Below are 144179 nucleotides of genomic sequence, written 5' to 3' on the forward strand. Positions count from 1 at the left end.
GAAAATAGTACAAATAAAGAAAAACACTTGAATGAGTAGGTGTGTCCAAACTTTTGACTGATACTGTACATTTTCCAACCATTTTCTAATGTAAATATTAGGAATACGTAAAGGGTTTGATTTCTGGTCAAACTAATGGAAAAGTGGTCTTAGAAAACATCTACTAGCAAATTGTCTCAAAAGTATTGACTCAGCTTTCATTTGACGCCAGATTTGACATGCTCCCATGAACTTCAATTGTTGGTGCTCATGGGTCCTTTTACATGGAAATGACCAGAGGGGTGCTGTTTGACAATTTCTTACGTTGATTTACTTTGTCCCACATGCAGGGGCTTGAAATAATCACTTCACAACACTGTAGTAAAAACAAACCTGGGTGTTTCCTCTTAGTTGTGAAAGGAAGAAGAACCTGTAAGAGGACGTGTCACAGTCATTCATGGTGTATCAGTCGGACCTCTATGTTAAGGAGCCAAGGGTAAAAAAAAAAGACACGTTTGTTAATTCTAGGAAAGGTAAGCTGTGTTTTACATTTCAATACTGTTCATTCATGATGTTAAAATGTCCTTTTACTTCCCGTTATTCCCATGGCTTACTTTCAACTCACACCTTTGATGTCTGGGTTGTGAATGAGACTGCACCCTCTCTGTTATGTTAGTTCAACATGTGCAGGGTGCAGACAATATCCCCTTCCGTGCATGGAGGAATTCAATCGGCCTCCATGAAAGACCTTACGCTGACAGAGTAAAGGCGATAAAAAAAAAGAACAATAAAGAGAGAAAGCAAGAGGAAAGGAATTATTGTAATTAGTTGCACCTGTTTCCTTTAACACAGCTCCGGTTTCGCTCCTCAAACGCATGCAGATTACCCATCAAAGCCCCGGACCGCCAACTCTCCTCTACTCTACTCAATGGCCCCTTTGTTGCCAGTTGTCAGGGAAGCAAGTGGCCTCCAGAAGTGTGCAACACAAGCAAAGCAGGCCAGGCATGGTTACAGAGTACTGGAACTTACAGTGAGTACATAACAAGTAGGCCAAGATGGTGTGACACAGAGGTCCCCCTGCCATCAGTGTGTAAACAGGGAGTCTGCATTGCAGCACTGTGGCCTCCATATGAGACAGAGATACTGGGTGGCGGTGGTGTCCTTTTGGACATGACCACAACATTTGCCTCATCTGTTAGTTAGGGGGCTGGCTGACTGTGCTATTCTTTATTCACAGCAACAAGGGCAACTTCTGAGAGTTTATTTTAAGCTCAAAAACATTCCATATGTGCAGTTAGAGGGTAACTTAGCCTACTGGAGACAAGTAATTTATGAAAACAGGACAACTTCTTGCTAAACTAAGATCTACTCTCCTCTCATGGTGATGAAAGAATTTACTTCAGCACTCCAGACTGAAAAAGACAGCAGCACAGCCTAGGGGTTTTAAACAAGAAGTGCTTCAATGGAAAATCTTCCGATAAACCATTCAGATAAATAAATCAGTACTCTACCCTACTGTACTTACTTTCCTTGGTGTAATACATGTCCTTCCTAAATCATCAAGAGTGGTCACATAGGTCCTCGTAGGCAATCATGTATTGAATAGAATATAGAATAATTTGCTCTCATTCTCTGTAGCTCAATTGGTAGAGCATGGCGCTTGTAACGCCAGGGTAGTGGGTTCAATCCCCGGGACCACCCATACGTAAAAATGTATGCACACATGACTGTAAGTCGCTTTGGATAAAAGCGTCTGCTAAATGGCATATTATATTATTATTATTATCAAATACTGGTCCTACACAGTAATATCATGAAATTAAAGGAATGTACAGTACCGGTCAAAAGTTTTAGAACACCTACTCATTCAAGGGTTTTTCTTTATTTTTACTATTTTCTACATTGTAGAATAATAGTGAATACATCAAAACTATGAAATAACACACATGGAATCATGTAGTAACCACATTTTTTATAAACAAATCGCAATATATTTTATATTTGAGATTCTTCAAATAGCCACCCTTTGCCTTGATGACAGCTTTGCACACTCTTGGCATTCTCTCAACCAGCTTCATGAGGTAGTCGGGGGGGTCCCCTGTAGCTCAGTTGGTAGAGCATGGCGCTTGCAACGCCAGGGTTGTGGGTTCGTTCCCCACGGGGGGCCAGTATGAACATGTATGCACTCACTAACTGTAAGTCGCTCTGGATGAGAGCTTCTGCTAAAATGACTAATATGTCAAATGTAAATATACAGAAAATAGCCCAAGTCAATTTATGGCAAGAGCAGCTCAAATAAGCAAAGATAAACGACATTCCATCATTACTTTAAGACATAATAATAATAATAATAATAATAATATGCCATTTAGCAGACGCTTTTACGTATGGGTGGTCCCGGGAATCAAACCCACTACCCTGGCGTTACAAGCGCCATGCTCTACCAATTGAGCTACAGAGGACCACATGGTCAGTCAGCAAGGAAAATGTCAAGAACTTTGAATTTTCTTCAAGTGCAGTTGCAAAAACCATCAAGTGCTATGATGAAACTGGCTCTCATGAGGACCGCCACGGGAATGGAAGACCCAGAGTTACCTCTGCTGCAGAGGATAAGTTCATTAGAGTTACCAGCCTCAGAAATTGCAGCACAAAATAATTATCACAGAGTTCAAGAAACAGACACATCTCAACATCAACTGTTCAGAGGAGACTGTGTGACTCAGGCCTTCATGGTTGAATTGCTGCAAAGAAACCACTACTAAAGGACACCAATAAGAAGAAGAGACTTGCTTGGGCCAAGAAACACGAGCAATGGACATTAGACCGGTGGAAATTTGTCCTTTGGTCTGGAGTCCAAATTGCAAATGTTTGGTTCCAACCGCCTTGTCTTTGTGAGACGCGGTGTGGGTGAACGGATGATCTCCACATGTATATTCCCCACCGTAAAGCATGGAGGAGGAGGTGTTATGTTGTGGGGTGCTTTGCTGGTGACACTGTCTGTGATTTATTTAGAATTCAAGGCACACTTAACCAGCATGGCTACCACAGCATTCTGCAGCGATCCGCCATCCCATCTGGCTTGGGCTTAGTGGGACTATCATTGGTTTTTCAACAGGACATTTACCCAACACACAACCAAGGCTGTGTAAGGGTTATTTTACCAAGAAGGAGAGTGATGGATTGCTCGCCTGCTCCAATTTCCCTCCAGTAGTGCTCCAGTAGCGCTCACTTCACAAGCTCAGGGCATGCCCGCCCCAGCATTCATTAGTCTACTTGTGTGCTGCTATAGCCCCTTGCTTTAGCTAATGTCATGGAGTTCGCTAAATATTTTCATAAAGAAACTGATAAAGCACACAGGTGCTAAATCAAGGTGACTTACAAAGATGAGGACCAAGAGCAAGAGAGGGAGTGCAGTGATGTAGTGTCCACAACTAAAGAATCATTGTGGAATCTGAAAACACACGTATCCCAAAAGCATGATCGTGTACTTACTACATGCACATGCTAAAAGAAAGGAACGAGGTGGGTAGATAACTAAGTGTGTCATTGTTGCTAAGTATTTATAAAGAAAAAATCAGATCTCTTAAACTTTTTGTTAATTTTCGTTCTATTATCTATACAATAGGCCATCATTGATTTTGTCCCAATAGGCCTGGCATATTCCCATGTTCAAGGAGCTTTCCGTTTTGATTGGGTTATTTTGCCTAAAAACCTTTAGGCCTACCTATAGAAAAATAAAAATAGAACTTTGCACCTCTGCCCAGCCTGGCAAGAGTGGCCAAAAGGATGGTTAGCATCCCCAGTGGCTCTGCAAATGTGGAGAGGATATTCTCTGCTCGCATGAGCCTGAACAGACTGGCCAAAATCGTGTTGCTAAAAATGAATTCAAAGGCACTAATAAGTCATTTTTCGTTTAATTTGTATTTAATTCTAAGTAAGTCACAGCCTATATGCTCTATTTATAGACTATAATGATTTAATACAACAAAATGTTGTTTAAATGCTGAGCCCTTTATGTCCCTACGAGCCTATTGTGTCGCACTCGCAAATGCTTCACAATAGTCTTGAAATAATTGAAATAATATAGCCTAAATAATTCATTTTTGTTCCTTCTTAGGCTCCCTGTCCGGCTCCTGACGTATTTAGAGTGTTTATATGCAGTTTAATTGTCACGACTTCCTCCGAAGCTGCCTCCTCTCCTTGTTCGGGCAGGCTTCGGCGTTCGTCGTCACCGGCCTTCTAGCCACTGCCGCTCCTCTTCTCATCATTCCATTTGTTTTGTCTTGTTTATTACACACACCTGGTTCATATCCCCTCATCAGTCCCTGTATAAGTATTCCCTCTACCCCCCATGTCTTTGTGTGTGATTGTTTCCATGTGGAGGTGTCGATAGGTCGGTGGAGCATTATGTACTTTATCGCCGGGATATTCACCCGTGTGTTTTGTTTTCCCCAGCGCCGTTAAGTCACACTGTAGTTGTTTAACGCATTGCTGCGAACCGCTGTATTGGCCGAATGAACCATTATTCTGTGATTTACACCCCCTGACTCCGTCCAAATCACCCGCTACATTAATATGACATCTAACCTATTTGAAATGATGTTCTCTTCTTACATTCACCTTTTCATGTTTATTCAAATACTTTTCATTCAAATCCATATGGTTTAAAAAACCATTGGTAGGTCCAGGTAGTCACAAAAATAGATGGGTGTTGGTTAAATTGTGATTTTAATAAATGGAGCGAATTTGGAGCGGCAGTCTTTTTTTCAGTGAGCGGTTTTTAGCAGAGTGGTTGGAAAGGACATGTAGCGGTGTCACCTCCGCTCACATGCTGTGATCCCAAATGGCACCCTAGTCCCTATAAAGTGCATTACTTTTGACCTAGGCCAATAGGGGTCTGGTCAAAAGTAATGCACTATATAGGGAATAGGGTGCCATTTGGGATGCAGATGTCAGTCATTGGAGTGGACTCATGTTCACCTCATGGAATGTAGCTGACAAAGAGGACCATAGCGAAGGAAAGGGGAGAGGAGGAGGGGAATGGAGGAAGAGGGGGGAGACAGCTCTGTATTCACACACTTATTAGAACATTTGTATCTGTGAAAGGCAGCGAGTGATCTCGGCCTTCAACCTGTGTCTGTGTACCACTGGAGCAGCACAAAGAGGAGGCAACAATGAGCGCTGAGGAGGGTGGGGGGGATAAATCATTTATTCCATGATCTGCAAAGCTCATCAGCACCGCTTCACAATGGACACAATTAAATTGCTGATTGCATTTCTCTCTTATACCCTCCAGGAGAACATGCCCATGCTGACGCTTGCCTATGTGTACTCAGCCCAGTCAACTGATAGAGAGAGAGAGATAGAGAGTGGAGGAGAGAGAAAGAGAGAGGAAAAAGATGAAGAGAGAGTAAATGAGAGAGAGAGAGAGAGGAAGGGAGAGATAGAGAGAGTAGTGTACAGTGTCTTCCACCAAGGTCAGACTACAATTCAGATATCTAATTAGTGTTGCCTGATCAGGGTCAACCCTATTTCCTGTTGTATTCACAGTCCTGTGATGACCATCATGGTTGGACTACTGTACATTCTGATGAAGGCCATAGGTGGTGGAAACGTCATTATTTTAACTTAAATACAATAAATAAAGCATAAAGATTTTAATTTTGAGTGAGATGTGCTTCTTCTGCATGGAACCGATGGAGATGGCCTTGATGTCTATCTTTTCTTTAAAACTCTTTATTTTCAGTCGATTTTCTTCCTCCATATTGATTTGGATTTCTCACAGCTATACACCCATCTTTCTCTCTGACACAGGATGCCATTGTTGTCCTGTTATTATAGCAAATGGGCTGATTTAATACCTTCAGGCATCAATCAGTCTGTATGGACTGTATTATTCAATTTTTACTGCAATTGGTAATAACCTTCCATTTATGAGTGTATATCCTTTCATGTATGGGGTGGATTATTTTCCTCTGTACTTCATTGTAGAATGTTTCTAAATGTTCTGTATCCTATCCTTGTCTGTCCCTCAACTCTTTACATTAGCTTTAATTAGTGACGTATAAGTGACCAGAATGTGTGTGTTTGAGTTCTGATGGTCACAATGACAGGAGGCTTCCACATCAGAACATGTTGTAATCAATCTCTATTTCTGGGCTAGGGACTAAGTATAGACCAAACAGCAGGAGTGTTTGAGTTTTCCTTGGCCTAGTGCCTCGGACGTGTGGGCTTCAGTTTTACCCTTCCATTTTAGCAGGCCACATTGCCACATTTGCAGGACACAGTTTAAGGCAAGTAGTAAGCTACACATAATGATCCCCTTTTGCCAGGCGCTTTAAGGTCCTGTCCCCGTTAGCACCGGTGAAGAAGGTAGTCAGTCAGGCTGCCTCTGGGTCATGTTCATTAGGGCACACCATAGCTAAATGAAAGCAAGCGTTTGTTATGAGACAAATACAAAATTGTGTGACTAATGAACACGACCCTGCTCTGCTCTGTTTGTATTAGGGAGCAGCAGTTAGAATCACACAGAGGAATTAGCTTGGAAAAGCTGGGTCTCCCTATGGTCAAGAGTGTAATATTGAGATCCAAATATGAGTCTCTGCCATGGTCCACTGAAGTCCAGAAAGAGTCCAGCGGGTTCAATGGCTACACGGCTAGCAGTCAGGCCAACTGTCATTAGTGGAATGAGGTCACTGTTTAGGAGCACAATGACTATAACAGGATCATGAGTTCCATTAAGATAAATTGGCGTTTATTTTTTTAAATCACAGTAATAAAGTAAACACTGTAATAGAAATAATGTAGCCTAGTACATGCTGGAGAAGTTGCATTGCTTTGTACCTGGTCCTGTGTGGCTTCCCCTGACAACGGTGAATCAAGGAAATGTCTGGTTACGACAACCAATCATATTGCGGTATGCAACCAAGAACTGCACTCGCCAACCAATCCGAGACGCCAGTGCAACCAAGAAGTAACCAAGAATTGACCAATGAGAACAGCACCATGGAATTGGCGAGAACTAGAAGAGGAGCATCTCTCCTCTGCATCTCTACCATGAACATTTTATTAACTTTTTCACGTGTGAGTTCCAAATATCTCTAACCGTTGCCCCTGCATGAGTTTTTTATGCGTGTGATGTCAGAGTTTCTCACTGTTCCAAAATGTGATTGTTACTCAACAGGACAGTTAACCTGCACTGCCCTCAAACCAAGGAACGCTGCCTGCTAATTATCTATAAGCTTTGTTTTAACTTGTCAATTTCAAGTTATTTTCTAACAACAGTTTGAATTGAGGTGTGTTCCGCCTCTTCGTTAATTCATATAAGAAGTAGCCCATTTCACTGTTGCGGACAATTTATGTTTACTGTGCCAGACAAACTTCTCTCTTCGATGAGAGCCCAAGCACTTCCCTAGTGTTTCCCCAGATCAAGTATGAAGACATTGCGCATCTCTAGTCAGAACAGGCCTTGCACAAAAGTTTTCCCCCAGCACATCTTCTGGTTGGCGCCCGCATTGCCTTCATGGTGGTTTTCCTTACAAATTCGACTTTGGACATGTGTGCGTTCCTATCTAAGTAAGTGGCTTATTTTCTCTATATCGTGTTGTTGTTTCTGCTGTAGCACACAGTATGAATGTATGGATCATAATGTATTTACTGTTTTATTCACATGTTTTCAAGTACTGGTGACAAACCATGCATTCTGAATCTTGCATAGATTGTAATGGACACATATGATGTGTATAAAATACTTTTTTGAATGTTGTACTGATTGAGCATGAGCATGTAAGATCAGTGCATTAGGCTACATCACTTTAGTACCGTTGGCTAAGGATTTAGCTAGCTAGCTACAGTACTTACAGTAGCAGTAGCTAGCTGTGTGTGTTGACAGGTTGTCAAAATAGTCTAAGGTCAGCCCCAAGATTTCCATACTAGGCTGAAATCATAAACATTGATTTTATAGTAGGCATATGTTTTGTCACATCCAGCTAGCCAACATGAAACTATTTAACAAACATTACTGTGGCTAGCTAGCAGTTGATATTGAATAAACATGTACTTGCTTATGCTTGTGTGTGTACTAATGTGCTGAGCAAGTTGAGATGTTAGGTAAAAGGTTAGACACTATTCATTTAATGTTCCATCTACACATCCAATCTGCTCACTGTGATTACATTTGACATCTTATACTCATCATTACAAACTTTCCCCCTTATTTCCATAGCAGACATGGAGCGACCCATCTTCAAAAAGTTGCCAGATGGGAGCCTTGTCCTGAAAGACACCAGCTTCTACAGATGCACCATTGAGAGCATCCTGTCTGGCTTGCATCACGCCTGTAAAGGCAGCTGCACCGTACCCCGGAAGATCACCAAGGACTTCAGCCATGGCCTGTTCTCTCCGCTTCCGTCTGGCAGACGGTAACAGTGCATCCACCACCAGGCCATAAGACTGTTGAAAAGCCTAGCTGTCCACCTGCACAACCTGCTGTTCCCCTGCACCTTAAGAGACCGTTTCCACTGACTCCCTGTAACAGTATTGCTTCCGTCCCTCTCCTTGCCCCAACCTGGGCTCGAGCCAGGGACCCTCAAAAACACATTCACTCACTCCCATCACTGCTGCTATTATTTATTACTATTTATTTGTCCTGCTCACTTTATCTACTTGTTGACATAGCACATTTCACAGTACATACGTTACTGCTAGTTTTACTCCTACTTTTATACCTTTTTAATATTTGTTTACCCCTTACCTTATTGTGTTATTGTTGTTACTTTTATTTTTGATATTTCACTGCACTGTTGAGATGTAGCCCAATAATGGACTAAAGGAGCCTAACGTTACTGATTATAGTCCAAGGACCTTACATGTTCTGTTTAAAGTTGAATTGGCGCTGGAAGCCAAAACAGCCAAATACGCCATCTAAATCGATTCTCAATTGCGGTATGGTTCTAGGAACATAATTCCCTCTACTTTCATATCGCATCAAAATAATTTCACAAACGCAAAATACACACAGTTCTAAAAGAGAGTGCACCAGGGCTATGTCTCCTGATAAATTCAGCCAGGAGGGCTGTACTGCTCTGAGGTGGCAACCCAGCAACAAGGAAAACCTGCTGGGTCAACACGAGAGACTGTTCAGCCTTTACAAGCAGCTGACCTTCAAGTGGGTGGCTTAAAATGCTCTGTGTTATGCTGGGTATTTGGTGGCATCGACGAAGAGTGATGACTTTCAAGGAGTACCTGGAGGTCCCACCCTGCCATTCAGCATCCAGTCCACACCTCTACCCGCATCAATCCTCCCCTCCTGTACGGGCTACTCCACCAGCTGGGCCTCTGTCCGTGCTCTCGACACCTGTGCTTGGCTGGGTCTCTGTCCGTGCCCTCGACACTCATGCCCGGTTGGGCCTCTTTCTGTGACCTCTACACCTGTGCCCGGCTGGGCCTCTGACCGTCCTCCACATCTATGCAGTGCTGTCTCCCTCATTCAGCCCCCTGTCCTCTGCTCTTTATGGGCTGGGCATTTTGATGGAGCCAGCGATCAGTGTCTCTCCATTTTCAGATAATTACAGTGCATTCAGAAAATATTCAGACCCCTGGACTTTTACCACATGTTGCTACTTTACAGCCTTATTCTAAAATTGATTACAAAAATAAATATCTACACACAATACTCCATAATGACAAAGCGACAACAGATTTACATTTTTGGGGAAATGTATTAAAAATAAAAAACGGATACCTTGTTTACATAAGTATTCAGAAACTTTGCTATGAGACTCAAAATTGAGCTCAGGCGCAATCTATTTCCATTGATCATCCTTGAGAGGTTTCTACAACTTGATTTTACCTATGGTAAATTCAATTGATTGGACATGCATTTGGAAAGGCACACACGTGTGTATATCAGAGCAAAAACCAAGCCATGAGGTCAAAGGAATTGGCCGTGGAGCTCAGAGACAATATTGTGTCAAAGCACAGATGTGGAGAAAGGTACCAAAATATGTCTGCAGCATTGAAGGTCCCCAAGAACACAGTGGCCTACATCATTCTTAAATGGAAGAAGTTTTAAACAACCAAGACGCTTCCTAGAGCTGGCCACCCGGCCAAACTGAGCAATCGGGGGAGAAGGGCTTGGTCAGGGAGGTGACCAAGAACCCGATGGTCACTCTGACAGAGCTCCACAGTTCGTCTGTGGAGATGGGAGAACCTTCCAGAAGGCCAAACATCTCTGCAGCACTCCACCAATCAGGCCTTTGTGGTAGACTGGCCAGACAGAAGCCACTCCTCAGTAAAAGGCAGATAACAGCACATTTGGAGTTTGCCGAAAGGCACCTAAAGGACTCTCAGATCATGAAAAACAAGATATCTCTGGTCTGATTTCACAGTCCACGTGATCAAAACAATCTTGATGAATAGATTCCGATTGGTCAGACCAACGTTGAACAGTCCTTACCACAGGTGCTTCCTGTTTAAGTTTATGCCTATAGCTGGGGAGGAGCAGAATGGAGGTGTGATCTGGGAGGGCGGGGCAGGGCAATGTAGCCATCCTGTAAGGGAGAGTAGAAATGATCAAGAGTTTGTGATGGGCGTGTAGCACAGGAGATGTGTTGATAGAATTTTGGTATCATTTTCCGTTTTGCAGATTTCCTTTATTAGTCGATGTCCACGCCCCTGCGGAAATCTCTTCTGGGAAGGCTTTTCACTAGATGTTGGAACATTGCTGTGGGGACTTGCTTCCATTCAGCCTCAAGTGTATTAGTGAGCTTGGCCACTGATGTTGGGCAATTATGCCTGGCTCGCAGTCAGCGTTCCAATTCATCCCAAAGGTGTTCGATGGGGTTGAGGTCAGGGCTCTGTGCAGGCCAGTCAAGTTCTTCCACACTGATCTCGACAAACCATTTCTGTATGGACCTCGCTTTGTGCACGGGGTCATTGTCATGCTGAAACAGGAAAGGGCCTTCCCCAAACTATTGCCACAAAGTTGGAAGCACAGAATTGTCTAGAATGTCATTGTATGCTGTAGCGTTAAAATTTCCCTTCACTGGAACTAAGAGGCCTAGCCCGAATCATGAAAAACAGCCCCAGACCATTATTCCTCCTCCACCAAACTTTACAGTTTGCACTATGCATTGGGACAGGAAGCGTTCTCATGAAATCCGCCAAGCCCAGATTCGTCCGTCGGACTGCCAGATGGTGAAGCGTGATTCATCACTACAGACAACATGTTTCCAATGCTCCAGAGTCCAATGGTGGCGAGCGTTACACCACTCCAGCTGACGCTTGGCATTGCATATAGTGATGTTAGGCTTGTGTGCGGCTGCTCAGCCATGGAAACCCATTTCATGAAGCTCCCAACAAATAGTTATTGTGCTGACGTTGCTTCCAGACGCAGTTTGGAACTCGTTAGTGAGTGTTTCAACCAAGGACAGAATATTTTTAGGTGCTACGAGCTTCAGCACTCGGCGGTCCCGTTCTGTGAGCTTGTGTGGCCTACCACTTCGCGGCTGAGCCTTTGTTGCTTCTAGATGTTTCCACTTCACAATAACAGCACTTACAGTTGACCTGTGCAGCTCTAGCAGGGCAGAAATGTGACGAACTGACTTGTTAGAAAGGTAGCATCCTATGACGTTTCACCATGAAAGTCACTGAGCTCTTCAGTAATGCCATTCTACTGTCAGTGTTTGTCTATGGAGATTGCATGGCTGTGCTCAATTTTACACACCTGTCAGCAAGGGTGTTGCTGAAATAGCCGAATCCACTCATTTGAAGGGGTGTCCACATACTTTTGTACACAGTATATAATATATATAGGACAGACACAGATATAGGACAGACACTTCAGAACACATTTCCTTTAGATTTTTTTGGGGGGACTATCTGTTGGTCCATGTAGTGAATCTGTTATTCAATGCGTTTGCATAGGCTAGTAGCAGTAAGGCCAAATTACATTTTTCCTCAAATAATTTTTACATATTAGTTTGGAATACTTCAAGGGGTCTTAAAATTCAAAATCAAATAGCTAAATAATCCTTGGTATGACCTTCTAAAAACAATTCCATATAGCTTAGTAGAATCTGCTGCGCTGTGACTGGAGCAGAGATTGATGGAAAGGTAGGGGTGTTAGGAGTTGAGGAGGACGGATGGAGTGTAGTGGTAGAGAGGAAAAAGGTGGAGGTAGAATAATGGGGGTAAGAAGAAGAAGAAGCCTGAGTAGCCTTTGCAGGTTTTGTAGGAGGAGAGTAGTGATTAGGGAGGTTCGGTTTGCATTGTTATACGGAGAGAAGTGGAGTTCAACATGTTAGTGAAATTTAAGGACGCGGGTGGAGTCACGGCGGTGAGTCCGATCGTGTTGACTAGGGATTTGGAGAGTAAAGTAGGAGCGGTTGTGTCTGCTAAAGTTTTTTATGATGAAAGTTTTGTGGTGGTGTGTATCAATGCTAAACAGCATGAGAAGGTGCTCAAACTAAAGCAGGCAAACGTGGGGTTGATAGTAGCATGCCGGATCAAACCCGGACGGCAGTGGGTGAGGCAAGTTATTATAGGAGTTCCAGAAATTGTTAACATGAAAGAAATAGAGGACCACTTGAAGGGAGGCTCTTTTACTGAGGCAATGCGCCTCCAGATGACACAAGATGGGAAGAAGGTGGCTAGCCTCTCAGTGCTACTAAACTTTGAGCATCTGGTATTGCCAGAAAAAGTTATGATTGTGTTCCTATGTGCGAGCTATGTGCGAGCTTCTGTTCCGAAACCATTGCGTTGCTATAACTGTCAAAGATTTGGGCATGTGGCGGCAGTGTGTAAAGGCAAAAGGAGATGTGCGAAGTGTGGCAGGGAACATGCATATGGAGAATGTGGAGACGGGGTCCAGTTAAAGTGCCCATAGTGTGACATATGGGGGTTGTGCAGTGACGAGAAGACAGGTGGATGTGCAGCAGGTGAGGAGTGAGCGTAAAATCTCATATGCAGAAGGCAGTTCACGCAAAAACAAGCAGGGCACCTAGAAGAGCAGGTATTCCAGGGCAGATTGAGATGCAGGTTGGGTGTGATGTAGAGAGTAGAATGGGGGAGAACACAAGACTGGAAGTAGACATGAGGAAGGTTGTTACATTTGTGACAGCTGCAATCAATTGCACAGAAAAAGTACAATTTAAGACTAAGAAGATACAGATCACAGTGGAGCAGACAGTGAAGTATCTTGGGATCACAGGACTGACATGGGAAAATGTACAGGATGACCTCAATAAGATTGAGAATCAGTCCAGCCATGTATTGGATAATTTGCATAATGGTGTTAATCCTCCAGTGGCATGCCAGAAGTTTGATGGCTAATTGGCAAGAGTTCAAAAAGTTACCAGCCAAACCTGATGTGATATGTCTCCAGGAGACATGGCTTAAACCTACTCTAGATTTTGTAATACAAGGTTATGTTGCAGGCCATAGAGATAGGGCGGCAGGTGGAGGTTGTGCTACCTTTATAAACCGGGGGTATCCCATATAGACATGTGGGAGAGGAAGTTGAACAGGAGTATGTAGTGGTAGAGTTGTGGTTGGGAGGGGGGAATATGGTAATAGTGAACATTTACAACCTGTGCAAGATACTAGTTTATTTATTTTTTATTTTTTTATTTCACCTTTATTTAACCAGGTATGCCAGTTGAGAACAAGTTCTCATTTACAACTGCGACCTGGCCAAGATAAAGCAAAGCAGTGCGATAAAAACAACAACAACACAGAGTTACATATGGGGTAAAACAAAACATAAAGTCAAAAATACAACAGAAAATATATATACAGTGTGTTCAAATGTAGCAAGTTATGGAGGTAAGGCAATAAATAGGCCATTACTTGATGGCCCTTGGGAGTATAGAAGGTTGAGATAGAAGACAGGTAATGTGGTGTGGGGATATTAATAATCATTGTACGCTCTGGTGAGGGTCATGGACTGATGTAAATGGACAAGTGTTCGTGGAACTACTGGATGAGAATGTTTTTTTTTTTGTCTTAATGATGGCCGGGGAACCAGGATTGACCCAGTAACTGGAAATGAATCTGCTCTGGATCTTACTCTGATCTGAAGTTCAATGGCAGGCAGATGTAGTTGGGAGGTTTGGGAGGAATCTTCAGGGGGTAGTGATCACTATCCTATCATGTGTACTGTATGAATGAGGGTGGAAGATTCAGCAGGAAATGGATTGAGGAGATGGATATTTGGGAAAGCGGGGAGTTATGGAGTAAGAGAAGAAATAGTAGGGGCCGCAAGGCAGGTGATTCCTATGGGTACAGGGGGGAGAAGGAGTAATGCAGTTCCCTGGTGGACTGAAGAGTGTAGAGAAGCTGTCAAGAGTAGCAACAGGGCTTTCAGAATATTGAAAAGGTCCCATATTTACCAGCACCTGATACAGTATAAACAAGCACAAGCAGTAGCAAGGAGGACCATTAGGACAGCTAAGAGGGAGTGTTGGCGCCGGTTCTGTGGAAACATAGGCAGGACCACTCCTGTGGGAGAGGTATGGGGGATGATTAAGAGGATGAGGGGGGTCAGACGATTGGGATCTCCCTGTGCTGAAAAGTGGGGAGACTGTTGCAGTGTGATATGTGGAGAAGGCAGAGATGCTAGCCTAGATATTTGTGAAGGTGCACAGACCAAATAATCTGACAGAAGAGGGGCAGCATGGTAGAGAGAGGGTCAGAGGAGAACATCCGGGGCTTCTGGATCAGAGAGAGATGGTGGGGGATTAATTGAATGCCCCTTTTACGTTGACGGAGATGAAGAGAGCATTAGCTAAAGCTGGAGTAACATCTCCTGTGAAGGATAAGATGTGTTAGAATTGATGCATCAATCTGTTCTTATCAATTTAAGCATTTATATAAAATCGAAGCTACAAAAAGAATGTTCAGTATATGGGTTATTGAACAGTCAGCCCTGTGCAGACTCTGCCACGTGGAAACAGAATCAATAGAGCATCTCTTTTGGTACTGTCCATCGGTGGCTTGTTTTTGGAGTCAGGTCCAGGAATGATTGTGATGTCATAATATCAGGGACCTGCAAACTGTATTGTTGGGGGATTTGGACCACAGTCAGTCAATAGGAAATATAATTGTGCTCTTGGGTAAAATGTTTATTTTCGGGGACATTTCAGCAGAAATGTTGCAGATGGGGATGTGTAAGTCCTTAGTGAGACTCCATGTTAGAATGGAGGGATGTATTGCAAGAGGAAATGGTAGAAAGATGATCTACTGGGAAAGATGGGTTGATCTGTGGCTGTCTGAAGGTTAGAATTAATGAGTGTGGGAATAAATACACACATGCATAATATAAATGTTTGAGGTCCTCCAATCGGGGTGAGGGTTGGGGTGTGATTATTATATGTTTTGCGTTTAGTTATTTATGTTCTGGTTTCACAATGTGAGCTGTGTGTGTGCTGGTCCTGGTGGTTATGGGCACACTTGCTTCCATGCCCGCCCGGGCATCGGGCAGGGCTTGGTCCTTTCCGCCCTTAGAAAATCTCTTTGGGCGTCTCGGGGCAGGTGGGGACGAGCGCACCAACTGACCAGAGTACCCATTGATGGGAGCAGCCTTTCGTACTGTCTTTGTATTGTATAGTTTTTTATTTTATTGTATTGTTGTTTTAATAAAAATACATTTTAAAAAAGTGGGGAGACCGGCGAAGTGGGAGAAACAGTGAGAAGGAGTTTCACATGTAACGGGAGCAAAGGCTGTGACAATTATTACATTTTGGGTAACGATTAATCGTCATGCAAATGGCCACGGTTATTGTCATTTTTGTTGAAACATGTTTTGACCTTGTAATGTACCATAATACATCTTTGAAAATGAGCTACGACATTCCTAATGAATACAACACAGCTTTGGTGTCACCCCAGTCTAAAAAACAACACAAATGAAGCTTTTCCTCCCAACCATGCCATTCTGCTTGTAAAATGATTACTAACTTTACCCTTAATGTAAAAATGAAAAACTGCTATTGGGTAAACTATCTACTACACAGTAGTAGGACGATTATGACTATTATGTTTTTTAGTTCACGGCTATCGTCCATAATTGTTGGTTTCACGATTATACAATTGTTGAGCCAGCCCTACAGAGGTGTCACGATCGTCGTAATGAGCGGACCAACGCGCAGCGTGATATGCGTACATCTTTTATTTAGTACACACACGAACAAAACAATAAACCAAACGATACGTGAAGTCCTAGGTTAATCCAAAACAAACCTTACGGAACAAGATCCCACAATTAACTGTGCCAAACAGGCTGCCTAAGTATGGTTCCCAATCAGAGACAACCAGAATCAGCTGCCTCTGATTGGGAACCACCCTGGCCAACATAGATCCACAAGATCTAGAACATAAACCTAGAAAACTAAACATAGAAACTAACACCATGGCTCAAAATTAAAGAGTCCCCAGAGCCAGGGCGTGACAGTACCCCCCCCCCCCCAAAGGCGCGGACTGCGACCGCGCCAACCAAACACCACAGGGGAGGGGCCAGGTGGGCATTCCGCCTCGGAGGCGGATCCGGCTCCGGGCGTGACCACCCCTCTCTCTCTCGCCCTCGTGGTCTGGCCCTGCTGACCGGAGCTGGACTTAACACCGGTGGAGCAGATTGCTCTGGCTCCGGCGTGGAGCAGCTGACCGGTGCCGGACCAGGCACAGGTGGAACAGGCACGGACCGTGCCGGACTGACGACGCGCACCACTGGCTTGGTGCGGGGAGCAGGAACGGGCCGGACCGGGCTGACGACGCGCACCACTGGCTTGGTGCGGGGAGCAGGAACGGGTCGGACCGGGCTGACGACGCGCACCACTGTCTTGGTGCGGGGAGCAGGAACGGCCCGGACTGGGCTGACGACACGCACCACTGGCTTGGTGCGGGGAGCAGGAACGGGCCGGACCGGGCTGACGACACGCACCACTGGCTTGGTGCGGGGAGCAGGAATGGGCCGGACCGGGCTGACGACGCGCACCACTGGCTTGGTGCGGGGAGCAGGAACGGGCCGGACCGGGCTGACGACGCGCACCACTGGCTTGGTGCGGGGAGAAGGAACGGGCCGAACCAGGCTGGCGACGCGCACCACTGGCTTGGTGCGGGGAGCACCAAGCCAGTGCGGGGAACAGGATCAGGCCGGACCGTACTGGGAAAACACACCACTGGCCTTGTGCGAGGATCAGGAACGGGCCGGACCGGACTGGTAACACACCCCAGTACCTCTCGCCGTGCCTCTACACTCTCCTTCCCCCTCATGACCAATGGCCCCCGTAACCTGGTGGCCTCCTCTTCTAGTCCACAAACTCGCCCTGTAGCTGCCTCCAGCAGCCCTGTCGTCCATGCCGTGTGCCCCCCCAAAAAAATTATTGGGGTACGCCTCTCGCCTGTCTGACGACGGCACGGTTGGCGCCGTACCTCCTCTCACGCCAGGGCTTTAACTTTTGCCCATGGCCCTTTGCCCGCGAACATGTCCTCCCAAGACCACCATTCGCCCACCTGGGACATTGCCAACTTCTCCAGTTCCTTACCCGGCGTTTGCTCCTGAACACGCTGCTTGGTCCTTCTTTGGTGGGATCTTCTTTCACGATCATCGTAATGAGCGGACCAAGGCGCAGCGTGATATGCGTACATCTTTTATTTAGTACACACACGAACAAAACAATAAACCAAACGATACGTGAAGTCCTAGGTTAATCCAAAACAAACCTTACGGAACAAGATCCCACAATTAACTGTGCCAAACAGGCTGCCTAAGTATGGGTCCCAATCAGAGACAACGAGAATCAGCTGCCTCTGATTGGGAACCACCCTGGCCAACATAGATCCACAAGATCTAGAACATAAACCTTGAAAACTAAACATAGAAACTAACACCCTGGCTCAACATTAAAGAGTCCCCAGAGCCAGGGCATGACAAGAGGGGAGCGTTGCCTATACACCACTGCTCTGCACAAGAAATCTACATATTTACAACTGAATATCAAAAGGGAGAGAATGTTTTGAAATTAAATCAACTTGGTAAAGTAATCCCAGCTGTTTATACAAAAAGCATTTGAATAGTAATGTGACAGCTCTCTGTTTGTAATGAAAATATTTGTTTATACAAACATTAATTTGGATATTTTCCTTCCCAGGTAGTGGTGAAGAGGAATGGGAGTGAAATGTTCTTCATGGTGCTGGCGTAAAATTATGTTCTGTTGATGTTTGAGCACTACAGAGACCATATGAAAGCTCCACAATGCTCCTCTCAGACAGTCTCCACCTCAGGCACTATAAAAACTGTCGGCTCTGAGAGCTGTCTCATGGTCCTCTGTAGCTCAGCTGGTAGAGTACGGTCCTTGTAACGCCAAGGTAGTGGGTTCGATCCCTGGGACCACCCATACACAAAACAAAAAAATGTATGCACGCATGACTGTAAGTCGCTTTGGATAAAAGCGTCTGCTAAATGGCATATTATTATTATTATTAAGACTACAATACTGGCAGCCTGAAGTGTGCTGGCCACTAAAAATACAACACACACAATCCTCTGTAGTCAATGCAAATAGTCCGGGTGGCCATTTGATTAATTGTTCAGCAGTCTTATGGCTTGGGGGTACAAGCTGTTAAGGAGCCTTTTGGACCTAGACTAGGCGCTCCGGTACTGCTTGCCGTGCGGTAGCAGAGAGAACAGTCTATGACTTGGGTGACTGGAATCTTTGACAATTTTTTCGGCCTTGCTCTGACACCGCCTAGTACAGTTGAAGTCGGAAGTTTACATACACCTTAGCCAAATACATTTAAACTCAGTTTTTCACAATTCCTGATATTTAATCCTAGTAAAGATTCCCTGTCTTAGGTCAGTTAGGATCACCACTTTATTTTAAGAATGTGAAATGTCAGAATAATAGTAGAGAGAATGATTTATTTCAGCATTTGTTTCTTTCATCACATTCCCAGTGGGTCAGAAGTTTACAAACACTCAATTAGTATTTGGTAGCATTGCCTTTAAATTGTTTAACTTGGGTAAAACGTTTTGGGTAGCCTTCCACAAGATTCCCACAATAAGTTGGATGAATTTTGGCCCATTCCTCCTGACAGAGCTGGTGTAAGGTTTGTAGGCCTCCTTGCTTGCACACGCTTTCTCAGTTCGGCCCACAAATGTTCTATAGGATTGAGGTCAGGGGTTTGTTTCATCAGACCAGAGGACATTTCTCCACAAAGAACAATCTTTGTCCCCATGTGCAGTTGCAACCCGTAGTCTGTCTTTTTATGCCAGTTTTGGAGCAGAGGCTTCTTCCTTGCTGAGTGGACCTTAAGCTTTTGATTTTCCCATGATGTCAAGCAAAGAGGCACTGAGTTTGAAGTTAGGCCTTGAAATACATCCACAGGTACACCTCCAATTGACTCAAATTATGTCAATTAGCCTATCAGAAGCATCTAAAGCCATGACATCATTTTCTGGAATGTTCAAAGCTGTTTAAAGGCACAGTAAACTTAGTGTATGTAAACTTCTGACCCACTGGAATTGTGATACAGTGAATTATAAGTGAAATAATCTCTCTTTTAACAATTGTTGGACATTTTGTGGAGTGGTTGAAAAACAAGTTTTAATTACTCCAACCTAAGTGTATGTAAACTTCCAACTTCAACTGTATATAGGTCCTGGATGGCAGGAAAGTTGGCCACAGAGATGTACTGGGCTGTACACACTACCCTCTGTATCGCCTTACGGTCAGGTGCCGAGCAGTTGCCATAACAGGCGGTGATTTAAATGGTCAGGATGCTCTCAGGGGTGCAGCTGTAGAACCTTTTGAGGATCTGGGGACCCATGCCAAATATTTTCAGTCTCCTGAGGGGGAAAAGGCATTGTCATGCCCTCTTTACGTCTTTCTTGGTGCCTTTTGGACCATGATAGTTTGTTGGTGATGTGGACACCAAGAAACTTGAACCTCTTGACCCGCTCCACTACAGCCGCGTCGAAGTGAATGAGGGCGTGTTCGGCCCTCCTTTTCCTGTAGTCCATGATCAGCTCCTTTGTCTTGCTCACGTTGAGGGAGAGGTTGTTCTCCTGGCACCACACTGCCAGGTCTCTGACCTCCTCCCTATTGGCTGTCTCATCATTGTCGGTGATCAGGCCTACCACCGTTGTGTCGTCAGCAAACTTAATGATGGTGTTGTAGTCGTGCTTGGCCACGCAGTCGTGGGTGAACAGTGAGTACAGGAGGGAACTAAGCATGCACCCCTGAGGGGCCCCCGTGTTGAGGATCAGCGTGACAGATGTGTTGTTGCCTACCCTTACCACCAGGGGGCGGCCCGTCAGGAAGTCCAGGATCCAGTTGCTGAGGGAGGTATTTAGTCCCAGGGTCCTTAGGTTAGTGATGAGCTTTGTGGGCACTTTGGTGTTGAACGCTGAGCTGTAGTCAATGAACAACATTCTCACATAGGGCAGTGTGGAGTGCAATTGAGATTGCTTTATCTGTGGATCTGTTGGGGCGGTATGCGAATTGGAGTGGGTCTAGGGTTTCCGGAATGATGGTGTTGATGTGACCCATGAACAGCATTTCAAAGCACTTCATGGCTACCAATGTGAGTTCTACGGGGCGGTAGTAATTTAAGCAGGTTACCTTCGCTTTCTTGGGCACAGGAACTATGGTGGTCTGCTTGAAACATGTAGGTATTACAGACTCGGTCAGGGAGAGGTTGAAAATGTCATTGAAGACACTTGCCAGTTGGTCCACGCATGCTCTGAGTACACGTCCTGGTAATCCGTCTGGCCAAGCGGCCTTGTCAATGTTGACCTGTTTAAAGGTCTTGCTCACATCGGCTACGAAGAGTGTGATCACACAGTTGTCCGGAACAACTGGTGCTCTCATGCATGCTTCAGTGTTGCTTGCCTTGAAGCGAGCATAAAAGGCATTTAGCCCGTCTGGTAGGCTCTCATCACTGGGCAGCTCGCGGCTGGGTTTCCCTTTGTATTCCGTAATAGTTTGCAAGCCCTGCCACATCCGACGAGTGTCAGAGACAGTGTAGTAGGATTCAATCTTAGTCCTGTATTGATGCTTTGCCTGTTTGATGGTTCATCTGAGGGCATGGTGGGATTTCTTCTAAGCTTCCGGATTAGTGTCCCGCTCCTTGAAAGCGGCAGCTCTAGCCTTTAGCTCGGTGCGGATGTTGCCTGTAATCCATGGCTTCTGGTTGGGATATGTGCGTACTGTCACTGTGGGGACGACGTCGTCAATGCACTTATTGATGAAGCCGGTGACTGAGGTGGTATACTCCTCAATGCCATTGGATGAATCACGTAACATATTCCAGTCTATTCTAGCAAAACAGTCATCTGACCACTTCCATATTGAGCAAGTCACTGGTATTTCCTGCTGTACTTTTTGCTTGTAAGCAGGAATCAGGAGGGTAGAATTGTGGTCAGATTTTCCAAATGGAGGGCGAAGGAGAGCTTTGTATGTGTCTCTGTATGTGGATTAAAGGTGGTCTAGAGTTTTTTTTCCCTCTGGTTGCACATGTGACATGCTGGTAGAAATTAGGTAAAATGGATTCAAATTTGCCTGCGTTAAAGTCCCCAGCCACTAGGAGCGCCTTTTCTGGATGAGCATTTTCTTGTTTGCTTATGGCCTTATAAATCTCATTGAGTGCGTTCTTAGTGCTCGCGTCAGTTTGTGGTGATAAATAGACAGCTACGAAAAATATAAATGACAATTATCTTGGTAGATAGTGTGGTGTACAGCTTATCATGAGGTACTCTACCTCAGGCGAGCAATACCTCGAGACTACCTTAATATTAGACATCAGTGTAATTTACTACTACTGCTACTGCAATATTTCACTGTACATAAGTCAGGACCGAACAGTATTGCCTTTCCGTCATTGCCAATACTTTGATCAATTCTTATTGGCTTTAAAATCAATATGAAGAGTCACACTGTAGGTAATAATAGTGTTTCAAAAGTAATTATAATAATATATATATATATATATATATATATATTTTTTTTAACATAACATGTTTTCTATTTCTTTGTATTTTAACATATTTTTTTCAAATGACGGAAATGAAAAACAGTTTTACAATGTAGTAGAAATTGCTAATCTATGCATTTGATGACAACAAATATTTTGTAAAAGAGCATCAAAATCAATCTGAGAATAAAAATCACTGAACGTGTTTAATATACAAATATGCACTTACCTGCATTAGTCGTTTATTTATATGTTCAAATGTTTATATATTTGTTAGTTTTGTATTCAATATAAATATCCTTCTCAATTCAACTCTATTTTTCTTAAATATTTTTTTCTGACTTTTGTTTTCAATAAACAATTTACAGTATGAAAAAAATACTAAAAAACATCTCTGCTTTTGTCTTAAAGCTAAAATGTTATGAGTGTAGCCTAGAGATTAGAAAATAAGCCCATGAATTGTCTGCAAATACTGTACATGCTTGTGAAATGTTGCATTATTCAAGAATGTAATATGGTTTGGTTGCATTATTCAATAGTGTAATATGTTTTTGAAGAGAAGTTCCTGTCATTGTTGAAGAGTTAGTGCCTACAGGCTAGTGGCTACGATGATATTTACGATAAGAATGTCGCATTGCCAGCCACAGCGAAAGGTAAGGTAAGGTAAGGTAAGAGAAGGATGTAATGAGAATTGAAAAGTATAATTTTCTTTCGCCATCCCGCTCCTCTCCTTCATATTTCGTATGCCACAATCATACTGCAAAGGAGACTGAAAAATAAAAAATTAAGAAAAAATTATATTTTCTTGCCCATGCATTTATGAAAAGCTCATTAATAAGCAGCCTATTGAACAAACAAAGCTGTTCCAATGAGGCCCTGCTCTCCCATTCAAACAATTGTCATTCCTGTTTTAATAGTTGAGATACATTTATAATTCCTTGGCAGGAAAGACATTCTTTGAGCCATCTCCAGTTGTTTTGTTCTAGTGAGTGAGAGGGTGGTGTGATGAGAATGCCAGGAGAATAGGACTCAACCCTCTAGAGGTGGAATAGCATTGTCTGACTTTACTGATGGGAAATGCGCCTGATATGGTACCAATCTTCTTGGATCCTGGACAATTAAACTATTAAAGTGTAATAATAGAGGATCTGATGCCTGGTTAATAAAGCCAGTGGTATCCAGTCTATTAGAATGCTGTTTTGTCATGTAAAGGCCTATCGAAGCTTATGTTGAATGTCAAACACAACACTGGTCTTCATAGTGTAACTTCTAGTTTCACTAAAAACATTCCTTATAGCTCTTTTAAAGACACCACAAGCTCACAGATGTCTGACAAATGTGTTATAAAGAAAAACACTACTGCTTATAAATCATAAGGAGTATTAGATCTAGCACATTTATCACGAGAGAAAGAAAAGTATCATGCTATATTTATATTAATTATATATATATATATATATATATATATATATATATATATATATATATATATACATACATACATACATACATACATACATACATACATACATACATACATACATTATATTAATAGTACACTTGTAGCATATTGCATTTTGTGAACTGTAGGGAGTGTAGTTACTTTCATTGACAGACGATGGCGCCACTATGCAAGTGTATGTAAGCTACTGACCTCTCGGTGACGACAGTATACAAAACCTAAACGAGGGTAGAATTCCACTATTTTTGTGACATTTTAAGAGAAAGACACAATCTGTAATTTCAACTGCTTAATCCTTTTATTTTTTTAAAGTTCATAGATGGAGCTATGGATACAAGGACAGTCCAAGAAATCGATACAAGACTAATAAGGCATACACAAGTTATATTTATTCTTCAAGAATTCAGTTATAATGCACTTACTAAAGCACTATGTAATCCCATGTTGATATAGCCTACTGGTGTTACCAGTGTAATTAATGTATTCCTACACATGTATAAGAGCAACTTATAGTAAACAAAGTGTTACCAAGCAGACCAGAATGTTGTGCGTAATGTTGTGTGTAATGACTTTGCGTATTGAGATGTTGCTGTTCTTTTGCACCATTTTTGGAGGATTCATTTCCTAAAGCCATTGCCTCATAACACAGGCCTACTGTGAGGCTTTTTAAGACCCCATTAGGGGCAGTAACGTTATCGTTTTCAGAGCAAAGATGAGTCTCTCTTCCTCGACCTGCGGTGTACAAGACGTATCCTCCTCGAGTAGGCTGTATAGTTCATTCAGCTGTATTTTACTTCCTTTACTCCGTGTCCAAGTCAATTCCACGTTCTTATGATTGGGTGGATTTGTGGTTCCGCTTGAATGTACCGCGTGGAGATTTGCTGCGGAGTGGCTTACGCCATCCAACTAGACTTGATTTGTAATGTTCATTCTGTATATGTCGAGCAGGCGCCCATTGCGTGCGAAGTAGCGGTGTAGCAGTGTTCACAGAGCAGAAGAGAGAGAGAGAGAGAGAGAGAGAGAGAGAGAGAGAGAGAGAGAGAGAGAGAGAGAGAGAGAGAGAGAGAGAGAGAGGACAAGTATTTTCGCCTATTTTTGCTTACATCATCCAACTAGACTTGATTTGGAATGTTCATTCTGTACATATAGAGCAGGCGCCCATTGGGTACGAAGTAGCGGTGTTCACAGAGCAGGAGAGAGAGAAAGAGAGAAAAAGACAGACGAGTACTTCCGCAGAAATCTTGTGTGTGCATCATTACAAACTCAGCGCCCTGCACTTCTGTGGAAATTATTGCATGCGTAAAGCATATCCTCCTGCACTGGACTGGCCTCAAGAGGGAAGGCGGAACGGGACGGCATCAGTGGAAATACTATCTGAAAGCTCCATTTGCCTTACTTCGTTTTACAATTGCCAGCAGTCACCGTCACAGCTGCCTATTTATGAGGACTGGGATCGCGATCACAGGGACCGTTGGAGGAATCTCACTTTAGTCGTTTGATTCATAGACTGATCACTATAATCTCTGCAATAGCCTAGTTTTCTGGACTGCTTGTACAATTTATTTGTACACAGTAGCCCAAGCTTAGCCCTAGTTGCCCATACCATTTTTAAAAAATCGACCAGACATCCGTTTCAACCATTACTCTGAAAAGGGATAAACGAGGTGGGTGTGTTTTATTATTGTTATTGAATGAACTGAATGTGTTGCATCATGTCACTTTATTATGATGTTTACAATGTATGTTATACCTGATAATAATGAAGGTATAGTTCCAATTGAATGTGACATGTTCCACTAAAACAGAAGGGTACTTTTCATTTGTGCTTTATGTGTGATTTTATATAACATTCATAATCTAATTGAATATTCAATGATAATCACACTGTACAGTCAAATGGTTTGAGGAAACCAAATGCATTGAACCATGTGAGTTTGAAAAATGAATCATTTGACTATACTGTACTGTCAATGTTTGAGTAAGCACAACAAGTGTTCTTGTTAACAGTACTTGAGTAAACAACTTAAATGTAACATAATACTATTGAGTGAAGCTAATTTAAATAATAGTGTTGACTTTACTTGAATAATTGCGTTAAGTGTACTTAACATATCTTGTCGACTTTACTTAAATATACAATGTTATTCTAACATAACCCTTTTGAGTGAAGTTGACTTACATACAAATGAGTTAAAGTGGCAATATGTAACTTTTTGGGCAACCTGACCAAATTCACATAGAAATGTTAGGTATAGATCTTTCATTCTACTTGAAAGCAAGTCTAAGAAGCAGTAGATCTGTTTTATGTGCGTTATTTCTATGCTTCCCATTCTAAAGTTTTGTTTTTGCATCTCTTACTTTGTACAACAGCTTCAAACAGCTGAAACAACAATATTTGTGGTTAAGGAAAATATATTTCACAGCAGTTTAGGTGGTACAATGATTCCCTATTCTATTCTAGTTTATTGTGTCATATAAACTGAAATTAGGAGAACTATTAGAGTTTTAGCAACCAGGAAATGGCGGAGCGATTTCTGCATAGTGCAACTTTAAACTTACTAAAACATGAAAATGTGCTACTCAAATGGTTTAGGGAAATCAAATGCACTAATCCTATTAAGTTTGTATTTGTATTTATTAGGGATCCCCATTGGCTGCTGCCAAGGCAACAGCTACTCTTCCTGCGGTCCAAACACATTAAGGCACTTTAAATTACATATAAAACAAAAGATAAAACAGTACATCATACAGTGACTTGCGAAAGTATTCACCCCCCTTGGCATTTTTCCTATTTTGTTGCGTTACAACCTGGAATTAAAATGGATTTTTTTGGGTGTTTGTATCATTTGATTTACACAATATGCCTACCACCTTGAATATGCAAAATGTTTTTTCTTGTGAAACAAACAAGAAATAAGACAAAAAAAACAGAAAACTTGAGCGTGCATAACTATTCACCCCCCCAAAGTCAATACTTTGTAGAGCCACCTTTTGCAGCAATTACAGCTGCAAGTCTCTTGGGGTATATCTCTATAGGCTTGGCACATCTAGCCACTGGGATTTTTGCCCATTCTTCAAGGCAAAACTGCTCCAGCTCCTTCAAGTTGGATGAGTTCCGCTCAATTGGATTGAGGTCTGGGTTTTGACTAGGCCATTCCAAGACATTTAAATGTTTCCCCTTAAACCACTCGAGTGTTGCTTTTGCAGTATGCTTAGGGTCATTGTCCTGCTGGAAGGTGAACATCCGTCCGAGTCTCAAATCTCTGGAAGACTGAAAAAGGTTTCCCTCAAGAATTTTCCTGTATTTATCGCCATTCATCATTCCTTAAATTCTGACCAGTTTTCCAGTCCCTGCCATTGAAAAACATCCCCACAGCATGATGCTGCCACCACCATGCTTCACTGTGGGGATGGTGTTCTCGGGGTGATGAGAGGTGTTGGGCTTGCGCCAGACATAGCGTTTTCCTTGATGGCCAAAAAGCTCAATTTTATTCTCATCTGACCAGAGTACCTTCTTCCATATGTTTGGGGAGTCTCCCACATGCCTTTTGGCAAACACCAAACATGTTTGCTTATTTTTATTTTTTTCTGGCCACTCTTCTGTAAAGCCCAGCTCTGTGGAGTGTAGGCTTAAAGTGGTCCTATGGACAGATACTCCAATCTCCACTGTGGAGCTTTGCAGCTCCTTCAGGGTTATCTTTGGTATCTTAGTTGCCTTTCTGATTAATGCCATCCTTGCCTGGTCCGTGAGTTTTGGTGGGCGGCCCTCTCTTGGTAGGTTTGTTGTGGTGCCATATTCATTCCATTTTTAATAATGGATTTAATGGTGCTCCGTGGGATGTTAAAAGTTCCTGATATTTTTTTAGAACCCAACCCTGATCTCTACTTCTCCATAACTTTGTCCCTGACCAGTTTGGAGAGCTCCTTGGTCTTCATGGTGCCGCTGGCTTGGTGGTGTCCCTTGCTTAGTTGTGTTGCAGACTCAGGGGCCTTTCAGAACAGGTGTATATATACTGAGATCATGTGACAGATCATGTGACACTTAGATTGCACACAGGTGGACTTTATTTAACTAATTATGTGACTTCTGAAGGTAATTGGTTGCACCATATCTTATTTAGGGGTTTCATAGCAAAGGGATACATACATATGCACGCACCTCTGTTTCATTTCACTTTGACTATTTCAAAATCAAAATCCATTTAAATTACAGGTTGTGATGCAACAAAATAGGAAAAATGCCAAGGGGGATGAATATTTTTGCAAGACACTGTAGATTGAGGAGGATTTTTATTTATTTAATCAATTTTAGAATTAAACGTAACAAAATATGGAAATATTCAAGGGGTCTGAATACTTTCCGAATGCACTGTATATGCTATGTAAAAAATAATGTTTCTGGAATACATTTCAAAGCAATGAATGCATTGTACAAATTTTTTTTTAAACGAATGTTCTTAGTACATTTTGCATGATGAGAATACATGTATGGGGGATGTGATATTTATATATTATTAAAATATATGGTCATATGTGTCACGTTCTTCGACATATAAGGCAATATATGGCCATATATTACTTTTCTGTATGGGTATATAAGTTTTTGATCTGCTTGAATAAAAGCATTTCAGCTTTGGTGTGAAAAGTGCAAATAAATCCCAGAACAACAGCAAAGGACCTTGTGAAGATGCTGGAGGAAACAGGTACAAAAGTATCTATATCCACAGTAAAACAAGTCCTATATCGACATAACTTGAAAGGCCGCTCAGCAAGGAAGAAGCCATTGCTCCAAAACCGCAATATAAAAGCCAGACTACGGTTTGCAACTGCATATGGGGTCAAAGATCGCACTATTTGGAGAAATGTCCTCCGGTCTGATGATACAAAAATAGAACTGTTTGGCCATAATGACCATCGTTATGTTTGGAGGAAAAAGGGGGTCACTTGCAAGCTGAAGAACACCATCCCAACCGTGAAGCACGGGGGTGGCAGCATCATGCTCTGTGGGTGCTTTGCTGCAGGAGGGACTGGTGCACTTCACAAAATAGATGGCATCATGAGGAAGGAAAATGATGTGGATATATTGAAGCAACATTTCAAGACATCAGTCAGGAAGTTAAAGCTTAGCTTGGTCGCAAATGGGTCTTCAAAATATACAATGAACCCAATCATACTTCCAAAGTTGTGGCAAAATGGCTTAAGGACAACAAAGTCAAGGTATTGGAGTGGCCATCACAAAGCCCTGACCTCAATCCTATTGAACATTTGTGGACAGAACTGAAAAGGCGTGTGCGAGCAAGGAGGCAAACAAACCTGACTCAGTTACACCAGCTCTGTCTGGAGGAATGGGCCAAAATTCACCCAATTTATTGTGGGAAGCTTGTGGAAGGCTACCCGAAACATTTGACCCAAGTTAAACAATTTAAAGGCAATGCTTCCAAATACTAATTGAGTGTATGTAAACTTCTGACCCACTGGGAATGTGATGAAAGAAATAAAAGCTGAAATAAATCATTCTCTCTAATATTAACCTGACATTTCACATTCTTAAAATAAAGTGGTGATCCTAACTCACCTAAGACAGGGAAGTTTTACTAGGATTAAATGTCAGGAATTGTGAAAAACTGAGTTTAAGTGTATTTGGTTAAGTTGTATGTAAACTTCCGACTTCAATTGTAGATTATCACACGTAGGAAAGTAGTGATAGTCTGTATAGTGCACTCAGAACATGAATGCATTAATCCATAATAGCATATGATATCAGTAGATTGATTGAGTGTCTCAGTAAAGTCAACATATGCTAGACAAATCCATTGGGTCCATGCATACAGAGTTAGGCAACCCTCATTCAACTTTTATGGCTTTTCAATTATTAGCATTTCTGTGTTCACTCAATCTTCCATCTGCTATAACAAGCAGAGGCAGACCACCATTTTCTCATAGAAAGAGAACATTGACAAGTGTGAAGAATAGCGTGGTGTCTTAAAGCCATTAAGACGGCCCAACAAAAGGCAACCATTTCATCTCTGCTCTAATTGTTCTACTGGCCCTTGGTGTTATCAGTGAATACACATTCATCACATCAAACAGGGACCACGGAATGGTTGAAGGAACAGCATTTAGATGAGACCTGACCTTTAGCTATAAGTTCATTTAAAATCAATATATAGGTATTAGTGTTTAGAACCATTTTGTTGAAATAGAAAATAAGAAACCCAGCTCCATACTTTTTATATATTTTTATTTAACCTTTATTTAACTAGGCAAGTCAGTTAAGAACAATTTCCTATTTACAATGACGGCCTACACCTGCCAAACCCGGAAGACGCTGGGCCAATTGTGCGCCGCCCTATGGGATTCCCAATCATGGCCGGTTGTGATACAGCCTGGAATCGAACCAGGGAGCACTGAGATGCAGTGCCTTAGACCGCTGCGCCACTCGCGAGCCCGAGACATAATTACTTTATAATACATACAACAAAAGCAGCATGTATTATATTTATTACATCTCATGTAAACATCCTTCTTCATTCATTTGTTGTTTCTTCACAAGGGACGATGGTGAACCCTGGAGGCAGCAGCCAGCCCCCTCTGGTAGGAGCAGGGTCCCTGTACTGGAAGAGGTGTGCAGGCTGCGGGGGGAAAATATCTGACCGCTTCCTCCTCTACACCATGGACAGCTACTGGCACAGCCGATGCCTCAAGTGCTCCTGCTGCCAGGCTCAGCTGGGGGAGATAGGCACCTCCTGTTACACTAAGAGGGGCATGATCCTCTGCAGAAACGACTACATCAGGTGAGACTGTCGGGTTAGGGTTGTGTAGCAAGGGTGCATACAGGAAACGTGTGTGGGTGTTTGTGTGTACAGTGCCTTGCAAAAGTAATCATCCCCCTTGGCGTTTTTCCTATTTTGTTGCATTACAACCTGTAATTTAATTGGATTTTTATTTGGATTTCATGTAATGGACATCGAAAAAATAGTCCAAATTTGTGAAGTGAAATAAAATAATAACTTATTTCCAAAAAATCTAAAAAATAAATAGCGGAAAAGGAGTGTGTGCATATGAATTCACCCCCTTTGCTATGAAGCTCCTAAATAAGATCTGGTGCAACCAGATACCTTCAGAAGTCACATAATTAGTTAAATAAAGTCCACCTGTGTACAATCTAAGTGTCACATGATCTGTCACATGATCTCAGTATATATATATATATACACATATACACACCTGTTCTGAAATGCTCCAGAGTCTGCCACACCACTAAGCAAGGGGCACCACAGAGCAAGCGGCACCATAAAGACCAAAGAGCTCTCCAAAAAGGTCAAGGACAAAGTTGTGGAGAAGTACAAATCAGGGTTGTGTTATAAAAAAAGATCAGAAACTTTGAACATCCCACGGAGCACCATTAAATCCTTTATTATAAAATGGAAAGAATATGGCACCACAACAAACCTGCCAAGAGAGGGCTGCCCACCAAAACTCACGGACCAGGCAAGGAGGGCATTAATCAGAGGCAACAAAGAGACCAAAGATAACCCTGAAGGAGCTGCAAACCTCCACAGCAGATATCAGAGTATCTGTCCATAGGACCACTTTAATCCGTACACTCCACAGAGCTGGGCTTTACGGAAGAGTGGCCAGAAAAAAGCCATTGCTTAAAGAAAAAAATAAGCAAACATGTTTGGTGTTTGCCAAAAGGCATGTGGGAGACTCCCCAAACATATGGAAGAAGGTACTCTGGTCAGATGAGACTAAAATTGAGCTTTTTGGCCATCAAGGAAAACGCTACGTCTGGCGCAAACCCAACACCTCTCATCACCCCGAAAACACCATCGCACCATTGTGCTGGCAGCATCATGCTGTGGGGATGTTTTTCCATCGGCAGTGACTGGGAACCTGGTCAGAATTGAAGGAATGATGGATGGCGATAAATAGAAGGAAATACTTGAGGGAAACCTGTTTCAGTCTTCCAGAGATTTGAGACCGGGATGGTGGTTCACCTTCCAGCAGGACAATAACCCTAAGCATACTGCTAAAGCAACACTCGAGTGGTTTAAGGGGAAACATTTAAATGTCTTGGAATGGCCTAGTCAAAGCCCAGACCTCAATCCAATTTAGAATCTGTGGTATGACTTAAAGATTGCTGTACACCAGCGGAACCCATCCAACTTGAAGGAGCTGGAGCAGTTTTGCCTTGAAGAATGGGCAAAAATCCCAGTGGCTAGATGTGCCAAGTTTATAGAGACATACCCCAAGAGACTTGCAGCTGTAATTGCTGCAAAAGGTGACTCTACAATGTATTGACTTTGGGGGGTGAATAGTTATGCACGCTCAAGTGTTCAGATTTTTTGTCTTATTTCTTGTTTATTTCACAAGAAAAAATATTTTGCATCTTCAAAGTGGTAGGGATGTTGTGTAAATCAAATGATACAAACACCCAAAAAATCCATTTTAATTCCAGGTTGTAAGGCAACAAAATAGGAGAAATGCCAAGGGGGTGAATACTTTCGCAAGCCAATGTATGTGTTCGTTTTTGTCTGTTTGTGTGTTTTTGGCGGTTTTCGTGTTTGTATTGTGTAGTACAGATCTGCCCTCATGCAAGGTTACAGGCATGGCTCTAAAGTGCGACCATTTTGTTCACATATGCTCCAAAATATTTTGCTGTGCAACCTGGAATTTTTATTTGCGAGCACCAGTGCGCTTTGAAAAAGAATCACACATAATAACTGTTGTAATGTTTAGGCATCGGTCTATCGTTGTTTCCGAGTGGCCTAGAAAAAAAAATCAAGCCCATATTCACTAGTATCATGGTTGTACCATTACTTGTTTCTAGCACAAACAGTTCAAAATATGACACATATTACCAGCACAACGCTTTTTCTTCCTATGGCAGATTGGCGGGCCACTGGGCTATTTCCAGCATTTTGGGGGCCCTAAGCAACATTTGGTGGGGGGAATGGCTGCCCCACCTCACGTGCAAAACATTGTAGTGCAGTTTTAAAGCAACTTTTCTGCAATTCTACTAAAAATATTCAAGGGGCAGAGAGAATATTTTCAGTTTTAAAACGAATTGAATTACCAGACGCTCTTATCCAGAACAATTTACAGGTACAATTAGGGTTAAGTGCTTTGCTCAAGGGCACTTCGGAGATTCGAAGCAGCAGCCTTCCGGTTACCGGCCCAATGCCCTTAACTTCAAGGCTACCTGCCGCCCTTAATGCAATTCTACAAATTTGCCATCGGATTAAGAGAAACTATTGCAGTTTTAAAGCAGATTTATTGCAATTCTACATATTTTGCCATGACTTATGTCATGTTCATATGATATCTGGGTGAGAGTGACTAACAAAATCAATGGGGGCCCCCTGGAGGTCAGGGCCTCTGGGCACATGCCTTGCGTGCCCGGTCAGTATTTCGACCATGATTACTACAAGGTTTAGAGAGCTGGCTAGACTACCTTATCTAGCAATCTATAAACTGTTAGCTGACATGGGCTAATTGAGTGACTGTCAGTGACTGACATAAGAGAAAAACTGCTGATGCACTACCAAATTTCGAAATTGCACATTGTGTATTCTACTATCTTAACTAACAGTAAGTTGAGACCCCAACTTATTTTTTTGTTGTTAAGCAGCCGGGGGCCCTCAGTGGCCGCTTATGTCTCATACAGTGCCTTCAGAAAGTATTCACACCCTTGACTTTTTCCACATTTTATTGTGTTACAGCCTGAATTTAAAATGAATTACATTTAGATTTTTTTTGTCACTGACCTACACACAGTACCCCATAATGTCAAAGTGGATATATGTTTTTTCGAAATGTTTACAAATTCATAAAAAATGAAAAGCTGAACTGTCGTGAGTCAATACGTATTCAACCAATTTGTTATGGCAAGCCTTAATAAGTTCAGGAGTCGAAATGTGCTTAATAAGTCACCTAATAAGTTGCATGGATTCACTCTGTGTGCAATAATAGTATTTAACATGATTTTTGAAGGACTACCTCATCTCTGTACCCCAATCATACAATTATCTGTATGGTCCCTTAGTCAAGCAGTACATTTCAAACACAGAAGACCAGGGAGGTTTTCCAATGCCTCACAAAGAAGGGCACCTATTGGTAGATGGGTATAAAAAAAGCAGACATTGAATATCCCTTTGAGCATGGTGAAGTTAATAATTACACTTTGGATGGTGTATCAATACACACAGTCACTACAAAGATACAGGCGTCCTTCCTAACTCAGTTGCCGGAGAGGAAGGAAGCTGTTATGGGATTTCACCATTATGCCTATGGGGACTTTAAAACAGTTAAAGAGTTGAATGGCTGTGATAGGAGAAAACTGAGGATGGATCAACAACATTGTAGTTACTCCACAATACTACCCTAATTGACAGGGTGAAAAGAAGGAAGCCTGTACAGAATAAACATATTCCAAAACATGCATCCTGTTTGTAACAAGGCAGTAAAATAATACTGGAAAAAAATGCTTTTTTTCCTGAATACAAAGTGTTATGTTTGGGGAAAATCCAATAAAACACTTTACTGAGTACTGGGGAGTTTTTCTGAATAAAAAAATAAACAGAATGGAGCTCACAGGCAAAATCTTAGAGGAAAACCTGGTTCAGTCTGCTTTCCAACAGACACTGGGAGACGAATTCAGCTTTCAGCAGGACAATAACCTAAAAAACAAGGCTAAATCTACACTGGAGTTGCTTACTGTCACATCTACTCCCGCTCCCCCTCTCCGGTGCTCGAGGTCACCGTTGACTGTTCATTACGCCCACCTGCCACCATCGTTACGCGCACCTGCGCTGTATAATGAGACTCACCTGGACTCAATAACCTTCCTGATTACCTCCCCTAAATATGTCACTCCCTTCGGTTCCTTCCCTAGGCGTTATTGATTATATTCCTGTGGTTTAGAGTAGACGCTACTGCTATGTTGTCTCGTTCAATGTTTGCTGTTTTATTAAATGTTTCACCTGCACCTGCTTCTCGACTCACAGAGTCTTCGTTACACTTACCAAGAAGACAGTGAATGTTCCTGAGTGGCCGAGATACAGTTTTGACTTAAATCTACTTGAAAATCTTTGGCAAGACCTGAAAGAATTTTCAAAAGAGTAAATGGGCAAATGTTGCACAATCCAGGTGTGGAAAGCTCTTAGAGACTTACCCATAAAGACTCACTGCTGTAATCGCTGCCAAAGGTGCTTCTACAAAGTATTGACTCAGGGATGTGAATATTTATATAAAATGAGATATTTCTGTATTTAATTATTTCTAAAACATATTTTCTCTTTGTCATTATGGGGTGTTGGGTGTAGATGGGTGAGAAAAATCAATTTTGAATTCAGGCTGTAACACAATATTTTCTGAAATGTTCTGTAAATGGCACTGCAGGTCGCATTTTACTTTCATAAACCATGTTGCGGGCCATTCTAAAACTACACGCAGGCCATTCGTTTACACCTTGTTCAGTTATTTTACTTCATTAGGTAAACAACCTGGTAACTAACTAGTAAGCTATATCCGAACATTTGGGGGCATAGAAATAAAGGAAAAGGGATAGATTCTTCAGGATATCAATGATTATAGCAATTAATTAATGACTGATCTATTCTCTTCCATGTTGTAACTAACAAACTTGCTGTTCTTAAAGAGGCAGTGTAAAATTGTCAATGTAATGCTTCTCAATAGGACAATTGTAGAAACATAATACTCCAGAAATGACTGTCATTTCAATGACAGGAATTTGTATCAACATTTTAGCCTTTTATAAACACGGATACTGACGTCTTGCTCCCGGACAAGCTAAATACCTTCTTCGCCCGCTTTGAGGGTAACACAGTGAGCTCTCATTTTCTGTGAGGCTGCCGACCCAGACGGCATTCCTAGCCGCGTCCTCAGAGCATGCGCAGACCAGCTGGCTGGAGTACTGATGGACATATTACGTCTCACCCTATCCCAGTCTGCTGTCCCCACTTGCTTCAAGATGTCCACCATTGTTCCTGTACCCAAGAAAGTGGAGGTAACTGAACTAAATGACTATCGCCCCGTAGCACTCACTTATGTCATCATGAAGTGCTTTGAGAGGGCTAGTTAATTTATTTATATTAGGCTACATATTGTTGTAAATTTAATCTCTATGCCTGTGCACATGTATGCATGTTCAACTAGTCTACCCTAGTGTTGATGTTATGCTTGCACGGTTCAAATGTTGTTCAAACTGTACAATAGAGTACCATTTCCTTCGTCTTCTTTTTCTTACAGATTATATCGTGTGGTGCCTGGGCTTCTTCCTGGAGTGGATTCTAGATACAGAAACATAATTCATTTGTGCCATTGTAGCAGAACTGTATCCTATGAACTATATCCCTCTCGAGGGATTAGACATTTGTCATGACTTGCCCTCATGGGCTGAGGATCAAAGATTCCTGCTAGGCAAAGGTTTGAACACCCCCTTTCCTGTGGGCCAGTTTTATGACCGGTCGTAAATTCCTTGCAGAGCCTTTCTCTTCCTTGCCATGAAGTATTGGGAGAAAGGACCCCTTTGTTAACAAAGGAAGTCTTCCCGCCAAAAACTCCAACATCCAAAAGTGGATAATGAAACAACATTCCTACTTAAAAGTATGTGGGAAATGGTTGGTGGGGACTTAAAGAACAATCATGTCATATGCGTTACTATGTTGTGATGTCATTAAAGACAGTAGAACAACATAACTGTATCTCTGGGGAGGGGGGTGTACACTTCCCAGTTATGAGGTTTGCATCAATTTGTTGTATAATAATAAATAATACTTTTAACAATGTGATTTTAGCATTCTAGATTAGATTGTTTTCCATATTGATGTGTTCTCAGTCAGTGGCCACGCCCAGATGAGCACAAACATGATGGAACGCCCCTTTTGCCCCGAGTGCATAAAAAGCCTCGTGACGAAATTAATCTCATGACCAGCAGACGTGAGCGTGAGCCAAACTTAGCAAATGGTTGAATTCCTACCAGACCAGTAAGCCCTACGGCTTAAAATGGTTGACACTCTACAAGACCAAGAAGCGTGAAGCTGAAGCTACATGTTACAAAATGGTTAGACTAGAAAGACCGGAAAACGTGAGACGTTTGAAATGGAGAAACTATGAAACTCTCAACCTCTACACAAGTTGAAGAAGAAGACAATGCACTAGACCTTATCATTTCAGTCTGCAGCTGGCATGAATAGTCATCTAGAGAACTTTCACTAAACACACGAGATAGAGGACAATCCCTCTCAGACAACCGCTGGTACATCTGAAGTATCCATTCTAACCAACACCACGACCAGAAACTCTACCAAGGACATTGAGATCTCTGGTGGGCAAACCAGCGTCCTACATCATCAACTCAACTATCGAGGACAGCAACACGTAAATACATGCTGCATTTCTAATCTGAATGAGCGTTATTAGGGTGCATAAGTATTATGATTACTGTGAGCGTAGTTTCCAAAGTAACTACGATAGTTTGAATCTCTGTCTCTCCCTTCCACTCTGACCCTCCTTCAACCCAATCATTCATGCTAATGTTAGTCCAGTCCACTAGGGACCTGTTTTCATTGTATTACGTTAGTAATCAATAACCTGTGTGTGTGTGTATATATTGTGTTATTATTTAGTTAGTTAGTAAATAAATAAATAATTAAGCCATTTGTGTATTGTTGATTCATCATTAAGGTTAGGGTTCTTGCAGGTTCAAGGATTATGCGACGTTCAGAATGAGACTGATAAGAGGTAATTATTTAATACGTGACTGTTATCAATTATGTATAACATATATCTTCTAAGAGTTTAATTCGGGAGATGGCAACTCATTAAACAACTTCTTCCGTAGTGTCCCATATTCCTAATTAGTTAATTGTTACATTATTAATTTATTCGAGTGACAATTAAACATAGTTAGGTGATTCGATAAATAACAGTCATCCATTAAAGTAAGTCACGTCACGACACATTATACTGGATTTCAAGCAGATGACTCATGAGGAGCTGAATAGCAGTTTGATCATGACAACACTCCTCCCACAGCTTTACAATATTCCCTTTGGATGAGCAATTTCATCATGACCACCTCTCCCATCATCTGCTGATCACCAGTTCTATTAGCTACAGATTGTTACACCAGATAATGTGATTTAACCAAAGATTTTTGGTATCCATTACTGGGAGTTACAGGATAGGTACTGTTTGGTGTAGCACAGAGAATTTTCGACCAACCTTAGCGATGGCATCTTCGCCCTCGATTCGGGGAAACAGGAGTCTCATAAAATGTCTACCAGTTCCAGGGGGTCAGTTTGAATTTAGAAAATGCTCGGTTATTAAAATAATAAAAAATGTTGCTACATAAAGTTATCCAACAATATGTGCGCCGCCATCGTGTCTATTTCAAGTCTTCACACTCATTGATCGAGACAGGTCTCTGTCATCATGACATGCAGCACCATTGGTGGACACCCACCTGTCTCGATCAATGAGAGAAGACCTGAAATAGACAAGATGTCGGCAAAAATCTTTGGGTAAATTGGGCTGCCTGTGTAAACGCAGCCATAGTCCTTTATCCGGCTTTGGTACACTGGCAATTATGTTTGGCATGGTGGGCTGGGGAAGCTGAGACTCTTTGTGCTCATGGCGATGGGCTTGTCCTGTCTGCGGTGAACGGACAGCTAGATAAGACTCTGCCAAAAGTGGTGTAGGGCTTCTTAACCACCAACTGTTTGGTCCTCTTGCAGAAGATTTGCTGGTAATGAATGTCTCCTGGTAAGACATGGTTGTGGTGTTAGCATTTTACACTTTTTGTGGAAGGGACGTAGGGCAACACGCCTTTGATGGTAAAGGTATCAACCGAATGGGACAGCTAGTGTATTGTTTAGGGACAATGAGGGGACATTGGGATCTGCTTTTGAGAGAAAAGATCAGTCATTGAGGTGCCATTTCTCCTCAATCTTGCTCAAACACAACAATACATTTACTGTCTAAGCACAACCCTGCACAACAGAAAACGCCTTCCTCATCTCAAGGGTTTGTCTGTAAAACTCCCCCAGCCCATTGACTTTGACAGATCATTCTTGTCAATAGTAGCCCTTTGCAGGGGAATTTTGTATTGTGTTTTGAGAATCTGCAGAGAGAAGAATGATGTGGTTGTGTCATTACTGTTTTAGTCTTGATTTTATACCTTTCAGTGTCCCTTGCTGGTTTCTGTCCCTCAATCTTATTATGCTCCATATCCGCAAGATGTGTCCGCTCCCTCATAACAAAATGCCCCCGCTTTTTTTTTCTTGTTTTTTTTAGCAGGGCACTGTTGAATGAATCCAGATAACTTGAGTTTTACAAAAAGAAAAGGTAAAAAAGAAGAGGGGTAGACTAAATTGATTACATGTTCTGGAAGGTACTCTGTGGTCCTAAGGCTACCTCTAACCACCTGTAACCCCATAACACAAACCCTTCAAAGACTACCCAATTTATGTTTATACCATTCTTACTGTAAATTGAGCTGTCTTAGCTGTCAGCTTGTAAATATTTTGGCCAACTTACCTTCACCTTGTGCAGAGCTAGAGGTTGGAAGCGCATGTTGGTGGAATCAGATTCTGTACCACCTACAACAAAATACAGAACAATACACAATTTAATCACCCCACTAATTGTATTGATCTCTATTAGACTGGCTAGTTAAGCATACCTAACATGGACATGTCAATATTGTCAGCTTGTTGTTAGCTAACTAGTATCACTAAATTGGCAGCAAGATTGCTAGCCAGCTGAGGCTGACTGAGTACCAACTAACCAACCATAGACAATTTATACATATTCATCATTGCTACCAACACACAAACAGAGAGTGAGTTAGCTATATCGATAATTCTATTTTTAGTAACAGAATGTTTTCCAGACAAGGGTGGAATAGATGGCTACCAAATTGAGATACCAAATAAGAGTAACATTAGCTAGCTTACGTTAGCTAACGTCAGTCAAGGATAGAATGAACAAACATGTTTACTGTGCTGAAGGTAGCTACCAGTCTAGCAGTGACTACAAGTACCATGGCATAAGCTAAATTGATTGACAGTGTGTATAACAAAAGATAGCTATATGATTTAGCTGATGGCTTTCAGAGTTCAATACAGGACTGTAATGTTAGCAAGCTAACTAACATAAACACGTTCATTATCTCCAGGCTTCCACACATACAAGCCGCTGATGCTCGCCTTTGGAACATCTACATTTAAAAAAGTATAATAAATCAATTCTACACCATCATAATAAATCCATTATTTTAGTCAGGTCTAAAGAAACATCATGATATGAAGAAAATGTATTTCAGAAGAACAGAATATGAGTTGGACTACTGTAGGCCTATGTTATCTGGCTATGCTCCATGCTATAGGCTGTAGACTTGTTTGTTTAGCTGACAAGATATGCTTATAAGTCCTGTGCCATTATGTTATATGATTTTATAGTAAGAAAAATTATAAATGTTACTTAGCTGAAAAAAATTGAAAGGATATTTATACCGTTACAGAACATATGAAGTGGCTGTGTTGAGCGTGAAAGTGATCATTTGAAACAGGTCCTATAGGCTAGATTTAGAGTTTTAGTTGTGAATGATACAAACCTTAGAATGTCTTAGAAATCAAAACATATATGGGCTGCATGATGCGGCTATAGACTAATGATGATTTGAGAAAGTAGCAAAAAAGGCTTGCGCTCTGTTCGTTGCCTCAGGCTGCACAGCTGTTCTCTCATCAAGTGATCATATTTTCACCAATTAGACTATTCTCTATTTAATCTTGTCTTTACTAATATGTAAAATTTGTTTTTGATTTAGAATGGCCCATTATCAAATGGGCAGGACCAGGGAAAGGGGAAAAAAGACATGTCATCTGTATGCACTCAAATAGTGAATGGAGGCCAAGTGCTTTCCTGCCGGGTCTGTTTTGTAGGGTACTTTGGTTTTATAGCGGCTCATGTGCTTAATCTGAGCAGCTGAGAATCAAATATAGGAACACTTACTTCACTCCACGCATCAACCACTGTTTGAGGAGCATGCTCTTGCTACCTGACAGGTGATATTCCGCCCAAACTCTGTATGCCATGGGCTCTCCAACCTTGTTCTTGCAGTTACCCAGTGCTTAATTTGGGAAACCAAGTGAAATCTGTTCGCGAACATCGATAGTAACATGTTTTCGCAAGAAAACATATTTTACTAAACTGTTGACAGCCCGTCTGCGCGCTCGAGAAAGGAATAAAGGAGAGAGAGGAGGAGATGGAAACGCATGGTGGTGAGATATTCTGTATAGCTAAAAGGTAATGTGTCACACAATTAATTATGAAAATATTAAATAATTCCCTATTACTAGGCTTTTCAAAATCAAATACAAATTCACTAGTTGTAGGCTAACTGTAAGCCACTCTGCACAATCAATGAACCAACAGCTTCGCCTAGTGATATACGTTTTCTCCCAGACTCAAGAATATCAATTTTGGAGCATAGCATAAGGTAACCAGTCCATTTAGTATGCATAATAATGCAGTCTACACTCAAAGGCGATTATTCACATTTGTTTAATTTTGGAGTATAGGCTAGACCAATTATGTCCCAAAGACATCTTAAATCAGTTTTGTTTTATGTTTTTCTGCCATGCGTAATATGCAATAGGCTATGTATTGTATAAGGGCACAATCATAATTTTAATTCAGGTTGCTTTTTTGGGGGGTTGGGCTTATAAACCTATTCATATTCATAAGCTCTATATGCATTATGCAATTATCACCTAAGAAAGCACTGTCCATTTCATTGTGTTAGGCTTTGAAACAACATACACAACAACTATGTTTTACACTGTTTCAACCTGCTGTTGAACTTCATTCTTCAAATTGATCATCACAGTAAGGTGAGTTTTAAAAGTATGATAGGCCCACTGTTTTCTTGATGAGTGTTTGTTGTGATTTTCGATTGCATTTGTATTGACATCAGAGTGGTTAGAGGGACAATAGAGCCCTGAGTACCAGGCCATTAGGACCTGATGGTCATTAGCAAATTGGGTACTACCAAAGCATGTCCAGAGTGCCTGTGGAATTTTACTGTGTCATGACTCATGATTGCCGGTGTGGCAGTAATACGGTCACTGCAACAGCCCTAAGCATAGCCAGGCACAGAACACCACACAGGCTTGATGACAAACATTACTGAAAAACAAATGTTAAAAAAAATTATTGCCTAGAGATGTTCTGAGATTACTGTGTGCTGGTCGTTCGAAGTAGCAACGCCATTATTCACGTTTGTGGGCACGCCCCCTCTACCTAGCGGGCGGTATCAGCTTCGCTATGAATGCCGGACTTTGTTAAGTTCGATTACATACTGTAGCTACCTGTCGGTATTTCAAATAATTGGTGACTTCACAGCAATTGCTAGCTAGACAAAATTTAGCTTGCTAACAGGCTCAGCAAAATAAACATTTAATAGTCATGTCATGAGATTTGTACATGAAAGAGGAATATAATAATACTAATCAAATTTAGTTTCCCATCTCCCCATTTAGAGTTTCTAGCGCAGCACATAAATACCCTTATCCAGATGGTGTTACAAAGGCATTTCCTAACAGACCTGCTAACTTTATTTGTTGTTACTTTTAAGGTTGGAACCAACATGTAGTACCTCCAGCAGGAAGATGCCGGAACCATTCGTCCGACAGCTCATGGACAAGCTACACTATCCACAGTCCTGTGTAATGTTCAATGTAATTGCATTGCTGAACTTTTTAAAACGTAATGTATTTGTATTGTTTTAAAAATGTTCAAATAAAAGGAAATGTATTGTTTAAACATGTCTTTAATGTTTATTTGTTTTAGCTGTTAGTGATAATTCCATAAGTGTTAATGCATTTGTGTTTACGCCATTAAGCCTTTATGTATGTGTTATGAATGACCAAAGGTGTCTGACTTTAAATTAAGTACAGCATCATGTGATATAGAGTCTTTATGGATGTGTTATGAATGACCGAATGCGTCTCACTTCAAACTACGTATTACAGGACACTACATAAAGTGTCAATAAATAGGTTATTCATGTTCTACTGATTTATGAAGGTTCTTTCATGATCCACATGTTACTGTTGGGTGTGTGAGGAATTTAAATGGGTTCATGAACCTGCAAAGCTTGCATGTGTGTGTCAGATCCAAAATGATGAAGTAGTCCAACCTGAGACCACCCACCAGGTATTCCTCCTCTGTTCCAATGCTGGAGACCAGGGCTTGATTACAACCTGTTACAATGGTGCCAGCATTTTGTGGCTGATCTTTCAGTGGGGGAGTGGGTGAATGTGTCAAAGACCTGATGGGCCCAACACCACATGGTATGGCTTGTTTTTGTTGTGTGCGTGTTTGTGTAATGAGGAACATGTAACTTGGTTCCAGAGGAAAGCCACTTTCAATTTATTAAGGTTGGGGGCTTTCATCAAGGTGTTTCTTGGTGTAAAGTTGTCCCCAGGCAATTGCACACATGTGTGACCGACCGGCTCGACCTTATGTAGCAAAATTCGAAATTGTGTTTTTTACATTGGATAAAAAAAGTATCACACACTACAGTTGAGGAACAATGGGAAAGTAATTCTGCTTTGAATGTTGATTAACTTCTAACCTCACTTTTGAGAAAATGGCCTTTGAATGTTTTGGTACACCCACTGGAGAGCTCTTCTTTGTCTACACCCATTCAGCATCGTTCAAACCATCTTAAGATATAGCCCTGCCCATAAACTCAGAGCGTTATCAGATTGTCCGTTCATAAATTCAGAGCGTTTCGCTCCCGGAGCGCACACTGGATGCTCTGGCCGAGTAGTAGGGTTGATCCGAAGGTTCTGTCCTAACAACAGCAGTCAAGCACCCAAGCTAACTATCTAACTACTTCCAGACACAAATGAGAGAACAGCTCACTGACCATTTTACTCGCCCTAGCAGAGCTGGTTAGGCTGTTTTTATGTTATCCAGAGCGTTGGTGACTGCAACTGTGCTGCTGGCAACAATTTAATTACGCTTTTTTGCCAATGTTTACTGACACCGGCCATATTCAACGGGTGTTGAGCGTTCATAAATTAGTCAGTTGTTCTACGCTCTGGCACACTCAGACGAGTGCTCTGAAATCGGACTAGATAGCCAGAGCGAATTTACCAGCTACGTCTATCAACAATTGTCAATTTGACATCATGAACATTGTATTGAAATGGTTACTTGCATAGTGGAGTCTTTTGTTAAGACATGTAGCTAGCAAAACAATGAACCATAATCCCAGCTCATGATGTTACTACCCTGCATGAATCTGTAGGTAGCTAACCAACCAGGTTCAATGTTAGCTAGCTAACATTAGGCAATAACTAGCAAAGCAAATGGCTCTGATGTACAAATAATATTACTACACAGATCATACATGTAATGTAATGTTAGCTAGCAAGCCAGCCAGCCAATGTTAGCTAGCTAGCTAACAGTACACTTTAACTTGAAATGAAAACAACTTTGAGAAAATTTGAAACGTGTAATATCTGAAAATGTAGCTAGCTAGACTATCTTACCCGTATACGTGGATGGATGCTTCTCCCTCTCTGTCACGGATGCCATGGTTGCCCTTAGTTTCAATATGTAATCCGGAGACATGTGATCTCTCCATCTCCTTAGTTGACATACTCTAATTCCACTGATTTCAAAACTCGATCTCTCGGCATGTCCAGCCCACTCATGTCAGCCAATCATGGCTAGCGGGAAGGCTAGCCTCATAATTAGGCTCATAATTTAACAATTTTATTCGTATTTACAGATGCATACAAGTTTGTTACTAGGCGTATGTCACACAGCATTTCTGCCCAAAAACTCATTGTGATAAAGTTTGTTCAAAAATGGCTCTCCTGTGAAGCAGTGACACGCGAAATACGCCTATTTCCTGAAACGAGTCACATATAAGCCTGGGATATCAACCATTCAAAGCCCTTAGTGGGAGTGACCATAGAATTCTATAGGAGTGGCCTTACTTAGTAAAGTATTTGCAATCGTCACTAATTAACACAGTAAAAAAGTCATAATTATGGCTAAACCCTGCCCATTTCCACAATTTATCTTCTTACAATTTTATTTTAAACCTAACTAATCAAGGCCAAGTTTGATGCGTTGGTCCACCAGGCCTTCCGCATATTTGGACATTAGTGTCTGGGAACGAGATTAGGTGTAACTAACTTGACTTCATTTTAGAGCGTATTCCAATCCTTCGACCCAACATGTCACCCTTTATATAGCACGTTTATATCATATTTGACATAGTGGGTTATGTCACATTTGACATGGTTGATTATGTCACACAGTTATGTCACATTTATGAACCCTTTATAAAACATGACATATGGTTATAGATACTTTGTAACACATATTTAGTGGTTATGAAGGCATTATGAAGGCTTTATGAAGCCTTTCTAAGCTGAACATCATTTAAAGTGGGACCAAACAAAGTAGTGATCAGAGACCTGGAGGGGTTGCAGTGAGATTAGTAGGCGAACAGCCTCTAGTAAAGATGAGGTCAAGCATATTGCCGGCCTTGTGAGTTGGAGGGGATTGGAAATGGATGAGGTCAAGAGACAAGGAGGGGAAAGAGAGAGTTAGAAAAAAATGCATCGAAAGCAGATGTTCGGAGGTTGAAATCACCAAATACGAAGAGCGGTCAGCCATCATCAGGAAATGAGGTGTCAAACTCATTTAGGAACTCTCCAAGGGCACTTGGTGGGCTACAATGTTAAGCTTGAGTGGACAAGTGACAGCATGGAATTGAAATGAGGAGATGGACAGGTGAGGGAAAAAATAGCCCTGTGCCACCACCGCGATGACCAGATGCTCTTGGACTATGAGACAAAATATAGTCAGATGAAGAGAGAGCAGCTGGAGTAGCAGTGTTCTCTGGGGTGATCCATGTCTCCGTCAGGGCCAAAAAGGGATGAACTCGGCTTTCTTGACCGCAGATCGGCAGTTCCAAAGTTTGCCAGAGACCCGGAATTCCACATGGGTTGTGCGCACAGGGTACACTATATTAGAAGGGTTGCAGCCAAGGGGTGGGGAGCGTCTATAAAGCCTACAGGAAGAGGAGCAAACAGGTGTTGTGACGTGCCTTTCATTATTGTGATGACTATTATTTATCAAATAATTACCTACTATGTTTAATTATTACTAGATTAAATTAATAATGTAACAATTAACTCATTAGGAATTTGTGGCACCACGGGAAAAGTTGTTTAACGAGTTACAGTTTCCCGAATTAACTCTAAAGATATCTTGATATCTCTTATAATTTAACAGTCATTTATTAATAATTTGCTTCATATCAGTCTCATTCTGAAAGTTGTAGGCTCTTTAAGTCTGCACGAATCCGGGTCTTACTGATCATTCCGTACCACACAAATCTATTTCATTATTTATTTACTAACTAATTAAAAATGATAACACAAGATACAAACACAGTATAGGTAGGGATTAGAAACTGAACACAATGAAAACGGGTCCCTAGCAGACTAACACAATATGACACTTGTTACAAAAGATGGCGAGTTAGAGTTAGAGAGAGAAACACTTGGATACACATGGACCTAAACTCATAGTAATCCTAATACTTTGCCAGAACTGCCGCCCGTTTGGTAAGAAGTAATGCATGTATTTACGTGTTTGTCTTAGTCGTCTCTGTTGGACCCAGGCCTTCGTGGGAAGGGTCGATTGAGCCTTCTCTTTTCGGATGGCCTTTTAGATGTAAGGCTCAGCTGTAAGGCTCAGATTGTGACCTAGTGTGGACAATGTCCTTCTTCTTAGTCGTCTGTTTACTTTCACTCGTTCTGGAAGTGGTCTTCTGAGGACGGCTAATCGATGACCCCTGTGGGGTGATGAGAGCAGTGTAGTAGACGACGGTTTGAAGAGAGTAACAGGATGGTCCCACTTAAATTCACCTTCTTAGATACAGTACTTAGAACAGCTACTCAGCCGTAACATTGATTGTTAGTGGAGGCAACTTTGTCGTCTTCACCTCCTGTTGATTTTCAGGGTCGGGACCAATATGGACAAAAGCTGCAGCTTGAGGTTCGTCTAGTCTCCTCTGATAATTCTTATCTCAGTCTTTCATGCACTATGGTAAAGAGGGGCGTTTCCGTCATACTGACACGCTCTCTGAGCTCCCTCGGGCGTGGCTAGTTACGAGGCAAAGTATTATTATCACTATGATTTTGTTAGAAAGCTAAAATCACATTCCTATCTTCACGGAAACAATGTCTTCCTCCTTGATATTTTCTACCCAATGTAAAGGATGTATACCTGATATCCACAGTGTAAAAGCTCTTCAAGTCACAATGTTTTCATTATAACACCTTTATAAAAATGTTCATGACATCACAAACTAGTCATTCATTTTCCATTTCTCATCATTCCCAACATTGGTCCTCTGTAGCTCAATTGGTAGAGCATGGCGCTTGTAATGCCAGGGTAGTGGGTTCGATCCCCGGGACCACCCATACGTAAAAATGCATGCACGCATGACTGTAAGTCGCTTTGGATAAAAGCATCTGCTAAGTGGCTTATTATTATTTAGAGGTTGAAATATATTGTCCTCATGTTCATTGTTGGATCTTGAAGTTTTGGCGAGCAAAAGTCTCTGAAACAAAGGACATTCCTTTTACCATACTACAGGGCCAGATATAGCTTTTCCTATCTCTAATTTATGGCAGTATTAAGGTGTCAAGACCGGCAAAGCCCCCCCGTGGGTAAGATGGGCTGGTTGTTGTCGGCCATTGTCTTGCTCATATGAGGCCTTTGATCCTCACCCAGGGAGAGTCATGACACAGGTATAGAAAATCAACACACATACAGTTGAAGTCGGAAGTTTACATACACTTAGGTTGGAGTCATTATAACTGGTTTTTCAACCACTCCACAAATGTCTTGTTAACAAACTATAGTTTTGGCAAGTCGGTTAGGACATCTACTTTGTGCATGACACAAGTAATTTTTCCAACAATTGTTTACAGACAGATTATTTCACTTATAATTCACTGTATCACAATTCCAGTGGGTCAGAAGTTTACATACACTAAGTTGACTGTGCCTTTAAACTGCTTGGAAAATTCCAGAAAATGAGGTCATGGCTTTAGAAGCTTCTGATAGGCTAATTGACATCATTTGAGTCAATTGGAGGTGTACCTGTGGATGTATTTCAAGGACTACCTTCAGTGCCTCTTTGCTTGACATCATGGGAAAATCAAAAGAAATCAGCCAAGACCTCAGAAAAAACGTTGTAGACCTCCACAAATCTGGTTCATCCTTGGGAGCAATTTCCAAATGCCTGAAAGGTACCACCTTCATCTGGACAAACAATAGTACGCAAGTATAAACACTATGGGACCACGCAGCCGTCATACCGCTCAGGAAGGAGACACGTTCTGTCTCCTAGAGATTAACGTACTTTGGTGCGAAAAGTGCAAATCAATCCCAGAACAACAGCAAACGACCTTGTGAAGATGCTGGAGGAAACAGGTACAAAAGTATCTATATCCACAGTAAAACGAGTCCTATATCAACATAACTTGAAAGGCCACTCAGCAAGGAAGAAGCCACTGCTCCAAACCACCATAAAAAAAACCAGACTACGGTTTGCAACTGCACATGGGGACAAATATCGTACTTTTTGGAGAAATGTCCTCTGGTCTGATGAAACAAAAATAGAACTGTTTGGCCATAATGACCGTCGTTATGTTTGGAGGAAAAAGGGGGGCGCTTGCAAGCCGAAGAACACCATCCCAGTCGTGAAGCACGGGGGTGGCAGCTCATGCTGCGCGGGTGCTTTGCTGCAGGAGGGACTGGGGCACTTCAAAAAATAGATGGCATCATGAGGAAGGAAAATTATGTGGATATATTGAAGCAACATCTCAAGACCTCAGTCAGGAAGTTAAAGCTTGGTCGCAAATGGGTCTTCCAAATGTACAATGACCCCAAGCATATTTCCAAAGTTGTGGCAAAATGGCTTAAGGACAACAAAGTCAAGGTATTGGAGTGGCCATCACAAAGCCCTGACCTCAATCCTATAGAAAATGTGTGGGCAGAACTGAAAAAGCGTGTGCGAGCAAGGAGGCCTACAAACCTGATTCAGTTACTCCAGCTCTGTCAGGAGGAATGGGCCAAAATTCACCCAATGTATTGTGGGAAGCTTGTGGAAGGCTACCCAACACGTTTGACCCAAGTTAAACAATTAAAAGGCAATGATACCAAATACTAGTTGAGTGTATGTAAACTTCTGACCCACTGGGAATGTGATGAAATAAATAAAATCTGAAATAAATAATTTTCTCTACTATTATTCTGACATTTCACATTCTTAAAATAAAGTGGTGATCCTAACTGACCTAAGACAGGGAATTTTTACTGGGATTTTATGTCAGGAATTGTGAAAAACTGAGTTTAAATGTATTTGGCTATGGTGTATGTAAACTTCCGACTTCAACTGTCGTTGCCAAAGCTACAATAGAGCAAAATAAGATCAGAAAATAATTACGTAAAATACTTAAGTGAGAGAGTGGTGAGTGGAGCCTTCCTCAAAGAACTCGGCAGAAGAACTTGGCAGAACCGTCTTAGTTTTGCCGACGAGACCGCCACATACACGACCGCCGCTTACAACTGCAGCTGAAAAACCAGGGGAGACTGAAGTACTAACACTAATTGCTAATTGCCTAGCAGAGGTGAAGAACACACCTCCCTGTACTAATTGCTGATTGCCTAGGAGAGGAGAAACCACTCCCCCTTTAATACAGCCACTGATTACCAAAACAAGTCACAAATGTGCACTTACATTCAGTAATCTTGCTCTGATTTGTCATCCTAAGGGTCCCAGACATAAAATGTAGCATAGTTTTGTTTGATAAAATCAAATGTAGGAACTGCGTTCTACAGTTTGAACCCATGCTGTCTCTGGCTCCACACCCACCCCGCCCGGCCATCTAGATGTGTGAAAGTTAGTGTATAAGCTAATGATCCATGTATGACATTCCTGGGACTGTGTAAACTTACATTTTGTATTAGCATATAATTTATGTATGTTCTCTATAGTTATGTACTTGAAAATGTATCAATTGACCAATTCGCCACATTTGGGCAGACAAAAAGTCCAGTATTGCAATGCTTCACTGGATCAATCTGAAACTTTGCACACACACTGCCTAAACGGCAATATTATATTGTGGCCTTTCTCTTGCATTTGAAAGATTTGAAAAACGCATATTTTTTTGTTTGTATTATCTTTTACCAGATTTAATGTGTTATATTCTCCTACATTCATTTCACATTTCCACAAACTTCAAAGTGTTTCCTTTCAAATGGTATCAAGAATATGCATATCCTCGCTTCAGGTCCTGAGCTACAGGCAGTTAGATTTGGGGACGTCATTTTTGGCGAAAATTGAAAAAAAGGGTCAGATCCTTAAGAGGTTAATGACTTCACCATGCTCTAAGGGATATTCAATGTATTTTATTTATTTATTACCCATATACCAGTAGGTGCCCTTCTTTGCGAGGCATTGGAAATCCTCCCTGGTCTTTGTGGTTGAATCTGAGTTTGAAATTCAGTGCTCGACTGAGGGACCTTGCAGATTATTGTATGTGTGGGGTACAGAGATGACGTAGTCATTCAAAAATCATGTTCAATACTATTATTGCACACAGAGTGAGTCCATGCAATGCATAATGTGGTTTGTTAAGCACATTTTTACTCCTAAACTTATTAAGGCTTGCCATAACATAGAGGTTGAAAACTTATTGACTCAAGATGTTTCAGCTTTTAATGTTTAATTACTTTGTCAAAAGTTCAACAAAAATAATTCCACTTTGACATTATGGGGTATTGTGTGTAGGCCAGTGAAACAAAATCTCAATTTAATCCATTTTAAATTGAGGCTGTAACACAACCAAGGTCAAAGGTTGTGAATACTTTCTCAAGGCACTGTATTTGTTTTTGAAACATTAGAGCCTGTTGCTAATCTTAATGAATTTTCATCTCAACTCTAAACATCATTTTTTTTATTTTGAAGAAAAATTGATTGTAGTGAGATATTTTATATATTTTCCACGTAAAGTGACAGTTAGATCATAAGAAATAGAATATCAGAAAGGAACTGTAAAATGCGGCAGTACATTGTGATGTCCTTTTGTTTTTCTTCTATTCTTTTGATTGTAGTTTTCATTAATTTTACACATTACCATATTTGGTGTGTATGTGCACATTATGATCAATTACAATAATTTAATGATCCAAACATTTGAGCCTAAAAATGCTGCCATCAACACAGGCAGATGGACATGAACATGCTACACACTATACACGACACGCTATACACTACACACTATACAGTATACACCTTAACCAAACCTCCAGGGATGATGAGTGCCTGTGCCTCTCCTCTCCCCTATCCAGCTCAACAAGGATCAAGTCAATGGGAAACTCCATTCATAATGGGACTACAACCTAATTAAAAAAGGGAGGGAGGGAGGGAAAAGTGGATACACCTTTCTACTTGTAATATAATGAGAGCTAGGTGGAAGAGAGGAGCGACAGGACCCTATTCCTTATATAGTGCACTACTTTGGTCAAAAGTAGCGCCAGAGCCCTATGGGCCCTGATCAAAAGTAGTACACTATATAGGGAATGGGGTGCCATTTGGGATGGAGACCAAGGCTCGCTCTGCACTAGACTAGCCTGTGATCTGAGGAGAGATAAGGAGAGAAAAAATAAACATCTGACAGTGAGTCCACACAATTAAAGGCTTTAATTAGAGTCCCCCTCCATTTTGCTTTAGTCCTGATGGGTTTTATCTAATGACATCTGCTCTCGGGCTCCCATCCGGTCTCTAGCTCTGCTCCGCTGAGCTTCCAATGACGTGTCCGCACCATGAATGAGAGCCACATTGCAAACAAAAATTTAATTAACCAAATTGGCTTTTGAGAGAGAGAGGAGGGAGAGTGAAAGAGAGTGACAGAAAGAGAGAGATGGAGATAGTGGGAGGGGGAGCATGAAAGAGAGAGAGAAAGGAATTTTATTATTGGTTTATTTAGTAATGGATTACTAAATTGCCCTTGCTGTATAAATAATGGAGTTACACTACATGACCGAAAGTATGTGGACACCTGCTCGTCGAACATCTCATTCCAAAATCCTGGGCATTAAAATGGAGTTGGTCCCCCCTTTGCTGCTCTAACAGCCTCCACTCTTCTGGAAAGACTTTCCACTAGATGTTGGAACATTGCTGCGGGGACTTGGTTCCATTAGTGAGGTTGGGCGGCTCATAGTCGGCGTACCAATTCATCCCAAAGGTTGAGGTCAGGGCCCTGTGCAGGCAAGTCAAGTTCTTCCACAACAATCTCGACCTACCATTTCTGTATGGACAACACTTTGTTCACGGGGGTACTGTCATGCTGAAAAAGGAAAGGGCTTTCCCCAAACTGTTGCCACAAAGTTGGATGCAAAGAATCGTCTAGAATGTCATTGAATGCTGTGGCGTTAAGATTTCCCTTAACTGGAACCAAGGGGCCTAGCCCGAACCATGAAAAACAGCCCAGACCATTATTCCTCCTCCACCAAACCTTACAGTTGGCACTATGCATTCGGGCAGGTAGCGTTCTCCTGGCACCCGCCAAACGTGATTCATCACTCCAGAAAACACATTAGCACTATTTCAGAGTCCAATGGTGGCGATCATTACACCACTCCAGCCGACGCTTGGCATTGCGCATGGTGATCTTAGGCTTGTGTGCAGCTGCTCGGCCATGAAAACCCATTTCATGAAGCTACCAACGAACAGTTATTGTGCTGACGTTGCTTCAGAGGCAGTTTGGAACTTGGTAGTGAGTGATGCAAGCGGGCAAGACGATTTTTACGCGTTACACGCTTCAGCACTTGGCAGTCCAGTTCTGTGGCCTACCACTTTGCGGCTGAGCCGTTGTTGCTCCTAGAAGTTTCCACTTCACAATAACAGCACTTACAGTTGACCGGGGCAGCTCTAGCAGGGAAGAAAGGCCATTCTACTGCCAATGCCGAATCCACTAATTTAAAGGGGCGTCCACATACTTTTGTATATATAGTGTATATCTCGTTTATTAATAAAGCTTATGTGAAAACTGCTCCACTACCTAGATTGATGGGGGCGCATGAATGAAAATGGATCACATAATGCCTAATGTGAGACGCGCCTGACCTGAGATGATACCCATCTCCAATCAGTCACAGACAGAGATATACCGCAAACACTCTGTGAACAGCTCAAATAAACAAAGAGAAATGACAGTCCATCATTACATTAAGACATGAACGTCAGTCAATCCGGAAAATTTCAAGAACTTTTTCAAGTGCAGTCGCAAAAACCATCAAGCGCTATGATGAAACGGGCTCTCATGAGGACCGCCACAGGAATGGAAGAGCAATGGACATTAGACTAGTCCAAATTTGAGATTTTTGGTTCCAACCGCCGTGTCTTTGTGAGACGCAGAGTAGGTGAACTGATGATCTCTGCATGTGTGGTTCCCACCGTGAAGCATGGAGGAGGAGGTTTTATGGTGTGGGGTTGCTTTGCTGGTGACACTGTCAGTGATATATTTAGAATTCAAGGCACACTTAACTAGCATGGCTACCACAGCATTCTGCAGCGATACACCATCCCATCTGGTTTGTGCTTAGTGGGACTATCATTTGTTTTTCAACAGGACAATCACCCAACGCACCTCCAGGCTGTGTAAGGGCTATTTGATAAAGAAGGAGAGTGATGGAGTGCTGCATCAGATGACCTGGCCTCCACAATCACCCAACCTCAACCCAATTGAGATGGTTTGGGATGAGTTGGACCGCAGAGTGAAGGAAAAGCAGCCAACAAGTGCTCAGCATATGATGAAGCTGGTTGAGAGAATGCCAAGAGTGTGAAAAGCTGTCATCAAGGCAAAGGATGACTACTTTGAAGATTCTAAAATATAAAATATATTTTGAAAAAGTGTAACACTTTTTTAGGTACTACATGATTCCATATGTGTTATTTCATAGTTTTGATGTATTCACTATTATTCTACAATGTAGAAAATAGTCAAAACAAAGAAAAACCCTTGAATGAGTAGGTGTTCTAAAACTTTTGACCGGTAGTGTATATCTGGTGTATTTGTAGGTTGTTGTTTACTTTGTATTACTAATTTGTAACACTGTCTTTACTTCTCCGTTGAGAAAACCCTTGACTGAGTAGGTGTGTCCAAACTTTTGACTGGTACTGTATATATACACAATATTCAGGGTAAAAAAACAACAACACAGTAGCTTGGGCATTTAGGCCAAGAAGAGATAGTGTGTTGAGTCTGTAGATCCAGAAAGATTCCCTTTGAAGAAGTTTCCTCTAAAAGCCCAGCTTGCCTGCTTCAAAACAGTTGGACTCTATTTACTCTGGGCCATCGGGTTACATGTCCACAGCCAATGGAGGCTCGGGAGTCCCGCCTTAATGTTCATTCGCTGATCGGACTGTCCATCAATTAGTGGCGAAACTACATTACAGGTACCCAAGCTGCACAGCGCTGCAAAGTTGAGATTCAACTGCTGCGATAGGAAGTATCATTCTATGACAAACACATATTGAATTTTATTTAAAAAACTAAAACACTATTTGAAGATGTGATAAAAAACCACTTTGTGTTCACCACAGATGGACAAACTTTATGTTAGATGAAAACTGAGATTGTGATAAATCAGTTGAGTGATTAATCAACTCAGTGGTATGTTCACAGGGGGATAGAGATAGCAATGAATAAGAGCAGTGCACCAGGAAATGAGTTGGACTTTCCCTGACCACTAATTATATAAAAAATGATTACAGTGTTAAGGCAGCTGAAATCTTATAGCATGTCAATTGCAAGTGTATGTAGATTATCGAGAAAAAGCATTCAAGCCCTATTCCCCCATTTGTTATGATTAGGTTGTTCATAGCGTATTACATTATAAAATGAAATCTAAGATGTATTATTTTTCATACTATAGTGCCTTGCAAAAGTATTCATCCCCCTTGGCGTTTTTCCTATTTTGCTGCATTACAACCTGTAATTTAAATAGATTTTTATTTGGATTTCATGTAATGGACATACACAAAATAGGCCCCAGAGTCTGCAACACCACTAAGCAAGGGGCACCACCAAGCAAGCAGCACCATGAAGACCAAGGAGCTCTCCAAACAGGTCAGGGAAAGAGTTGTGGAGAAGTACAGATCAGGGTTGGGTTATAAAAAGATATCAGAAACTTTGAACATCCCACAGACCACCATTAAATCCATTATTAAAAAAGGGAAAGAATATGGCACCACAACAAACCTGCCAAGAGATGGCCGCCTACTAAAACTCACGGACCAGGCAAGGAGGGCATTAATCAGAGAGGCAACAAAGAGACCAAAGATAACCCTGAAGGCGCTGCAAAGCCCACAGCGGAGATTGGAGTATCTGTCTATAGGACCACTTTAAGCCGTACACTCCACAGAGCTGGGCTTTACAGAAGAGTGGCCATAAAAAAGCCATTGCTTAAAGACAAAAATAACACGTTTGGTGTTCGCCAAAGGCCATGTGGGAGCCTCCACAAACATATGGAAGAAGGTACTCTGGTCAGATGAGACAAAAATTGAGCTTTTTAGCCATCAAGGAAAACGCTATATCTGAGGGAAACCTGTTTCAGTCTTCCAGAGATTTGAGACTGGGACGGAGGTTCACCTTCCAGCAGGACAATGACCCTAAGCATACAGCTAAAGCAACACTTGAGTGGTTTAAGGGGAAACATTTAAATGTCTTGGAATGGCCTAGTCAAAGTCCAGACCTCAATCCAATTGAGAATCTGTGGTATAACTTAAAGATTGCTGTACACCAGCGGAACCCATCCAACTTGAAGGAGCTGGAGCAGTTTTGTCTTGAAGAATGGGCAAAAATCCCAGTGGCTAGATGTGCCAAGCTAATGGAGACATACCCCAAGAGACTTGCAGCTGTAATTGCTGCAAAAGGTGGCTGTACGAAGTATTGACTTTGGGGGTTTGTGGGTGGGGGGAGATCTGTTTTTTTCTCTTATTTCTTGTTTGTTTCACAATAAAAAAATATTTTGCATCTTCAAAGTGGTAGGCATGTTGTGTAAATCAAATGATACAAACCCCCCAAAGAATCAATTTTAATTCCAGGTTGTAAGGCAACAAAATAGGAAAAATGCCAAGGGGGGTGAATACTTTCACAAGCCACTGTATTAAGTGTGTGTGTTAATATTTAGTTAGCTAGTAAATAAATGATTAAACCAATTTGTGTAGTGCTGAATCATAAGTAAAGCTGGGGTTTTTGCGGATTCAATAAGGTTACAACTGTTCAGGATGATATGATAAGAGGTTATGAATTAATACGTTGACTGTTTCCCCCCTGCCTAATTTAAGACTGAGTATGAGGTGTCAAAACCGGCCCAGTGCCCCCCTCCCCTCTTCTGTGGATGAGAGAGGGTCTGGTTATTGTCAGCCATTGCCAAGCTGATCTGAGCCCTTGGATCCTCACACAGGACAGTCATGACAGTAGGCTACTGTAAAATGCATTTTAGTTTTTCTTGGAATAGAAAAAACATAATATTAATCAAGTTATTTTCATCAGTAAAAGGGAATGTATAATCTCAAACTACAGTGATCTAATTATGTAGTAGATGGAGTAGATGAGTTCAAAGATGCCCTCTGTTGGTTAAAAGTTGCATACTGCATTTTTATGCAACCTTTAAATGAGGAACCACTGTAATTGTGCTTTAGGGCTGACTCCAATTAGTTGACTGGTCGATTGTTTTGTCAATAGGCAACCAATATGTTTTAGTCGAGCAGTAACAGATATACAGTACCAATCAAAAGTTTGGACACACCTACTCATTCCAGGGTTTTCCTTTATTTTTACTATTTTCTACATTGTAGAATAATAGTGAAGACATCAAAACTATGAAATAACACATATGGAAACATGTTGTAACCAAAAAGTGTTAAACAAATCAAAATATATTTCATATTTGAGATTCTTCAAATAGCCACCCTTTGCCTTGATGACAGCTTTGCACACTCTTGTCATTCTATCAACCAGCTTCATGAGGTAGTCACCTGGAATGCATTTAATTTAACAGGTGTGCCTTCTTAAAAGTTAATTTGTGCAATTTAATTCCTTCTTAATGCGTTTGAGCCAATCAGTTGTGTTGTGACAAGGTAGGGGTGGTATACAGAAGATAGCCCTATTTGGTAAAAGACCTTGTCCATATTATGGCAAGAACAGCTCAAATAAGCGAAGAGAAATGACAGTCCATTATTCCTTTAAGACATGAAGGTCAGTCAATCCGGAAAATTTCAAGAATTTTGAAAGATTCTTCAAGTGCAGACGCAAAAACCATCAAGCGCTTTGATGAAACTGGCTCTCATGAATATAAAATATATTCTGATTTGTTTAACACTTTTTGCTAAATTATTCCATATGTGTTATTTCATAGTTTTGATGTCTTCCCTATTATTCTACAATGTAGAAAATAGTAAAAATAAAGAAAAACCCTTGAATGAGTAGGTGTGTCCAAACCTTTGACTGTTACTGTATATACAGTGCATTTCCAAAGTATTCAGACCCCTTCCCTTTTTCCACATTTTGTTATGTTACAGCCTTATTCTAAAATTGATTAAATTATATTTTTCTCATCAATCTACAAACAAAACCCCATAATGACAAAGCAAAAACAGGAATTTCAATTTTACAAAATACAGAAATACCTTATTTACGTAAGTAAAGACTCGAAATTGAGTTCAGGTGCATCCTGTTTCCATTGATCATCATTGAGATGTTTCTACAACTTGATTGGAGTCCACCTGTGGTAAATTCAATTGATTGGACATTATTTGGAAAGGCACACACCTGTCTATATAAGGTTCCACAGTTGACAGTGCATGTCAAAGAAAAACAAAGCCATGAGGTCGAAGGAATTGTCCGTAGAGCTCTGACACAGGATTGTGTCGAGGCACAGATCTGGGGAAGGGTACCAAAAAATGTATCCAGCATTGAAGGTACCCAAGAACACAGTGGCCTCCATCATTCTTAAATGGAAGAAGTTTGGAACCACCAAGACTCTTCCTAGAGCTGGCCGCCTGGCCAAACTGAGCAATCGGGGGAGAAGGGCCTTGGTCAGGGAGGTGAACAAGAACCCGATAGTCACTCTGACAGAACTCCAGAGTTCCTCTGTGGACATGGGAGAACCTTCCAGAAGGACAACCATCTCTGCAGCACTCTACCAATCAGGCCTTTATGGTAGAGTTGTGAGACTGAAGCCACTCCTCAGTAAAAGGCACATGACAGCCCGCTTGGAGTTTGCCAAAAAGCACCTAAAGGACTCTCAGACCATGAGAAATAAGATTCTCTGGTCTGATGAAACCAAGATTGAACTCTTGGCCTGAATGTCAAGCGTCACGTCTGGAGGAAACCTGGCACCATCCCTAAGGTGAAGCATGGTGGTGGCAGCATCATGCTGTGGGGATGTTTTTCAGCTGCAGGGACTGAGAGACTAGTCACGATCGAGGGAAAGATGAATGGAGCAAAGTACAGAGAGATCCTTGATGAAAACCTGCTTCAGAGCACTCAGGGCCTCAGACTGGGGCAAAGGTTCACCTTCCAACAGGACAACAACCCTAAGCACACAGCTAAGACAATGCAGGAGTGGCTTCGGGACAAGTCTCTGAATGTCCTTGAGTGGCCCAGCCAGAGCCCGGACTTGAACCCGATCGAAGATCTCTGGAGAGACCTGAAAATAGCTGTGCAGCGAAGCTCCCCATCCAACCTGACAGAGCTTGAGAGGATCTACAAAGAAGAATGGGAGAAACTCCCCAAATACAGGTGAGCCAAGCTGTACCATCATACCCAAGAAGACTCGAGGCCGTAATCACTGACAAAAGTGCTTCAACAAAGTACTGAGTAAAGGGTCTGAATACTTATGTAAATTAAATTTTTCAGTTTTTATTTGTGATACATTTGCAAAAATGTCTAAAAACTTGTTTTTGCTTTGTCATTATTGTGAATAGATTCATGAGGGAAAAAAACTATTTAATCAATTTCAGAATAAGGCTGTAACGTAACAAAATGTGGAAAAAGTCAAGGGGTCTGAACTCTTTCTGCGCTCATTTCAGTGAACTAATCCATTGCGGAGATCTAGACTAAAAGCAAATTCATACTTGATCCGAAATTGTGTTTGGAAGCTCCATTTGAAGAGTGTGATGCAATTGCAAAGCCTCCAGAGTCATGCAGAGGCCAAATCGAGCTCCCTACCACATCGCCATGTGCCTCCCAAATTTTTTAACAATGTGGAGGGCTCTGTATAGCTCCTCATTGACATGATTGGTTGACGGTAGGTGGGGGCGGTTAATCCTGTATAAACCCAAACTCACTTCCTTGACAACTTCCTTTACAACAGCTCTGCACTGCTCAGCAAAGCACAAGAAGTATGAATGCCCTGATTTCTGCTGAGGCCATATCACCGTGATTGCTCGTCGGATTGACCATGCGACCAGATGCACAATGCACTTCTCTCTCCAGAATGCACTCTCTCCTGCCAATTTGTGAACATTCATTGTTTCATAGCTTCATTGTGTGAACTGTTTGCGTTTGATTGTTAGTGTATATCAATTCCCCATTACATATATCACCAGTAGTACATTTACCATTAATTCCTAATCTACAATGTTTGTTACTTTGGTTACAGTAATTTCTGTTAATGCTTTCAATATTATTATTCCAGTCTTACCGTTCTCATTGTCGGAGTGGCCACGTTGTTTGCAGAGCGCACAACCTACTCTACACATGTGAATAACACGTTTTGGTTTATTTAATTCCATTTACAAGTTTTGTCATTTTTGTAATTGTCTTTTGTTTGGTGCGCTCCTGTCAATGTTGAGTAAGGATGCGCACGCATAGAAGTAAGCCTAGAGGCTACCTGGCCTGTGCGCAAATGTAGGCATATAGACTAAATGTGCCCATTTGGGGATCTGATGGTATTTCTGATTGGCTTAAAGCACCACCACTAATGAGCTGTGGAGCTTCACAAAGTCTGTTTTTACATCCATTGAGAATTACACTAGTTCCTCAATGTATTTGAAAAATCTCGATAACCATAGCGTGAAAGGGAAAAATGTCATGCTCTGATCCAGTGGAAATGTCATAAAATAGGCCTACCTGATTAGTTCTTATCAGTGCGTGACTTGGACGGAAATAGGTTCTGGTACTCAGGAGCTCCACAATATTTTTGAGCTAATATTCTATAAGAGGAACATGAGCTCAAGCAGTAGAACATTTGAGGTGCTGATACTCAGCTCTGGTGAGCTCCTGCCTAAGTCAAGCACTGCTTCTTATCCCTTTCACAAATACCCTACAGCTGTGTCTGTCCCGAGCTCACTGGCACGGGAATATTTTATACAATGTTGCAAGTTCACTAGCACAAGCTTCGGGCCGGACCCAGTTAATAATTGATACAATGTTTCAAGTTCGTTGCAGACAAACCATGTGTAGCCAATGTGATTTATAGGATATTTATTTTTATCAGGATATTTGCTACCTGCAGGCTGTAATGTTTTTATTTTTTGGCTTTATGTAGGCAATTTTTACGTAGTTGGCAATGGCAATAGAAGTTACTTTTTAGGTTTGTATAATTTTCATTTAGATTTGGATAGAATTTTGATTAACCACATGACAATGATTTTGAGATATGAAGACGTTATTATAAATGAACTTAAACTGTTGCACAAAAATGTGCATATGAAAACCATAACTGGCACGCAGATCGGTAGAAATTGTAAGATAAATTGGTATTCCACATGAGAAAGGTTGCCGACTCCTCGTGTAGCCTATTACCGGCAACTTCAGAGGAGTAATGGCAGAATCTACGAAAGCCAGTAGGAGTGGGATCTCTGGCTCCCTCTTGAGGCATTTGTGTCTTATTTCATCAAACAGTAAGCTTAATGTGTCAGACAAGCTCAATGCATATAGTTGATTTTATTAAAACACATAGGGTGTCTATATATGAAAAAATATGTGTTTAAAAATATTGACCAATGGATTGGTCAAAAGAACAGACGACTTTCAGTCAACCAAGATTTTTTTTGGTCGGGGACAGTCCTATTGTGCTTCTCTGTAGTGTTAAAACAAAAACATTAATCTCCCTCACCTCTCTCAAGACACACACCGTGTCTACCCCAGCTAAGGCTCTGAAATGGCAGAAGTGTTGTTACAACAGTCTTCCAGCTAATTCGTTTTTGGAGTTTTGATTGAGCACTTCCAATTGATGCAAAGACCAAATTTGTTTCTTTAGCTTCCTATTGAAAGCAATTTTAGCGGCTCACTTTACAATGAACTCTCTGTCACTCCATGTCAATACATTTAACAACAACTTCACAGACTAAAGTCAGTCAGAGAGGGGACAGCTGAAACAGGTATGAGACCAAGCTACTCTTACATTACTTGTGTGTTATTTGTCCACTCAAATGTTTGTTTGTAGGCAATAGGTTTGCTATACACCTGTATTAAAACGGTTCCCTTGCTAAGAATATTCCTTATAAACAATATTATTTCAGGCTACTTCTTTACATTTTAGTAATTTAGCAGATGCTCTTATCCAGAGCGACTTACAGTAGTGAGTACATACTATTTCATACTGGTCCCCCGTGGGAATGGAACCCATAACCCTGGCGCTGCAAGCACCATGCTTTACCAACTGAGCCACACGAAAAAATGTGTTTAGAAAAAACAAACACATTTATTTTCTTTATTCCTCATCTGCAGTTTAGGCCGAACATCTTTGTCTTCACCAATGGTAACCATTTCCCTCTATTCCTCTCTCTTTCCTCCTCTCCTCTCCTCTCCTCTCCTCTCCTCTCCTCTCCTCTCCTCTCCTCTCCTCTCCTCTCCTCTCCTCTCCTCTCCTCTCCTCTCCTCTCCTCTCCTCTCCTCTCCTCTCCTCTCCTCTCTCCCTCCTCTCTCTCCCTCTCCTCCCCTCTCCCGAGCAAGTCAGATGCTCTGGTCTTATTTGATTGCATAGGAAAAGTGCAGTGGTAGAGCAAACACCCTTGTGAGATATGATGACAAATAGGGCCAGATCCCAGTAAATTACTTTCCGCTGAAATCGAAATTTAATTCAGTTTGTTGCTCGGCGAGATGAAGTAATCTTAATTGTGGATTCAGAAGGCTGATAGACGGAAAGCTGGAGCAAGCATTTCATTATCAAGAGGCAAGAGAGGGAGAGTGAGAGGGAGAGAGAGAAAAAAAAGGAAAATGGGAGAGAGAAGTTTAGGGACGAAAGAGGTGAGCAGAAGCAAATCTAAAGTGTTGACACCATGATTGAAAAGGTTAACCCATGTACGTTATATATCACCCCAGTAGCTACAGGTTTCTAATGGAAACCGCACTACTGACAGAGCATTCTACCCGAGTCCTAATGGCAAAAGCACTATGTCTCCGCCTAGATGTACAATCAAATCCTCTTAGGCCCTGATTTCTTATGTTCCTAGTTATTATTAGGTAGCAAAACAATTTGCAGTGAAAGGTAATACGTAGTTCAGTCGCTAGAAGCTTTTGGAGAGCAGGCAGGCAGGCAGACTACCAGTTTCATTTGGTTTCCTGGTATTGCTATGATTTTATATTCCCCTCATATCAAAAATATCAATTTTGTTGTGTGTGTGGGCATCATTGCCATTTCCATAAGCTTGGGATTGAAGTCATTTAAAGCAAAGTCCGTTTTTTGATAATTTCATAGTGGGGATAAATATCAATACCCACAGGAAAACATGGTCACAAATATTTTATTGCAACATTGTACTCTGTATATTGATAATATGCTCTTTGTAGTATCTCTCCAACAGATTACAGTGCTAAATGAAAGTATTGCATTTCATATGGAAATTGTACACTCCTTCTTTTCCCCACCAACTACAGTAGGCCTTAGATCTATGCATGGAGTAATACGGATTTGAATAGTACAGTTGATGTTAATGGTTGTATTTCTATATGCATTTCTAATGTATTTATTCTCTTCTCCTATAGGTTATTTGGGAACAGTGGGGCGTGCAGTGCTTGTGGTCAGTCCATTCCCTCCAGTGAACTGGTCATGAGGGCACAAGGCCAGGTGTACCATCTCAAGGTGAGCCCTTTCTCTAACCTCTGACCTTTAACTTCCTCAAATAATAATACTATGCCATTTAGCAGATGCTTTTATCCAAAGCGACTTACAGTCATGCGTGCATACATTATTATATATTGTTTTTGTGTATGGGTGGTCCCGGGGATCGAACCCACTACCTTGGCGTTACAAGCGCCGTGCTCTACCAGCTGAGCTACAGAGGACCACCTAACCAGGGTCCTGTTCATTAGGGCATGCACAAAGTTGTAAAGTATAATTTCTTATTGGATAAATCATAGGTAGTCCCTCCTTGTTTCTGACCGTTTTCTTCCGTTTGGTACCTAATGAAAACGACCCTGACCTCACATAATGTCCTGTTAGAAATCACACCAGTAAAAGATACACAATATCAGCATTAGCACTTTAAGCAATAAACATAGTTCTAATTACTTGGTAATAGCTAACTTTAGGGCTTATTTATAACTGTATAATTAATTTTACTAGGTGAATAATTTGTGTGCTAGGTTACATGTTATGAAAGCTTTTAAGGATTTGTTTACAACACTTTAGGAGCTGTTTAGCACATAGTCTTGTTTTGATAGTGTTGCGCAAGACAACCTTTATTAATTAAACACCACATAATGACTTATTTATGGGTAATTTGGATAAAAAGTGAAATGAGCTTTACCATAATAACTTTCACTTGTACATTTTGTTGTCGGTGTGGTTGTTTTCTCGTCTGACGTCTTAGTGTGTGCTTTTGTGTGTGTGAGCGTGTCTATGTCCCAGTGTTTTCACCTCTCTCTCTCTCTCTCTCTCTCTCTCTCTATTTATCTATCTCTCTCTCTCTCTCTCTCTCTCTCTCTCTCTCTCTCTCTCTCTCTCTCTCTCTCTCTCTCTCTCTCTCTCTCTCTCTCTCTCTCTCTCTCTCTCTCTCTCTCTCTCTCTCCCACAGTGTATTCATGTTCTCTCTCTCTCTTTGTTCCCCCACAGTGTTTCACGTGTTCTACCTGTCGGAACCGGCTGGTCCCAGGCGACAGGTTCCACTATATCAACGGCAGTCTGTTCTGTGAACACGACAGACCCACAGCACTCATCAATGGGCATTTGAGTTCACTGCAGACGAACCCACTACTGCCCGACCAGAAGGTATGTACTGAAGGAGACACTTGTCAATGAAATAGAAATGAAAAATAACAATACTGGCACACAGTTGAATGCACTTATTGAAGGTCTTCGTCAGGCTTGAAACCTACCTAAACTAACTCTCTATCAGCTAATGAACGACATCTGTGTTTCTAGCTTGAGCACTGGAGGTTGTAGGCCAATGGTTCTCAAACTGGAGAGACACCTGTCACTCCTGAAACCTGAGAGAAACAAAGATAGATCACTGTTGAATGTTTCCGCAGTTTATTGAGTACAACGTTTTGACCTGAAGGTCTTCGTCAGGCTTGAAACATATCTAACAAAACTTTCTGTTTGTCAGCTAATTAATGACAACTTGTTTAGCTTGTAGCCTTCTTAATGATTTTTGATTGAAACATAATAAAACTCAGCATCTTTAGATAGACATTTAGATTGAGATGGGAAATAAAGATACAAATGAAAAGAACAACTGTATGTACAGTGCATTCGTAAATTATTCAGTCCCCTTCCCTTTTTCCACATTTGGTTACATTACAACCTTATTCTAAAATGGATAAAAAATAAAACAAAAACTCATTAATCTACACACCATACCCCATAATGACAAAGCGAAAACAGGTTTTTAGAAATCTTTGCAAATGTATAAAAAAATAAAACATTAAATACCTTATTTACATAAGGATTCAGACCCTTTGCTATGAGATTCGAAATTGAGCTCAGGTGCATCCAGTTTCCATTGATCATCCTTGAGATGTTTCTACAACTTGATTGGAGTCCACTTGTGGTAAATTCAATTGATTGGACATGATTTGGAAAGGCACACACCTGTCTATATAAGGTTCCACAGTTGACAGTGAAGACCTTTATGGTAGAGTGGCCAGACAGAAGCCACTCCTCAGTAAAACGCACCTGACAGCCCACTTGGGGTTTGCCTAAAGGACTCTCAGACCATGAGAGCCTGAATGCCAAGTGTCACGTCTGGAGGAAACCTGGCACCATCCCTACGGTGAAGCTTGGTGGTGGCAGCATCATGCTGTGGGGATGTTTTTCAGCGGCAGGGACTGGGAGACAAGTCAGGATCAAGGGAAAGATGAATGGAGTTAAGTACAGAGAGATCCTTGATTTTTCTTAAAACTGCATTGTTGGTTAAGGGCTTGTAAGTAAGCATTTCACTGTAAGGTCTACACCTGTTGTATTCGGGCGCATGTGGCAAATACAATTTGATTTGATTTGATTTTGATGAAAACCTGCTCCAGAGCGCACAGGACCTCAGACTGGAGTGAAGGTTCACCTTCCAACAGGACAATGACCCTAAGCACACAGCCAAGACAACGCAGGAGTGGCTTCGGGACAAGTCTCTGAATGTTCTTGAGTGGCCCAGCCAGAGCCCGGACTTGAACCCGATCGAACATCACTGAAGAGACCTGAAAATAGCTGTGCAGCGAAGCTCCCCATCCAACCTGACAGAGCTTGAGAGGATCTGCAGAGAAGAATGGGAGAACTCGCCAAATTCAGGTGTGCCATGCTTGTAGCGTCATACCCAAGAAAACTCAAGGCTGTAATTGCTGCCAAAGGTGCTTCAACATAGTACTGAGTAAAAGGTCTGAATACTTATGTAAATGTGATATTTCAGTTTTTGTTTTGTTTTGTTTTTTAAAATGTCTAACAAACCTGTTTTTGCTTTGTCATTATGGGGTATTGTGTGTAGATTGATGAGGACAAAATCAATTTAATCAATTTTAGAACAAGGCTGTAACTTAACAAAATGTGGAAAAAGTCAAGGGTTCTGAATACTTTCCGAATGCACTGTAACTAGTTACATACAGTATAGTATCTACATAGACTATTCAGAAACAATAACCACTGTTTTCCAGTGTGTGCTGAATACCTGTAGATCTCGGATCTAGGGCCAGAGGAAAATAGTGATTTCATTCAGTCAGAAGCGGATTTGTAACTTGAAGTGAGACAACGTCTAAGCAAGCCTAACACCAGTCAACAAGGGGCGTGTTTGCAGGTAGCTACAAAAAACAACAACACACCCTTAATTTCTCTCGCAACGTTTTGTATACTGATGATTATGTATTGACAAGATTGATTAATTGACTCTTTACTGCAAGCAGCACTGCAATAGATAATACATCTTATTGACCAAAGATTATAAAAAATGTTGGACAGGGCGATAGATTTTTCCATCATTCGTGGTTGGAGCACATTTGACTTTTCAGTCATGATGAGTGGCAGTCGGACTGCATTGAGTTATTACAGTTAGTACCAGGCCTGAGATGTGAAGGCAGGGTCCACGCTTATACATACTTATAACAATATAAAGCATTATACCATATTACACATATGATGCTGTTTGTGGATCAAATCAAATCAACCTTTAGTCAAAGTGCATTTAAAATCGCAACAGACAATAAAATGAAAGAAATAAGTAAAAGCAAATAGGAAGCGGATGATGAGGAAAAAGTTCCTGTGACACTTCCTATGAATAATTCCCCCTTCATAATGCATTATAAGCCATGACATAGGTGCTTATAAATGCAATTAGAATGCATTATGAAGAGGATGTTTATAAGAAGTGTTACTAAAGTTCCTGTTTGGCTATTTTACGCTCGTCCTGGTTAAGGATTGTATCTCCCCTCCAGCTGAAGCCAATCACTGTCGATCAGACCACTCATTTACTCCACTGCACCACACACACATAATAACATTAGTTTAATGTTATATAATAACATTAGTATAACATTAGTTTATTCACTCCCTCTGTCTGCCATGCCAGTGGGTGATCATATGGTTGCCTGGACTCTCATAACACTACGTTAATAGTGCTTCATCTGTCTGTCTCTGATGAGATAGTAGGGGTGTTTGTTTGTGTGTGTGTGCATGCATGTTTGTTCAGTAGAGGGAGGAGTTGTGCTCTGAGTACATCTGAGTCATACTGAAAAAGGAGTGATATTGTTGGGACTAGGAGCATGTATTTCACCTTGAGGGGTGCTGCAAGAGAGAGAGAGAGAATGGAGGAGATGAGAGAGAGAGAACTCCATTAAGCCCTCTTCTCCTCCCTTCATTCCTCCCCTCTCACTCCATCACGAGGCCTTGTAGGGCTTCGTAACTTTTACAAATCAGCACTAAGAGCACCTCACATTCAAATTGAAAGCCTTTGCAATATCTAGCTTAATTTTAAATGTCTGTTTAAGCCTCACTCTCACCCCTCCACTGACATGGCTCTCTCACCACGCAGGGTGCAATAAATATTATTTATGCACAAACATCAATTCTAGTGAAAACAGCTGAATCATTCATGCTAAAATTCAATCTGAATATTGGCTCCGGTGTTTTTAATTATAGTAGAGGAGAGAGAATTATTAACACATACGCACACACACACACACACACACACACACACACACACACACACACACACACACACACACACACACACACACACACACACACACACACCAGCTACATTGTTTAAAGAGAGTTTGTGTAATCTCCTTGAATCTCCTTAAAATGAAATGCTTAAAATGATCTTGCTGAGGAGGCACTTTATTGGATGTGGATTATTTATATTATTTTCCCGTATTGGAATGCACTCAAGTGCATTGCAACGTTTCCTAATGGGTTGCAGTGCTAGAAGCTCTCCTCGTCCTCCTCTTTAGTTTTGCAAAACACAATTACAGTAATCACAGTCGTTGTAACTCTTCCAGCAGTTTCAACAGCACAACACACTGTAGAATCAGAGAAATGTTCCAAAACACAGCGTAAAAAATAAGAACAAATAGCGGTCCCATCTAATGTGTATATAAATCGCTCTGACTGTCCATTGGCCTGACTGAATCTTTATTCATTTTTTTATTTTCTTGTTGTGGGGGCTACATTCACAATACAGAAATTCATATAATTGAACATTTTTAGCTCGTATTCCACCCATGGGCTGCCACTCAATAATAATAATAATAATTTACAAAAGGTACACAAATACAAAGCATTGATCACCATGATCACAACACAAAGCCAAAAAATAACAATCAAAAAAAATCAAAAAAAAAATCCCTCCAACCACCCACCTCCCACGCCCCACCTGGAAATAATGTTTTCCACCCCCTCCCACCCCCCTAGCAACTAGGCTTGCTTGTCATTTGGACCATTGGGGGGATGCAAAAGACCGCCCTCCAAATCGCAAGGCATTATTGGGAAATATTGGAGTATGGGCATGCCATTTTGTTTCCCAGTTACATTGATGTAAAATTTTGCGCCAGGTAGAGATTGTGTGAGCAATAATAGGAGCAAAGCGTAGCTTACATTGTTTAAGGGATATATCAGTGAACACCACCTCTTCCAGGGCAATATGAGATGCCATATTTCTCTCTATAGTCAGCAAGGGGGCAGAATAACCATGTCTAAACCAATTTAGGATGGTTTGAAATGCAAGTGCCTGGAAATACAATTTAAAGTTTGGTACGGATAGTGCTCCTACATCTTTCCCTCTTTGTAAGTTTGTTAATTTTATTCGGGATCACTTACCTTGTCATATAAATTTAGAAAATGCACTATGGATTTTATCCCATAGCCAGAAGGGGGAGACAAGAGAAGCATTTAAATATAGATATTCTGCCGGTTAAAGCAACTAGGATGTTAGTCCATCTACTGAGGTCAGGTTGAATTGATTTGAGCTTTACATTTACGTCATTTAGCAGACGTTCTTATCCAGAGCGACTTACAGTTAGTGAGTGCATACATTTTACACACTGGCCCCCTGTGGGAAACGAACTCACAACCCTGGCGTTGCAAGCGCCATGCTCTACCAACTGTGCTACAGGGGACTAACTATCTGTAAAAATTTCTGGCAATGGTTTTATCCAAGGAAGGAAATACTGTATATCTATTCCCAAATATTAAAAATGAGAAACGATCGGGATTCCATAAGTATAGATGGAGTCCTCCAACGGGGTCTTGAGAGGCAGTAGGGCAGATTTGGTTAGATTTATTTTATAACTTGAGATGGAGCTGAATTTGTCTATGAACTTCAAAGCGTTTGAGATGCATTTTTTTAATGAGATAACGTCATCTGTAGAATTAATTTCGATTGTTGAATTGCCTGGGCCAGGGGCTCCATAGACAATAAAAATAGCAGAGGTGAGATGGGATCGCCTTGTCTGAACAGAACAGAGAAGGAATTGCCTGTTATTACTATGACTGAGGGATTGGCATAATGTATTTTAATCATATTAATGAAATTGGAGCCAATATGTTCCAAAACCGACAAAGTAATGACCATTCTCTCAAAAGCTTTTTCTGCATCGAGAGATGGGAGAACACCTTTCTGATGATTTTGTAAGGGTCTTGTCTGAAAGGACTGTCCTTTGCCCCCACATACTCAACTAATGATTTCTACACAAAGATTGACCTATTTAGTTTCCACAGAAATCTACATTTGAAGGCCTGGTACAAGCAGAACACCTTTCCAACTACAGACACCAGTGTTTCAGGTCATCAGTTTCTGTGCCCTCAAAAATTGCTTTTGAGCACAAGTCCACTTTGCAGAATGCCTTACTAAACACATTTGCCTAGAAGGTGAATTTTGATGTGGAGAATCTGTTTAAGGGTAAAAGTGACTCTAACGAAATGCGACGTATCCTTTCTAAGACAGAGAACAATGCAATTGAATCCTTGTCCAGAAATGGACAGATTGTTGTTTAAAAAGCAGACAAAGGTCGCACTACAGTAGTGTGGGGTAAGAACAAATATGTGACAGAAGCCTACCATCAATTAGACAATGCTGAATTCTACCAATCTCTTACCTTCAACCCTACAGAGGACCTCAAACCTGAATTGAAAGGGATCCTCACAGAAGCTAAGGAGAATGGCTACATTTCAGATAATGAGTTGACATTTATTTTCAATCCACGTATGGCTTCTTATTATCTTCTTCCAAAAGTCCACAATAATCTTGAAAACCCCCCAGGCATTAGTGGTAATGAAAGCCTGACAGAACCCATCTCCAAGTACATTGATTACTTATTAAGCCTTTTCTGCCATCACTCCCATCCTATCTTGAAGACACCACAGATGTGTTGAACAAAATTAAATAACTGAACAACATTTGCACCACTTCATTTTTAGTTACAATGGATGTGGAGTCTCTATACACCACCAGCAATGCACCATTTCTTGAGTACTCGGCCTGAGACTGAGATGCCTCCCACATAATTAATTGTCTCACTGAATGAATGGGCTCTTAATAATAATAACATATATGTCTTCCAGGACCGTATCTTTAAACAAGTCAAAGGATGTGCCATGGGAGCTTGCTACAGCCCTTCCTACACTGGAAATTACTTCATTTTGGATCCTTCTAAAAACCAGTTATTTTACAGGATTATATGGTGGGGACACTATATTGATGATGTTTGCCTGTTCTGGTCTGGCTCAGAAGATGAACTTATTTCCTTCCACCAATACCTTAACAGCATTAAATCAAATAAAGTAATATCAAATTGTTTTTGTCACATGCTCTGAATACAACAGGTGTAGACCTTACCGTGAAATGCTTACTTACAAGCCCTTAACCAACAATGCAGTTGAAGAAATAGACTTAAGAAAATATTTACTAAATAAACTAAAGTAACAAAAAATTATTAATAATAATAATAATAATCACAATAATGGGGCTATATAAAGGGGGTACAGGTACAGAGTCAATGTGCGGGGGTACAGGTTAGTCGAGGTAATTTGTACATGTAGGTAGGGGTAAAGTGACTATGCATAGATAATAAACAGTGAGTAGTAGCAGTTTAAAAACAAATGGGTGGGGGGGTCAATGTAAATAGTTTGGGTAGCCATTTGATTAATTATTCAGCAGTCTTATGACTTGGGGGTAGAAGGTGTTAAAGAGCCTTTTGGACCTAGACTTCGGTACCGCTTGCCGTGCAGTAGCAGAGAGAACAGTCTATGACTTGGGTGACTAGAGTCTTTGACAATTTTTTGGGCCTTCCTCTGACACCGCCTAGTACATAGTACTGAGCTGTACGCACTACCCTCTGTAGAGCCTTACGGTCGGATGCCGAGCAGTTGCCATACCAGGCGGTGATGCAACCGGTCAGGATGCTCTCGATGGTGCAGCTATATAACTTTTTGAGGAACTGGGGACCCATGCCAAATCTCCTGAGGGGGAAAAGGCATTGTCGTGCCCATTTCACGACTTTCTTAGTGTGTTTGGACCATGATAGTTTGTTGGTGATGTGGACACCAAGGAACTTGAAACTCTCGATCCACTCCATTACAGCCCCATCGATGTGAATGGGGGCGTGTTCGGCCCTCCTTTTCCTGTAGTCCACGATCATCTCCTTTGTCTTGCTCACGTTGAGGGAGAGTTTGTTATCCTGGCACCCCACTGCCAGGTCTCTGACCTCCTCCCTATAGGCTGTCTCATCATTGTCGGTGATCAGGCCTACCACCATTGTGTCATCAGCAAACTTAATGATGGTGTTGGAGTCATGCTTGGCCACGCAGTCGTGGGTGAACACGGAGTACAGGAGGGGACTAAGCATGCACCCCTGAGGGGCCCCCGTGTTGAGGATCAGCGTGGCAGATGTGTTGTTGCGTTCCCTTACCACCTGTAGGTGGCCCTTCAGGAAGTCCAGAATCCAGTTGCAGAGGGAGGTGTTTAGTCCCAGGGTCCTTAGCTTAGTGATGAGCTTTGTGGGTACTATGGTGTTGAACGCTGAGCTGTAGTCAATGAACAGCATTCTCCCATAAGTGTTCCTTTTGTCCAGGTGGGAAAGGGCACTGTGGAGTGCGATTGAGATTGTGTCATCTGTGGATCTGTTGGGGCGGTATGCGAATTGGAGAGGGTCTAGGGTTTCCGGGATGATGGTGTTGATGTGAGCCATGACCAGCCTTTCAAAGCACTTCATGGCTATCGACGTGAGTGGTACGGGTTGGTAGTCATTTAGGCAGGTTACTTTAGTGTTCTTGTCACGAGTTGCTAAGCCAGAACCCAGAAGCAGACCAGGACAAGGTAAGTTGAAACGAAGGTGAGTGTTTATTTACAAATTCAAGAGTGATGCTGAATAATCCAGGGAACAGAGCGGGCGGCGTTGATTAGTTGTTGGGGGTGCAGTGGTTGATCCCATCCTGGGTCGGCAGCCGCCGACCACCAGGCAGAGGTTGGATGAAGGTTCCGGACGGGTGACTGCAGATGGAACAAAACGGGGGTAAGTAAGCAACAAACCAACAAGGTGCAAAAACAACAAAACTAACGCTAGGCTCTAAGACTGATACTCTGGTAAACCTACTGTTCATGGCTAACGATCCGGCAGGGAATGGATGTTAGGCCAGAGCCTAAGAAGGGTGATGATCAGGACCAGGTGTGCAGATTGCTGATGGGATGCAGGTGCGGAAATCAAGAGAGCTCCCCGGAGCGTTCCCCGAACCCTCGGGAAACTGGAGATCACGAACAGAAAAACTAGTCCACAGACAGGACCCGACTCAGACTGCCGGGATCGTTACAGTACCCCCTCCGACGAACGCCACCGGGCGGACTCCCGGAGCGCCAGGATGGAGGCGGTAGAAGTCACGGATGAGGTCAGCATCTAGGATCTGTCGCCGCGGAATCCAACTCCTCTCTTCAGGACCATACACCTCCCAGTCCACGAGATACTGGAAACCCCGGCCCCGCCGTCTGGAATCCATGATGCGCCGCACCGTGTAGGCAGGACCACCTCCGATCATCCGAGGAGGAGGAGGAGGAGGCGGAGGAGGCAACAGAGGACTGAGGAAAACAGGCTTGAGGCAGGAGACATGAAAGGTGGGATGGACTCTGAGCGTCCTCGGTAGTTTGAGTCGAACTGCCACTGGATTGATCACCTTCTCCACCACAAACGGACCAATGAACTTCGGTAACAACTTCCTAGACTCAGTCCGTAACGGAAGATCCCGTGTGGCCAACCAGACCCTATCTCCGATGGTATAGGTGGGAGCGGGGATCCGGCGACGCATTCGCCTGGAGCTGATACCGGTCCGAAACTCTAAGGAGTGCCTTTCTGGCCCGATGCCAGGTCCGGTGGCAACGACGAATATGGGCCTGAACAGAAGGCACTGAGAGCTCCTTCTCCTGAGAAGGGAACAGGGGAGGTTGGTAGCCATACAGGCACTGGAAGGGAGACATCCCAGTGGCAGATGTAGGGAGAGTATTGTGGGCATACTCAACCCAAGGCAACTGAGAGACCCAGGAGGTGGGGTTGGAAGAGACCAGGCAGCGTAGCGTGGATTCCATCTTCTGGTTGGCTCTCTCCGCCTGACCATTGGATTGGGGGTGAAAACCAGATGTGAGACTGACTGTAGCTCCAATGGCCAAACAGAAGGACTTCCAGACAGCAGAGGTAAACTGAGGGCCACGGTCGGAAACGATATCACTGGGCAAACCGTGGACCCTGAAAACCTCCCTAACCAGGATCTCGGACGTCTCCGAGGCAGAGGGAAGCTTGGCAATTGGCACAAAGTGGGCGAACTTGCTGAATCTGTCCACGATAGTCAGAACGACCGTGTTCCCCTCAGAAGCGGGCAACCCAGTGACGAAGTCCAGGGCCAGATGCGACCATGGTCGCCGGGGAATAGGAAGGGGGTGAAGTAGTCCAGAGCTGGGCCGATTGGTACTCTTATTCTGCGCACACACTGGACAGGCAGCAACAAAACCCCCGAGTATCCTCGGCCATGGCAGGCCACCAAAAACGTCTGTGAAGAAACGCCATTGTCCGAGCCACGCCAGGGTGACAAGCCATCTTGCTGGCGTGGGACCATTTGAGGACAGCAGGACGAACCGACTCAGGCACAAACAACCGACCGGGTGGACCGTTACCGGGACCGGGCTGAGTCCGAAGGGCCGCCAGCACCTCCTCCTCAATCTTCCACATAACTGCTCCCACGACGCAGTTCCGGGGGAGAATTGTCTCGGTCTTGGACCCACTCTCCTCCGTCTTGAGAACATCCGGGACAAGGCGTCCGCCTTGCCGTTCTTAGATCCAGGTCGGAACGTCAGGGAAAACTTGAATCGTCCGAAAAACAACGCCCACCTTGCCTGACGGGGAGTTGAGACGTTTAGCCGATTGCACGTAAGCAAGATTCTTGTGGTCAGTCCAGACAATAAACGGTTGCTCCGCCCCCTCCAACCAGTGGCGCCACTCCTCCAAGGCAAGTTTCACCGCGAGAAGCTCCCGGTTACCCACATCGTAATTCCTCTCCGCAGGCGAAAGGCGACGAGAGTAGTAGGCGCAGGGATGGAGTTTACTGTCCGTGGAGCATCGCTGCGACAGGATGGCGCCAACTCCCACATCAGACGCGGTCCACTTCAACGACGAACTGACGGGCCGTGTCCGGTTGAGAGAGAATCGGTGCGTTGGTGAATCGCCTCTTCAAATCCAGAAACGCTCGATCCGCCTCCGGATTCCACTTGAAGGTCCTGATACTGGAAGTCAAGGCAGTTAACGGAGCGGCCACACGGCTGTAATCCCGGATGAATCTGCGGTAGAAATTCGCAAACCCCCAAAAATCTCTGGAGCTGCAATCTCGTACCGGGCTGGGCCCATTCCAGAACCGCTCTAACCTTCTCCTGGTCCATCCTAATCTCTCCCTGGAGATGATGTACCCGAGAAAGGATGTCGTGTGGGCGTGAAACTCGCACTTCTCGGCCTTCACGAACAGGTGATTCTCCAACAATCGCTGCAGAACCTGCCGGACATGCTGGACGTGGTCGGAAGGTTCCTTCGAGAAGATCAGAATGTCATCCAGGTAAACAAACACAAAGAGACCGATCATATCTCTCAGGACGTCGTTCACCATACTCTGGAATACCGCTGGAGCATTGGTCAGTCCAAACGGCATCACCTGATACTCGAGTGACCCATCGGTGTATTGAAACCCGTCAACCACTCGTCCCCCTTCTCTGATCCGGACCATGTGATACGCATTGCGTAGGTCTAGCTTGGTGAACACCGTAGCACCCTGTAAGGAGTCGAAGGCAGAACTCATCAAGGGCAGGGGATACTTGTTCTTGACCGTGATGTCATTCAACCCCCGATAATCAATACACGGTCGAAGAGAGCCATCCTTCTTACCCACAAAGAAGAATCCTACCCCCAGGGGTGATGACGAGGGACGAACGAGACCAGCAGCTAGGGACTCCTTGATGTAGGTCTCCAAAGCCTCACGTTCAGGTCGGGAGATACTGTATAACCTTCCCTTGGGGTAGACAGCTCCAGGGAACAGGTTGATGGCACAATCATATGGTCGGTGGGGAGGGAGTGACAGAGCCTTCTGCTTACTGAAAACTTCCCCAAATCGTGATATGTCTCGGGAACCAGGGACAAATCTGGGGGTTTAGCCTCAATCACCTGACTGGGAACCGAATGGGGGCAGGCAGTCTTGAGACAGTTAGCATGACAATCAAGGCTCCAACTCGTTACCTTGCCCGTCACCCAATCGAACATGGGATTGTGTTCCTTCAGCCAGGGGTATCCAAGGACCAGAGGAACATGGGAAGACGGCAGAATGAAGAATGAAATCATCTCAGAATGATTCCCCGACAACCGCATCTTAACCGGTTCAGTCCTCATCGTGATACGTGCCAGACTACTGCCGTCCAGAGTGGTAGCTTCAATGGCTTCCGGCAATTGCTCCTTGGAAAGCCCCAGCTGTTCCACCAACTCGGCATCTAGAAAGCTTCCATCGGCACCTGAATCGAGCAAAGCGTTAATCGCTAAGCTCTGATTCCTGTTCATAAGGGTAGCCGGGAAACGGGGTCTGACAGAGGTATTGAGAGGTCGAAACTGGCTCGCTAAAAGTCCTCCCAACTTTAGCGAGCCGCGCAGTTTGACGACCCGACTGGAACCTGAGAAGCTGATCGGTTGGACGGAACCCATTGCTTCTCCCTCCTTCGCTCTCGGACTCGATTATCCACCCGAATAGACAAGGCTACCAAGCTGTCCAGGTCACTAGGCTCCGGATAGGAGATCAACTCATCCTTGAGCTGCTCCGACAGACCCTGGTAAAAGGCCGCTTGCAGAGCCTCCTCATTCCACCCACTCTCCACAGCCAACGTCTTGAACTCGATCACGAAGTCGGCCACGCTGCGAGTTCCTTGGCGAAGCGAAAACAGGCGCCTAGCTGCGTCCCTCCCTCGGACGGAATGGTCGAAGAGCTTCCTCATCTCGGCCGTGAACCCCTGGTATGAAGCCATGCAGGGATCCTGTCGTTCCCAAACGGCTGAAGCCCACTCCAGCGCTCGACCACGCAGCAACTCAATCACAAAGGCTATCCTAGCCTTGTCTGTGGCATAAGAGTAGGGCTGTAGATCGAACACTAATCCACACTGCATAAGGAAGGAACGGCATCTTCCCAGCTCCCCCTCATATTTATCCGGCGTCGGAACCTTGGGCTCACGGAAGGACACAGCTTCAGAAGCGGCAGGCGAGATGGGTGAAACCGGTAGTGGATCCTCCACCGGACACTTGCGTTGGTTCTGGACCTCCGTCAGACCGGTAGAAAGGTTCCGAACTGACAACGCGATCTCCTGTAGTACCGTGCTATGATGGCCCAACATCTTCTCCTGCTGGGTAATGGCATGGCGAACAGAGTCCAGGTCCGCTGGGTTCATTACTGGCCGGATCGTTCTGTCACGAGTTGCTAAGCCAGAACCCAGAAGCAGACCAGGACAAGGTAAGTTGAAACGAAGGTGAGTGTTTATTTACAAATTCAAGAGTGATGCTGAATAATCCAGGGAACAGAGCGGGCGACGTTGATTAGTTGTTGGGGGTGCAGTGGTTGATCCCATCCTGGGTCGGCAGCCGCCCGACCACCAGGCAGAGGTTGGATGAAGGTTCCGGACGGGTGACTGCAGATGGAACAAAACGGGGGGTAAGTAAGCAACAAACCAACAAGGTGCAAAAACAACAAAACTAACGCTAGGCTCTAAGACTGATACTCTGGTAAACCTACTGTTCATGGCTAACGATCCGGCAGGGAATGGATGTTAGGCCAGAGCCTAAGAAGGGTGATGATCAGGACCAGGTGTGCAGATTGCTGATGGGATGCAGGTGCGGAAATCAAGAGAGCTCCCCGGAGCGTTCCCGAACCCTCGGGAAACTGGAGATCACGAACAGAAAAACTAGTCCACAGACAGGACCCGACTCAGACTGCCGGGATCGTTACACTTTAGTGTTCTTGGGCACAGGGACTATGGTGGTCTGCTTGAAACATGTAGGTATTACAGACTCGGTAAGGGAGAGGTTGAAAATGTCAGTGAAGACACTTGCCAGTTGGTCCGATCATGCTCTGAGTACACATCCTGGTAATCCGCCTTGTGAATGTTGAGCTGTTTAAAGGTCTTGCTCACATCGGCTACGGAGAGCGTGATCACACAGTCGTCCGGAACAGCTGATGCTCTCATGCATGTTTCAGTGTTACTTGCCTCGAAGCGAGCATAGAAGTAATTTAGCTCGTCTGGTAGGCTTGTGTCACTGGTTCGGAGAGTGTGAGTAATCGCTGTTGAGGTGAGTAATCGCCGTTCTGAAATCCAGAAGCTCTTTTCGGTCATAAGAGACGGTAGCAGCAACATTATGTACAAAATAAGTTACAAACAATGCGAAAAAACACACGAAATAGCACAGTTGGTTAGGAGTCCGTAAAACGGCAGCCGTCCCCTCCGGCGCCATTGTACTTATGACCCTAACATCAAACTAATTATGGAGTACAGCAAGGATAACATTAATTTTTTTGACCTTGACATCAGTAGAAATGAGAAAGGCTGTTTGCACACATCAATCTTTAGGAAGCCTACAGATGGGAATGTCATTCATGCAGACGGTTTCCACCCCAAATGGCCAATTTCAAAGAGTCTGCATAATTTGTGATCAGGGAACAGACTACTCTGTCAAATCTGCTGAATTGAGCAGGGGGTATAGCAGTCAGGTCCTGAAAGACACAGGAACAATGGCCGGACAACTTGACAGAAATAATCATTAAAAACAATTGGGGAATCATCCAAAGTGATATGCTACTATGTCTTCTCAGAGCCACCAGTCATAAGCTTTAATAGATGTCCTACCCTAAATGACAAATTAGTCGACAGCTACCTTCCTGGTGACTCAAAAGACTTGGCTAGACCACAAACCCAGGGGTTCTTTTAAATGCAACCAGCGCAACCGTTGCAGAAATATTGCACAGAAAAAGTATCTTGTTGACACAGCTTCTAAAACATAGTATTTAGTCAAGCATTTCATTAACTGTAAAACCACTCATGTCATTTACATTTTGGCATGTCCACAGTGCAAGGTATTCTGCTTTGGATGGGGGGGGCAAACACAGGAGAAGTTTATACGCTAAATAAAACCCCTGGAAAGGGGGGTCTGAGCTGGCAACCCTGACGTAGCATAGTTACAATCTGATGCTTCATTCAAAACAACCGGGAACTGGGAAATCTCAGACTTCAGTGCTTTCAAGACAACTGGGAACTCAAGAAAAAACGAGGTCCTTCTGGGAAAATTATTTTTGAACAGTCATCCAACTTGGAATTCCAACAAGGGAACTCCGGCTTCTTTCTAGAGCTCCGACTTTCCGACCTGAAGATCACTGACGTCATGATTTGACCTCGTATTTTTCAGAGTTCCCAATTGTCTTGAAAACACCATAAGTCAACCGAGTGAACCATTCCTTCACCTCGTTTTGTTATAACATATTTGGTCTGACAGACGCTTACGTGACAAGCAGAATGCATTGTATGATGTCAGCAAACATGGCGCCACACATTGCTGACAAATAGCTTAGCATTAGCTCATCATAATCAGTACAACCTTCAAAAAATACCTTTGCTGTCATCTAGTGGGCATATTGCTTTATTGCCCTCTGCTATTTTTGGACTGCTGTGGTCCATGTTTGCTGTGATCTAGTGTACTCTAAAATATATGGCTCTCAACTCTCACCAATTTGCCCAGTCCTATTCAAGGCTAGAATATCTGTATTTTCTCGTGGTTCTAATGCGTCTAGCCTTGATTTGCATTTTAATAACATATCTATTTCACTTTTTTATGTATAGTATTGTTTACTAGGGGTTGTCCAATGAATTCTGTAACCACTCCCTCTTCAAATCAGGGTTGATTGGAACATTTTAAATCTTTGTTTCCATTGAATATGCCATACAAATAAAGGCATTTTAATTAATTACAGGAAGAGTGCCTTGGTCCTCCTTTCTTTTTGATGTCCAATTCACCACTTTCACCAAAGAGCACCTTCTTTCTACAAAGACCCACTATTGTGTGCCTTAGCAGCAGCGCATCCCTTCCTTCTTTTATCTACAAATGTTTTGTGCCTGTTTGAATAGAAAGTGTATTATTTTGCTTTAGGGTTATGAGTTTGCCAGGCATTGATGAGGTGGTAATCCGAGAGTAAATGTTGGAGAGCCTTGGTTGCCTGTGGATTGTAGTTGGTCTTATTAGATTTGTCCCGCATGTCCAGAATGGCGTTCTGTCTGTTCCAATAACCAGTTGGAATTCAGTTAATTCTAACAATATGCTGTTCAGACAATCAAAAAACGTAGGATCATATGAATTTGGATCATACACATTAATAATGGCAATTTTCTTCCCATTATGGATACATTTAAGGAAAGGGATTCTGCATTATTGGTCTTCGCCTTCATCAAGGCTGGGGATTTGGAGTTTCTTATGTATGATTAGGATTACACCCTTTGTTTTGTTTTGGGGCTGATGAAAAAGCAGCCAGTTTGTAAAAATGGTTCTCTGTTCAATGTGCGTCCTTTTGGAACAGGTGTGTTTCTTGGAGCATTGTTATATCAATATAGTTTCTTGCTAGAATATAAAGACAGCTGGAACATTTGATAGGACTATTAAGGCCTTTCAAATTCCACGAGAGAATAGTATTCAATAGTTTTTTCTAAACTGTAATTGTTATTGTTAGTGTTGATGTAAAAGAAAAAGCAGGACCCACAGGGAAACCCACGCATTGGTCACTCCCCACCCAGAAGACTCTCTCTATAAACTATTCCCTGCCACCCCACTTCCCTACCCCCTTTCCCCAGCCTCCCTCCTCCTCCCTAGCCCCCAGCCCCTATTCCCCGGTTCCCCCCACCCTGCACAATCATTACAGGGTTGTAGCATAATGACGAGTGTCAGCCTTACATATGGAGTCTCTTAAGCAGCATATTTTTGGTCTTAAGGTATTAAAATATAATAAGAATAAAGTAAAACAAAATAAGTAACGAATTCAGACCTTTACAATTAAGTTAGCAGACTTGATGAGTAAGGGTTGGTAATGAGGAAAAAGACTGAGAATGAAAACAAAGATATGACAGATATGCCTAATGCCTAAACCATCAGAAATAGGATAACTGTAGAACCAATAGCCCTTAATCCATTACCTTCATTTATTAATCGCACTATGCTTTAAATGACCTTAAATCAAAATGTGCTTTCCTTTAAGTGCTCTATACTAGCTACTAACAAAAGAAGAGGGTATGTGCAAAAAGTTAAGTATATACTCTAGATCTTATATAACAGTTCATCATTGCCTGTAGCGCAAGTCCTCCCTGTGCGATATATTCAGTAGCATAAACAGAGGGGGACAGCAATCAACAGGAAGAAAAAGCAAACAAAAGCAAAAAAAGAAATTGTGTAGTTGTAGCCCAAATGAAACAAAAATGTGTAGGGGGATAGCTACCAACTTATTTTGCCATATTTAGCCCACATTGAGCCACACAAGAAAACAGTCAGAGTACATATGACACCTCCATATATTGTCCATTGTTCATTAATTGGCATGGAGTAATCACTGTGTAAATGTCCTGGACCGTAGGCAACATAATTATAACAAGTTCAATGCTCAGCAATAATAGCAATATTGTTCCTTGTACCCAAACATGAGGGGTGTCCTCATCATTGTCTTATGCTGAGGGCAACATTATAGCCATAGGCTAGGCTACATGATTGTGCATGGATAACATACCTGAATAATGAGCCACTCATGGGGTTCCATCTGTCGGCTTGTCCCCTTGTGTGTTGGGTTTGATGTGCTTATCGAAGAAGTATTGAGCTTCCTTGGCAACGGAAAATGTGTGTGTTGTGTTCTGGAAGGTCAAGATGAGTTTTGCTGGGTGGATGAAGCTGCTTCTCAGGTTTAGCTTGCGTAGCTGATCTCAACTCATTGTTCGTCTCCCTCTGTTTTAGCAGTTCGGCAATCAAGTCTGTGTAGATGCTGATCCTCTTCCCTGCATAGGTCAGACCCCCGGATTCCGCTGCAAGGCGAACAATTTGCTGCTTAACTTCAAAACTGTAGATCCGTACGATCATAGAGCGAGAGCAGTTGCAGAGTGGACCCAGCTTCTCCTGCCTGAACAGTTCTTCCAAAAGATTGCTCATGAAGGAAGTTGGGTTGCCCGCTTTCACACCAGTTTCAAGTCCTGTGACGGACACATTGAATTTACTGGAATAATTTTTTGCTGATTACGTTTTCTCTTTTAGGACCGTTGTTAGAATTATAAGGAAAAAAATACTTTATAAATGTGCTTCAAAGTTAATGCAGAGGACATACGGTAGCAGATGGCTCATAAAGCCTCACTGATCAATAAATTAAGCTCATGCTTTAAAGGAGCTGGCAAAAGCGATTTTGAAACGTTGCTTCTGTTTGCGATATCAGACAGACAGGAGGAGTGAATATTGACTTTATTGTTGTTGTCATGTAACAGTTTACTTTTCAGGTAAACTGTTCAAATCTTTTCAATCGGTAAAAATTTTTTAAAGCTAGTTTGACTGTCAAAGATACTCATTATTATGCCCTATTGCAACATTTCGCAACTTCTAACATTTATTCTCTCTTTGTTCCTGTCCCTCAGGTGTGTTAGGAGGGAGGTGTGCAAGAAGCATGTCGCGTGCCTTCATTTTGCCCTCAGCCATTGTCACCCAAGACTTTTTCAGATCACCATCCTGCCCCTCTGGCCCTGCCCCCAGGCCCCCGTGCTTTCCAGGCCCCCAGACTCTTACCTGAGCCCCCAGGCAACCTCTTCAATCTACCAATACCACTGCTTCTCTCAGAACAATACTCACCCGAGCCCCCACCCCTACTCCCCTTTACGGGCGGATACCCTTGTGCACATGATGCACCTGAGATGTGATTCTGACCCTGGACTAAAAAGTGACTTTATCAGAACTGGAGGGACATAAAGAAAGATGAGAAGAGGAACTGAGCTGAGGACGGATGGACAAAAATAGAGATAGAGAGAGAGAGAGGAAAATACAAATTAAGCTAATCAAGTTGCAGTTGTTTTTCAAATCTGTAGACAGCATCACATTTGTTTTTTAAAAAGTATTGGGGAAAGAAACTACTGTCTCCTTTTTATTTGTTTGTTCCTATGTTTCTTTTCTATCCTCCTTTACTTACAACATGGGTATTTCCTCGTTCCATATTTTAAGGGAATGTGTTTCGATTTCAGTGGTATATAAAAGAAGACTGGGTTAAGAAGTATCCGTGGCTTATTTGTGGAAAACAAAAATCATGATGAGCACTCTTGGTGTATTTGTAAAACTACCATGTATTTCTGCCTGTAAATGTTTCTGTCCCGACATGGCTACAGCACATTCTACTCCTGACACACAGCCTAAAGGACGAGACACACCGTGCTGACCAACGGCTAAAAGCAGTGGGTGGCCGCAGTTTGTTAGCAATCACCTGCTGGGTGTTGATGAACGGTAGCGATTCAACATGTAGAATCGTCGGAAAATGAAAAGGAAATGATGACCGATGTTCTGGTCAGAGGCGATAGGACGGCCATCCGCTGCTTTTATCCGTTTGTCGGCACAATGTGTTTTGTTCTTAACCCCTATTCCTCTCCTCTCAAAACAAACCGGGACCCATAGCTAAACAAAATAAAGATACTCATAGTTAGCAATGTAGAGATTTTCACCAACCCTATAAGTCATTTGCTCCAGTATGGTGTATTTCATTAATACAAAAAATTAAGATAAAGAAAAGTTTCTTCAACTTCCTGCTGGCAGTTATTCACTTTATTTTACCCATGCCGTGTCCAACTTCATTAATAGCTGATAACATTTTACTCCTGGCAGTTTGCCAGTGATGAAAATGACTGAAATTGGCTTGAACTTCTGTACACACAGTATACTTTATTCGTTTTGTGTTTTAGTCCTTCAATTTACTATATGTCTAGGGGGATTACATTTCGTATTACACTATAATTGATCCATTATTGTCATCCTTTTTGTTATTTGATTACATTTCCAAAGCTAATTTATTTTAGCAACCCTCCTTTCAGTCCAAAAGCAAGGGGGTAATAACTACATTGAATCTCATTCAGCATCCAGGTACTCCTCTCTTTCATGCTAGTTCTTCATTATGTAACTGCTCACATTAGTAATATTGAAAAAAGCAGTAGTAGTTTCCAGCATAGCAATTAGCTGTTCTGATGACGAGGAGCATCTAAATGAACTGAAAATGGATAACCATGTATTTTATCTCTTTCCTGATCAAATGAACATTTTCTATTCATCAACCCTAATGCCTGGTGGAAGTGGAGGAAAATGTCCCTTTGAAGATTCAATTACTGCCAAGACAGAGAGAAAGTGAGAGAGGGAATGGAGAGGGAAAGGTGTCTGTCCTTGGCGGGCACAAATTGAATGGGCTATTTGCAAAAAAAATGGTGTTTGAAGTCATTGTAAGACCTAATGTGTCTGAGGAAGGAAGGAGCCCAGTAATGGCCAACATGCTGCCATGCTTATCCACAGTGGTTGTGTCCCAAATTGCACCCTATTCCCTATATAGTGCTTTTGACCAGGGCCCATAGGGCTTTGAGTCAGTAGTGCACTATTAAGAAAATAGGGTGCCATTTGGGACGCATTCCTACTGTCCAGACAGTGACAGTCACAGCTAGTACATTCACACTGGTGCCAGTCGTCTAGCCTCGGGGTATAAGGATGTGACTTCAGTTACCAAAATAGTCAAATAAGTAATTGAAGTAATGAAAGAGGCCCTTTTTCAAAACTGGCTTTAGGTATTTTTTATTCTGTCTCGGAATTTTGATTCTCTCTCTCTGTTTTCTCTCGTATTCTTTCTCTCTCTCTCTCTCTCTCTCTCTCTCTCTCTCTCTCTCTCTCTCTCTCTCTCTCACTCCCACACAATCTACGTTGCAGAAATCTAGGTGAACTCAGAGAAAAACTGAACTGACCTCTATCACATATAATGGTTTGCCACTTGCAGTCAAATGCTAAAAACATGTTTTCCTTTATGAAATATGTTGTTAGAACAGGTGTAGCAATGTTGTCTTTCCTTCTCACTGAAAAGCATCCAAAATCTAAATCACCACTGTTTCAAGCTCTCTCAGACATTGATTTAACAGAACGCCTGTACTTTCAATTGCAATAAAACATAGAGGAGGCCAGTCTTGACTCAAACCAGGAGTTGTTGGAGTTTTGTTGGAGGTTAGGCAAGAACACAATATTTACCCATGGTGTCATTCGAGTTCCCATTTTACTTGCTGAGCAAGTGAGTCAGTTATACAGTTAGTGGTTATTTGGTCCCACTTCATAAAGCCTTCATAAACACTAAATAAATGTGTTGCAAATAATCTATAACTGTATTTAATGCTTTATATAAAGGGTTAATAAATGTGGCATAACTGTGTGACATAACCACCAATGTCAAATGTGACATAACCCACTATGTCAAATATGACATACACATGTGCTTTATAAAGGGTGGCATAAGCGCCATTTAATAAAGGCCTTATGAATCATATTAAATGCAGGCTTCACAAAGCATTTTTAACCCTGTCACGCATCTTGGTAGAGCATTGCAACGTCAGGATATTGGCTTTGATTCCCAGGACCACCCAAACATAAAAATGTATTCAAGCATGATTATAAGTCTCTTTGGATAAAAGTGTCTGCTAAATGTAATATATTATGTTATATTTCACTTTAACATTTCTAGGATGGCCCAACATCTTTCCCTCTTGGGTGCATGGTCAATAATATTATTGGACCTGACCTTCAATTTCCCTCAAAATGCTGTGCTGCAGGATGACACACACTCTAAACTGCAGTCATGCACAGGAAAAAAACATTGGTAGGGCCTTTTAAAATCCATTTATATTTTTTGCCTAGTTCTGTTTTTTTCACACTTTTAATAGAAAAACAACAAAATTGGATTTTCTGTGTTCACAACAATGATTAAACCACATCAGGGGATGACATTTGAGGTGTGGTACAAATCTAAGAAACTTTGGTTTTAGAGTGTAGTTGCCCTTTAATTCAGTGAGCATGCCTTGCACTCTTGTTTGGTTAGTGGGTTTTCTGTAGTGCAGTAAGCGCACATGTGATGTGACTCGGCCGCCTATAGAATGGGTGGAGTAAAAGGCCAGAAACATTCCATATTATTCAGAGCCCATGAAATGACTCCATATATTCAACAGACCCTACTGAGTATTCCCTACAATACTTTTACTGCAGCACCCAGAATAGTTATTGCTCTAAGCCAATATGTACTCCATTATACAGTGCCTCACATTGGGGGCATTTATTTGACCTTGGAACATGTTTCAAAACCCAAATGTAATGCAAATGTCATTTAAATATGAACAAATATGAATCGTTGTTAATGTAAAAACAATAATTTTTCATTTATCATGAATCGTTATTGACACTTTTCTACTATTACGTGGGGGACTTTTATTTCGAAAATTTCAGAAATTCCGTGAACCAGAAGTACTTTTTTTGTATTGCTGACGAGACGCTGATCATGTGATGAGTTCACAAATCAAATGCCCCACTTGTGCTGCCACTGGACAGCGAAAAAAAAGTAAGTTAAACTTTATTGTAATTGAAATTAGTTTGTGGTAGTTAAGTGTTGAGTTTGATTACATACTGTAGCTACCTCGATTGGTATTACAAATACACTACATATACAAAAGTATATGGACACCCCTTCCTATTAGCTGATTCGGCTATTTCAGCCACACACGTTACTGAAAGGTGTATAAAATCGAGCACACAGCCATGCAATCTCTATAGACAAACATTTGCAGTAGAATGGCCTTACTGAATGTGGCACCGTCATAGGATGCCAGCTTTCCAACAAGTCAGTTCATCAAAGTTCTGCCCTGCTAGAGCTTCCCGGTCAACTGTAAGTGTTGTTATTGTGAAGTGGAAACATCTAGGAGCAACAACGGCTCAGCCGCGAAGTAATAGACCACACAAGCTCACAGAACGAGACTGCCGAGTGCTGAAGCCCGTACCGCGTAAAAACGTCTGTCATCGGTTGCAACACTCACTACCGAGTACAAAACTGCGTCTGGAAGCGACGTCAGCACAAGAACTGTTCGTTGGGAGCTTCATGAAATGGGTTTCCATGGCCGAGCAGCCGCCCATGAGACTAAGTTCACCATGCGCAATGCCAAACGTAGGCTGGAGTGGTGTAAAGCTCGCCGCCATTGGACTCTGGAGCAGTGGAAACGAGTTCTCTGGAGTGATGAATGCACTTCACCATGTGGCAGTCCGACGGACGAATCTGGGTTTGGCGGATGCCAGGAGAACGCTACCTGCCCCACTGCATGGTGCCAACTGTAAAGTTTGGTGGATGAGGAATAATGGTCTGGGGCTGTTTTTCATGGTTCGGGCTTGGCCCCTTGGTTCCAGTGAAGGGAAATCTTAACACTACAGCAAACGATGACATTCTGGACAATTCCATGCTTCCAACTTTGTGGCAACAGTTTGGGGAAGGCCCTTTCTTGTTTCAGCATGACAATGCCCTTGTGCACAAAGCAAGGTCCATACAGAAATTGTTTGTCAAGATCGGTGTGGAAGAACTTGATTGGCCTGCACAGAGCCCTGACCTCAACCCCTTCGAACACCTTTGAGATGAATTGGAACGCCAACTGCGAGCAAGGCCTACTCGCCCAACATCAGTGCCCAACCTCACTAATGCTCTTGTGGCTGAATGGAAGTAAGTCCCCTCAGCAATGTTCCAACATCTAGTGGAAAGCCTTCCCAGAAGAGTGAAGGCTGTTATAGCAGCAAAAGGGGGACCAACTCCATATTAATGCCCATGATTTTGGAATGAGATGTTCGACGAGCAGGTGTCCAAATACTTTTGGTCATGTAGTTTAATTTTGGTGACTTCACAGCAATTGCTGGCTAGCCGAAATGTAGCTAGCTAGCAGGCTCAGCTAAATACAAATCCCCCCACGTCATGAGATTTGCAAATGAAAGAGGAATATAATGATGTGAATTGAATGGAGTTTCCCATCTTCCCATTTAGAGTTTCTGGCGCAGCACAGAAATAAATGCCAAAGGCATTTCCTAACAGACCTGCTAACTTTCTTTGTTGTTACTTTTAAGGTTGGAACCAAGATGCAGTACCTCCAGCAGGAAGACGCAATAACTATTTGTCCGACAGCTCAGGGACAAGCTGCACTATCCACAGTCCTGTGTAATGTTCAATGTAATTGCATTGCTGAACTTTTTGAAACTTCATGTATTTGTATTGTTTTAAAAATGGACAAATAAAAGGAAATGTATGATTTAAACATGCCTTTAATGTTCATTTGTTTTAACTGTTGGTGATAATAAGTGTTAATACATTTGTGTTTACATCATTAAGCCTTTGTGCAAGTTTTATGAATGACCAACAGTGTCTGACTTTATAGTAAGTACAGCATCATATGATACAAGGCATTTATGTATATGTTATAAATGACAAAAGGGGTCTGACTTCAAATTAAGTACAGCGTCATGCGATATAGATTCTTTATGGATGTGTTATGAATGACCGAAGGTGTCTCACTTCAAACTAAGTATTACAGGATACTGCATAAAAGTGTCAATAAATAGGTTATTTACGTTCTGCTGATTTATGAAGGTTCTCTCATGATCCACAGGTTACTGTAGGGTGAGAGAGGTATTTAAATGGGTTGATAGACCTGCAAGCTTGCGTTGTCTGTATGTCAGAACCAAGATGATTTGGAGTAGTCCAATCTGCGACTACCCCACCAGGTATTCCTCTTCTCTTCCCATGCTGGAGACCAGGGCTTGATTACAACCTGTTACAATGGTGGCAATATTTCGTGGCTGATCTTTCAGTGGGGGAGTGGGTGAATGTGTCAAAGACCTAACTAGGCCCAGCACCTCGCGATATGGCTAATTTTTGTTGTGTGCGTGTTTGTGTACTGAGGAACTTGGTTACAGAAGAAAGCAACTTTCAATTTCTTTAGGTTGGGGGATTTCATCAAGGTAAGTGTTTCTTGGTGTAACGTCGTCCCCAGGCTATTGCACACACAGCACATATAAGCCTGGAATATCAACCATTCAAAGTTGGCCTTAATTGGAGTGACCATATAATTCTGTAGGAGTAACCTTACTGAGTAAAGTATTTGTCAACATCACTACTTAACACAGTCAAAAAGTCATAATTATTGCTAAACCCTGCCCATTTCCACAATTTATCTTCTTAAAATGTAATTTTAAACCTAACCCTAACTAATGAAAGCCAAATTTGATGCGTTGGTCCACCAGACCTTCCGCGCATTTGGGCGGAAGTGTCTGGGAATGAGATTAAGTGTAATGTGACTAACATGACATCACTTTAAAGCGTATGCCATCCTTCAGCACAACATGTCACCCTTTATAAAGCACATGTTTATATCATATTCGACATAGTGGAATATGTCACATTTGACATTGGTGATTATGTCACACAGTTATGCCACATTTATGAACCCTTTATAAAGCATGACATATGGTTATATATGCTTTGTAACACATTTATGTAGTGCTTATGAAGGCATTATGAAGGCTTTATGATGCCTTTATAAACTGAACATCATTTAAAGCTGGAGAGGTCGCAAACTGGTCATGGGGTATCTGGCAAGTCAAAATCTACAGACATGCCGAGTCAGGGTGATTCAGTGACATATTATCAATCATTTGTACCACTGTATTTCTGCTTTCAATTCTTTTAGTGTTGTTTTAAATTATAGTCTGCAGAAAACAATTTTTTACTAGTCTTTGTAAAGATCAGATGATGACGATTCCCATCCCCAGAAGGTACATCAAGACAGTGAGCCACTCTGCATTGGAATGTATCTTTGTGTGTAAGCCTACAGTATATCTCTCTGTGTGTAAACCTACTGTATGGTTTAATAAATTACTGTTCATACAGGCCATTAATCTGAACACATTTAACAATGACACTCTGAGCCATGTGCTCAGTTTCACCCCTATCTCCAATGTCAGGTTTTTCAGATGTCATTCATGTGCACGTAATCGATATGCCGGGACAGGGCTTTCATGTGCCATACCAGCGAGAAGCCTAATGGATCTCACCCACAACAATAGAACACAATTAAATTCCATGTCTGCCTCAGTGGAATCACTTTGCTCTCAAACTTGAGCTCCTCTCTGCCAATAGGGACTCTGGTAATGGGGGCACACTGGTAGTACAGTAGGTGAGTGTAGTTTTGTCATATTGTGACATCATCATTTAGCAGAGGCCTTTTAATTGAAACAAAGCTTTATTGGTGCCACAAAGAAAAAAAAGGTGATACAACGTATTTTGAATGAGATAAAGCTTTGTAAATTAACACTAAGCTCAATTGAAGAATAGTATTTTGTGTTTTATGTATGTGGGTTACAAACTTCAAGAAAAAAAACATAATGACAGCGGTTTGAATAGAATAAAGCATCTTCTAAAGACTAATTGGACAATTCACCTAGGTGACAATAAGGTGATTAAGTGAAACTAGTAAATTAAGGGATGTTGACAGTACGGCAGGTGGCTTAGTGGGTAAGAGCGTTGTGCCAGTAACCGAAAGGTAGCTCGTTCTAATCCCCCAGCCGACTAGGTTGAAAAAATCTGTTGATGTGCCCTTAAGCAAGGCACTTAACCCTAATTGCTCATGTAAGTCGCTCTGGATAAGAATGTCTGCTAAATGACAAAAATTACAGAGCAACTAAACCCTGCGCTGTCATTAATACGCTGAAAGCCAGCTGGCTAGAATGGTCTGTGGTACTTCTACTGAAGTAAAACAAAGCAGGTCTCTGGAAAGTGTTACTTCCTTACTCTGCCCGTAATATAGCCATAAAATATATACTCAACAATCAATAATTCAACTAGTTGACGATTGTCTTTTCATCCACCTCCTTATTAAACTGTTAAACACATGCAGTGCCTTCAGACTTATTAGTTGACTTCTTCCACATTTTGTTGTATTACAGCCTGAATTCAAAAATGAATAAATATTTTTTTTTCTCTCACCCATCTACACACAATACCCTGTAATAACAAAGTGAAAACATGTATTTAGAAATGTTGGCAAATTGATTGAAAATGAAATACAGAAATATCTCAATTACATAAGTATTCACACCGATTAGTCAATACTTTGTAGAAGCAACTTTGGCAGCGATTACAGCTCTGAGTCTTTCTGGGTAAGTCTCTAAGAGCTTTCCACACCTGGATTGTGCAACAATTCTTCAAACTCTGTCAAATTGGTTGTTGGTCATTGCTAGACAACCTTTTTCAGGTCTTGCCATAGATTTTCAAGTAGATTTAAGTCAAAACTGTAACTTGGCCTCTCAGCAACATTCATTGTCTTCTTGGTAAGCAACTCCAGAGTAGATTTGGCCTTGTGAAAGGTGAATTCATCTGCCAGTGTCTGATGGAAAGCGGACTGAACAAGGTTTTCCTCAAGGATTTTGCCTGTGCTTAGCTCCATTTTGTTTATTTTTATCCTGAAAAACGGTATTCCTAACAGGCTTCTTTCTTTTCACTCTGTCAATTAGGTTAGTATTGTGGAGTAACTACAATGTTGATGATCCATCCTCAGTTTTCTCCTATCACAGCCATTAAACTCTGTAACTGTTTTAAAGTCACCATCGGCCTCATGGTGAAATCCCTGAGTGTTTTCCTTCCTCTCCGGCAACTGAGTTCGGAAAGACGCCTGTATCTTTGTAATGACTGGGTGTATTGATACACCATCCAAAGCTTAATTATTAACTTCACCATGCTGAAAGAGATATTCAATGTCTGCTTTTTTTTTTACCATCTACCAATAGGTTTCCTTCTTTGCGAGGCATTGGAAAACCTCCCTGGTCTTTGTGGTTGAATCTGTGTTTGAAATTCAGTGCTTGACTAAGGGAACTTACAGATAATTGCATGTGTGGGGTACAGAGATGGGGTAGTTATTCAAAAATCATGTTAAACGCTACTATTGCACACAGAGTGAGTCCATAACTCACTATGTGACTTGCTAAGCACATTTTTACTCCTGAATTAATTTTAGGCTTGCCATAACAAAGGGGTTGAATACTTATTGACTCAAGACATTTCAGCTTTTCATTTTAATTTAATTTGTAAAAATGTCAAAAAACATAATTCCACTTTGACATTATGGGGTATTGTGTGTAGGCCAGTGACCAACAAATCTCAATTTAATCCATTTTAAATTCAGGCTGTAAAATAACAAAATGTGGATAAGGTCAAGGGGTGTGAATACTTTCTCAAGGCACTGTAAGTCTGTCTGCAGACCAGATCAGACCAGACCAAACCAGAGAGGTCTTAGTCTTCAATGAGTTAAACACTAATCAAGGTCTCAGCCTTGGGATGTCTGTATTTGGCTCCTTTAGACATGGCACCCTATTCCCTGTATTCCCAGTTTTTACCAGGCCCTTATGTTTTTGGTGGTATGCACTACACCAGAGACTGTACTCTATGTGTTTGGTGGTGGTATACACCAGAGCCTAGTGACACCACCACACCGTCTCCCGTCTCGCCCCTCTCCCATCAGGGTGCCATTTTGGACACAGGCTATGTGTTTGGGATGTCAGTAACTGTATTTTAATTGTATGTGTTTGGTGTTGGTATACAGTACACCATATCTACTGAGTAACAAACCCAGTCCCTCCTCTGTTGCATTCCGTTTTAACCCTTTAAGATGTCTATTACAGGGTGAAACCTGCTTAGTAATTGTCCTGTTTCAACAGCCCTCATTTTACATTTTAGTCATTTAGCAGACGCTCTTATCCAGAGCGACTTACAGGAGCATTTTAGGGTTAAGTGCCTTGCTTAAGGGCACATCGACAGATTTTTCACCTAGTCGGCTCGGAGATTAGAACCAGCGACCTTTCGGTTACTGGCACAACGCTCTTACCCACTAAGCTACCTGCCGCCCTCCAAGGCATCTGCGACTGCAAACAACTTGAAATAGTGCCTCTGCTCAGTGACTGGTGCTCAATTACTTAGCACGGTGTTCAATAACACGGAGAGGGACATGCAAATATTGGTAAGACAATTAATCCCGTTTGCCCTAAAGTAGAAGGTAACACTACCCCCTCCATTATGAGGGTTGTGAACTCTAGTGCTGCCTGTGAGGCGCTTAGGGAAAGAAGGGGGAGACATCGTGGCTTTCTGCTGTTAAAAGGTTTGGGCCTAGTACCTTCTGACGATGATGAGAGGCTCACTATTCTCATAGCTTGTCCTTCCTTCGTTGTGTAAATGCACCCGTAATACGATGACATTGAAAGCAACCCCCACCCCATCAACCCATCCCTTCTCTCGTGTTCTTTCTTTCCCTTGAGGCACTCATGTACTCGAAGTAGCAGGCATTTAACCGGATACCGCATTATTTTTCCTAATAACAAAAAAAGAGTGACACCTCCCCTTCACATGGGACACCCTACTCCCATGTACTTTCTACCACCCTCTTCACAAAGGAGAACCAATCATTGAAGAACCATTTTGGAGGTTTCTCATGCTGTTGACAGGAGTATCAAATATTAATGACATTGTAAGCAAATTCTGGAAATCTATGCTGCTATACAGTACATTACATTATACAATATATATAGTGTAGAAAGTATTAATGCGTGTGCACATTTAATTGTAATTACAACAGAAAAATGTAATTGTAGGTGTAAAAGGAAATTATATAAGCGATCAAACTTTGAAATAAGGCAATGCTGACAATAATGTCACTACATTGTTACTACATGTTTTCTTTAGATGGACATCATACTTTATAAAGTGCTACATTGATATAGCAAGCTATAGCACTGTCCTCATACAGAATGGCCATAAAGCTATCTATGTTTAGCTTTACATTTTCTCCGACTGGACTGTTGAAAAGCATTTCTGGTCCATTTTCCCCCTTGGACCGTTCTGTGTAACATTGTCGTAACAATAATAATGCATTAAGCGTCCTAAACCACTCTACAACACTCAGAGTCTCTTCTTAAGTGCTGAACCAGTCGGAGTGACGGCCGGTGAAAGCATTGTCTCTCTGCTGCCGACTTCTTTGGAGAAACCACACAAACACACACACACACACACACACACACACACACACACACACACACACACACACACACACATACACACAGAGAGAGAGAAACAAACGAACACGCTCACTCACGCAGGCATGCACAAACACACACACGAATCAGAATAATAACTCAAAGTGGGAGTGGGTTGGGGTTGATACCATCTCAAATGGGGGAAGTAGGAAAGAGTTAATATTACCACTGTAATACTGTATGAGGTGATATTGGCCTTGAAAGATAGCTACCTAGCACCTGTGTGCTTTTGGAGCTGTGTAGATATTGTCTAGTGCTAAGGCTTTGATACTAAGTTGAGATCGGCGTGAGTAACTTGAGTTTCCACACAAATCTTTCATTGACATCAATGCATTTACACAAGAGTCTGAGCTAAGTGTACACATCTTTGGATTTGGGCCTGAAAGATATGGGGGCCATAAGGGCATCCTTGCCTGGTGCCCTGCAAGAGAGGGGGCAGTCAGAGTGGGAGAGAAACAATACCCTACCAGCCGTCCTGGCATAACTGTCTTGGATAACTTCATCAAACTGTGAATACTGAGCTTATGGGCACTCTGAAGCACTAAAGCTCCCCTAGGGAAAGGATGCCATATGGAAGTGGGCAACAAAGGGCAAAGCCACCAGAGAGTGGGCCTGCCACCTCTGAACAGAGGGCTAAACCTTCCATAAGAACACCAAAGGTCACCAACTGTTTTATGTAATTCAGCCATACTGATATAGAATGATATGGCTGTTAAGATGAAGACTTGTTCTCTTGTGGTTCGTAGAGGTTTGTGCACTCAATAACACAACTTTTCCCACTCATAGATTGCAATGTTTTATAAGATATCATAATTTCAGTTTCCCTTACTGAAAAGGAACAAAATATAAAGGAGGGAAAATAAGCTCATTACCTAATAAGCATTTTGTGTGGGGAAAGTGTTGCCAGTGAGTAATGTGTCACATAGTTAAATACACACTGAGTGTACAAAACATTAAGGACACCTGCTCTTTGTATGACATAGACTGACAAGGTGAATCCAGGTGAAAGCTATGATCCCTTATTGATGTCACTTGTTAAATCCACTTAAATCAGTGTAGATGAAGGGGATGAGACAGGTTAAAGAAGGATGTTTAAGCCTTAAGACAATTGAGACATGGATTGTGTATTCAGGGGGTGAATGGGCAAGACAAAATATTTAAGTGCCTTTGAACAGGGTATGGTAGTAGTTGCCAGGCGCACTGGTTTGTGTCAAGAACTGCAACGCTGCTGGGTTGGGTTTTTCATACTCATCAGTTTCCCATGTGTATCAAGAATGGTCCACCACACAAAGGACATCCAGGATTGGGAAGCATTGGAGTCAACATGGGCTAGCATCCCTGTGGAACGCTTTCGACACCTTGTAGTCCATGCCCATACGAATTGCGGGCAAGTCAATATTAGGAATGTGTCCTTAATGATTTGTACAGGTAACTGCCAAAATAAAGGAAACACCAACATAAAGTTTCTTAAAACCCACCCGCGGAAATTGAATTCGCACAAAATAAATTGTCATCAAATTCCGTCTGTTTAAGCTAGATTTTTTTGCATGGGCTGCATTTCAATCCACCTCATCCGCCGTGTCAGCATTCCGCATATACGGTGGAAGGTGGCAGAGGTACAGCAGTGTTTGTCAGACCAGGAGACATCCATCTCACAAAAACATCTGTAGCGTCCGAAAAGTTTGGGCTGCAAGCTATTATGAGCCCTCTATGGAAAGATGAGACATTCACAAACTTAATGGTGTTTTACGTTTTGCTAGGTCCCTCACAAGCGTCACGGGACTCGTTTGAAGTTGGTACCGCCGATGTGCCAACTTTTATCTGTAGCATCTGAACGGTTTGGGCTACACACTAATATGACCCCACCATCGAAAGGTGAGACTCTCACGAACACACAACACTCGTCTGAAGGTAACCCAGTAACAGTTACATTGTTTTATTAAAGTATACTTTTTATGGAAGTACTTTAGTGCCAAAAAATAGGTTAAATATGGGTAAAAATATAGAGCTATAGAGCTTTCTTATACGTTACATGACCAAAAGTATGTGGTCACCTACTCGTCGAACATCTCATTCCAAAATCATGGGCAGTAATATGGAGTTGGTCTCCCCTTTGCTGATATAACAGCCTCCACTCTTCTGGGAAGGCTTTCCACTAGACGTTGGAACATCCAGGCGGATGTCTTCGTCCACATCCCAAACGACAGGTGCCACGATGAGAGACGGAGGCAGGATAGGACCCCCCAGATCCTTCCTTTCTTCGGTATGGTGCATCCTGGAGAGTGCATCGGCTTTCACGTTCTGGGATCCTGGACAGTAGGACAGAATAAACTGAAAGCGAGTAAGAAATTGGGCCCACCTGGCTTGACGAGAGTTCATCCGTTTCACTGCCCGTATGTGCTCCAAATTCCGGAGGTCAGTGAGAATCCGGAATGGATGGACTGCGCCCTCCAGCCAGTGTCTCCATTCCTCCAGAGCAAGGACCACCGCCAACAGCTCCCTGTCTCCAACTCCATAGTTCCTCTCTGCGGGGTTAAGCTTTTTAGAGAAAAAGGCACAGGGATACATTTTTCTGGCTTACCTTGCCACTGGGAGAGGACCCCACTCAAGCCCTCCTCAGATGCGTCCACCTCCAGGATGAAAGGACGAGCTGGATCTGGGTGTTTTAGGAGGGGCGCTGTGGTGAACTTCTCCTTCAGCCTCTTGAAGGCAGCATCAGCCTCAGGGTTCCAGGCCAGCTTCTGAGGCCCACCCTCAAGGAGAAAGGTGAGCGAGGTGGCAATGGAGCTGAAGGACCTGATGAAATGCCGGTAGAAATTTGCAAAGCCCAGGAAGTTCTGTATGCCCTTGTTGGTGGTGGGGACTGGCCATGACCTGACGGTGTCCGTCTTCACTCTTTCCATGAACACCCCCTGAGGACTGATCCTGTATCCCAGGAAGGAGATGGCCTGTTGGTGGAATTCACATTTCTCCCCCTTCACCAACAGGATATGTTCCTGGAGGCGGAGTAGGACCGCTCGGGTGTCCCTGACATCCTCCTCGACCGTAGCCGAGTAGATCAGGATATCGTCGATATACACCACTACCTGTCTACTCAGCATGTCTCGGAACACGTCATTGACGAAGGACTGGAACACGGAAGGTGCGTTGGCGAGGCAGTAGGGCATGACGCAGTATGAGGTATGCTGAATGCCGTCTTCCACTCGTCTCCTTCCCAGATTCAAATCAGGTTGTAGGCACTCCTCAGGTCCAACTTGGTAAAGTAATGTGCCCCTCGCAGCTGCTCGATGGCCGACGGAACCAGAGGGAGGGGGTACCAGTACTTGCTAGTGACTGCGTTCAGCCCCCGGTAGTCAATGCACGGCCTCAGTCCTCCATCTTTTTTGGCCACGAAGAAGAAGCTGGTGGAGGCAGGAGAGGTAGAGCATCTGATGAACCTCTGTTTCAGGGTCTCCGCCACATACTTCTCCATGGCCTCAGTCTCCGCTATGGAAAGGGAGTAAATGCGACTCTTCGGGGGGTGTAGTCCCTCCAGCAGGTCAACGGCACAGTCCCAGGGCCTGTGAGGAGGGAGACACTTAGCCTTGGAGGCAGAGAAGACATCAGAGAGATCTGCATACTCACGTGGAATGTTGGGCTGGAGGGCGGACTCCAGACTCTCCACTGACGTGGAACAACAAACCACCGGCAGGCAGGTCCTCCGGCATGAGGGGGACCAGGCTGTGATCCTCTTGGTGATCCAATTGATGGTGGGGTTGTGTAGTCTGAGCCAGGGCAATCCGAAGACGATCCGGTGAAGGGGTGACGTGACGATGTGGATGGACAGCTTCTCGTGGTGCTCCGGTAGTATGGGAATGGTGATGGTGATGGGGAGAGTGATGTGGGTAATGGTGCCTTATTCAAGTAGTTTATTGTCCAGCGAGGTGACGTGTAACGGAGAAGGCAGTGGCACGGTGGGCAACCCCTATTCAGAGACCAGCTCCCTATCGGTAAGGTTCCCCTCTGAGGTTATCAAGGTCCATGCGTGCGAAAGCTAAGGGTGTACTCGAACGCGGCCTCCTCTCCCTGTTGTAGCCAGAGGAGATGCTCACCCCCGTCCTTTCCCTCCATGGGATGATCGAACACCGTCCTGAACCGATCGAGGAAGGTGGAGTAGGGAAGTGCCACGGCCTCACCTCCTTTCCCAGACTACCGTGGCCCAATCCAGCGCCTTTCCTTTCAATAGCGAAATCACCAGCGCTATCCTGGCTTGGTCCAATAGAGATGCCCCACACTGATGTGCCAGATACAGTGAAACCTGTAGCAGAAAGACTCTACATTTCGTTGTTTTCCCGTCATAGCGCTCCGGCAGGGCGAGTGGTCCCTCAGACGTTGGTGATAGCACGGGAGGAGGTGGACTGGGTGCACTCACCGCTACCTGAGGTGGAACCGGAGCGATGGTCAGTTTATGCAGCGTTTGGAGCACTTCCTGCATGGATGCGTTCAGCTGGGCAATCTGCTGCTGGTGCTGGTCGAAGCACTGGGAAACTCCAGGAGGATTACCTGCTGCATCCATCTTCGTGAGGTGTGTGATTCTGTGACGAGTACTGAGGATACGAAGAGGTAGGATGCAGACGCAGGAATCAACAATGTAAAGGTTTACTTAACACTGAGCAAGAGAACAATAAAGAGCGAGTACACGACATGACACTAATAATCACACACAACACAACACTGAACAGTCCAGGGCTATATAGGGGAGGTGATGAGATGATGAGGTGCAGGTACGCTGGAGGTGATTAGGGTGCGTTGGGTTTCCATTCCGGTGTTGCCGAGAAAGTGCGCTCAGACCTGTGGCTCAGTAGACCGGCGTCATTCTTAAATGGAAGCAGTTTTGAACCACCAAGACTCTTCCTATAGCTGGCCGCCCGGCCGAAACTGAGCAATAGGGGTAGAAGGGCCATGGTCTGGGAGGTGACCAAAAACCCGATGGTCACTCTGACAGAGCTCCAGTGTTCTTCTGTGGATATGGGAGAACCTTCCAGAAGAACAACCATCTCTGCAGCACTCCACCAATCAGGCCTTAATTTTAGAGTGGCCAGACGGAAGCCACTACTCAGAAAAAGGCACATGACAGCCCGCATGGAGTTTGCCAAAAGGCACCTAAAGGACTCTCAGACCATGAGAAATAAGATTATTTGATCTGATGAAACCAAGATTGAACACTTTGGCCTGAATGCCAAGTGTCACGTCTGGAGGAAACCTGGCACCATCCCTACAGTGAAGCATGCTGGTGGCAGCATCATGCTGTGGGGATGTTTTTCAGCGGCTGGGACTGGGAGACAATTCAGGATCTAGGGAAAGATGAACGGAGTAAAGTACAGAGAGATCCTTGATGAAAACCTGCTCCAGAGTGCTCAGGACCTCAGTCTGGGGTGAAGGTCCAACAGGACAACGACCATAAACACACAACCAGGACAACATAGGAGTGGCTTCGGGACAAGTCTCCTAATGTCCTTGAGTGGCTCAGCCACTCTCTGGAGAGACCTGAAAATAGCTGTTCAGCGACGCTCCCCATCCAACCTGACAGAGCTTCAGAGGATCTGCATAGAAGAATGTGAGAAACTCCCCAAATACAGGTGTGCCAAGCTTGTAGTGTCATACCCAAGAAGACTCAAGGCTGTAATTGCTGCCAAAGCTGCTTCAACAAAGTACTGAGGAAAAGGTCTGCATGCTTATGTAAACGTGATATTTCCGTTTTTTATTTTTAATACATTTGCAAACATTTCTAAAAACCAGTTTTGCTTTGTCATTATGGTGTATTGTGTGTAGATTGATGAGGAAAGATAACAATTTAATCAATTTTAGAATAAGTCTGTAACGTAACAAAATGTGGAAAAAGTCAAGGGGTCCAAATACTTTCCGAATGCACTGTAAATGGTGTCATTTCATGGGGCTCTGAATAATATGGAGTGTTGCTGTCCTTTTACTCCACCCATTCCATTGGAGGCCGAATCACATCACATGTGCGCTTACTGACCTACAGAAATCCCGCTAACCAAACAACAGTGCAGGGCATGCTCACTGAATTAAAGGCCAACTACATTCAAAAGTTTATTCAATTTTTCCCAGACCTCAAAAGTCATCCTCTGATGTGGTTCAAGCATTGTTGTGAACACAGAAAATCAAATTTTGTTGTTTTTCTATAACAAATAGTGCGAAGAAACTGGTTTAATCTAGAAAAAAGATTGTACATCCGAAACATGGAAAAACAAAACGAAGAAAACTGAATTTGGGAAAAAAACAGAAGTATGCAAAACATATAAACAGATTTTAAAAGTCCCTACCAAGGTGTTTTGCTGTGCATGACTGCACTTTAGAGTGTGTGTCATCCTGCGGCACAGCATTTTGGGGAAAGTTGAGGTCAGGTCGAATATTGACTATGCACTGAAGAGGGAAAAAGGTTGGGCCATCCTATAAGTGTTTTAGTGAAATCTAATCTAATATATCAAATTTAGCAGACACTTTTATCCAAAGCGATTTACAGTCATGCGTGAATAAATTTTTACTTATGGGTGGTCCCGGGAATCGAACCCAATATCCTGGTGTTGTAATGCTCTACCAAGATGCATGACAGGGTTATAAATGCTTTGTGAAGCCTCAATTTAAAATTATTCATAAGGCCTTTATTAAGCGGTGCTTTTGCCAGCCTTTATAAAGCACAGGTTAATGTTAAATTTGACAAAGAGCGTTATGTCACATTTGACATAGGTGATTATGTCACAGAGTTATGCCACATTTATGAAGCCTTTATAAAGCATGACATACGGTTATAGATGATTTGTAACACATTCATGTAGTGTATATGAAGGCATTATGAAGGCTTTATAAGCTGCACGTCATTTAAAGCAGGGACCCAAATATCATAATTTATTTGTCCAAATATGTTACATCTTTCCATAATTTATTTGTCCAAATATGTTACATCTTTATCCCATGTATTGAAGGTAGCATGATGTTACAACTATCTTCAGACATATAGTCAGTACCACTGAGGTATATAATTATAACCCACCCAAACTGGGCATATCTGAAATATGGAAATTATCAATGAAATCACCATCCTATTGTTGTGGAAAAGATGCGTCCATATCAGATTGCTAAACAGTACTTCATACGGATAATATTCATTTAGGTAGGCTACTCTGTTTTTGCAGGCAAAACCGGAGAAAATTAACAAGTGCTTCTGGTCACTAATCTGGCAGACTGGTAAACGTAAATCCGGGACACTGAAATTAGTATGCTATGTTATGTTTGGTATGGTTACATAAGATAGAAAGTTACTTAAGGCAAAAACAAAAGGAATGCTTATAACGCTTATAACGCGAACGTCTAGCAAGCCAAAGGTGGGGTGTTCGAATTTAATCACAGACAATTTTAGAATTTTTGCTAATTAGCAACTTTGCAAATACTTGCTACTACTTAGCATGTTATCTAACCCTTCCCCTAACCCTAACCTTAACCATTTTAGCTAACCCTTCCCCTAGCCTTAACCCTAACTCCTAACCTTAACCCTACCCTTAACCCCTAACCCCTGGAGCTAGCTAATGTTAGTGTTAGCTACCTAGCCACCTTGCTAACGTTAGCCACAACAAATTGGAATTCGTAACATATTATAACATTTTGCAAATTTTTAACATTTTGCATGTATTGCAAATACGTAACATATTTTAGACTCACTGAATAAATGTGTTTGGCACAGGATAAAGAAGATGAAAAGATCTGCTGCTGCTACACAAGAACAAGGGATACTGAAGTTCCTGAAAAGGTTAGTCAGCCAGTTTGTTAGTCCTGTAATGTTGTCATATTATTTGATTTCCACTGCTGGTGGTTATTCACAAATGTTTGCAGAGCAAATATCACTGTCTTAGAAATAGAAAATCTACAAATTCTGCCATAGAGCAGTCTACACAGAAAATATGAACACGTGTCCAACCATAACAGATGGATGGCTAATGCAGAAAGAGAGAATTTATGAATTTTAGAACCACCATAACTTTCACAAATACAGAGACAGGCAGCCGTCAGGACATCAGTATTTTTTGACTAGCTAGTGCATAGTGACACCTACTGATATAATAATAATTAATTTAATTTCTAAAGATCTTTTCTCACACCTAAGGCGCAAAAATAATACGAATAATAATAATAATAATGATAATAATAATAATAATAATAATAATAATAATAATAACGAGACGGAAATGTTCCATGAAGAAATATTTTGTAACTTGCCTCAGCTCTTTGAAATATTTTTTGTGGAAGTGGATAGGATAGCTTGATCATGTGAAAGTTGGTATGGTGTCTCTAGCTTGAACGGTTCAAGAGTTACTGTTGGTGGGTTATTTTATGCTAATGTGGGCACATATAGAAATTTTTTATTTTGACAAGCAATCTAAGTAGGTCTGAAGATCTCAACGTTGGTTTGGAATTGATAGCTTAAATTGTGAAAGAGGAGCTACAGTAGGTCTTAGAATATATTTACCATTATAGACAATGGCAATTTTTTTTGCCATTAAAATGTATTGTTATCCATGGCAACGGCTCCGTTTGGGCTGCTCAATGAGGAGACACAAGAAAGTTCTTAGCTGGCATTAGCTAGCTACTTTTCGTCACTTTAAACTCTGACAAACAGTTGTAACTTTTTATTGATTGCAGATCATTCTGTTCTGATTCCAGATTTGAATAGCAGAGGAGTAGACCAACATGTCATACCATCTAAGTTTTTGTCTAGTGCTGGGACAGTGAATGTAATGTTTGAAGTCATGATGTCACAATGGAAGCTTTAGAATTTTGAAGAAATCCCATGAAAGTGGCTAAAGTTTAATAAGTTTAATAAAAGTTTAATAGTTTAAAATATATAAATACTATCAAAAAGTTGTATACAAGCACACTATTCCAGACCAGTCTGCACATTCTAAAGTTTGATTGCCGTTTCTAGGTTAAACGGTACAAGAGTAGCTTTGTAAAGAATATTAAGAACTATAAGTCAGAAATATATCGTACAATATTTAAAGTGTGGCTGCTTTCGCAAGCCACAGTAAAAACAATGCAAAACACAGAACATAGAACACAGACAACAAACAAAGCTATAAACAGTTTTCATCAGATCCGGAGGACATCATATGATCTGGTAATGCAGGTTTGGTTAGAATAAAGTGCAATAGAATGAGTGACATTCAATAAAATCCACTTCATGAAAAGGGGGATATTATTTTAAATGAAAATGTTGAAAGGAGTTTATTTACAGTAATGATTGACTATATGGATTTTACAGGCAATCAGTTCCTACAGTGAGTGCCAGGGAACCAACCTCTGGTGGTCCAGATGAAGACCAGGCCAACAACACAAGGTTAATGGTTATATGACTTACACATAAAATTAACATACAATTAAAATATTTTCTACATTGAAACCTGTCTGTCTTTTTTTTCATAGTCCACTGCTTAAAATTGTGTGTGTATAGAGTAAAATTAATGTGTAAAGACATTTTAACCATTCTTTGCATAACGTTCAGCCCTGCTATAGTAGTTCACTAAACTACAGAGTATGTTGTCCATTGAAATTGTTGTATCTTGCTCTTTTGATATCTGATTCAGAATGAATAATAAGGTTTGTGGTACTTTGGAAGGGTTTTATCCACCTTAGGTCAGGAGTGTTTTCTATTTCATATGACCCGACAAGAAAAAACCCAGCCCTATAATTATAGCATAATATAATAATAATATTTTGTCATAGCCTACGAATAGGACCGAGAGATCAGAAAAACTCCAGGCCCCAGAAAAGACGTACAGATTTTGCCACACCACTTTTTAACCTGTGGTGCCACCTATGACACACATACACACACACGCATGTGCACACACACACACACACACACACACACACACACACACACACACACACACACACACACACACACACACACACACACACACACACACACACACACACACACACACACACACACACACACACACACACACACACACTCCTGCACCTTGGAGCCACGTACCCAAGAGAAGCACTCATCTCTCTTTGGATTCCACACCTTCACCCTGTCTAAATTCCTGGGCCCAGCTTGCTAAAAGTTTTTCTAATCATTTCATTATAGTGTTTAAGAGATTCCATGTGAAGGAAGTACCCTCCATGTTACAAAACCCTCACAACCTTTTACAGATGTACAATTGAGAGCATCCTGTCGGGCTGTATCGCCGCCTGGTATGGCAACTGCAGCGCCCGAAACCGCTGGGTTCTCCAGAGAGTGGTGCGGTCTGCCCAACGCAGACCGCACCGGGACAAGTCTCCTAATGTCCTTGAGTGGCTCAGCCACTCTCTGGAGAGACCTGAAAATAGCTGTTCAGCGACGCTCCCCATCCAACCTGACAGAGCTTGAGAGGATCTGCAGAGAAGAATGGAAGAAACTCCCCAAATACAGGTGTGCCAAGCTTGTAGCGTCATACCCAAGACGACTCTAGTCTGTAATCGCTGCCAAAGGTGCTTCAATAATGTACTGAGTAAAGGGTCTGAATACTTATGTAAATATTATATTTAATTTATTACTTTTGTTGTTGAAAAAAATTCTATAAACCAGTTTTTGCTTTGTCATTATGGGGTATTGTGTGTATATTGATTAGGGAAAAAAACAATTTAATCAATTTCAGAATAAGGCTGTAACGTCACAAAATGTGGAAGAATTCAAGGGGCCTGAATACTTTCCGAATGCACTGTATTTGTAAATATCACCGTCATCTAGGAAACACCAGTGCTGTGTGAATAAATTCAGCCACCATTTACACCTCTAGCTGCCTGCCTCCTGCTGAATATTTCCCCTTACAACTGTTGGAGGGTCCTATTTTTCAGTGCCATCTGGGACACATTATACTGTATATGTGTGTCACTACGGCTTAAAGTCTGTGACCTGAGACAGCTTGAGGAGGACTGATGACCTCACAGGGAGTGTGTTTTGTAGGGGAGCATTGTGGTGTTGGAGTGACAGATGGACATCTCATCTCCTTCTCCCTGTTTAATGAGCGCAGTCATAAATAAATGCATTGCCCTAATTAGCCGCCCAAATTGTGTGTGTGTGTGTGTGGAGGGGGGGGGTTCAAATTAGCAAGGAGCCTTGTTAAGACAGAGGCGGCACCATCCCTAGTTCCTCTGGAGATGGTGGCTCGGGTTGTAGCAGAGAGATGGTGGGGAGATGGCCATTGAGCAGATGCTCCTCGCTGCTTCTCTGCTCTGCGCTGGCTGGTCCCCTTCTGTCACCTAATCTATTAAGCCTCTACTCACTGAGATCTTCTGGCCTGGGTTAGGGAGTGAGGGGTGAGTAGGTTAGGGGGTGTGGTCTGACAATATATAGTACTGCACCTCAACCGGAATTGGCACTGAGACGTGTAAAAGAAAAAACAATGGCTGTGACAAGACCATACAGGCCAATGTCAGCAAGCCCAAGGCTTAATTTTATAAAGATCTTTGACTTATTTTAACTACCAGAAATCATCGACTACAATAAATAATTAGCCTTCATTGATATATTGAAATATAAAGCACACTGTATTCCCTCACTGTTATGTGTTTTACTGGTAACAGATGAGAGATAAAAAGTGGTATGTTTCAGATGTATCATCACCTATCAGTAAATTCAAACCCCCTCCCCCACAACCAATTCTCATACAATAGATCATAAATGGATATTTATCACAACATGCCATTCTAAGAGGTTTACCTGTTATTATCAAACAGAGCCTTTTTCAGATGTGCTAATATACACAATATTGTCATGGTTAAATGGAATGTCCGTCTGCATTAAAAGGATAGCTAGTTCACCCCAAAATAGGTTAATATAAAGTATCACTAAATATAGCCATTTTTGTAATTTCCACACAGATGGACTTAAATCAAACTGGCCAATAACCATTATATCCCTGTATGTCCATTTAGAAGGTAGCCTAGTCCTTGCCCCAGGCCCTCAGTATTCTTCTCTACCCCATGAGATTTACACGTATAGGGCTCTGGTCGAAAGTAGTGCACTAGTTACGGAATAGGGTGACCAGGGTGTACAGAGCAAGGGGGTGACCAGTGTCACATTGCACTGTGAGCCTGCAGTACAGTTATGAGAAGGCTGGAGGCCCCTCCCCTTAGGATGTTGGCCGTGACCCTGGATCAGACACTGTAGTGAGGCCCTCTGGCCCTCTGGTGACGAACTAACTAGTCTGGGTTGTGGCCCAAATGGGCACCCTATTCCCTATATAGTGCACTACTTATGAAAAGGCCCCTAGTTAAAAGTAGTGCACAATAAAGGGCATAGGGTGCCATTTCGAACATAGCCAAGGTCTCATGACAACAGAGAAGACAGATATCTCTTTTCATCTCAGTAACCATGACTCTAGCCATGGTAACAACTCTTGACAATGTAAACAAAGGTGGGTTGTTGGTTCACCACACGTTGGCCATTGTGCTACACATCAACATTTGTCCAAAACAATTTGCAGAGAGTGGCCTCTTCTGGATATGGCCAGTGAAAATAGGTTAGGGACAGACATTACTTATATTGCGTTTGGCAGCCAGGGCCATATGTGTGGCAGAATACTGAGGTCACCTGACTAGCAAGGTCACCTTTTTCACTTAGAATTATTAAGTGCTTCCCCTTTAATCAGATGAGACACACACACACACAGACACGCACACACACACACACACATGCATGGACGCACACACACTGCGCCATGAACATGACAAACAGTTATTTATAGGCTCGAAACTGAAATGAACAGTTGGTTTAATTTAATTGTGCCCAATAGGATTATACACAGAAACTAATTACTTAAACGGGGGTACTCCGATACCAAAATCTTTTAACAATGATGGAAACCATGGACATGATGTCTCCCAGTATTATTTCATTATTGCGTTTCGCCCCGGCATCTGTCAGCTAGGCCTTGCTCTTTTTAAAGGGCAGAGTCTGTACTCAGATCATCAGCCTGATGCACAGCTGCTCTCCCCCTCTACCCTCCAAGCCCACAGAGACCCACATCCAGGCTGACCCTCACTCATACCCCTGCTCCATCCACACCTAAACCCCAAACAGTAAGCAATGCAGATGTAGAAACCGTGGCTAGGAAAACTCCCTAGAAAAGCAGGAACCTAGGAAGAAACCTACAGAGACCAGGCTCTGAGGGGTGGCCAGTCCTCTTCTGGCTGTGCTGGGTGGAAAATATAAGAGTACATGACCATTACGGCCAGATCGTTCTTCAAAATGTTCAAACATTAATAGATGGCCAGCAGGGTCAAATAATAATGACAGTGGTTGTAGAAGGTGCAACAGGTCAGCACCTCAAGAGTAAATGTCAGTTGGCTTTTCATGGCCGAGCATACAGAGGTCGAGACAGCAGGTGCGGTAGAGAGGGAGAGAGAGCGAGTGAGAGAGAGAGAGGGAGAAAGTCGAAAACAGCAGGTCCGGGACAAGGTGGCACATCCCGTGAACAGGTCAGGGTTCTATAGCCGCAGGCAGAACAGTTGAAACTGGAGCAGCAGCACGACAAGGTAGTACGTCTGGTGAACAGGTCAGAGTTCCATAGCCACAGGTAAAACAGCAGAAACTGGATCCGCAGCACAACCAGATGGACTGGGGACAGGGACAGCCAGTAGTCATCAGGTCAGGTAGTCCTGAGGCATGGTCCTAGAACTCAGGTCCACCGGGAGGGGAGAGAGAGATGGGAGAATGCTTCATATACAAAAAAAAATGTATGCACGCATGACTGTAAGTCGCTTTGGATAAAAGCGTCTGCTAAATGGCATAATTATTTTTTTTTTAAGTTCACACAGGACACCAGATGAGACAGGATAATTACACCAGATAGGACAGATTGACCCTAGCTCACCGGCACATAGACTATTACAGCATAGATACTGAGGCCCGAGACAGGGGACACACCCACTTTGCCAAAGCACAGCCCCCACACCACAAGAGGGATATCAACAGACCACCAACTTACTACCATTTTAGTCATTTAGCAGACGCTCTTATCCAGAGCGACTTACAGTTAGTGAGTGCATACATTTTTCATACTGGCCCCCCGTGGGAATCGAACCCACAACCCTGGGGTTGCAAGCGCCATGCTCTACCAACTGAGCTACACGGGGCCCTACCCTGAGACAAGGCTGAGTATAGCCCACGAAGATCTCCTCCACCGCACGATCACGAGGGGGCGCAAAACAGGACAGGAAGATCATGTCTGTGACTCAACCCACTCAAATTGAGTATAGCGAAAAAAGCCTGGCATGACGAGACACACCCCTCCTAGGGACGGCATGGGAGAGCACTAGAAAACCAGTGATTCATCCGCCGTAATAGTGTCAGAGGCAGAGAATCCCAGTGGAGAGAGGGGAGCCGGCCAGGCAGAGACAGCAAGGGTGGTTCGTCACTCCAGTGCCTTACCATTCATCTTCGCACCCCTGGGCCAGACTACACTCAATCATAGGACCTACTGAAGAGATGAGTATTCAGTAAAGACGTAAAGGTCGAGACCAAGTCTGCGTCTCTCACATGGATAGGCAGACCATTCCATACAAATTTAGCTCTATAGGAGAAAGCCCTGCCTCCAGCTTTTTGCTTAGACATTCTTTGGACAAGAAGGAGGCCTAAGTCTTGTGACCATAGCGTACGTGTAGGTATGTATGGCAGGACCAAATCAGAGAGATAGGTAGGAGCAAGTCCATGTCATTATTTTTAGGTTAGTCAGTTAAACCTTGAAATCAGCCCTAGCCTTAACAGGAATCCAGTGTAGAGAGACTAGCACTGGAGTAATGTGTTCAAATTTTTGGTTCTAGTCAAGATTCTAGCAGCTGTATTTAGCACTAATTGAAGTTTATTTAGTGCTTTATCCAGGTAGCCGGAGAGTAGAGCATTGCAGTAATCTAATCTAGAAGTGACAAAAGCATGGATTAGATTTCTGCATAATTTTTGGACAAAAAGTTTCTTATTTTTGCAATGTTACGAAGATGGAAAAAAGCTGCCCTTGAAATGTTCTTGATATGAGATCAGGGTACAGAGTAACACTGAGGTCCTTCACAGTTGTATTTGTGACGACTGTACAACCATCAAGATTAATTGTCAGCTCAAACAGCAGATCTCTTTGTTTCTTGGGACCTAGAACTAGCATCTGTTTTGTCCGAGTTTAAAAGTAAAAATAAACAAAAAAATTTAACAATTTGCCGCCATCCACTTCTTTATGTCTGAAACACAGGCTTCCAGGGTAGGAAATTCTGGGGCTTCACCATGTTTCATCGAAATGTACAGCTGTTTCCGAAAATCACCAAGATAGTGAAAACAATAGTGGTCCTAAAATGGAACCTTGAGGAACACTGAAACTTAACATTGATTTGTCAGAGGACAAACCATCCACAGAGACAAACTGATATCTTTCCGACAGATAAGATCTAAACAAGGCAAGAACTTGTCCGTGTAGACGAATTAGGGTTTCCAATCTCTCCAAGAGAATGTGGTGACCGATGGTGTCAAAAGCAGCACCAAGGTCTAGGAGCACGAGGACAGATGCAGAGCCTTGGCCTGACGTCATTAAAATGTAATTTATACCTTCACAAGTGCAGTGTCAGTACTATCATGGGGTCTAAAACCAGACTGGATTGCTTTGTGTACATTATTTGTCTTCAGGAAGGCAATGAAAAATTGAGAGCAATGGGAAATTCGATGTAGGCCGATAGTTTTTTAATTTTCCAGAGGATAGGGAGCCATTTATTATGTTCAAAATAGGAGGGCCAAGAACAGGAATTAGCTCTTTCAGTAGTTTAGTTGGAATAGGGTCCAGAAGGCAGCTGGAAGGTTTAGAGGCCATGACTATTTTCATGAATGTGTTGAGAGATAAAGGATTTAAAAACTTGAGTGTCTCCATTGATGCTAGGTCCTGGCAGTTCTGTGCAGACTCAGGACAACTGAGTTTTGGAGAAATATGCAGATTCAAAGAGGAGTCCGTAATTTGCTTTCTAATGATCATGATATTTTCGTCGAAGAAGTTCATGAATTACAGTCAGAAAACTTTCAGTTTGGTGAAGCGTCATTTCTGTTTCAATTGTCTGGAAGTTTGCTTCAGGGCTCGGGTATTCTCTGTATACCAGGGAGCTAATTTCTTGTAAATTAAAAAAATAAATATATGCCATTTAGCAGACGCTTTTATCCAAAGCAACTTACAGTCATGCATGCATACATTTTATGTATGGGTGGTCCCGGGGATCGAACCCACTACCTTGGTGTTACAAGCGCTGTGCTCTACCAGCTGCGCTACAGAGGTGCGACTGCAGCTTGGGTATTAAGCAAGGTTAAGTTTAGATCCTCGATTAGGTGGTTAACATATTTTTGTACTCCGAAGTCCTTGGGTAGGTGAATGAAGTCTTGAAAGGCATCTAGGAATCTTTGGGTTGTCCATTAATGTATACAGTGGTGTAAAGTACTTAAGTAAAAATGTTACTTTTACTTCACTCCATTCCTGAAGAAAATAATGTACTTTTTACTCCATACATTTTCCTTGACACCCAAAAGTATTTTGAATGCTTAGCAGGACAGGAACATGGTCCAATTCACACACTTAACAAGAGGACATCCCTGGTCATCCCTACTGCCTCTGATCTGGCGGACTCACTAAACACAAATGCTTTGTTTGTAAATTATGTCTGCATGTTGTACTGTGCCCCTGGCTATCCGTAAATTGAAGACAATTGTGCCATCTGGTTTGCTTAATATTAGCAATTTGAAATGATTTAAACATTTACTTTTACTTTTGATACTTAAGTATATTTTAGAAATTACATTTACTTCTGATACTTAAGTATATTTAAAACAAAATACTTTTAGACTTTTAAACAAGTAGTATTTTACTGGGTGACTTTCACTTTTACTTGAGTCATTTTCTATTAAGGTATCTTTACTTTTACTCAACTATGGCAATTGGGTACTTTTTCCACCACTGAATTTATAGCGCTGCTTTTGATAATCCTTGGTTGGGGTCTGTGCATATTCTTTGTTGCGATTGCAAACGTAATAAGATGGAGGTCCGATAGTTCATGTCTATGAGGAAAAACATTTCGATCCACAGTGTTTATTCCACGTGACAAAACTAGATCCAGGGTATAACTGTGGCAATCCGTAGGTCAAGAGACATGATGGACAAAACCCACTGAGTCGATGAAGGCCCGAAAGCCTTTTGGAGTGGGTCTGTGGACTTTTCCATGTGAATATTAAAGCCACCAAAAATGTGAATATTATCTGCCATGACTACGACGTCCGATAGGAATTCAGGGAACTCAGTGAGGAACGCTGTATACGGCCCAGGAGGTCTGTAAACAGTAGCAAAAAAAGTGATTGAGTAGGCTGCATAGATTTCATGACTAGAAGCTCAAATGATGAAAACGCAGTCTTTTTTTTTCTTGTAAATGTTAGCAACACCTCCGCCTTTGCGGGATGCGCAGGGGATATGGTCTCTAGTGTAACCAGGAGGAGAGGCCTCATTTAACACAGTAAATTCATCAGCCTTGAGCCATGTTTCAGTCAGGCCAATCACATCAAGGTTATGATCAGTGATTAGTTCATTGACTATGACTGCCTTGGAAGTGAGGGATCTAACATTAAGTTGTCCTATTTTCCGATGTGAGATATTATCACAATCTCTTTCAATAATGACAGGAATGGAGGAGGTCTTTATTCCAGTGAGATTGCTAAGGCGAACACCACCAAGTTTAGACTCCACTAAGCTGGCAAGCTGGCTAACAGCCTGCTGTCTGGCATGCACCCTCATTGTGGAGCTAGAGGAGTTAGAGCCCTGTCTATGTTGATAGATAAGATGAGATCACCCCTCCAGCTTGGATGGAGTCCGTCACTCCTCAGCAGGCCAGGCTTGGTCCTGTTTGTGGGGGAGTCCCAGAAAGAGGGCCAGTTATCTACAAATTCTATATTTTGGGAGGGGCAGGAAACAGTTTTCCACCAGCGATTGAGTTGTGCTAGTCTGCTGTAGAGCTCATCACTCCCCCTAACTGGGAGGGGGCCAGAGACAATTACTCGATGCCAACACATCTTTCTAGCTAAGTTACACATTGAAGTTATGTTGTACTTCGTGACCTCTGACGGTTTCATCCTAACATCGTTGGTGCTGACTTGGATAACAATATCCCTATACCATCTACACTCGCCAGTTTTAGCGTCCGCCAGCACCATCTTCAGATTAGCCTTTATGTTGGTAGCCCTGCCCCCTGGTAAACAATGTATGATTGCTGGATGATTCTATTTAAGTCTAACATTGCGGTTAATAGAGTCGGCAATGACCGGGGTTTTCAATTTGTCCGAGGTAATAGTGGGAGGCTTCGGCGGCTTAGACCCCATAACGGATGGAGGAGAGACCTGAGAAGGCTCCGGTTCTGACTCCGACTCATTGCTTAGTGGGGTAAACCGGTTGAAAGTTTATATCGGCTGAATGAGCAACACCGGTTAAACATGCCGACAGCATATCTTTCCAGAAGCCATGAGAAAATTGTCCGGCTGCAGGGACTGTGCAGGTGGATTAACACTACTACCTGTATTTACTGGTGGCACAGACATTGTATCATCCTTTCCTACACTTAAATTGCCCTTTCCTGGGCAGCGGTCTAAGGCACTGCATCACAGTGCTTGAGGCGTCACTAAAGCCCTGGGTTCGATCCAAGGCTGTGTCACAGCCGGCCATGACTGGGAGACCCATGAGGGGGCGCACAATTGGCCCAGTGTCGTCCGGGTCAGGTGAGGGTTTGGCCGGCCGGGATTTCCTTGTCCATTCGCGCTCTAGCGACTCCTTGTCGTGGGCCGAGCGCCTGCAAGCTGACTTCGGTTGCCAGTTGGTTGGTGTTTCCTCTGACACATTGATGCGGCTGGCTTCCGGGTTAGGCGAGTAGTGTGTCAAGAAGCAGGGTCATGTTTTGGAGGACACATGGCTCTCGACCGTCGCCTCTCCTGAGTCCATAGGGACTAGCAATTGGAGAGAAAAAGGGGTTAATGTAAAAAAAACAAAAAAACACATGGTTAAACATTAGCTAGCTAATGTTAGTTAACTTCCTTGCTAGCTGACGCTACCCTAGCTTGCCTCATCAATAACCTGCTTTAATAACAGAAGACCAAATAACTAAATAACCAAATAATATATAACTAAATAACCAAATAACTTCAATTTCAATATTAAAATCATTGTTGAATAGCTAGCTAGATGGTTAGCTAGTTTCTCTACTGAACTATCAAACTTACCTCTTTATTATAGTCATCTTTCACCACCCCCTTTCATCTCTGTGGCCAAAAATCCAGTTAGATAGCAGTCAACCCGTGATTGGTCCAAAAACCTGACCAAATGTGTTTCAGTAGAATGCTACAGGCTATGTTCGTTGTGTAGAATTTCCCAGTTATAAAATTATATTAAGCAGTTACGAGAGCAAAATAGATTTTGGAAAGCAAACTGGAAAATTGGTGTGAGGGAGAAAATATATCCTTGTGGTGATGCGGCGTATTTGTGAGTGTGCAGTAATTTCTGAGTCTTGACAAGTATTTAAGTATTTCTTCAGATTAACAAATATCTCTGCTCTCGAATAAATTTACTGCGTGTGGAACTGCAGTTGTGCTCGCTCAAATTCCCACTCGCAAGCTCTTAAGTTTAATTTGTGTGCACCACATTGGCCTGCACTCGCAGCACCTGTCCTCTGCTCGCTCGACCACATTTATTCTCTCTCGACTCAAGTGTTTGATCGCTCAATGACGTTCATCTTGCTCCACAGTGCCATCTCGCGCTCAGTGGACTTTAGAGGCCGATTTGACACCATACATTCCACCCATGAGGCCACTAGAGGACGATTTGACACCATACATTCCACCCATGAGGCCACTAGAGGACGATTTGGTCATTTGACTGCAGGAAAGGTATGGGTCATGGTCAACACGGAAGACATTGCACAAAGAGAGGAATGAGTAAAATAACACCAAGGAACGTCAAAACTGTGTCTGATAAACTCTTATTAATGGCTGTGGAATAGATTACAGGTCAGAAAGGAGCCATGGCCAATAAGAAGCAAGCTCTTCAACAGGAGTGTTTATCATTTAATCTGATGGAATTCAAGATCACACAGAATACTAAAAGATGTTGAAGAAAATGATTTCCTCCTCTAAAAGAGTGGTGATACTAGACTAGTGACATGTTGTTGTCGGGTGATTTCTCTCTCGTTTTTTTATCTTTTATCAAGGAATGCAATTAGGCTTCAGCCTTAAAATCTCAGTCTGTCACATCCCCCTCTCCATCCCTAACTCTTCTCTGCCATGCCTCTCTCTCTCTCTCTCTCTCTGCCAACTGCAATCAGAAATAACTGCCACTTCAACTTAATGAAAAACAACCACTTGGCTATAAAGTTGCAGTCATCCTATTACCAGTATTGAGTAATTACAATTATTAGCCTAATAAGCTTAATGAAGTAAATTAGACTACAGGACATGGCCATATGGTAAGGCAAAACAAAGATGGGAGCTAGCTAATTAAAGTTAAAATAATGCAGGTTTTAATTAACTCAACCCTTAGGCATAACCATTTTCAAATTTATCCAAGCTGATAATTAAAGAGTCCTCTATTGCCCAAGCAACATGTCTTCTCTGAGCTAATTAAGAGGGAAATGAATTGGCAACATGACACTCAAAATATTAATTCCTGCTTAATTCACTTTCTAATAAAATTAATTAGGCCGTGCTGGACCTGCAATCAGATGGTCTGTGCTGTCCGGGAGCACAGACCTCATGTAATCCAACGCCTGGGTGCAGGGGCTCCAGGGCACGGATTTACAATTGTTATGAACACTCTTTAAATGTAGACTCTTCAAAATTATGTTGCCACGAGCAGCACCGCAGATATTGAGATGAGCGAGATGCAAGACTTTGCTCTTACGTGCATGGGTTCGCTTCATGCTGTTACAGCATGGTAACCAGGACACCAAAACAGCAGAAAAGTTGAGCCTCGAGCTTCAACGCTCTAAGTTGTTGCGGAAATTGACCCACTATGCTGTTTACTTTCTGCATCTAAGTTGTTGCGGAAATTGACCCACTATGCTGTTTACTCTACATCATATCGCTGAGTCTACCTTTAACTGTGTGCCTCTGTTAATATACCAAATGAACATGTAGATCTAATTACGCCAAGGGCTTCCTAATTTCAACACGAGTGGTAGGAGCAGTTAGTTAAAACAGGTTGCTTTTCTATCAAATGTACTGAGCAAAAATACAGTGCAATAGGAAAGTATTCAGACCCCTTGACTTTTTCCACATTTTGTTACGTTACAGCCTTATTCTAAAATGGATTAAATTGTTTTTCCCTCTCAAACTTACACACAATACCCATATGTAAGGTTCTGTATTGATTTTCTTAGTCAAACTTGTGTTCTTGAACGTAGCCCTGTTTCTTTGTGTTCTTGAACGTAGCCCTGTCTTTCATTTTTGTTCATTGATTTCACCTGTGTTAGTTACTCACCTGGTCTCATCAGCTCCTTATTTAGTTCAGTTCTTTCTGTTTGTGCCTTGTGAGGTATTGTTTGTTTTGACTCTACTAAGCCTTTTCCTAGCTCGTTTGTGAGAATCAGTTATAGCCTTGAGTCCTAGTTTTGTTTCACCTGCCTGTTTGCCTACCTGTGTATGACCATTGCATGCTTGTGACCACGACTCCAGCCTTCTGCAAAGGTTAAATGAACACCTGCCACGCTCTGCGTGTGAATCTACACCTTTTTCTCCCTGAGTATTCATTACACCGTAATGACAAAGCAAAAGCAATTTTTTAAAACATTTTTGCACATTTATGAAAATATATATACTGAAATATCACATTTACATAAGTATTCAGATCCTTTACTCAGTACTTTGTTGAAGCAACTTTGGCAGTGATTACAGCCTTGAGTCTTCTTGGGTATTACTCTACAAGCTTGGCACACCTGTATTTGGGGAGTTTCTCCCATTCTTCTCTGCAGATCCTCTCAAGCTCTGTTAGGTTAGATGGGGAGCGTCGCTGCACAGCTATTTTCAGGTCTCTCAAGAGATGTTCGATCGGGTTCAAGTCCGGGCTCTGGCTGGGCTCCTCAAGGACATTCAGAGACTTGTCCCGAAGCCACTCCTGCGTTGTCTTGGCTGTGTGCTTAGGGTCATTGTCCTGTTAAAAGGTGAACCTTCGCCCCAGTCTGAAATCCTAAGAACTCTGGAGCAGGTTGTCATCAAGGATATCTCTGTGCTTTGCTCCGTTCATCTTTCCCTCGATGCTGACTAGTCTCCCAGTCCCTGCCGCTGAAAAACATCCCCACAACATGATGCTGCCACCACCATCCTTCACCGTAGGGATGGTGCCAGGTTTCCTTGAGACGTGACGCTTGGCATTCAGGCCAAAGAGTTCAATCTTGGTTTCATCAGACCAGAGAATCCATGTTTCTCATTGTCTGAGAGTCCTTTAGTTGCCTTTTGGCAAACTCCAAGTGGGCTGTCATTTGCCTTTTACTGAGGAGTGGCTTCTGTTTGGCCACTCTACCATAAAGGCCTGATTGGTGGAGTGCTGCAAAGATGGTTGTCCTTCTGGAAGATTCTCCCATCTCCACAGAGGAACTCTGGAACTCTATAAGAGTGACCATTGGGTTCTTTGTCATCTCCCTGACGAAGGCCCTTCTCCCTTGATTGCTCAGTTTGGCTGGGCAGCCAGCTCTAGGAAGAGTATTGGTGGTTCCAAACAATTTTAGAATAAGGCTGTAATGTAACAAAATGTGGAAAAAGTCAAGGGGTCTGAATACTTTCCGAATGCACTGTATAAATGCAACATGCAACAATTTCAAAGATTTTGCTGAGTTACAGTACATATAAGGAAATCAGTCAATTGAAATGAATTCATTAGGCCCTAATATATGGATTTCACATAACTGGGAACACAGATATGCATCTGTTGGCTACAGATACCTTTAAAGAAAGTAGGGGCGTGGATCAGAAAACCAGTCAGTATCGGGTGTGACCACCATTTTCCTCATGCAGCACAACACATCTCCTTCGCATAGAGTTGATCAGGCTGTTAATTGTGGCTTGTGGAATGTTGTCCCACTCTTCAATGGCTGTACGGAGTTGCTGGGTATTGGCGGGAACTGGAACACGCTGTCGTACACGTCGATCCAGAGCATCCCAAACATGCTCAACGGGTGACATGTCTGGTGCGTGTGCAGGCCATATAAGAACTGGGACATTTTCAGTTTCCAGGAAATGTTTACAGATCTTTGTGACATGGGGCTGTGCGTTATCATGCTGAAACATGAGGTGATGGCGGCGGATGAATGGCACGACAATGGGCCTCAGGATCTCATCACGGTATCTCTGTGCATTCAAATTGTCATAGATCAAATGCAATTGTGTTCGTTGTCCGTAGCTTATGCCTGCCCATAACCCCACCGCCACCATGGGACATTCTGTTCACAATGTTATCAGCAAACCGCTCGCCGACACAATGCCATACATGTGGTCTGGGGTTGTCAGGCCGGTTGGACATGCTGCCAAATTCTCTGTGAGAACTCTGTGGGAGGCAGCTTATGGTAGAGAAATTAACTTAAAATTCTCAGGCAAAAGTGTTGTGTGACAAAACTGCACATTTTAGAGTGACCTTTTATTGTCCCCAGCACAAGGTGCACATGTGTAATAATTGTGCTGTATAATCAGCTTCTTGATATGCCACAGGATTTCTTGGTAAAGGAGAAATCCTCACTAACAGGGATGTAAACAAATTTGTGCACAACATTTTAGAGAAATAAGCTAATGTGCATATGGAATATTTCTGGGATCTTTTATTTCAGCTCATGAAGCATGGGACCACCACTTTACATGTTGTGTTTATATTTTTGTGCAGTATAGAAATGTGTGGAGCATGTTAAGTTAACCACTTAGATACCAGAAGATTTGTTATCACTAGGCTCATCGGTGTGTGTATGGTTTGATGGGAGTGTGTTAGTGTTCGGTCCCCTACTAGACACTCCAAGGAACTCAATGGGATAATGAAGGTGCTAGCATTAAAGTATCACAGTAAAATATATATTTTAAATATTGTTTACATTTTCAAAGTCTGCCTTTAAAGTCCTAATTGTCTGTGCATATGTAATTCATATACGGGTGCAGTCCTGTAAAACCAACTTCCTTAGCACCCGTTAAGAGGCCAATTAAAAGAGCTGTATTGTTCTCTGGGTTCCTCACTCAAAGACTGTATATAAAACATAGAGATACCAGGATATTTGATACATTTATTAGAACATCGTCGAATGGAAATACTTGTATATACAGAGGGACACCTTTATAAGGGTCTACGTTTATTGTAGCTACCTTTCAGTTTATTGCGAATAAAAAAGAGCCGTAACTTGAGGTATGTTTAGAAAAGTAGCTATCCTATAAAACTGGAGCTCTTCTATTGCATATCTTATATTTCTTATCTTGCTACTGAGGACAAACTAGATGTCACTCAAGGCTCTCTTTGAATATATTTTGTCTTAAATTAAATGGTATTGTTTATCATATTAACCATCTATTAGACTAATAATGTAACAGCATTGTTACCCTCTTCAAAACTATAGTCAGTGTCAGTGTGGTGCCATCCATCAACATGTCACGCACACACACGCACACACAAACACACCGTTGCATGCCAGAACACAAAGAACGTGACCTCTGTAATGCACGTTGTCAAACCAATTAACCCCTTGACAATAGGAAGCTGCTCTACACACCATAGTGAGATATTAACAATGAATGTTAGGTAGAACTGCTATGTCAAGAGAAAACACGCCCCAGGTAAATGTGCTAACATGTACAGTACTGGATCTCTTCCCTATGTTGTCCTCTTGTAGAGTATACCCCACTGGTGGGCTAAACCAGCGGCTGGTAACAAGCAGCACTACTGACTATGCCACAGGCTTGTTACTGTAAATGCACACTGGAGGCTGATTAGTTACAAACGAATGAATTTGCTGCAAACTGTAGATGTGCTGCACAGGGCACTTGTTTATTTATTGATTTATTCCACTATGACATTACATGGCATTGACCATTTGTGGACCTTCCCCCAAAAACATATATTATTATTTTTTTCGGGGGGGGGCATAATTATGTTTACTGGGCATGGAGTGGCTTTCAGTCAACACCACACATCAAACCATGTTTTCAATATTTAATGCTCTCCTCTGGCAATTTTGATCTGACATGTAAATAAGATCTGATCCTATTATGGGCCGTATTGATAAATATGACAACATTCCAACAGTTTGACATTCAAGCGAATTCATAAATGTTTGAATTTCAATTCTAGAACATTCTACAATATCACTAATGGGGCTATATCCCTTTAATGTCACCGCATCGGAGACATTACAGAATTTCAAATTAAAAGGTACAGTTGAGGTTGGTGACTGAGTGGCCCTCTTATAAATGGAATCCTCACATCAGTCAGGCAGAGCAGCGATGCAGCATGAAGCTCCATATATCCATAGAGCTGAGCTTAAAGCTGGTTAGGCCCCACATCAAAGGGCCGTCAACATGCCCAACAGCTACACTAGCCATTTAGGTACCACTGAAGCCTATCTCTTTAAAATTGTTCAATCTCTCCCTCTCATGTAGCGTCCCTCACATAGAGACCATTAAAATAAAAACATATAATGTGTTTTCCCCCTTCAGTCGGAGTCCGACCTTCATTATTTAGGAGACTTGCTCCTTTAAAATGGGACAGTTTTGTTATCTTGGATCTCATGAAACAACTAGCACATATTCCAGGGTTTCGTATGTAAGCAAAATTAGTCTAACTACGCCATGTCTAAATATCAACAGGGTGGTGCAATTACCTTGGAGACATAGCCTTCACAACACTGAGAACATATAGAATATAGAATATAGAATGCTCTCCATTCAGTTTCTTACCCAATGATCTATGGCCATGGCTGTACATTCTTAGAAAAAAAGGTGCTATCTAGAACCTAAAAGGGTTCTTCGGCTGTCCCCATAGGAGAACCCTTTGAAGAACCCTTTTTGGTTCCAGTTAGAACACTTTTGGTTCCATGTAGAACTCTCCATGGAACCCAAACTGGTTCTACCTGGAACCAAATAGGGCTCTCCTATGGGGACAGCCGAAGAATCCTTTTGGAACACTTTTTTTTAAGAGTGTAGGATGAAATTTCCGCCTATACTGTATGCTGCTCTATGCATGGAGGGATTACCAGAACGCATGTCAATGTGTCCAGTCTCCCGCTGTGACAGAGATCTAGCCAGCCTGCAGTAATATAAGATTGATGAGAAATAGAAGAAATAGAAATATAGATTATGTAGTATCAAAGTTCATCTCATTCAATCAAATATTCAGTTTGGCTTCATTTGAAAGAGTAAGAAACAGATTATGGAATTACATCTGATGGATTAAAAAGCGTGATTAATTCATCTGCGTGTGTTTTTAAGGCTTCAGCTTAGCCACATTCATAATAGTATTATTTACATTGAAGAGATGATTATGTTTAAGGGGTGATTTCATTACATTCCCTCCATTGCCCTGACATACAGTGCCTTCGGAAAGTATTCAGACCCCTTGACCTTTTCCACATTTTGTTAAGTTACAGCCTTATAATAAAATTGATTAAATTGTTGTTTTCCCTCATCAATCTACACACAATACCCCATAATGAAAAAGCAAAAACAGGTTTTTAAGACCAGATAATCTTGTTTCTCATGATCAGAGTCCTTTATGTCCCTTTTGGCTAACTCCAAGCGGGCTGTCCCATGCATTTTACTGTAGAGTGGCCACTCTACCATAAAGGCTGATTGGTGGAGTGCTGAAGAGATGGTTGTCCTTCTGGAAGGTTTTCCCATCTCCACAGACGGAACTCTGGAGCTCTGTCAGTGACCATCAGGTTCTTGGTCACCTCCCTGACCAAGGCCCTTCCCCCCGATTGCTCAATTTGGGCGGCATGCCAGCTCTAGGAAGAGTCTTGGTGGTTCCAAACTTCTTCCATTAAAGAATGACTGAGACCACTGTGTTCTTGGGGACCTTCAATGCTGCAGAAATGTTTTGGTACCCTTCCCCATATCTGTGCCTAGACACAATCCTGCTCTGACATGCACTGTCAACTGTGGGACCTTATATAGACAGGTGTGAGCCTTTCCAACTCATGTCCAATCAATTGAATTTACCACAGGTGGACTCCAATCAAGTTGTAGAAACATCTCAAGGATTGTCAATGGAAACAGGATGCACCTGAGCTCAATTTCGAGTCTCATAGTAAAGGGTCTGAATACTTGTGAATAAGTTATTTATGTTTTTTATTTTTTATAAATGAGCAAAAATTTCGAAAAACCTGTTTCGCTTTGTCATTATGGGGTATCATGTGTAGATTGATGAGGAAAAATTGTATTTAATCAATTTTAGAATAATGCTGTAACGTAACAAAATGTGGACAAAATCAAGGGGTCTGAAAACTTTCCGGGAAAGATCAGGTAGCCAGGGATTCTCTGTTGTTCTGTCACGGTTTACTTTCACAGCCAGTTCAACAGAGCATGATTCTATTGAACTTTAAAAGGGCATTTAAAATGGCTTTCAGCTCTCCTTGTTGAATATTTCTAATTGATGCTCTCTCTCTCTCTCTTTTTCTCTCATTCTCTCGCTGTCGGAAATGGAGAATCAGGCTTGCTCACTGACCCCAAGAATCCATTCTGTTCTTTAATAAGGCCTGCATGCCATAAAGCAGTAATTTTCTAGGCCCTCTGCAAATATACCTGAAGAAAGAAACAAGCAGTTAGCCAAACGATGCTCTGTCAGGCTTTCCTTAAATGAGTATTAACATGTCTCCAATTGCACCTTTGCTGACCTAGCCAAGGCACAATAGGTTAAACCTTACTATTTACTAATACTATTTGGCCTTTCTGATTAGAGTACCTCCCAATTACTGCTAGCTAGGAGTTTTGAGATGAAAGGAGAGATAGGAGAGGGAATGAGAGGAGAGAGAGAAAGAAGGAAATACAACACACAAAAGTCTGTATTGACGAAATAAGTTATTATCTTATTCTAATGACTCTACAGGCTTAATTTGTCAGACTAGAGGCTTCTTGCTCGTTTCCCTATGTTAATAGGGACCTCTTTCAAGTGTTGGAGTTGGCTGGCAGAGCGGAGCGGAAAGGATCATCCTGGGAACACTGTTACCACGCCAACATGCAGTTCCTTGTGTGGATGTGGTGCGGTCTCCATTCCAAATGGCAGCCCATTTCATATAAAGGGCTCTATTCCCATAGGGCTCTGTTCAAAAGTAGAACACCATATATGGAATAGGGTGCCATTTGGGATGCAGACGTGGTGTGATATTCCTGCTAAGAGCTCATCATTAACACCTTATCACCTTCACAATAGTAGTTTCAAAATGACGATTTAGCAACAATTCAGCTCACAATAATTTATAATTACACTTCTCTGACTGAATGAGTCAGTAAATACTGTGGGAGGAGTCCAGATAAATGCTCGGAGTAGAGTACCATGGGGCAACGAGGGGAAAATGCTCAGTTGTGCGCCAGGGGCTCCCACTCCTCTTTCTATTCTGGTTAGAGCCAGTTTGCGCTGTTCTGTGAAGGAAGTAGTTCACAGCGTTGTACGAGATCTTCAGTTTCTTGGCAATTTCTCGCATGGAATAGCCTTCATTTCTCAGAACAAGAATAGATTGACGAGTTTCAGAAGAAAGTTATTTGTTTCTGGCCATTTTCAGCCTGTAATCGAACCCATAATTGCTGATGCTCCAGATACTCAACTAGTCTCAAGAAGGCCCGTTGTATTGCTTCTTTAATCAGCACAACAGTTTTCAGCTGTGCTAACATAATTGCAAAATAGTTTTTTAATGATCAATTAGCCTTTTAAAATGATAAACTTGGATTAGCAAACACAACGTGCCATTGGAACACAGGACTGATGGTTGCTGATAATGGGCCTCTGTACGCCTATGTAGATATTCCATAAAAAATCAGCCATTTCCAGCTACAATAGCCATTTACAACATTAACAATGTCTACACTGTATTTCTGATCAATTTGCTGTTATTTTAATGGACAAAAAAATTGCTTTTCTTTCGAAAACAATGACATTTCTAAGTAACCCCAAACTTTTGAACGGTAGTGTATGTATTTTTTAGTTTAGTATAATATCGTTTATTCCAGTATTCATGGCAGTCAGGAAGCAGGTGCAGTTAGTGAGTTTAATAATAACGAATATGGAGCAATACAAACCAAGCGAAGCGTCTGACATAGAAACATAAACAATACTACCTGATGACTGATAACAAAAGAGTGCTATATAAAGAGTAAGTAATCAAGGGAGTAATGAAGTCCAGGTGTGACTGATGAGACGCAGGTGTGCGTAATGATGGTTGCCAAGTGTGCGTAAAGATAGGTTGCCAGGACCGGTGGTTAATAGACATGTGTCGTCAAGTGCCTGAGCGGTAGTGGACGTGTGGCTCCAGCCGCAGGACGACACCGGCCAGGAGGACGGCCCCGAGAGCAGGAAGGTGGAAATCTCGGATGATGTTGGGATCTAGAATGTCATCGACCGGAACCCAACACCACTCCTCTGGACCTGTAAGTTACCTCGTTGACCTTCCGGAGGACCGTGAACGACCCCAGCTTCTTACAGGGCCGGCGGAGCAGGAGGTTCCTGGTAGAGAGCCAGACGCGATCATCAGGATGGAACACGGGAGCCTCACTGCGGTGGCGATCCACCTGCTCTTTCTGATAGCACACAGCGCGCTGGAGTGTCACGTGGGCATCGTTCCATACCTCTTCTGAGCGCCGGAACCACTCGTCCACCGCAGAAGCTTCGGTCAGGCTCGGAGTCCACAGAGCCAGGGCTGGGCGTTTTCAGCCTAAGGATGGAATTGGGCCCACTCCCCCTGCCGGTCCTGGAAGTGGCTCCTCAGGAACCTGAGGCCGTTACCCGGAAGTGAGGCTGAACGTGACCCCCAGCTTCTCCATGAAAGCCTTCCAACACGTGATGTGAATTGGGGGCCACGGTATCATCAGGAAGGCCATAGTGCCGGAAGACCTGCTGGAAGTGCTCAGCGACCTGGAGAGCGGTAGGGAGACCAGAGAGAGGGATGAAATGGCATGATTTAGAGAATCTGTCCACTATCACCAAAATGGTGGTAAAACCATTAGAAGAGGGGAGATCAGTGACAAAGTCAATGGACACAAGATACCAGGGACGCTGAGGCACGGGAAGGGGAAGGAGGTTCTCTGCTGGAGCATTCAGAGGGGAAATTGGATTGGGCACCTACGGAACAGGAGTTGACATAACGAGTGACGTTCTGAGCCAAGGAGGGCCACCAGTACTTTCCAGAGATGGACTGAATGGTGCAGGTGATACCTGGATATCCAGCGATGACAGCTGTGTGCGCCCAGGTCAATAGCCGATCCCTTATGCCCGTGGGGACGTAGGTGCGCTCAGAAGGACAAGTGGCAGGTGTGGGGTTCCCTCTCCAGGGCCTGTCTGCAGGAGATAGCTTTTTTAAGTGGATACAATTTCTGTGGATTACCTTGACATTTGGGACAGGACAGCCCCCACATCTACTTCTGAAGTGTCCACCTCCACCACCAAGGGCAGAGTAGGATCTGGATTTTTAAGCGGGGGGCGGAGGTGAAACAACCCTTCAGTAGGCGGAAGGCTTCGTCAGCTGCAGAATTCCATCCTAACTTCCGGGGACCACCCTTGAGGCGAGAAGTGAGAGGAGAGCCGATCGAGCTAAAGTTCTTAATGAATCGGCAGTAAAAGTTGGCAAACCCCAATAACCATTGTAACCCCTTTATGGTGGTTGGGACTGGCCATGCATGACCTGACAGCATCCACCTTTCTCTCATCCATCATGACTCCTTGCGGGCCGATCTGGTAACTGTCACGATCGTCATGAAAAATGGACCAAGGCGCAGCATGATATGCGTACATCTTTTAATTAGTACTTTACCAACACGATAAAACAACAAAACAAAACGTGAAGTCCTCGGTCATAAAACACAAACCTACACGGAACAAGATCCCACAAATGACAAGTGCAAAACAGGCTGCCTAAGTATGGTTTCCAATCAGAGACAACAAGCCACAGCTGCCTCTGATTGGGAACCACCCCGGCCAACATAGAAACACATCAACTAGAACATGAACATGGAACACTAAACATAGAAACTAACACCCTGGCTCAACATATAAGAGTCCCCAGAGCCAGGGCGTGATAGTAACCCAAAAAGGAGAACTCCTCCTGATGGAATTGGCACTTCTCCACCTTTACGTACAGGTGGTTGGCCAGGAAGCGTTCCAGGACTAATCGGACGTGTGCGATGTGCTCCTCCAAGGTAGCCGAATAGACAAGGATGTCGTCGATACATGACCACCTGGCGTCCAAGCGTGTCCCGGAACACCTCATTGATGAATGCCTGGAACACTAACAGAGCATTGACTAATCCAAAAGGTGTCACCAAGTACTCGTAGTGACCAGACATCGTGCTGAAGGTCATCTTCCATTCATCCCCCTCCCGGATGCGGATCAAATTGTAAGCACTCTGCAGGTCCAACTTGGTAAAAAAAACGGGCCCCGTGGAGTTGTTCGATCATGGCCGGCACCAACGGGAGAGGGTAGCGGTACTTCGTGGTGATGGAATTCCGATTTCTGTAATTGATGCATGGGCGCAGTCCTCCGTCCTTCTTGGCTACGAAGAAGAAGCCTGAAGGCGCAGGGGAGGTGGACGTGCGAATGAAACCCTGCTAGAGAGCCTCCTGGATGTACTCCTCCATAACCCTGATTTCGGCAACTGACAGTGGGTAGATGCGGCCGCGCGCCCGAAGATCTTGGTATACCTCCGGGATGTTGGGCTGAAGGGCAACCACAGGACTCTCAACCGAAGGGGAAGGGTAAGCAGGTCTTCCGGCATTCGGGTGCCCAGCCAGTGATTTTCATCCTCGGCCATGTGATAGTGGGGTTATGACGTTGAAGCCATGGGAGGCCAAGGATGATCTTGTGTACGGGTGCACTGATGATGAGGAAGGGAAGTCTTTCTTGATGTATGGATTCCACTGTGAGAGTGAGTGGTGCTGTGATGTGTGTGATTGTCCCGGATCCCAGTGGTTGACTATCCAGTGCTTGAACCGGACAAGGAGAGGAGAGCGGTTATGAGGTGATGTTAAGGGAGGAGGCGAGGGCCTGGTCAATAAAATTCCCTGCGTCCCAGAGTCAACTAGAACTGTAGAAAGAAAAAATGAAGGACAGCCAGACAGTGATATCGTTACTAGGAAAGGTTTGGCGGAATGTGATGATGGAATAATCACACCTAACCCAGGAGACAGATGATCACGTGGCTGCCCCAGTGCTCCCGTGGACCCCCGGTTAGAATGTTCCGGACACCGTTGAAGCTGGTGCCCCTCCTGTCCGCAATAAGGACAGAGCCCCAGCTGTCTATGACGGCATCGCTCAGCCGCGGAGAGACGTGTGTCCCCCACTTCCATGGGTTCAGGCTCTGACTCAGAATGATCAACGGAGGAGGGAGAGAGGCGATGGGGGTACCGACACTCCCGAAGAAGGTTATCCAGACGGATGGCCATTGCGATGAGGGCATCCAAGGATGTCGTCTCGGCATGCCAACTCCGTCTGGACCTCTTCGCGCAATCCTCTTCTGAATAGGGTGCGGAGCGCCGGCTCATTCCATCCGCTAGATGCTGCCACTATCCGAAAGGTGATTGCGTACTCCGCCGTGGTCTGGCCTTCCTGCCGTAGTTGGAGTAGGCACTCACACCCCTCTCTGCCCTCTGGTGGATGGTCGAAGACCCCCTGAACAGAGCCATGAACCCCTCATAGGAACCCAGCTCTTCCTCTCCTCTCTCCCAGACGGTCGTGGCCCTCTCCAACGCCCGTCCAGTCAGCAGAGAAATAACCGTGGCAACCTTGGACCTCTCGGTGGTGGGGGCTCCCATCTGATGAGCGAAATAGAGGGAGCACTGGAGTAGGAAGCCACGGCATTTCAATGGAGTCCCATATTTGTCCGGGGGGGACAATCGGGCATCACTGACCAGGATGGACTGCTGGATGGGCTGGGGTACTGGCTCGCTGGGTCGACTTGTGGTAGAGAATCCTCTGCTGTTTGGAAATGACGCCCCTTGAGTAATGTCGACTCCTTGAAGAACGCGGAGGACCTCATCCATAGCTGTCCCCAAATGAGCCAGCTGGTCATGGCGTTGACAAAGTAGGTGTCCCTGTTCACCAACCATCTTGGAGATGCCTTGGTTAACTGGTGCTAGGTAGTATTCTGTAACGTAGACGCAGGGAGTCAGGAAGCAGGTGCAGTTAGTGAGTTTAATAATAACGAACATGGAGCGATACAAAACAAGAGAAGCGTCTGACATAGAAACATTAACAATACTACCTGATGACTGATAACAAAAGAGTGCTATATAAAGGGTAAGTAATCAAGGGAGTAATGAAGTCCAGGTGTGACTGATGATGAGACGCAGGTGTGTGTAATGATGGTTGCCAGGTGTGCATAAAGATGGGGTTGCCAGGACCGGTGGTTAGTAGACCGGTGAGGGGGAACGGGAGTGGACGTGACAGCAACTAAAAGCTGGAGGGACTTGTCATTCCTTGACCCCTCTCCCCTCTCATAGTCTGCCATGCAATTCAGCCAATTTAATTGACACAAAAGGCTAGGTTCACGCAGCTACTTCTAAAATCAAATCACATTTTATTAGTCACATACACAGTTTACAGCAGGTATAAAAGGTGCCGCGAAATGCTTGTATAACGTTATAACTTAGACTACACGTCGCAGGCACTGATTCACCAATGTTGTGTTTCAAAATCAAATCCAAAATCAAATCAAATTTAATTTCTCACATGCGCCAAATACAAATGGTGTAGACTTTACCGTGAAATGCTTGCTTTATTTGTATTCGTGTTCATGTATTCACTTCATAAATGGTAGGTAGGGCCTACATTATGTTATACTAGTCCTGCCTGGGCAGTGTACACACTATCTCACTATCCAGCTGTGTGAACAGCCAGACCATTACTAATAATAATTTGGTGGGTGCTTATATTTGTCCTATTTGTATTTATACACGTGTGGATTGGAAATGTGTTTTTTTCAATATCCAAACTCTCCCTGAGAGTGGGGTCACAGCCAGGGTCTGCCATTATCAACAGCAACCCTGGAGCAATTAGGGTTGAGTGCCTTGCTCAAGGGCACGTCGACAGATTGTTCACATTGTCGGCTCAGGTATTTGAACTAGCAACCTTTCGGTTACTGGCCCAATGCTCTAACCCAGCGTTTCCCAAACTCGGTCCTGGGGACCGCAAGGGGTGCATGTTTTGGTTTGTGTCCTAGCACTACACAGCTGATTCCAATAATGAATTCATCATCAAGCTTTGATTATTTGAATCAGCTGTGTAGTGCTAGCCTTGGGGTCCCCAGGACCGAGCTTGGGAAACATTGCTCTAACCGCTAGACTAACTGCCACCCATTATGGGTTCTATGCAAGACGTATGGTACAACAGCCAACCACAGGCAAGGATTTCCTCCAGAAACAGAGCAGGGTGAAACATAAATCTCTGTCTGCCGTCTCCTTGGTGAGACAGAGAGAGGAGGAGAATATGAGCAAAGTGTTAGAGCAAATCTTAATAGATTCATTTGAAGTGTTCACTGAATTGTGATTCCTTTAAAAAAAAATATATATATATATTGTGACGTCACGAGAGGCTACACAGCTTTCAGCGGGATTGCTCAAGTAGTGCAAGGAGACAAGGTTCAAACAAAACAAGGAATTTATTATAGGTCTTGGGAAATTAACGAAAATATAACAAAATTCTGTTCTCTTGTGGCTCTTTAAGGGTTAACAGTTCAGGGATGTCTCTTCCACATCCAAAATCATAATTCTCACTCGCTCAGATAACTTTTCCCCAGCCTTACTGTAGTCCACGTTGCAGCTAGTGGCCAACCCAGCAAAAAGTCCTTCCAAATGTCTCTCACGTATTTCCACAGGTGCATATATCCAAAGGTGAGTATTTCCCAAAGGTAAGTATCTCCAAATCCTTATATTCCTCATGGAAGTGGACGTGCAGCACTCTTGTCCTCCAGAGAGCCCAGGTTGGAGACTGTGTCTCTTCCCTTCCAAACCTTCAGCTCATCAGCTCCTCATTTGTTTCAGCTGCGTGGGAAGATTGGCCATAGAGGGTTGGAGTTCCCGACCATACCAGCAGATGGAGCCATAGCTGTCTGGGTTTGCAGCCACCTCAGGGGGATGTAACGTCCCTCCAGGACACAGCCTCTCGTGACATCACACATCCCCCTCCTCGGGACCGACGTCCTCGTCGGGTAAAGGCAGCGAAGAAGGCATCACGCCGGGAGAGGGCGTCCGCATTGCCGTGGTGCTTGCCAGCCTGCTCTCTCTTCAACTCCTCCACCTCTAGGACCAGGGACTCAGCCTCCTGTTGTCTCTCCTTGAGTTTCTTACTGAACGCATCAGCCTTGGTTTTAGCAGAGTTTAGCTTCTGTTGAGCAGCTTTCAGTTCCTTCTCTCTCTCTGCCTCCGCATTCTTCATCTTGTTCTCCAACACCTTGTACTTCTCCTCTGCCTTCTTCTGGACCTCCTTACTACTGCGCAGGGTCTCCTCACACTCTCGATGGTCCTGCGCAGCCTCTCCAGCTCCCTCCTGTTACTTATGGAAGGAGCTCTGTTGGAGTTTAGCCTGGAGGATATCTAACTCTTCTGTCTTCATGTCTAACTGTTGCTTTAACCAACGATACCTCTCAGCGGTCCCCTTCAGACCAGACAGTTCTTTGTCCAGATTCTGTAGCTCCGTCTCTGTGTCGGTCTGGGCACCTGCCATCCCTATCAGAGCCCGGGCGGGAGTGAGTAATTCGAGGATTGCACCGGAGCCTTCCCAGGATGAGTCTTGCCTCTCCGTTTCCGAGGTACTCGGGTTATCCTCTCCTGAGACTCTCTCCAGAGTGGGTAAAAGGCTGGGCAGTCTCGGTCCAATTAGGACAGGGACGGGGAGGGAATCAACCACCCCCGCCGTCGTGTGTATGGTTCCCCGTGTGCTGGTCATTGTAAGTTCAGTAATGGGGTATTCTCGGTGTCCCCATGGACACAGGAAACTGGGAGGACTTTCCCGGGGTCAGACACGTTGGGCCCACCAAATCCTTACGCACCAGGGTGGCCCGGCTACCAGAATCCAGTAAGGCCTCCACATCATGGTGATTCACAGTTACCGGGCAGGTGGGGGGGTCGATCTGGGCCGCCATCTACGACTCCCAAGAGCGAGGCAAAACGGTGTGTGGGTGCTGAGCTGGAGGACTCCGCAGTGGGCATAGGTTCATCGGCTAGTTTCCCACACTGCCAGGAGATATGTCCCATCTCCCCACACCGGTAACACTGTCGAAGTTTCCCCCTCCTGGTGTACTCTTCTTGGACCCGCCTGGTTTCTGGCTCCCCCTGGAGCCGGGATAAGTCCTGACGTGGCTGGGTTCGAGACCTGGGGTCCTTTTGGACGGGTTCTTCCCATTTGTGGTGGGGCCGCACTCCTGGGGTCTTTTCGGGAAGCATTCAGCATCTCCGCTGTGGCCTGGTACTTTTCCACAGCTTCCACGGTCAGATCAGCCGTGGTCAAGGCCTGTTGACTGATGAACCGTTTTGCCTCATAAGGCAGGGCGCGTAGGTAACGATCCACCACAACGGCCTCCACCACCGCCGCTGCTGTATTCCTCTGCGGATCCAGCCATTTCCTTGCGATTCGGACAAGTTCATGCATCTGCGCCCGAGGAGGTTGGTCTGGTTGGAAGGTCCAACTGTGAAAGCGCTGGGCCATACCAAACTTTGTGAGTCCATATCTGCTGAGGATCTCAGACTTCAGGGCATCATAGTCAGTAACCTGGTCAGGGCCCAGGTCCCGGACAGCATTCAGCGATTCCCCGGTTAGAAAGGGGGGCTAACAGACCAACCCACTGTTGCTTGGGCCAGGCTTCCCTAGTGGCCGTGGCCTCAAATGCATGCAGGTATGCCTCAATGTCATCGGTAGCTCCCATCTTAGATATAAAGTCACTTGCCTTTATTGGGCGGGTATTTTGGACCACCCTCTGTCTCTGCAACTGCAATTCCTCTGCCTTCAGAAGGTTGGCTTTCTTTTGCTCCTCCAAGAGAGCCACGTTTGCTTGCATCTGGGCTTGCTGGCCAGCAACAAGGGCTTTCAATATGTCCTCCATTTCAGTCGGCGGGGAGCCTACGGCCAACTTGGAAAACTGGGTGATCAAACCTTCGGTATCCTCCTCTGACATGCACTATTAACGCTGAGCGTGCCCGTATTCTCCACCATCTGTGACGTCACGAGAGGCTACACAGCTTTCAGCGGGATTGCTCAAGTAGTGCAAGGAGACAAGGTTCAAACAAAACAAGGAATTTATTATAGGTCTTGGGAAATTAACGAAAATATAACAAAATTCTGTTCTCTTGTGGCTCTTTAAGGGTTAACAGTTCAGGGATGTCTCTTCCACATCCAAAATCATAATTCTCACTCGCTCAGATAACTTTTCCCCAGCCTTACTGTAGTCCACGTTGCAGCTAGTGGCCAACCCAGCAAAAAAGTCCTTCCAAATGTCTCTCACGTATTTCCACAGGTGCATATATCCAAAGGTGAGTATTTCCCAAAGGTAAGTATCTCCAAATCCTTATATTCCTCATGGAAGTGGACGTGCAGCACTCTTGTCCTCCAGAGAGCCCAGGTTGGAGACTGTGTCTCTTCCCTTCCCGACCATACCAGCAGATGGAGCCATAGCTGTCTGGGTTTGCAGCCACCTCAGGGGGATGTAACGTCCCTCCAGGACACAGCCTCTCGTGACATCACAATATACATATATATATATATATATAATTAACTGCTTTGTTAATGCATTCCTGCTAGTCGAACAAAAGGAGGACACATGCCATCTCTCTTGACATTCACACAACTCTAAATGTGCCCATGTTAGGCCGGCAATCGCTCATGTCGGTTGGAATATGTCTCGCAAGTAGAACATTGTGTGACAGGGAGATTATTTTTGTGTTCAGTCAAGACATCTTGACAGAAAACCATTGCGATTTCAGGAATAATAATGACGGAAGTGGAATTAAGTGAGAGAGTGCTGCAGGCTACATCCCTGTAGTTTGTGATACTTTTAACATATGAATTGCTCTCCCTCCATGCCTCGTACTCTTCCTCCATGCCCCATACTTCATCTAAATCTCTCCCTCCATGCCCCAAACTCTCCCTCCATGCCTCATATGCAATGGCGATTTTAGCATGTAAATCTTGGTGAAAAAAGAAAGAAAGTGGGATGCATGCCAGCAAAGCCACTACACAACACAACACTAAACAATACATTAATTGCACTAGAACGGTGACAAACGGTGCCCACAAACTGTTATGGCCTACATAAAGCTGTCCCAACAGCAGAGTCCCAACAGCAGTCCCAACATTTTACCACTGCTACACCTGGCTATCAGCGGAGCCTTGTCTGTCAGCGAAACAGTTCATTAAGCCTCATTTACTGCCTTTAAAAAAATAACATAGCTGATATGGCTGACTTGCTTAAACAAATGTGGTTTCTAATGACAATTGAGATGTACACACTATGGCATAAGGGGACAACAAGCGAATAAGAGGCAATCCGTAATTTCGATTAAGATATTAATGAGCGTGCTAGGACGGACGTACTCAGTATAACTATTTGTTTAGCCCTTTGTCAGAACATGGGCCGTTCTTACAGTGTTCTCCCTGTACAGCAAGTCAGAACTGTAGGATAAATAAAGGGGACGTATAGGCAAACAATAAGAGCTGATGATTAGATTTCTCTAAAACAGGCTATAGGCTACATATGCACCACCAAGTCAAAACAGTAGGCGAAATCAAAAGGGGGAAATAGATCAAATTAGGCACATGGGCTACCAACAGCTTACTACACAACATACACTTAGTATTACTTTCTTAGCTACAGTATACATATCTTCCTGGCATATTACATCATTTATGCAGCAGCATCCAATACATTTTTGGACTCACCTTGTTGTGCTCACTTGAACAGGAAGGTGGTGCGGCGGTCCTTTGTGGGCAAATGTTGTCATCAAAGTCTGGCACTCTCTGGATTTATGGTGCTTTCAAGACAGCTGGGGGGAAAAAAACGAATTCAAAAAAAAACAAGGGCGAATCATGATGATCTTCAGGCCGTAGCTCTAGTAAGAAGCCCGAGTTCCGTATTTACAATTCCGAGCTGGATGACCGCTCAAAACGTATTTTCCCAGTCAGAGCTCGTTTTTTCCCAACTTCCCAGTTGTCTTGAACTCATTAAAGTCAAGTTTTCGCAGTTCAGAGTTAACAGTTGTTTTGAGCGAGGCACAAACTATGTTTCATTGACAGCATGGGCAATGTTGAATGTTTATCATTTTAAACTTGGAAAAGAGACCCTTAATCCCAGATTTGGGACCACACAGCCACTCCACTGAATAGCAGGCTAGTGATTGCTTTGCAATGCTTGAAGTTAGCCACTGTCACTGATTCCTTCAAAACCACTCATTGTTGAATTTGCGATTTCCAACTTGTTGTGTTATGGTCGATGAGCACCGATACATTTTATCTATAATTTCTCTTCATTATTTCTCTTCACATGACAAGGATTAAAAAGGATTTGCCAGTAGATTGTCGACTTGATTCATGATGATGACTGCTAGCTAAGATTTTGAAAGTAAGATGTTGACATGATCAGTCCAATCAAAGCCACTGTAGATATAACATGATTTGACGTCATTTTATCTGTGACCATTGACTTTGAGCCTTCTTGGATGGGCACTTCTAATGTAACTCTATGGCAGCACCCAAGGGGCTTGAATTTTCAAGCTCTACCCTTGGACTTGGTGGTGACGTCCTGTCCCCACGAGTGACAGAACACTGAGCTAATCATGGCGCAACTAGAGAACATTACCAACACCTACGCTCCGTATTTTCCGCTGGCTGCTCCACCACCACAGAAAGCACTGAGCTAGGCTGAAACACCTGCGTTTTGGAGCTGCCTTACTCAAGAAAGCAAAAAAGATATGTATGCTGCTTTATTAACTCAATGTTATTTTTTATTTTTTACATTGTTTGCAAACTGAATGACGGGTCGCCACTGCTCATAAGCCATCTAAAGTCTGTTTGAACTTTAATGCCAGCAGTGTATCCCATCAAATGTATCATTTTAAGAACCCCCGACTTTAAACCGTGTTCATATATAAATGTCACTCAAAATATACAATCTAGTTTTAGGGAACGGCGACAGGACTTGACGACCATGCAGAGGTGTAGGAGAGAGCTGGTGATTATTTCTATGTCAGTGGATATAACAGGGAAGTGAAATGAGAAGCCAGATCTCACTGCATCTCAAGTGTTTTTGAAGGGCAGGTAAACCCCCAATGCTCAGAATTAAAATTACATTTTAGTTTCAGTTGTAAAGGTGGAAGTGAATGTTCAGATGTCTTACTCAGTGGTGTAGATGAGTGCATTAGCTTTCATAGTTTCCTATTGTCAAACACAACTTGGTTTAGCTTCATCTATTAGACAGGGAGGAGTTTTCTCTTCAAGAAAGCCAATAGGTAAATGTCACCTTGCATAAACCAAACCAAACAACAACCTCCATTCAAGAGAAGGCGAATGGGGCACCCGTAAAGGCCAGACCAGGCATACCATTACAGGACAACCAGGCAATTCCCTCTTTGCACCAGGCAGACTGTCGTGTATGATCTACACAGTGGTCCCGTATCTTCCCCCAGCAGAGCCCCGATTGTTTTGATATTTTTATTAACATGTCCTCAATCCTTAATCACTTGGGGAACTGAGGGTCAATCCCTCTCTGGCATATCAGATTATAGGTAGAAGACAAACTTATCGGACGCCTTGCCATGCCATGCTTCCTATGTTGAATCCACACTACTACCTCTCCCCAATACCCTGGAAGTGAAAAGTGTAACACATAAATATGGGGTACATTACAATAGAATAATAGAGTGGAATATAATAGACATACTATTATGGACATTTTATTTCCCCATATAGGCCTAGGCTGTGTCCCAAATGGCATGCTATTCCCTTTATATTGTGCTACTTTTGACCAAAAGTAGTGCACTATATAGGGAATAGGTTGCCATTTGGGATGCAGATCTAGTCTCTTTGTCAACGACATACAGCTCAGCCATCCTCCATCATCCCCTCATCTGGAAACCAGAGCTGATTGGAGAAGACAGGCGGTAAGGACTTTCTGCAATGTCAGGTCTCCATGTCTTATTGTTTTAAATGACCTCTGTGGACATCATTTTTAGTTTTTTCACATCTTGTGATGTTATCATTACGAGCAGTGTCCTGCATATTATTGCATAGTTTAAGCACAATGCCTGGTCTATTTGCATCACAATAGCTGGGCTATCATTCTTCTCTCTTGGGCCCTCTTAGCTGCCAACCACACTGTGTACAGAACTAAGGCCACACACTCTCCAGCCTTGCCATTATTCAGCTCCAAACATTTTAATGTCACTGTTAAGTTGCCACTGTATGTAGAACTGTCACCCTATCTTAAAGGCAGTGGAGGCTATGTGTAATTCCTTTAACACAAGGCTATGTTGACATCCTTATCATTGTTGTAATGGCCTGCTTATACCACCTCACATCCTCCAGTCTCTCACAAGCAGCTGGTAATTCATTGAATTAATTCAACTCAGACAGTGGGATGGAGTAACAGTCTGTCTAGCACTTTTGTTCTTGTTGTTTTTAAAGGTTTGAATACATCATCTTTCAGTCAGCAATCTCTGTCCTCTCATAGCCACCATGTGATTCACTTATAGGTTAGACAGGATGTGATCATGTCATGTGATCATGTTGGCTGGTGTCTCCTTATATCATATCAGAAATTAAGGTTATGATTCATTGCTATAACAGTGCATAATGCTAGCCTGATGACTAAAACAGGTATGCAGAACTAAACGGATAATATAGAAATAAGGGGATGGTAATGTAGGGATAATGTGGAAATCTGCTGACATGTACAGTACATTAGTCCTATCAAACAGTAGAGCAATATACTAGCTTATGTGACACAAGTTAGGTTTTGGCACACTCCAAGGAAAAAAAGTTAATATAGGTTTGATAAATACTAAACCAGGCAACAAATCTATTTCTCTGCCCGGATGTTAAGTCAAGAGTGAGGCAGAAATATGTTGTTGTTGACACATTGATGGGCAAGCCATGTAAAAATGGTAGTGCTTCTGTTTGGGATTCCAGTACATTATTTTCTCATTTAGTTGATATGATTGTTTTAAAAGGCTGAATATTAGGGATTGCAAGCCCAATTGTAAAGTGATTCTCATAGTTGACATTCTAATTATAAACATCAATTTAACCAATTCTATAATTCATGAAATGTTTCTCATTTCATAAAAAAAAAAAATTGGTATGAGACTCATGGGAAGGATGATTATTTCATGGAATTTAACCATAACCAGAAACCAAACATAATGGACCCATGTGTTTTGAGCATTGGAAGTGTTTGAGACTTTAATTCGGTCCCGGACAGTGTCTGAGAGCCTTTCCTTTCTACATCTAACTGTCAAATTTTTTTACTTAAAAAAAGAAGAAGCACAAACACACTGTTGTTGATTTCCGAGTGGCACAGCGGTCTAAGGCATTGCATCTCAGTGCTTGAGGTGTCACTACAGACCCCCTGGTTCAATTCCAGGCTGTATCACAACCGGCCGTGATTGGGAGTCCCATAGGGTGGCGCACAATTGGTCCGGGTTTGGCCAGTGTAGGCCGTCATTGTAAATAAGAATTTGTTCTTAACTGACTTGCCTAGTTAAATAAAGGTAATATACAGTGGGGAGAATAAGTATTTGATACACTGCCGATTTTGCAGGTTTTCCTACTTACAAAGCATGTAAAGGTCTGTAATGTTTATCATAGGTACACTTCAACTGTGAGAGACGGAATCCAGAAAATCACATTGTATGATTTTTAAGTAATGAATTTGCATTTTATTGCATGACATAAGTATTTGATCACCTACCAACCAGTAAGAATTCCGTCTCTCACAGACCTGTTAGTTTTTCTTTAAGAAGCCGTCCTGTTCTCCACTCATTACCTGTATTAACTGCACCTGTTTGAACTCGTTACCTGTATAAAAAACACCTGTCCACACACTCAATCAAACAGACTCCAACCTCTCCACAATGGCCAAGACCAGAGAGCTGTGTAAGGACATCAGGGATAAAATTGTAGACCTACACAAGGCTGGGATGGGCTACAGGACAATAGGCAAGCAGCTTGGTGAGAAGGCAACAACTGTTGGCGCAATTATTAGAAAATGGAAGAAGTTCAAGATGACGTTCAATCACCCTCGGTCTGGGGCTCCATGCAAGATCTCACCTCGTGGGGCATCAATGATCATGAGGAAGGTGATGGATCAGCCCAGAACTACATGGCAGGACCTGGTCAATGACCTGAAGAGAGCTGGGACCACAGTCTCAAAGAAAACCATTAGTAACACACTAAACCGTCATGGATTAAAATCCTGCAGCGCACGCAAGGTCCCCCTGCTCAAGCCAGCACTTGTCCAGGCCCGTCTGAAGTTTGCCAATGACCATCTGGATGATCCAGAGGAGGAATGGGAGAAGGTCATGTGGTCTGATGAGACAAAAATAGAGTTTTTTGGTCTAAACTCCACTCGCCATGTTTGGAGGAAGAAGAAGGATGAGTACAACCCCAAGAACACCATCCCAACCGTGAAGCATGGAGGTGGAAACATCATTCTTTGGGGATGCTTTTCTGCAAAGGGGACAGGACGACTGCACCGTATTGAGGGGAGGATGGATGGGGCCATGTATCGCGAGATCTTGGCCAACAACCTCCTTCCCTCAGTAAGAGCATTGAAGATGGGTCGTGGCTGGGTCTTCCAGCATGACAACAACCCGAAACACACAGCCAGGGCAACTAAGGAGTGGCACCGTAAGAAGCATCTCAAGGTCCTGGAGTGGCCTAGCCAGTCTCCAGACCTGAACCCAATAGAAAATCTTTGGAGGGAGCTGAAAGTCCGTATTGCCCAGCGACAGCCCTGAAACCTGAAGGATTTGGAGAAGGTCTGTATGGAGGAGTGGGCCAAAATCTCTGCTGCAGTGTGTGCACACCTGGTCAAGACCTACAGAAAACGTATGATCTCTGTAATTGCAAACAAAGGTTTCTGTAACAAATATTAATTTCTGCTTTTCTGATGTATCAAATACTTATGTCATGCAATAAAATGCAAATTAATTACTTAAAAATCATACAATGTGATTTTCTGGATTTTTGTTTTAGATTCCATCTCTCACAGTTGAAGTGTACCTTTGATAAAAATGACAGACCTCTACATGCTTTGTAAGTAGGAAAACCTGCAAAATCGGCAGTATCAAATACTTGTTCTCCCCACTGTATATATTATATATATATATATATATATATATATATATATATATATATATATATATATATATATATATATAAATAAAAATCACTACGATGGCAACTGTCCTCTGTGTATTGCTAAGTTCCAAATGGCACCCTATTCCCTCTATAGTGCACTACCTTTGACCAGTGCCCATAGGCTAGTGCTATATATATAGGGAATAGGGTGCCATTAATTTTAGGATGCAGTCTATGAAATGCAAACATTGTCTGTGTTTTGCTTAATCCTCCTCTACAGGTAGCCAGATCAAACCCCCTTCCACCCAGGATATTTGTCACCTTGGCCTGGTAAACCAGATCTGTGTTGGTGCTTCAAAGGGAATAGGCTACTGGCAAGTCCCCCAAAATGTTGAGATACCCCTACCCAAGGTATATAAAAAAACAACCATGTTTTTCCATATCTCCCATATGAAATGGATGGTTGTGTAAAACATTATTTTACTGCAAAAGTGGTTAAATTGTTGGATATTGTGTAACACCCCCTTAACTCCAACATTGCTCTCATTCAGTGCTGTATGGTCCTGCCTGACAGAAATACAAACATTAATACATGTTTTTTGATGTTGTGGCTATTGTAATCTGCTCTAAGGAAAACACCCCCTAAACTCAAAAGGTGCAGAATAAGGCCTGGCTGGAGGGGGGTTGGCCACATAAGGTAATTTAACCCAATATTGCAAGCTCTGAGATTGCTGCGAATTGGAATATGAAGTCAATTGTCTGCCCTACATACAGAAACAAACAGCACTACGATATCTTCAAGCATTTTGGAAAGATAGACCTGTAAAAACAGAGATACAGTAGGCGGAAATATCAACAATGAATATTTATGATGAACTTCTCTTTTTGGTAGCTGTTCAATAAACAACTTTCCAAGTCAAATTGACTCTCATGGTGCATGGTCCTGCCTTTCAAAAATGCATACGGTTACAAGTTTTTTGATGTTGTGGCTATTGTAATCAGCTCTAAGGAAAACAAGTGGGCTCAGACATCAAAATAAAATATTTTGGTGTCCAAAGTTCATTAAAGGATTTTGCGTCATTAGGCCCTAGTCTTGTAATAAAGTCAGGGGGCCATCAAAGATTATCTTTATATTTTGCATAAAAAAATTGAATATGATGTCAAAAATCCAATATAATAACATTTGGTGGAGTTTAAATCACCTGTAAATACGAATTGTGTAAATGAGAGGATTTTTTACAGAATTGTGTACAATACACTATGAAGACTTATTTGATTTAGAATAAAACTGATTTACACTATGGCCAACAGGATTACTCTCAAACACCTTTGCCTGCTTATACAGTGCCTTCGGAAAGTATTCAGACCCCTTGACTTTTTCCATATTTTGTTACAGCCTTATTCTAAAATGGATTAAATATTGTTTTCCCCTCATCAACCTACACACACACACAACACCTCGTAATGACAAAGCAAAAACAGATTGTAGGATTTCTTTGCCAATTTATTAAAAATAAAGTATTCAGACCCTTTACTCAGTACTTTTGTAGTGTATTAAGATTATGACTTTGTTAATGGTTTTAAGTGGAACCTGGGAGGATGTTTATTTAGTGTCAGAGGAATTGTTTTAGTGTGACGCCACATAGGACAGAGAAGTCTGTGTGTTGTAGACAGGGGATTGGACAGTAGAGGGAGCCACCCATATCTTGGGAAGATTATATATACTGGGTAAAAACAAAGAAGAGCAGAGCAGACATTGCAATTTGGGAACCACTGCTCTCCGGGTGATCTAGACACCTGTACACTTATGCTGAAATCTTGTGATATGAATAAAACTTATGATCAAGGTTCAGTATAAGCGGACTCCTTTGTTACAGCATTATTAGCAACATTGACTCGACACTACAAAATGGCGCCCGAACAGGGACCGGTCTGCGTCTCTCCTTTGTTCCATTCATGGGCGCCGAGCTGACTCTGGTTCCGAAGTCATGGCCAGATAAGGGTGAGTTTCTCACCACTTTGGGCATTTGTTAGTTCGAAGGCTGTTTGAGTGTGCGCTGGGGAGATGTACCGTGTTACTTGTGTGTGCTGTTGTTGCTGGGGACTAAGGGTCTGTCATAACTATTCTAAATTTGGTTGCACTGGTAAACGCCGCAAATAGGTAGGAGTGTCTATAGAAATATGTGGCTTGAATAGGAATTCAAGAACAATCGATGGAAGTGAATAAGGCCAAGATATGTATACAAATTAGGGCATTGCGAATCTGGAAAGACCTCAGGGAGGCGATCTTAGGATGGGCCGAAAATCCTTTAACGCGTTAGATGTGTTTTAGGTGAGTCTGGGACTGGAGAGTGGTATATACATTCTATTGCAAGTTACTGCTCATCTTATATCTGACGAGGTATATGTTTGATGTAACCGCTCATAGAATATCCATAACTCACGGCAGCATAAAGTTAGGGACAAAGAAAAAGGAATTTAGGCGCAATGTAGGTTACATTGCTACATGTTACATGCCACATGTTACATACATGCTAATGCTAATGCTAAATGCTAATTATGCTACATGCTACATGCTACCATGTGACCTTAGAGGGCCATTGCGATGGAATAAAGCCTCTTAAATTATGTTTGTGTGTGTAGAATTTAGGTTCTATGCTTTGTGAGCTCTGTTAAATGTTGTTTGGCTATGAGGAGAAACGGATTTACAGCGGGACTGTTAACTTTCTGTTTGGCTTGGGGAGAGAGCTGCTTGAGGGCTCCCTTCCACGGTGAAATCGTAGTGATGAATGTACTGCGCATGCGTGTGATTTTACGACACTAGATTATGACACGTGTGATTTTACGACACTAGAGTTACGTAGGGAGAATATGCCACTGCCTACACTGGGTGCAAGGGGGGAGGCTCAGATGAACGGAGAGATTTGAACACGAATGGAATGTTCTAGTTGTTACATAGGCTGTTGCTTAATGATGAAGCTATTTGTTGAGATCTATTGAATTGATAAATGAGAGAGATATGTTGACGGATTAAAAATAAATAAAATAAAAATAATTAAATAAATGAAATAAAGTTAGAGCTATCTTTAAATATTCCTGAGTTAAGTTGTTTGCTTATTTCTTAGAGCGAATGTGACTGGAGGAATATTGAATGGTTGAAATAACTCAGTGACTGCATAAACTGCTAAATTCTTGTCTGTTTCTTTGTTTTTCTGTTATATGAGAGACGAGAAGGAGGAGAGAGAGAGACAGGAAGTGCTGACGTGTACATCACGCGACAGGTGTGACGCGACAGAGGATCGAGTCAAAAATCAGGCCAGTACTGTTCTGTTTTTTTTTTTTTACTTCCCCTACAGGATATTTGATGTTATGACAAATTGCATTTTGGAGTTTCTGTGCATGAGTTGGTTTGATTAGAGTTCTGTTGGGAATCGAGTACTGACATTATTCTGTAAAATTAAGATAATTGGGTGCTTATTAAGCAATGGGGTTTATGAGTACTGTAGTGTTGCTGGATTATAGGTGGTTTCTTTTTGGATTGCTCTGAAGTTGTCTACTTTCCTATACTTTTCCTGATTGAAGGTGGTAAGATAGCCACTAATTGATAAATTAGTAAAATAGGGAATAGAAATAAAAATTATTTTTGATTTTTCATGAATTTATTGATTAATTGTTCAATTGGAAGAAAGAAAAAAAAAGGTTAATTTTTTGAATATTCATATTTTTATTGATTAATTTTTATTATTTAGGAAGGGGATTTTTTTTTATTATATTATATTAAAAATTAAAGGGAGGACACTATAAGCTATATATTCTAAAATAATAAAATTATTCACAATAAAGGAATATAAAAGAGTTGTTACAATGGGGAAAAAGGATATCAGGACTATGAAGGTAATTACACCTGTTGATATAGTACAAAATAGCAATACCATTAACTAAAGTATTGCAAGGTTATCCGGCAAATGGAACAAAAGTTGGCCTGACATTGAACAACCATAGCTAGTAGAGGTAATCTTAACCCTGACGTCATCAACATGATGAAAGTGGTTGAATAATAGAGAGAGGACAAGCAGAAACGACCATAAAAATGAATCCAAACCTCCAGAAGTAAGAAAAACCGAGATGTCTGGAAACTAAGAGAAGAATGAGGTTCAGAAAGATGAAGACAAAGATGAAGACTTGGAGATTAAAGGTGCTTCATATTCAAGAGGATTTTATCCAACAATGATTAGCAAAGAAGAAATAGAAAGAGATATAGACCGATGCGTATCATGCCTGGATAAAGCGAATGATTTAGGAGAAGTAACACAACTGGAGGAACAACTCAAGAAGCTGAAGATACAGAAGAGAAGAAGAAACTGCTGAGAAAAGGATCCCAAGAATTGGAGGAGAATAATACATTGAGGCCAAGGAAAAAGAGAAAAGTAAGAAGATGATGGAAGATGATATTTCGAGGGCAAAACTTAGAATATAAGCTGTTGAAGAATACTGATATGTCAACAACAAGAAAGAACAGGACCAAGAAACTCTCAGAAAACTCAATCAAATACAACTGGTGGAGAATAAGAAGGAGAAGAGAAGCTTTGGTTATGAAGAATCAGGGTGAACCAAATCAACAATCACTGCTACAGCTTCAACTGAACAAGGTCAAATGCAATTGTACCAGCCACAACAAGTGGTATAAGTTGTTCATTATCCATAGATAGTTCCTGGAAAGAGGGAATTTCTGAGGAAGATAAAGGAGCAAGTGAAGATCACCTGTCCTCCAGGTGAACCCTTAAAGGAGCAAGGATTCTAGAGTGCCTAGAAGATCCGAAGGGGGGTGTCAGCTGATAGCACCGATTAGGAAGAAAATATCCAACAATTGAAGTGAAAATAAAAAGGACAAGGAGAAGTGATAGTGGAAAAGCTTTTATCTGTGTTGAGCCTAAAGAGGTTAAACATCTCACTATGTAAAATTAACTAATTAGGATAGGGATTTGAGGGAGTAAAACAGCTGATTACTCTTAAGGAACCAATTGAGATCTGCTATAAAAAAATCAAAGAGAAATTAAAATACACATACTGGTATTAGAACATATACATATTGCATTGTTGGGAAGAGATGCATTGTCTAAATTAAACTGTACAATAAGATGTACACTAGACGGCTGTCTGGTAGAATATTTTAAAAGAGTAGGGTTTTTGGGAATCATATTTGCTTGAAAAGATAATGTCCTTCTTCCTATGATAATCTATTAGACTGCCTATTAGACAATCTGTCTGAAAAATAAAGTTAAAAGGGGTGACTGTTATTATTGGTTACATTCCTACACCAAGAGGGGAAAGAGATTTCAAACTAGGCTTAAAGATGTTCGATCGTTTGCCAAGTCTGTGTGTAAAGAAGTCTAGACAGGGGATTACCCAATCACATATTCTAAAAATTGGTGGTAAAGGCTTTTGTGAATAAATCAGTGGAAAAGGTTTTTAAAGGTTAGGAGAAAAGATTAGATTAAAAAAGTTAGGAAAACTAGGGTTGAAGGAACTCTAGGACAGTAAGCTAAGTTTCAATGTTAGTAGGAAGAGAGAGTGAATGTAGTGACACTAGTGGTGATAGATGGAAATACAAGTAAGGAGTTAAAAGTCTTAGGGAGAATGGATGAAGTAACAACAAGGACATCAACACTTCAGTCTATTATAACAACAGTGGGAAGCAATTTAACTCTTTCAACATTGATAGTTATTAAAGCCATAAATATATTGCATTTGATTACAAGGGAGCAGATAGCTCCAGCATCAATTTGAGAGGAATTTCATAGTCTGGGAAGCCTATCATTGGAGGATAAATCTAAGAGAGAAGTGGGGATTTTTCCATGGTATGGTGTAAAATTTGGGAAGATCATATTGATAATATTAGCTATACTTTGATTCCAGATAGTTCAGATAATATCACTAGTGTTATATATGCATTGAAGAATATAAGGGATGCATTTGGTAGATCTGAAGGAGCTGGATGGTCAGTGAAGACTTGGTTGCAAGATCAGTTAGGCCCAGTGGGAGCAGTAATGGTTCAGATTTTAATAGCAGCTTTGATAGCACTGTGTGTGTTATTTTTCTTTTGTAATTTGTTACTGACCTTTGCAAAAGCTATGATATTGAGATGGGTTGGAGTAGTGATGCCTGGAGACAACACTCAGATGCCGTTGTTGACTGTTCCTGATCTGGATGAAGAGGGACAAGTGCGACTGGATGGAGTATTGATGGATAAATATCCATTTTGATTATTTGATCATTTTTTAAATGTTTTTCAATATTAGTGTGATTTTAGTATGTTGTTATGAATCAAAGGGGGGAAATAGGATAAAGTGATTCATATATCATTTTATATAATTTTTTAT

The 144179-nt window shown here is 42.6% G+C and overlaps 1 protein-coding gene across 1 annotated transcript; it reads left to right on the forward strand.

The window, feature by feature from the left end:
- Positions 1–23983: 23983 nt before the first annotated feature.
- On the forward strand, positions 23984–84358 carry LOC121540390 (LIM domain transcription factor LMO4-like). Its single transcript, XM_041849229.2, has 5 exons — positions 23984–25074; positions 29964–30204; positions 62554–62650; positions 63623–63778; positions 81681–84358. Exons 2-5 carry the CDS (start codon positions 29969–29971, stop codon positions 81687–81689), a joined length of 498 nt encoding a protein of 165 aa, XP_041705163.1. The 5' UTR covers positions 23984–25074; positions 29964–29968; the 3' UTR covers positions 81690–84358.
- The last annotated feature ends 59821 nt before the right edge of the window (positions 84359–144179 follow it).

The sequence above is a fragment of the Coregonus clupeaformis genome, chromosome 26 (genome assembly GCF_020615455.1).
Source record: "Coregonus clupeaformis isolate EN_2021a chromosome 26, ASM2061545v1, whole genome shotgun sequence".
NCBI classification, from domain to species: domain Eukaryota; kingdom Metazoa; phylum Chordata; class Actinopteri; order Salmoniformes; family Salmonidae; genus Coregonus; species Coregonus clupeaformis.

Coding starts and splice junctions, on each gene's coding strand:
- LOC121540390 (XM_041849229.2), top strand. CDS start 29,969: ATGGTGAACCCTGGAGGCAGCAGCCAGCCCCCTCTGGTAGGAGCAGGG. Junction 30,205..62,553: donor TGCAGAAACGACTACATCAG/GTGAGACTGTCG, acceptor CTTCTCCTATAG/GTTATTTGGGAACAGTGGGG. Junction 62,651..63,622: donor GCCAGGTGTACCATCTCAAG/GTGAGCCCTTTC, acceptor GTTCCCCCACAG/TGTTTCACGTGTTCTACCTG.